Source organism: Serinus canaria, chromosome 17 (assembly GCF_022539315.1).
Source record: "Serinus canaria isolate serCan28SL12 chromosome 17, serCan2020, whole genome shotgun sequence".
Lineage (NCBI taxonomy): Eukaryota > Metazoa > Chordata > Aves > Passeriformes > Fringillidae > Serinus > Serinus canaria.
The window spans coordinates 6,742,801-6,886,247 of NC_066330.1; the positions used below are offsets into that span (position 1 = coordinate 6,742,801).

At 46.9% G+C, this 143,447-nt stretch overlaps 1 protein-coding gene across 1 annotated transcript; it reads left to right on the plus strand.

Annotated features, from left to right (window-relative positions):
• The first annotated feature begins 25,601 nt into the window (after positions 1–25,601).
• Positions 25,602–117,531, plus strand: BRINP1 (BMP/retinoic acid inducible neural specific 1). The gene is made up of 8 exons (XM_009093503.4): positions 25,602–26,013; positions 53,633–53,900; positions 90,232–90,422; positions 96,552–96,721; positions 97,976–98,081; positions 105,532–105,768; positions 111,635–111,857; positions 115,072–117,531. The coding sequence occupies exons 2-8, from the start codon at positions 53,683–53,685 to the stop codon at positions 116,210–116,212; spliced, it is 2,286 nt and encodes a 761-aa protein (XP_009091751.1). The 5' UTR covers positions 25,602–26,013; positions 53,633–53,682; the 3' UTR covers positions 116,213–117,531.
• The last annotated feature ends 25,916 nt before the right edge of the window (positions 117,532–143,447 follow it).

Below are 143,447 nucleotides of genomic sequence, written 5' to 3' on the forward strand. Positions count from 1 at the left end.
GAGCTCATCTTTGGGTGCCTTTTAATGGATCAGCCCACTGACCTCTGCAGAGCCTTTGGGCCATCCCCATGCTGGGTGACATAATAATGATGGATAAGCATCATTTACCATTTTGGGGGAGAAACAGAGAAAAACATCAATGTTTCCCAGGCCTGTCCCAAGCTGTGGAGCCTGGCTCTGCACCAACCTGCCCCCTTTCCCAGAGCAGGGAGCAGCTTCTCAACCCTACAGCACATTCCTGTCCCTGCCCCACAGCTCAGCCCTAATATCCCAGCACTTGTATCCTTTTGACCTCCCCAGCATTGCACAATCAGCCCAGGAGCCTGTTCCTCCTTCTGCTTCAGCTCAGCAATGCAGCATCAGCCTCAGGCAAAACTCAGCTGTGAAGAAACGATTTCGCCTTGAGGCTGCAAACCTTTGGAGACAGACATGTAGGCTCTACAACCTCCAAAAGACAGATTAATCTGCTTGGTCTGATTCTGCTTCTCCGAGGGGAGCTGACCTTGGCTGGACAACAGGTGCCCACCAAGCCTCTCTACCACTGCTCTTCTCAGCAGGGTGGAGAAGTGGGGAAGATATGGAAAAAAATCATGTCAGGGTAAAGGTGGTTTAATTAAACAAAAGCAAATGCCCCAAGCAGCAGCAGAGAAAAAGAAAGGATTTACTCTTTTCTTTCCATCAGGAGGGGTTCAGTACATGTAGAGGATGCTCTGGAAGACAAATATTATAGCAAATGCTCCCCTGCTTCTCCTCTCTCTAAGCTTTTACTGCTGAGCAGACATCATAGAATATGGACTATCCATTTGGTCAGTTTGGGTCAGTTGTCCTGGATGTGATCCCTCCCAAAATATTGCCCATTCCTAGCCTGCTGCTGGGGGGGGGATGTTGGAGAGGCTGCCTTGGTGCAGAACCAACACACAGGTGGTTTTACCAGCACCTTCCCAGTTACCAACACACAGCCCAGCCCTGTGAGTGCTGCTGGGGGGAGAATGAACTCCATCTCAGCCAAACCCACTGACTCTTGCTGGTTTCATTGGGGGTGCTCTCCCTCAGCATGGCTCCTAGCACAAATCCTGCTGGGTGCTCCTATGTGTCATAAAGCGATGCCTGAAATCATCATCACGTGGTGGCACGTGGAAAGAAGGTGGGCACTGAACTCATGTGGGATGGGAGAGATCAGTGCCACCCCTGGATTGGCCATAATGAGGTGACTGGCTGTGGGACATCCCAGGGTGTGAGTTACAGGCTGAGAGGACAGCACATGGAGGCAGCACACCCCCAAGAGCTGCAGCACTTGGGCCCTCTGTGGTCTGTGTGTGTGGTGAATGTTCCTTTCATGCTTGATCCAGAACAGACATCCCAGGATAAGGAGATAAAGGAGCCTGGTGTGGAGGTGCAGAGGAGGGGGAGCTGCAGCCAAGGATATCATCCCAGAGCAGATATCCCCAAAGCAGCTGATTCCAGCCCAGCTCTGCAGGATGCTCTGTGGCTTTCCCAGCTCATGCAAGCCTAGCATGAGCAATGGCTGATGAACCTCTGCACCACTTGTTTTTGCCTGCTCTGGATGAGGCCTGGGCACATCACCCCAGTCATCACTTCTCCTACACACAGCTCTGGCCTCTGCAGTTCCCTGGGCAGCCCACCCCAATCATCACTTCTCCTACACACAGCTCTGGCCTCTGCAGTTCCCTGGGCAGCCCTGCCCCTCTCCCGCTCAATAAACAGTCCTGTGTTCCCTTATCCACTCCTTCCTCTGGTGTTCTTTGCCATCTAACCCAGGCATAATTAGGGACTTGCTCAGCTATTTAATCCCTAGCTGAGGCCATTGCAGTTGTATCCTTGAGAGAGGAAGGTATTTTTCTCACTGGTTTTCCCCTTTCCCCAGACCTCCCTCCAGAAGGATTTTCCTTTGACCTCAGCTAATGAAATGATCCAGATCAGTGACTGGGGAAACAGCCTCAGGACAAAGTTCAAGCCTTTTTCTTCTCAACAGGCTCTCTGTGACAGTTTCTATTCAGCATTTAGCAGGTATTTATTATTAATTTCCCATGTCTCAGAGCTGGATGTTCTTGGGAGCAAACTGGACATCTCAGTGGGTTACACACAAAGATGAAGAGGAGGTTGGCAGGAGAGGACAATGTGACTCCCATGTGCAGCTCAGCAATTACAAGCAGATTGTTCTTTACTTGTTCTTTCCCATTCTCTCCTTGTGCCCTGGTATGGTCATTGGTAGCAATTTGTGTCATGGCATCCTGGCCTCCCAGGTTCTACAAATCCTTCCATTACTCCCTCCCAGAAACAAATCCCATCAAATCACTAGCTTATAAACTGCATTTCAGATATGTTACATGAGCACTGATTGCAAATCTGAAGACATTTCCATTTTGCTTGAGGCCAAGTTTTTTAATTTAAAAAAAAAAAAGAGTGCTGTCAGGGTCTGTGCAAAGGCTCTTTAGATATTCCAACCAGCAGAGTTTATTTAAAAATTCAATAAGGCAATTTTCATGGCAGCAAGGAAATAGAAACAGTGCTGGTACACCCAGTGAAGAGGAAGAGGCAGCCAGGATTTCATCTCCCAGATCCACTCAAGCCAGACTTTGCTGCTGCCTCGTTCTAACAGCCAAAAACTGAGGAACTTGACAATTAAATTTTTTCCAACAGCAGAGCAAGGATTAGGGAGTGACAAGCAGGAATGGCCTTTTTAGAACAATCTGCTGCCCAGGAGTCCCCTTGGCTGACACAGTACAAGTGTTATCAGCTCTGTTTCTTTGTGAGGCTGGACACACCCTCCTCTCTCAAGGGTCCTGGGGTTCCCCTGAGGCACCCCAGAAGGTGGTGCAAGTCCTTTGTTTGGTGGGTGAGGGTGTTATCAAGGTCCTGGTCCATCAGCTGCTCGCAGGAGCAGAGCTCCACTCACGGTAGAAGGCAGCAGAAGACAGAACCCCACAGTGGTGGTGAATTCTTGACTGCAGCCTCTTTCCCCTGCAAATGCTGAGGGCAAGAAGGAGCCAGCAGCTGTCCCAGCCCCTTTATTGCCAGCCCAATTCTCTGGTATCTCTTCCCCATCAGAGAGAAACCTTCTGATAAGAGGAGTGCACCAAGTGCCCTCCTCTCCTGAGCTTGGCCACTCCTTCTGTCTCCCCTAAGCACCTGCTTGTTATTGTGTCCCAGCCACACCTGTGGGAGTGGAAGAAACTGAGAAAACCCCCTGAGAGAAAGAAACAAAAGGAAGAATCCTAAACCCCAGCAGGAAGGGAGGGGTTAACTGTGCACAGGCAGAGCCCTGGGAAGAGGACAGAAGGTAAGTAGGATGCACACCAAAAGTGGCTGTTCTCTGCTTGCTGTGAGCCATAAGGGCTCCTTGGGAAGCAGAGACAAAACTGAATTGCTGCTTATAGACCAGAGGTGAAAAACCATCCCTGGCTGCTCTAGACCAGTAGCAAAGGCATTTCCTGCCACTGCTATCTTCCAATCTGTCCTCAGCCAGGCACAGAGAACCATGCTATCCCCTCTCCTTGGCATGGCATCAGGACACAAGGAAGTCCAGGCTTTGGAGGTTTGGAAGGTTCCCCTCTCATGGAGAAACCAAGAAATTTTCAGTTCTTAGAGGAGAACAGAGATTTCTGTCAGCCATCCATTCCCTGGAAACCTCAGCCCCAAAACTCCCCCCACTCCAGGAGCAGAGGCACCTCTGTGACTTCCCCCACCTTGAGCATTCAGGTCCCAGCTCCCTGCCAGAGGAGCCAAGGGACTCTCTGAGCCTGCTGCTAAGGAGATCATTAAAGGAAACTCATGAACCTTTCCAGTCAGAAGGATGAGGTGGGGTTTTAATTAAGGTAATTATACTCAGCTGGATGGGCTATTTGCAGAGGCATTTAAAATCTCTAGGAGGGTTTAAAGGCAGTAGTACTGATAGAGCACAGGAAAATCTACTGTTTGTGTGGACTCCTGGACTGGGGCTGCCAGCAGGGCTGGTGTCCTGCTTGAGAAACCTGAGGCTGCACTGAAGAGTGAGGTGATGCTTTGCCAGTGGCAAAGTCAAGGATGTCCATGCTAGAGAGGACACAGCTCTCTCAGGTCAGGGGAGGGAGTTCTCAGAGCATCAGCATTTTTTCCCCTCAAAAGAGGGCTAAAACTCATAACTTCAGAAATGTGAGGGCAGTAATTTGTGGGGAGTGGCTGGTATCTTTGTCAGGTCAGTTGGCATTTGGTGTTTGAAATTGAGTGATTCGGGTTGGGGATTTTTTTCCTCTTAAACTCTTATAGTGCAGTGATTTACAATTTCTATATGAAAAGTCATTACAACTTGAAATTGGGAACTTGGCACTTTGATAGTGTCACACTTCTGACAATTCAAAACTTGTAGAAAAAGGGTCCTAGCTGACCCTGGCCTGTAAGAAGCTGGGATTTTTACAAACCAATGCTTTCCTGTACAACCTTCCATGGGAGTGTTCTAAACAGCCCTGATTGTGTCCACTTAAGTCTCTTTTTCATTTTTTCTGGCTAAAAGTCACATCTATCACCCCTTACCAGAAGCCTTCACTGCTCTTCCTTTGTAGCAGCTTTGGGGAGCTCTGGGGTCCCCAATGCTCATTCACTGCATTGTTTCTTCCCCCTCAGTGAGACAGAGCAGATCAATGTGACTTCCACTTCACCCCTTCCCACTGGGTGCTGCCTCTCATTTTGTTCTTTTAATACCATCTTTATTGCCAGGCTGTTCTAATGCTGCTGTTTATTTATGGCTATTACTGAGATGATGCTTTAATTGTCGGATCAGCGCCTCCAGTCCATCAGGCAAAGGAGCAGCTCTTTATAAACATCATTTTTTCCTTTAGCTCTGCCACATGCACACACCACACACACAAAATTAGGAACAACAATGGTGCTATTCCAAATGAACCCCTGTGCAGCTCTTTGTGATTTCACCCCGTCTCAGAAAGGACAGCCTTTGAGTCTGTTTACTGTTCTTTCTGCACTGAGCATTTTGCTTTGTAGATCTGGAAAAAGGAAATTCAATTAGAGGAGTATTCAGGATGGTTTTTATATATATTTTCTACCAATTAGCATTTCATTAAGGCAGTTAAATTGCATTTGCCAGAGACAGACACAACCCATTGCAGAGCATTATTTTAAGATCCCATTTCTTTTTTTTTTTTCCATCTTGCAGGCTGAAAATGAAATCAGGGAATGATTGATTAATTATTAATTCATTACTGGTGATTGGGTTGAAGCTGGTCAGAAGGGGAAAGTGCTAAGACACAACCTTGGTTTATGTCTTCAGACAACTTTATAGGAGCTGCCTGTGGTGGAGAGATGTCCTGAGGCCAAGTGGAGATATTGGGGTATGGGGTTGGGCTGTCTGTCTCTGCTCCCACACATGCCTAGGATGGTTCTTTGCACGCTGGGCTTCAAAGGACAAGCCTGGACTCTGGGTTTTTGGTTCTTCAGATTGTTTAGTATTTCTTACCTACAAAGTTCCCTCTCTGCCTGACCGGGATCTGACCAGCAGGGCAGCCAAAGGCACTCTGACCACCCATGAGGTGGTCGTGTCTTTTTATAGTAAAAACTACAGATATCATATTTACCTTTCATTCCCAATACCTATCACCCTTATTACCAAGTGCACCCTCACCCCAGACCAATCCCCAAGTGCCAACACCACCACAGCAGATGGATGGCAAGAAGAAGAAAGAAGAGCCCTGTGACACGCCCTGATTCCTCCATCTTGTCTCCACAACCCCCCTGTACCCAAACCCCCAAATCTGTCATTTACCCTATAATTGTGTCTTCCCTTCACCATTCACACCCCAGTGATTCCCACAGGTTCCATCTCCTCATACACAGGTGGCACATCCCTAGATGGATCAAAATCCATCCACCAAGTGCTTCTGGCAACATTCCAAGGCTCCTGAGCCCCCCAAGGGTTCTCTGGTAGCTCTGGGCATCAGGAGGGATGGGCTGAGTTCCCACATTGGGGTGCCTTGGATGCTTGGTACCATCTGTTTTGGAGGACTGTAAAGATCATCCATCTCCAACCCCCCTGCCTTGGGCAGGGAGAAACCTTTCACTAACAGCCTGGTCTAGTGGGAGGTGGCCCTGCCCATGGCAGGGGGGATCCTTTAGGTGCCTTTCAACCCCGTCCATTCCATGATTCTCTGATTTCCTCATCCTGACCTCCCTGCAGGGTGAAGGGATGATAGGGAGCAGTGATATCTCATCAGTATCACTCCAAAAATCTTTTGGGCAAGAACCATCCTGCTCCTTGGTTCATCCCCTCCTCACTGTGATGCAGCTGATCAGGGGGATGAGCAATTACTGCAGCTGACAGAGGGCACAAGCCCAGGTGTGGCACAGGCTGCTGGCTCTTCCCAGCTCTCCAGGCTGCACCTTTGCCTGGCTCTAGCAGGTTAAGCTCAGCTTTCCTTGTCATTCCTGCCTGCTCCAAAGGCTCCTCTCCATCACTCCCCCTGTTTGCAGTGTGGCTTTGTCTCTTCATTGCTCTCAAGGTCACCATTGATCAGATTGTGTGCACTTTACATCTGCAGCCTTGGACGGGCAGAGAGAGGAATTGATTGCAGTCAATTCAGCTGCAGATTGAGCTGTATTGACTTGTCCCCTATTCATGCAGACAAGGAGCTTTGCTACCTTTTAATTACCACACCAGCCCTGCCCTGCATCAATGGGATGGCTGGGGTGTGATTGGGAGTGTGGGGGGATTGGATGGCCTTGAGAAAATCTTTGTGGGGTGGTGGGTGTAGGATTTTTTATCTGTCAGGACCACAGGAGGACTAGCTGAGGGAATCCCAGGGACAGAGTGCCATCTTTCCTCTGTCCACAGTGGCTCTTCCTGGAGGAGTCTGTCACTGGAAGTGATCTATTCTCCACAGTGGGAGCCAAGCATTGCCAAGAGAGGGGCACTGCTGGAGGAACAGCAGCCACAGGTGAGGTGAGGGTGCTGCTGCTTTGAGCAAGAGACACTTGGCCAGGCAGATGCTCAGCTGGCAGAGTCACACTGGGAGGAATATTTTACCTTCCCTGTGCCTGAGTACAAAGAGGTGCTGCTACAAGCTCCCATTAATCTCTGGATGAGCCCCTCTCCTGTTTAGCCAAGTGCTTTACCCACATCCTGAGTCCTCTCGTGGAGGAGGAAGAGCTGTTTTTGTGATCCTTGCTTATAGCCAGGGATCAGAGGAGGCTGGGGTGTGTTTAGCTGGCCACGATTGATTTCCATGGAGCAGCCCAGGCTCCCCAGCCTGCATTCTGCTCCATCCATGGGCTCCAGCTCTGCCTGCACAGCTCAGTAACTCCCTGCTATCACAGAGAGTGCAGTTGGCATTTCTGAAAGGTGTGGGATTGGCATCTTTAGAAGACTGAAATCCTCTGTTCGGCTACTGAATTGATGCCAGTAGTACCAGCACTGGGAGTGAGGGAAGAGAAGTGATTCCAGCAGGGCTGGTGAATAACAGCTTTCTTAGCAAATTGAAAAGTAAGGAAAAAAAAAAAAAAAAAAAAAAGGCAACCAGAACAACAAAATAACTTCTATTTAGGGTCAGGGAAAGTATTGCACTTATTTTTTTTACCATTGGAACTATTTTGAGTAAGACAGCAACGTTAAAGGAGATGTCAAAAGTGACTAATTTTCAAACAACAGCTAAAATCAACATTTTAAAGACAACTGGGGGGAAAAAGGAATTTTGTTAATTTTTTTTTTTTTTTTTTTTTTTTTTTTTTACTTTTTGCTTCCCTTTTTTACAAAGAGATCAGAAATTCTTTGCAGTGTTCTGATGTGACCAAGTGGTTCATTTACCCTCCTCCCTCAGCCTGATGTCCAACACACCTTTCCTATCTCCAGGATTAAAGACATGGCTTTTTTTGTAAGGATGCTGACCTCAGGCTGGGTTTGTGCAACTCCTACCCAGTCATGGGAAACTGAACTAGGACAAGCAATTAATTTCTACATGAACTATGAAAACACCATCAGCTGGTGACCAGCACAGGCCACAGCTTCCCTCTGAACCCAGACTGACAGTCTGTAGGACCCTTTCCTAGCCTTCACCATGAAATGTGGTGTTTTTTTTTTTTGACTGACTGGGTAGGGAATGGTGTCCATTCTGACTTTGTAGGCTCAGATGAAATAGGGAAAGGGGCTTCTCCTTTTCAGTTACCTGACAAGAATAATAATATTTTATTTTAACCTTGCAGCAGGCAAAGGTACTCAGATGAAATATGGAATGTGTATGTGTGTGACTGGGGTTTTAGTCCCTGCTTTCCTAATGGTGTTTATATGTTTTGCCTTAACAAAAATCCCAAATCCTCTGGACAAACTATAAATGGCCTCAGCCTTCCAGGTTCCCTGCTGCAGGGATGGGTTTGTCATTGTTTGCAGACCAAGGACATCTTTTGACTATTGCAATCCAAATTTCAAGCTAACAGAGACACCAGCTCTCAATCAGAAATCCCTTCCTCCTGCCCTTGCAGAGACCCTTCCTCTCTTCTTTGCAGCATCCCAAAGGTGAGAAGTGAATTCCAGCAGTTTGCAGCTCCCAGGGAGAGAATGTGCTGTGCTAATCTCCCCCAGTTTCTCCCTGTTAAAATAAATTCTTCCCAGGTTAGTAAGACTCCCCCGAGGCCTCGGCAGAACAGGTGCTCACTTGACCCAAGTGTCACCTGCACCTCATATATCACATCAGCCCCAGGGGGGGAAAATGCAGCCAAGGCTCCCTCCCCACAGCCCAGGGGAGGTCTGGCTCAGCACAAGCACAGATGGAGCCCTGGGTGTGTGCTGGGAGCTGCAGGGAATGTTCCCCTCCCTGGAGATGGGATTTGCTCATTGTGCCACTTGGCCAGTCCCTGTACTGCCTGCCTGCAGGGATGGATGGCTCCTGGGGGTGCCCAAGGGATGGCACCCAGCTCCTGGGGGTGCCCCAAGGGATGGCACCCAGCTCCTGGGGGTGCCCCAAGGGATGGCACCCAGCTCCTGGGGGTGCCCAGGGGATTGCACCCAGCTCCTGGGGGTGCCCCAAGGGATTGCACCCAGCTCCTGGGGGTGCCCCAGGGGATTGCACCCAGCTCCTGGGGGTGCCCAAGTGATGGCACCCAGCTCCTGGGGGTGCCCAAGGGGATGGCACCCAGCTCCTGGGGGTGCCCAAGGGATGGCACCCAGCTCCTGGGGGTGCCCCAGGGGATTGCACCCAGCTCCTGGGGGTGCCCCAGGGGATGGCACCCAGCTCCTGGGGGTGCCCAAGGGATTGCACCCAGCTCCTGGGGGTGCCCAAGGGATGGCACCCAGCTCCTGGGGGTGCCCCAGGGGATTGCACCCAGCTCCTGGCTGTCCAGTGGGATGTTTGAGGTGAGGCATCTGTACCAAGTGTCCTCCTCCAAGGTGGCTGAGCACTGTTTTTGGAGAGGAGCTCTGGGTTCTTTTGGCATTAGGCTGCATAACTGCTGCTGCAGGTCTTGGCCATGGAGATGAGCAGCTTCCTCTGGCTTTGGTGAGTCAGTGTTTTCTTGTGCTGCTCTCTCAGAAGTTGAGGGAAGTAAAAAATGGAACACTTCTGTCCCTAGGAATGTCGAAGGCCAGGTTGGATTGGGCTTGGAGTCACCTGGGACAGTGGAAGGTGTTCCTGCCTATGGCAGGGGTGGAATAAGATGAGCTTTCAGGCCCCTTCCAACCCAAACCGTTTTGTCATTTTAGGTTTGAAAAATTTTCTTCGGGGAGTGTGTTCCTTCCTTCAAACTCTCCCTCTGTCTTGTCCTACAGGAGCCACAAAGTGTAGAAGCAGCCTAAATGATGATACATCTGGAGAAAAACAACTCAGTGAGGGAAAGGCAGGACCAAGATGTGATTCTAGAGGTGTGAAGGGGAATATTTGGTAACAACTATGGGGAAAATCCTCTGTCCATGTGGTCCTGGCTGCCCACCACTGCCTATTGGAGCTGGGTTTAAAGAAAAGCAAATCCTACCTCTTCCACAGGAATTCTTGGGGACAGAGATGCCATAAAAAGAAGTTTGGGGAGGCTTCCTCAGCATTAATCAACAGGGGGGGTAGAAGTGAGAGAGATGTAATTTTATCTGACTAGACCCACGTTGCATCATTCCTGCAGTGCTCCCAAAGTCTCCAGCCAGGTTATGCAATGATGGCTGAAAGCTTCCTTGACATTCCAAGCTTGCTCACCACCACCCAGACTCCAGGAACACATGTACTCAGGGTCTCGTTTTGTCAATACCTAATTATGTGTGCTAATTATTTGGCAGGTTGTTAATTATTTTGCTAATTATTAAGACTCTGCATGCGGCTGGTCATTCCAAATGATGTACAACATGGGTTGATTTCACCCTTCATGCCGTGTTTATCCCAAAGTCAAAAGGGTTTATTTATATTTTTTATTCACCATCAGAGACACAATTGTGGAACTCTTGTTCAACACAAGGATCCTGGGAATTTCAGCTGGAGTTTCTAAGGAGCCAGCTCTCATTGTGTTCCCTTCCAGGCTGTGTGAGGCTGAATGCTCCTGTTTTGCTGAATGTAATGTTGCATGAAAACTTGCATTCACTTTTTACGAGCTCCTAATTGCAAGTGTTTGTGAGCCATCATCTAATATGGAAACAGGTTCAGCAGGACCTTAAGGTCTAAGTGACCAATCCTGCCTGGTATTGATCAGCTCGTGAGCATTCCTGAGCATCTGTGAACATGGGAGCCTGGATTGCCATACTGATGGATTTGCACAGCAAAGATGCTTCAGAAAATTAGAATCTATTCATGGAATACTCTGGCAGCAGCAAAAAGAGTTTATATATGGCTTATAAATTCTTCACCAAGCTCTGAGAATAACTGAGTGCTTGCAGGAAAAAGGATTGGGGATGCTCACATAGGAACATGAGTGAAGAGGAATTGCTGCATTTATTTGGGGTGAAATGGTGAACATAAGAAGCAGATAAGAAATACACAGGTGCTTTCAAAAGGCTTCAGGATGGTTTTTCTGCGTGGCTGTTGGCAATTTACTTCTCTGCCTCACTTCCCATGTCTTGGCTGATGCGGGTGCTCAGTTCAAGGATGGATGTCCAGTGGGATGGGTGGAAAAAGAGAAGGACAGGAGAGGGAAGTAGCTTTGTATCTACACCATGTTATAGTGCATACTGACACTGGAGAAGGGAGGGCAGCCAGCTCCACAGCCTGGCTTGAAAGGTTATGGAAAAATGATTTTTCATGATCTTTATTTCACTCCCATTACAAAGCCACAGGAAAAACAACCTCCTCTGTTGTGGAGCTGAAAATCTGTGTGCGTGGTTTGTTTTTTTTTCCCCTTGGAGCAGCCTTGTAAACTTTTCCTGAGGGCCACCTGTCAGGCAAACCTGACTCTCTGCAGCCACTGGAGGCAGGCTCTGTATTGATATTATTTATTTCTCCCATTGCTGTAACCAATTAAACAAAAGCTTACTCAGTCCATAAAGAGCAACAGCCTGGGGAGAGTGGGAGGGAGAGGCATTCCAAACAGGCATTTTATCTCTGACACACACTCCTGGGCAGGGATTGAAGGTCAATGCATGCACATCATCCTGGGCTGATTGCAGTGCTGACAGCCACTGCCTTGGTTTTATGGAATTATCAATTGATCTGTGATTGCAGAATCTAATCAAGGCTTGGGAAAGGTGGAGGAGCCAGTTGGGCTGGGTTGTTCTCCTGCCTCTGGTTCTGCAGGAGCCTTGGGACAGGGGTTAATGCACAACCTTTGCTATCCCCTGCCTTGTTTGCAGGTCACCCTGGCCTTTTGTGGTGGTTTTTGTGGTTTTGCTCACTCACTGCTGGGGTACCTGTTGCCAATTCCCTGATTTTTGGGCTTCAGGCTGGGCCCTGCCAGGGGGCTCCCCTGTCAAGGGAGACCCTCCTGGAGTGGTTTTGTGTCAGCAAGGAGAGATGAGCTGGATTTTTTTTTTAACTTCGGGTTCTTGTTCATTATTCTTTTATCTAAAGTTCTGCATGCTGTCCACACCAAGCTCAGCTCACTGGAAAAGCACCACAAAAATGGCCAGCAATCTCTTGCTACAAGGTCTTTTAAAGCTGAACTATCCAATGAAGAGCTGACACCTGGATTATTTCCCCTTCTAACCCAATAACTGATCCCAAAGAGCTGCAATGGGGACTTTTCCACCCAATTACAAAATGCCACCCAAACCCATGGAGAAGGAGGAGGAAGCAGCATGAAGGAGAAGCCCAGGATGACACCCTGTGCCCTCCATCTTCCTTCCATCCACAACACACTAAAAATCCCAGAACCTAAATCTCTCACCTCAGTGATACACCCACACTGCTCTCTATAATTTATTTCATACTTCTGTGGATTCTAGTCTATTCTGGAGTTTAGGAAATTTTCTCTATGAATGAGGGTCAAAATCAGAGCTCCCTGGGGGTCAGGGCACCCCAGAGCAGACAGGGAAATATTCCCAGTGCCCTCACTACTGAAATGAGATTAAGTTGTGACCATATTCATGTGATGAAGAGACTGACTGGGGTCTGGCTCTGGCTGGAAGGTTTGCCTAGCACAAAAGAAGTGTCTGGTAACATTTTGAAGTAATTAAAGATCACTGGATATTGGTAATTCCTACCCCCAAGAAAACAGACTTTGCTGGAGCCTGGCAAAGGAGTCAGAGGGGAGGAGGGAACATCAGCAAGGGAAAATCTGAGAATTTGTATTACTTGAAAAAGGATGAAAAGTGCAAAGTTTATCACAAATTATCCTTACAGAATATGGAAAGAATGATTTCATCAGTGATGTGAACTGATATAATTTTAAGTGAGTTATTATAAATCTGATAATGTCAATTGCTTTCAGAAAACGACCCACATCCAGCTCCCTACTTTTGGAATCAAGTTTTCACGGCAGGAGAAAAAATAGAAAATGTCTTTTGACCATTCCAAATGATCAAAAACTCGAAGTCAAAATATCCTTTTCTAAGTTAATTTTGTATTTTACACAAAATCTAGAATCTAGAGAAAAAAGAAGCTGCAATTTTTTAGTGTTTTAACTTAGCAGAACTGAACAACATGTGTGGTATAAATTCATGGATTTTTTTCCCTGGAGCTTTCCCTTCTCAAGGCTGGACAGACCTGCCATATCACCATCCTCTTTTTAGCAGGATACAGTATTTTCTAGCCATCCATACTGTTTTCTAATCTAAATGCACAGAATTTTCCTTTCACCTCCTTTGTTCTACCACTCAAAGTGGAGCAGTCAGAAGTTGGGATCAGCATTGACCAACCATTAATTAAAAGAATAATGGCAAAGGTGTTATTTCTACACATTCCTGCATGCCTCAGCCCTCCAAAGCTGGGGAGCTTGACAGGACCCAGTACTCCAGGTGGGGAGATATTGATATTTATTTTTTCCTGCTCTGAATAACCTTCAGAAGGCAGAAAGAATGTCCATTAAAGTATTCTCCACATTTATGTAGCAACCAATGGAATTACTCTAGTGAAACATCAGGAAAAAATTACCATTAACTCCAAAAGAAGAGAAATTCAGAATTCTTGCAAAGATCAGGGCTCTGTTGTACCAGAAGATGTTCAGACACATAAGTAAAGACATTTGGTCTGAGGAGCTTCATGTCTGAAAGGCAAGAAGAGCTTCTGGAATCTAGAATGTCCTAAAATCTAAAATGTCTAAATGTCCTAAAATGAAGAGTCTGTTCTAAAAAGTAACAAAGAAACAATAATGATTGAAGAGTACAAGACTTTTGCAGTCTATAACAAAGGAATTTGGAGCACTGGAGTGTGCTGTGCTCTCTCTTTGCTAAATAAGACATAGATTTTTATTTTTTTCCTGCTGGTGTAAGGAGCTCTGAATGGACTTTTTCTCTCTCTCTTTTTTTTTTTTTTTTCCCTTTATTTTTTTCCCTCCAAATGAAGGAAGCAAGAAAACAGCTGCATTGTTTAAATCCCACCTCTTCATTTCCAGGACCATGGATCTAGTCAGAAGGCAGCACAGAGATGAGAAAGGTTATCCCTGATCTAGCTGAGGTGGCTCCAGCAAGCATTTCCTTCCCATGCCCCTTTTAAAATGCTTTAGTGTTTGATAAAACAAAGTCAAACTGCAAGGGAACCAGATGATTTTCATAAACATTGCTGTGGACACAGGGACCTTTTGGATAATAGAACTTTTATCTCTGTTTTTGAATCTTCAGGCTGCCCTAAATGCACACAATAACAGTAAGTCATTCCCAACATGCACATTGTGCCAGAATTACTGCATTAAACCACTGTGTTAAACAGCTGGGGAGGGAAGGTATATCTCCTTTTATTATCCCTGCCCAGAGAGGCTGGCTGGGAGGAGCTGGCCTTGCTGTCAGGGATGGAGAAGGTCTGAGCCTGTGGAGGGCAGCTGGACACTCATCAGTTACACTGGAGGCACTGTGCTGTGCTCACCTAAAACTGCAGCTGCAGGGATGGGAAAAAAATGGGGATTTTTGGGGAGCTGTGGTGGAGGAAGGGGTTTTTTATTTTAAGGGTAGAGATTTGTGCTAACAGGCTGCAAGAAAAACTGGGGAGTACCGGGGATGAGGTTTCACTCTTGCTTAGAAATGCTAAAAGAAATCCTCCATCAGCAGTCTCTGCACAACCTGTACTGCTAATAACTAAGGTCAGGCTTTGGCTTAAGCTGAAATGGCTTTTTATCCTCCCAGCTGAGTCACAGAACTGGAGAGCACTGGTGAGGATGGGGTGGGACAACTGGCCTCAGAGCCTCTCCTCGTCCTGGCTCAGTTCCTGCTGTAAGAGGTGCAGGGAAAAGGGGCTGTGGCTGTCGGTGTGGATGAGCTCCAGGGGTAAAACATGGACATTCCTGGATGGCAGCCCCTGCAGAAGGCTGGGACAGAACCACCCTGCAGTGCCACCCCTGCAGCCAAGAGCCCACAGGGTCACACAGGGACCCAAGTGGAGTCCCAGCCTCTGATCTCCTGCACATCCCAAGGGCCAGACTGAGAGTTTGTGTCTCTGTTCTCAGTGTAAGCAGAATCCCATGACAGAGAAGTGTTATTGAAACAAAAGCCTTTTCCATGTAAAGTTTGGGGTCAAAATATTGATATTTTTAATAAAATCCCATTCCACCAGGAAGTATACATCCATCTCTGTCCTGTAGAGATGAGTCTCTGTGCTGAGAAGGAACATCACAAGCTGGAAGTATTTCCTGCCACATCGAGAGCTCTTTAGTAAAACTTTGGTGGAAAATAATTTTTAATTCTTCTTTTTCTCTTACAATGTAAAACTTTTGCTAGCAGACCCTCAAAAAAAAAATTTAAAAAATCCACTGGTAGAGCTGAGGTGAAGCAAATTGAACAAGCAGTTATCTCCAGGGCCTCTTCCAGACTCCCTTTCTACAGAAAGCCATGATAGTTAATTCTTCACTTATTTCTGGTGATATGAAGTCAGGGGTTGGAGGCACTATGGACTGAAAGCTTCCATTAGAAGAAGGTTGATCCAAGGGTTAGGAAACAGGGTGATATTTTGAAAGCAACAGTTAAATTTGCTGTCTGGACACATCTTTTCTATGTTACTTTACAGATAAGTGCCCTCAGTCTGTCAGGTTCTCATCTATAAAAATGATAAGAATATTTCCACCTTATCCTAAATGTGTTGGGAAGTAAATCTACAAGACTGAGGCTTTCTGTCTGTGTGAGCACATGGATCTACCTGCAGTTCCTCCTCCCTTTCCACAGAGACATGACTTCATTCCTACAGCAGATTCCCCAACTGCAAAAATATTGGCTTTTCCCTGAACCTTCTTTTTAATCTGCTGTGCAAAATAATGTTCCAAAGATGACACAAAATTCTGCCACCAGAGATTAAGCACTGCCTGGGTGAATCTGACTGTGAATGAGATCACAAGAGGAGTTTGTCTGTCCATGTTGTCTAAATCAGTGTAACAATGTGGGTCACACATCCTTTGACTTTATTTATTAATTATGGTTATAGATAATAGCAATAGATTATATTTAATATATTTTTTATTAAAATGTGAGCATTATCTGTGTACTATTAATTATCAATTACAATTACTATTTGAATCTGAACATTAATGTATTTTGGCCTAAACAAAGGTGCTTTCTTCTTTTATTCTAGAACAAGCTGATATTTATTTCTACATGGAGAACACAAAGCCTGAGATTGCAGAACTGGGCTGAGAAAGCCAAAATCTATTCCAGTGATGCATGGGGCAATTCTGATTAATGCTCTGACAGGTCTTGCTTGAGTTTCCCTACCTGCTGAAGTAATTCAGATACAACACCTCATAAGAGTGCTGCTAAATTTATGTTTAATTGCCTCCAGAACAGAGGTGTTTTGAGGTGCACAAAGGAAAGTGTGCATCTCTGCACATTCTGAGAGCCTGGAAGAGGCTGTAATAGGATACTTTGCCCAGTCAGAGGATTTGAAACCATCTCACCTTCAGCATCAGGGTCAGAACAACTCCATATCTTACATGGTGCCCTCTTACAAGGCTTGGGAGCACCTCTCCCTGTCACCCAAGGCACCCTCAGGGTGCTCTGGAGATATCAGCAGGCTCAGACCATGCTTGGAGTTCTCTTTTGCACAATTTACCCCTTATCATTTTGGTGGTGAATGCACCAATCAGGAGTTCTGTCTGTGATTAGAAACCCACTTGAAATCAATGGGAGTCTTCCAGCGAGCAGAATTGGAGTGCAGGAGTTTGTGAGACTGCCTGGGCCTCTCTGGATGAAAGGCACAGCTCTGAAATGCAATTCAAAACAAAGTTCATTCTTGCACACATTCCTATTTACAGGAATATAGGTGCCTCCACCCACTTCAGCCCATGGAAAGGAACCTGCTGCAAGAACAAAGCTTATCAAAGCCCAAGCCCATCACAATCAGCCTTCTGTGTAGATGCAAAACCTTACTGAGCAGCAGCAACACGAATTAAACCCAACAGAGGAAGACAGAGACTCATTAAAAGGCCTTATAACAAATCAGTTATCAGACATTTAAACTGGTTAGAATAAACCTGTTAAAGGAATCCTCAGCAAAGCTAATTAGGTCGGTGTTGCACAATGGCTCCCTTCTTCCACAGAAGATTTAATGGCAGCATAAGCCTGTTAAAGGCATACACTAAACATACAATAAGCCAGCTATTTATAGCATACCTCAGTCAGTTCATCCTCCAAACCTGACCTACCTACAGATTGCCCCTGGTGAGAGAGCTCTCCTGGCCTCCAAATGCCTATTGAAAACCCAGGACCATGTGCCTTGCTGTTTGTGAAAGAGACATCCATGGATGTGCCCCTTTTCCCATGAAAAAGGGACTGGTGATGGCTGTGGAAGAGTGACATGATTGAGGGGTTTTTGTTTTCCTTTCTCTCTCTGTTGTACTCTGGGCACAGATTAACCAACAGAACCTATTCTCAGAGCTTTAATGACAATATTGATCGAGTATTGGTGAAGCAGCAAGGAAAGAAAGAGAATAAAAATAATTACTTTGCCCCTATAGAGTAGTTTTTGTCAACATGTGTAGAGATGGATGATTTGGAGATTGAAGACATTTAACTGAGGTCTGGGACTGTGTTTTTTCCAAGTTGTGCCTCTGGTTTTGTGTAAAACAGGTACTTTCCACATCCCTCTCATGAACAACAGGGTCAGTGCTACTTCCTTTGGCTTCACCTGTTTCCATACTGAGGTTTGTGAGGCAAACCTTAGAACTTCCCTCAGGATGATCCACAGAGCCCAAAGAGGCTTTGGCAGAGGGTGTTAGAATTCCCTGGAGGTTTAGTCCTGCTGGTGTGGCAAACTGCAAACCGTGGTGCTCTCAGTTGGAACATGGCCCAGAAACACCTCAATATATGGCTGATATTGTGCCTTTATGTTGTGTAGGCAAAAAAAACTGGGTGGGCAACTGCAGCTAGCTTAGTCTGGCTCCCAGGTGGAAGTTACACAAACACAAATAATCCTGGCAGGAGTGTTAGATCTGTAATTTATCTATTGTATTACACAGATGCAAGGAGAAGTGAGGAGGAGTAATGTGATTCCCTTGAGAATATGTGTCTATCAGCAGCAGCAGAGCTAAAAATAGATCCCAGGTGTCCAAGTTGGTCCTGAACATTTTATACAATAGATCACTCCCTCCAGAGGTGAGCTGGGTGATTTTCCTCAGGAAACATGGGAAGAATTAAATGCTGACTGGCTGGGAGGGAATTGGTCTATAACAAACAGGGAAGGAAATGTTTATTCCTGGAGAAGGTGTCACAAGCATAAGAAGAGCTTGAAAACAAGAATTGAGCACGACAAGAAGAAACACTTGACAGCCACAGCCCTTTCAGCTGCCTCGAGTGTGCAGAACTCATTGCTGGCAGAGACTGAGCTCAGGGGATGAATCTACTGGGACACAGGGGATGACAATGCTCTGAGGGGACAGCTGGGCTGGCTCAGAGCTGCCACGGGCAAATGGATGCCCAGAGGGGAAAACAGAGGGGATAAGAACCTCTAGGACTCCCCAGACTTGAATTTCTGCCTAATGTTTAACCCACAGAGAATGAAGTGACTGGTGTGGAAATGTGAAACCTGCTGGTACCAGGGCATGGCTGGGCAGCAGAAGTGAAGAAGGATTGAGGCAGAGTTCCTTGTTAGGAATATTCCCATTTCCATGGAAAGGCAGCAGCTGAGTTCAGGACTGCTCAGGGAGAGGTGTGCACACACAGAGTATGTAGCAGTCTTTGCTTTGGGAAGCATCCAAATAAAATAAACCAACTGGAGTTTTTATACTCACTCTTTAACATGCTGCTTGGGAAGCAGTGCCATAAAAGCTGCACCTAAACAGCTGTGTTCCACACAAAGATCTTGGTCCTAGGCACCTGGATAGGGCACTCACACCTCAGCTCCTTCTTGGTTTACCTGACCATGTTTCTGTCAATAGATTCCTGAATATTTTGATTTGTCCTTTCCTGCTCTGGCCACTAACCAGACTAGCCCGAGGGGCTGCGTTTATGCAGAGTTTTTTGTGAAGCACTTTCAACACAGTTCCTGAAAATCGATGGCATCACTTTGTCTTAACCAGATAAAAAGTCCCTGTTGTAGGTGAGAAATAATATTGCTCAAGGCATGTGGTTACTGTGAGGTAACAACAGCTCCACTTCTCAGGGTGCTGGAATGCACCAGCCATCAACCTGGTGACTCACTGCATACCTGAGGCAAAATGCACTTATCTCAGAGTAGCAGCATGCTCTCAGACATGGCATTCCTCACTGATTCAGATTTTCTCCCAAATAAATAACAAATAATACCCAGTGGTGAAAAAATTAAAAAGTTACTTTTTATTCCTTCCCCTATGTTCAATACTTGCCAGGCATATTGGTCCAAAGATAATGGTGATGGTCCATTCTGACCTGGATTTCTGTTGTTGAAAAAAGTGCATTTAGGTTGCATGAATCTGTTGGAACATGCAGGACTCCCTGTCCTGGAGATCTGAACCTTAGGCTCCAGAAAACAGAATTTCCCTGCTGTGTTGTGTGGCAGAGAGCCACACAGACTTGGCTGTTATTTATAATTCAGGGAGAAAAAGACAAAGCCACCCCTTCCAGAGGCTGAAAACACCAATCCAGGGAGAAAAAGACAAAGCCACCCCTTCCAGAGGCTGAAAACAACAATCCAGGGAGTTACAATGGATCAGATCGAGTGAACAGTCATGAGTGGGATGTGTGTTTGTGGCAGGATTTGGATTTCTGCTGGGTGTGGTACCATTATTCCATGCTCACATCCAATGGAGGGCCTTCCCTGCTGGGTGGGGAAATCAAGAACAGAAGCACTGACCCTCTCACTCCTCAGAATCTGCTGGGACTCTGGATGACAGTGGCTCTTCTGCACCTCTTTTAATCAAGCTAAACCTTCTTTGTCTCATTCCTGCTTCATAATAACCATGCCTCTTGCTTTGCCATCTCCTTAGCAGTGAATTTTATGGGAGCTCTGTGAGATATGAACAGTTACAAGAACACAGATATGTTGGAGTGAGGAATTAAAATAAAAAATAAAAATCCATTGAACATTCCAGTCCCTGCATCTGACTGCACATGGGTTTCATCTGCCAACTTTTTTTTTTTTTTTGAGTGGTCTGAAGTGCTGAGTGATTGCAGATAGAGGCAGAGGGAGGCTTGAAGCCTTCTGTGCAGCTCATGATGGGCTGGGAGTTTCAAGTAGTTCCCTTTTGAAAGTCGTAGTCCAAGTTCAGAAGGAAACCAAACTGCAGGTGATGAATACTGATGACTTGTGCTTGGTCCCACACAATAGCAACAATGGTGAATGTGAAAGACTGCTAATAAAGAATATGGATTTGTGCCTAAATGGGAAAATCAGCAGATATAAGCTCTAAAGGAAAGTATTCAAATCCTCTGGCTTCATCCTTCTAAAATTTAGGAATTCATCTAAGCACTGATTTGGTTCCCTTTAGAGTCAACAGAGAGAGAGACAATTTCAGAAGGAAATTCAAGCCATGTCAAAGACACTGTCTAAGATAACAGGAAGATTACACCTGCAGAGTTAAAATTACCCCTTTCTGTTAACTGCAGAGAATGTTTAGATGAATACCTGAGACCAAATGTCTGGCCTGTTGTAATTCCCCATGAATCCAATGGATCAAGTCATTAATTTGTATCATCTAGTCTTGGCCAGGAACTGTCATATCAATGACAGTGGGGAAACACTCTTTGGAGCTGGGAAACAACCAATTCCCACTGCTCCTTCTGCCCACTCTCTTTTCCTGGATTTGACCTCAGAGTGGTCGCTGCCTTATTTTAAATTTCAGTGAAAGACAAATTATTATTACTTCTTTCTCACAAGACATCTGCTAAGAAGCAGACCAGCAGGAAAAAAAAAAAAAAAAAAGCTAATTAGAAAGCTGAAATTAATAATGTAATTCTGCAACCCCAGAAGGTCATGGTGCTTAGAATATGTGTCCTGAAAGGTGGGTGCCCAGAACAGCTGGAGTTCAATCCTGAAATGATGGCATTTCTGCCTTTGTTAGTTTGAACCTGGAAAAGGATTTTTCTAAATGGATAAATTTGGGATATGTTAATTTAGGAGCAATGCAAAGATGGGGATGCACCTATCTGGAAAAATGAGTTCAGCATTTTTAAGGTATCTAAGAACTGCACTGAGAATGTTTATTCCATTTAATGCAGGGGAACTACAAACTCCTATTAGGAAAAAAATACCCCAAACATTTCCCAGCTGCTTCTTCCCACTGTGTTGGGACCTGACAGCGTTTTGTCTTGGGCAGGGATTCCAGCCTTTCCCCAGGCACTGCTGAAGACTCAACTTAAACCTTTAACTCTGCATTTGGGGGTGATGGAAACAGGCTCAGCATGCTCCTTGCCTCTTGGCCTGACCCTTGAGCCCACTCACAGCCTCCTGGAGCCCTTTGTGTCACTGATGCTGCCTGGGGAACACTGGGACACCCCTCCAGCTGTTCAGGGATGCCAGCAGCAGATGGATCTGGTTGGGCACAGGATATCTCTGCAGCCAGCACAAAGCACAGTCTGGGTAAGATCACTGCTTGCAGAGGAAAAAGAGGAAATATATTTCACAAGAGACCGGGAGAGCACCAGAATATCAATACAATGCTCACAAAGCAAGTTTAATCCATTTTTAGCCTGTAATAAACAATGAAGTCTGTGAAACCTTGACAAGAATACATTGTGCATCCTCAAGGAGGACAACACAACAGGATATGTGGGAGAGAAAGGTTTGCCTGTAGCATGAGAAGAACACAGAGTGGAGTCTGAATATCTTCACCAGCTCATGGGACTCTGGAGTGAGCTTTGCTGTAGAATCACAAACAGAAATGAAGAACTCACTGTGTGCAGCAGGCACATACAGCTCCTTTTGCAAGAGATAATAATGGCACTTTGTGCTGGCCTGTTTGGGGTAGAGTGAATTTCCCCTGTAGCAGCTCAAAGGATCCTGTTGTAGGTCTGTGACCAAAATATTTGTTGTTAACACACTGATGATTTCCATAATGAACATCTTGCTCATCAACAAAAACGGGAAAAAGAGGATTTTAGTTGGATTAATCATTTTTTGTTTGAGATCCAGCTGGGTATTGGTCTACCTGTGGGACATGGTGAGTGTTTGCCTTTGTCTCACTTCTTTTGTTTTCTTTTAATCATCTTCTACTGCTTCAATTTTGAATTTTTTTTTTCTTGATCATCAAGTTTTCTTGCTTTTATTTGCCCTTTCCTCTTCCCCCAGGCCCCTGGAGTGCAGGCTGGAGGGCAGTGAGGGGATGACTGTGCTGTTTTGAGCTGAACACTGGGGTTACCCCACACCCACACCTGGAACACACCTGGAAACCTCTTTGTCCATCATTGTGGCAGCTGTTGAGTGATCCACATGGACACTTCTCTGCTGTCTTGGCCTCTCAGTTCCATGTGATTTCTTCCTAAACTTCTTATAAAGAGTCCAAATTATTCTTTCCCAAATTACTGTTTCCCCATCCTCATCACTACCATAATTTTTTGTTTGCCCAGTGCATGCAAATTGGAGACTCTCTCTTTTCACCCTATGTGTTGTGAATTTCTGTTCTTATTTTGATAGACTCGTTTCTATTTTCATCATGGGAACAATATTATATTTTGAAGAAGTCCAAACATTTTTTTACGATATCTGTGGAAAGAAGGGTGAAAAAAAGTGAGGATTGGATGTGCTAAAATTATTAAAAGCTAAAAAAATATTTTAAAATTCCTTACTGGAAGAAGAAATAGAAATCCTTGTTCAGTGGAGCTTTGCTGATTTGGGGTGAAGATGGAGGCTTTGTTCATTGTAGGGAGAAGGTGAGTTGAAATACTCAAGACTAAAAAGAAGAGACCATTGAAAAAAGAAAGCTACTGAAGTGAAATAATTTTGTTTTTAAAAATGGCATCCAGAAACCTTATCTTTGACACATAAGAACAGACACATAGCCAAATATGCTGTAACCTGCTTAGGTTTCCAAAGCAGCAAATTAAACCAGTGGACTATGCAGTGAGTGTCCATTCAGATGAGCAAAGCTCATTGAACACAACAATACTGTAAGAGAACATGTTGAATACTCAATGCACCAAATAATCCTCTTTTGATACAGAGACAGTCACAGCTCTGGGAGCGAGGCAGCAGCAGTGTGTGTGTGACTGGAGGGGGCAAACAGGGAAAACAGTCTGGACAGGAAAAGCACAAGCAAAACTACTCTTTTTACACTGTTTTCTGTTTTCCTCTACTTATGTTTTTATTATATTGATAGAAAATCTCATTTCTGGGTAGGACATCTGCCTCAGGATTTGGTTGACTTGGACTTTGTGGATGGAAGTGTTACTTCCTAGAGAGTTTTTATCACAGAGTTACAGAATCATGGAACATCCTGGAAGGGATCCACCAGGATCATCCAGTGCAGCTCCTGGCCCTGCACAGACACCCCAGCAACCCCACCCTGTCATTGGGAGCATTGTCCAAGCACTCCTTCAGCTCTGGCAGCCTTGGGGCTGTGCCCATTCCCTGGGTAGCCTGGGCAGGGTCCAGCACCCTCTGGGACAAGAACCTTTCCCTGATATCCAACCTGACCCTCCCCTGACACAGCTGCAGGCCTTGGGTGGTGAAATGTTCCCTAGGTCTGTGAGACCTTTGGGTTCCTGAAGGGTAACATGTCACTTGTTTTCTCTCTCTCCCTCCTCACAGGAATATGAAATATCATTCTGGGTGGTGCCAAACCCTCCTAGACCAAATCACAGAATCCTTCTCAGGTGTAGTGAGGAAAGACAGCCAGAACTGTTGCATTGGTTGAGCTGGCAAATCCCATCTGGCTGGACTGCAGGTTCAGGGAGCCTTTGCTTTAATTCCAAACAACCTCATGTAGGACACAAGGCTTCCCCTTCTACTTCTGGTAAATGCCAAGAGCATCAATGAAAAAATACACTGATGATAACACCAGGTGCCATTTATTTGTTTACACAAGGGCTTTGACCTCGTTTGTAGGCTCTGTGTAAGACCCAGCTCCTGAGTTTTCCCTGCTGTGGAGTTTCCTCTGTGGCCTTGCACCAGGGGAATCTGTGAGAATCATTTCAGTCTTTTGTTTGAGCCAATGTGACAGAACCCAAGGTGGCTCACCAGGAAGTGTGCTTTGAGGCTGAACAGTCCCTTGGAAAAAGGCACAACTCAGGAGATTTAGGCACCCTGCCACTGACATAAGCTGAGCTTCAGCCCTGTGGGAGCAGCTTGAAGTTAACAAAACAGCTTCTAATTCTGCTTAGGAAAGACTTGCTGAAGATTTAGCTTAAGACAATATTCATCAAGGGATGGGTGAGAGAAGGACAGAGTGTCCTTGCAGGCCAGAGAGGGGCTTGTCCTTGCAGGAAGGAGGGCATCTCCCATTGCCCTCCCTGGCCCACATACCCTGCATGAGGTGGGTGGTTTTTTCCCCACTGTCAGCATCGTTCAGCCCAGCCCAGCCCAGCCCTGCCCAGCCCAGCCCAGTGCCTAGGGGTAGTGTCTGGAAACCTCGGGGTCTCTGTCTGGAAGGCTCCCATCACAGAATTGTAAAGCTCTGCCCCTACACTGGGCTGCCTTTGCTGGTCTGTTTATCTGGGTGGGTCATGCCCTTGAATCAGCCCCATCTCCATTCCTCATCCCAAGCCATCCCCAAACCCAGCAGAGGGACTTTCACCTGGGGGGCACAGCCGGGCCTGGAGTGCAGCCAGCTGCATCCAGAGTTAGTTTGGCCCAGTTCGGGTCATCTCAACTCAGCCTGGCTCAGCTCGGCTCAGCTCAGCTGGGCTCAGCTCATCCTGGCTCAGCTCGGCTCATCACGGCTTAGCTCGGCCCGGCTCAGCCCGGCCCGGCTCAGCGCCGCTCTCCCGGCACGGCTCATCCCGGCTTATCTCGGCCAGGTTCAGCTCATCCCGGCTCAGCCCATCCCGGCTCAGCTCGGCCCGGTTCATCCCGGCTCAGCCCATCCCGGCTCAGCTCGGCCCTGTTCATCCCGGCTCAGCCCATCCCGGCTCATCCCGGCCCTGCCCGGCCCCGCTCTCCCGGCACGGCCGGCGCTGTCCGCGGTGCTGAACCGCGCCCGCCCGGCGGGGCTGGGGAGCGGCTCGGCCCCGGCCCCGCTCCCAAGGAGAGCCGGGATCCCCGGAGCGAGGCCGGGAGCATTCTGCTCATCCTGCTCTCCCATCCTGCTCTCCCACCCGCCGGGAGCTCTCGGGGTCCGGGAGGAGAAAACTGAAGGCGTGGGGGTAGGAAAAAAGAATATTAAAAAAATTAAATACACGGGGTCTTCCTGGAATGGCAACCGGCCCCGCTGCAGCCTCCTCCCCAAACCCCCTCAGATCTCCCCTCGGTGGACAAGTTTCGACCCCTCCCGCAGCCCCATCCCGCGGCCCTTGCCGGTCTCACTCTCCCTTCCCACGGCCCAGGCTCGGTCTGGCCGGAGCTTTAGTCCCTCCTTTTCGCCCCCGGCCCCTCCCCATCTCTAATTATGTACAAAACACTTCTTGGAATAAAATGGCCAAGCTGGGGCTCCGCCTTGCTTTCCTCTTCCCCATTCATCCTCTCTAGCCCGCTCCAAGCCCCTCCCCCGGTGGCAAGCCCAGCCTCTCGCTTCCCTCCTGGAGCTCTTTTCATTTTTATTTCTAACCCCCTCTCCATTCTCCCTGCTGCCTCTGCTCTTTCCCCCGATGGCTACGAACTGAGCAGCAGAAGAGAGGGGGGGCACAGGAAGGGGGAAAAAAAAAGCAAGAAAAAGGAAAAGGAAGAAGGGGAGAAGCGGATTTTTTTTTTCCCTTGCCTCTGCCCTTAATGCCCGCGATCTGGATCAAGGAAGGGGATTTTCTGTCTGAGCATGAAAAGGACTGCTAGAGCCCCAGGATTTTCACGCCTGCAATATCAGCCCCGCACCCAGTATGCGAGCTGGACAGAGAAGCTCTCCCACAAGTTCCTACCGAGCCGAATAAAACCCACGGGCGAGCCGATCTCCGCCACAGAGGGACATTAGCATCAGGTAAGGCGAGCGCTGCTGCGCTGCGGCTGCGGCGCTGCCCGTGCCCGGGGCCGGCTCCCCCGTCCTGCCCGCGTTGTGTAACGCGCCCGCGGCCCCTCCGCACCCCCTGCCCGCACCCCCGCCCTGGCTGACCGCGGGGGGATGGATGGCCAAGTCCCGCAGCTCCCTTAGCCGCTCTGCGAGCGTGGTGCTGAGCGAGGGGCCGAGGCTGGCGCCCTAGGAAGGATGGGAGCGCTGGTTTTTACTGGGGCAGCCCCCCGGAGCACGGCTGGCGATCGGGGTTCAGCCCCGGCGCTGCTGGGCTGGCGGCGAGGCGGGGTGGCGGTGGGGGTGGGAGGCAGCCAGGATCCATCTGTATTCCCGGAGTATCGATACATCCCGGAGCAGGGGGGGACCGTCCCCAAGGAGATGGTGTCATCTCCACTTAATCCGCCGCTCCGCTTTTCGCAAGTGACAAGCAAATCGCGGAGGAAACGGAAAGTCTGTCGCCTCGAATCCCACACTGGGCTGATTGCCTCTACTTCCAGTGGGGATGGGAGACAGCGGCAGAGCCGGGGGAGGGTAGGGATGGCGGGGAGCTGCACCCCACGGTGCTGGAGATGGGTTTTCCCCACATTCATTTCTCCCTTCGGTGTTGCTTGCGAGGCTGGTGTGGAGCGTAACTTTGCCTTTTTCCAGTCCTTGTGGAATGGCGGGACGGAGGGCATCTCCGTGCCATTGCATCATCCCTGGGGTCCAGCTCAGGCTGGGTCTAAAGCCCCAGAGACCATCTGGAGAGAGGAGAGGGGTTATAGGTGTGTGTGTTTTGGCTTTGGAGAGTTCCCCCGTGCTGGTACCTGAGAGTGGGGAAGGGGAGGAGGTGTCACTTCTTGGATGCAGTCTTCTCTTCATGGAGGGAACCCAGCAGCAGATGAAATGCTGGCAGAATTGGTGTTTGAATTTAGCCGTGTGATTGACATCTGCACTAGGCAGGACAGAAGGGTCCTTCATGCTTTACTCTGGCTGCTCATCTGGCTGCATAATAATAATGTGTTCATGGCAGTAAATCTGCTTTCCCAGGAGTTGTAGAGAAGTATTTGGGAAGACAGTGAGAGGAGGAGGGAGTGAGTAAAGAGGAGATGTGGCTTTGGTGTAAGGAACATGAAAGGCTTTTGAAAAAAAATTCCTTATAAAGGAAAAATATCGATCTGCTCTGCTTGCGAGTAGCAGACAGACAGCCCTGGACTCTCTCCCTCCCACACACCCCAGACAAGCCACCGTGGTCTCCCTGGAGCATGTACAAGCCAAGCACAGCCAGCACATGCTGTGGAGCTCCCAGCCCACCCCAGGCTCAGACACAGCCCCTCTGGATCGCTCTGCAAACCCCTCTCCACGCTCTGCGGCCCCGCAGCTGCCTCTCAGCCACACAGGTGGGATGCACTCACACTGAAAGGGCAGAAATAGCTGCAGTGATATTCTTATTATGTAAATCAAACCTTCAGAAGTTCACATGAGCACACACATGCTGTAGTCTTTGCAGGGCTCGCAGTAGGTTGTATGTTCCTCCAGCGTAGCTTTCTTCTCTTGTAGTTGGCTCCAAGCATTGATTTGGGGTTTGTCTGACTCCAAAGCCCTTTGCAACTCAGCAGAAAACCCTCTACATTTGGTGTGTCTACGTTTGTTTTATGGCTCTTTGCAGATCCCCAGGACTCGGGAATGATTTCACTACTGGAAAGGCAGACGAGCAGCAGACAGGAAAGCAGGGAAATGGCTGGGGGAGCGGTGGCATTTCCATACTCATCATGCCTTCTCTGATCAAGAGCTGGAGTCTGGGAGTATGGGAAGAGCTCTGTTGGAGTTACATGGCTTTTAACTGTGTGTGAGTGTGTGTGAGCAGAACCACACACACATCGATGGCTAAAACGCACAATGCAAGGCTCCACTTCGGTCTCAGCCTGGTTCAGAGAAAAACCCTCCCATCCTCAGGGCACAGATACTCCCTTTGCATGCCCCTTTGATCAGAAATGACAGTGGACACAGGGGAGACGATGTCACTGCTGTTAGAGGTGCTTAACATCCCCCTCTGACCTTCCTCCTCTTCCCCTCTTGCCATAGGGCCTAGTGAGGAGACAAGCCTCCAAAAGTAGGAATATAATGAGGCTGACTAAAGTCTGTGTTAAAACTTTGGAGAGGAGGAACATATGGTGAATTGGCTAGTTTTAGGTAAAATGTGTCCCAAAAGAAATGGCATGGGATTTTTCTCTGCTCCCTCCTAACCACCACTGTTTACTACATTGGAAGTACGTGTAAGGCGTATGCTAAACACTCCGTGGGAATGGGTCTGCCAGCAGACAATAGTCATTTTTGTCCGTGTGACAGAAATAGTTCAAAGCCAAATCCTCCCATCTTTGTGCAGGCAGGAGCTCCACCACCTTCTCCAGGTGCATTGCTTGGGAGAGCATGGCAGGAACTGACTCCAGAACCAGGGATCTGCAGCCAGCTCCCAGGAATGGATAGGGATTTCTAGACTTTACCCAGGACTTGGTATTTACAGCTCATGCAGAGATGTTGAGAAAGCAGGAAAAAATTGATCGGGGGGGACTGGAAAAAATCTCTGAAGAACATAAATGACGGTGAAGAACCCCAGAGTGCTGCAAGTCAGGGGGTTGGGAGGTGGGAAATCAGGGAAGGATCCCCCCAAAAAAGGAACACACCCCAAGCCCTGCTCAGTGCCGCGTGGCCCCGCTCAGCCCAGCTTGGCTCTGCTCAGCCCGGCTCAGTCCCGCTCAGTCCCTCTCAGCCCCGTTTAGCCACGTTCAGCCCTGCTCAGCCCCGTTCAGGCAAGTTCAGATCTGTTCAGCCCGGCTCAGCCCCACTCAGACCCGCTCAGCCCGTCTCAGCCCGGCTCAGCCCCGTTCAGCTTGGCTCAGCCCCGTTCAGCCCGGTTCAGCCCGGCTCAGCCCCTCTCAGCCCCGTTCAGCCCGGCTCAGCCCCGTTCAGCCCGGTTCAGCCCGGCTCAGCCCCTCTCAGCCCCGTTCAGCCCGGCTCAGCCCGGCTCAGCCCGGCTGCGCCAGGGCGGCGGGCGGGCGGTGCCGCCGGGCCCCAGGAGGGGGCGCTGTGGCTCCACGCAGCGCCGGGCGCGGAGCAGAGCGGAGCGGAGCGGGGTTCGCCCGCACCCCGGCCCGCATCACCGTCCGTCCCTGCCCTCATCACCGTCCATCCCTGCCCGCATCACCGTCCGTCCCTGCCCGCATCACCGTCCATCCCTGCCCGCATCACCGTCCGTGCCCTCATCACCGTCCATCCCTGCCCGCATCACTGTCCGTGCCCTCATCACCGTCCATCCCTGCCCGCATCACCGTCCCTGCCCTCATCACCGTCCGTCTCTGCCCGCATCACCGTCCGTGCCCGCATCACCGTCCATCCCTGCCCTCATCACCGTCAGTCCCTGCCCGCATCACTGTCCGTGCCCGCATCACCGTCCGTCTCTGCCCGCATCACCGTCCGTGCCCGCATCACCGTCCATCCCTGCCCGCATCACCGTCAGTCCCTGCCCGCATCAGCCCTGCCCTCATTCCCCGGCAGCATCCCCTGCCCGCACCCTTGCTCCAATCCCTGCCCGGCATATAGTCATCCTTGTCCGCATCCGTGCCCGCATCCCTTCCCGCATCCCTGCCTGCATCCTTGCCTGCATCCCTGCCTTCAGCCCTGCCCGGATTCCTTCCCGCATTCCTTCCCGCATCTCTGCCCGCATCCCCCGCCCCCTTGCCCAGCCGCGGATGAGGCGGAGGGGCCGGGGGTGGGCGCTCGGTGCCGGCGGGGCTCTGCTCCTGGAGCCCAGGTGCGGCTGGACGGTTGCGGGCCGCTCCTCCCGCTCCAGAGCCGCGGGGCGAGCACAGCCTGCGGGGAGCCGGCCCGGTGCGAGCAGGGATCGTTCACCCGGTGATGAAATGCAGCTACTTCTGGGACAGAGCCCAGCAGCTTTTCCGTGCCAGCAAATACTACAGGGGAAGTGAAAAATCACTTCATGCATTGGAAGTGCAGAGATGAACTTAGTGAGGCAGAATATAAATTACCCAGACCGAGGAAGCTTGTGCCCAGTTGTTTGATTTACACCATCCTGCTTGCAAAAGTATCATGAGATTTTTAACAACTGTAAAGACCTTGGCCCATTTCCTTCGCAGCCACATAGAGCAGCTTTTCAGAAAGGGAGAATATCCACACACAGATCTGGTCTCTAAACAGATCCATGGACTGGGGACTGGTCCTGCTGTTCTCCCTCTCCCCTGGAAGATGGCTGCCAGAGCAGGATGCCGAGTTAGGGAATGGTGCTGAGCTGAGTCAGGGCAAAATAAATATCTCCTCCCAGTAATGTGTGTACTCCAGAGCATTCTTGGATGCCAGAGAAGGTTTTCCCCTGCCTGCTGTGCCTCTGCATGGCCACGTCCAGCTGATGTGCTGGGCCTGGAGCAATCTGGCCAGGGCCGCAGCGGGCTTGTGGCTGCAGGTGGTGTGGAAAAGGGAAATGTTATCAAGGAGAGAGACCTGAGGAAACAAAGGGGATTTATCTACCAGGTACTTTTTCTGGAGAGAGGATGAGCAGAGATGGACCAGACAAATGAAGTGACATTCCCAGGGTTTGGAGTAGGCACCGGACAGCTGTTGCTGGCTTGAAGAGTTAAGCTATGCAGTGCCAGGGAAGGAAAAGTCTTGACTAGTGGGAGGAAGGAATGGAAGAAAGAGCAGAAATCAGAGGAGCAGCTGATTTAGAGTGAGCTGAAGGCTATTGAGGGACTTAAGTTTATTTCAGGAATGCTGGATCACCTCCCAGGCGGAGGTGGCATAAACTGGGTATATGAACACGTCATTTTGGAAAGAAAACAAGAGTCAGGCCCAGGATTCCCCTGAGCCTGGGCTGGGGAGTTTAACACATTTACAGCCCCCTGCTTGGGGAGTTGTTTGCCTGCAGCCTTGAGGCAGGCCCTGCAAGCAGCTTCACAGGAGAAAGATGCTTATTTGTTTTTGCTATTTGTTCTTCTGAAGTCATGTGTTCTACATCCATTTTATTGTTGCCTGCACAGCGCAGCTGGCAGAGCTCAGCTCTGCACAGAGCTGCTGCTGTGGCTGAGTGGGACCCACGATGGCACCCGTGGTGGTGGCATGTTTCTGGGTGTTGACATAGCATTCCCCAGTGCTTGAACTCTCACACATGTGATTCCTGGCTCCTGTTCCAGAAAAACAACCAGTTGCACTGCTGATGGATCACCTCTTCCAGTGGCAATAACAGTAAGTCAGAGAGGAGTGAATAATCTAGAGAGGGTCACCTGCAGAGGAGGATGGAGTGAATTGCCTTTGCCAGACACATGCTGCTGTTCACTGATGGAAATGCTGGGCAGAGGTAGAAACTGATGTGCCAGAAGCACCAGTACAGCTTTGCAGCCCCAGAACAATTCCCTCTGTGTGTGTGTGTTAGCAGTGGGCACTATTTGGTGGAGTATTTCCATCACAGAGACATCCTCCCTCCCAGACAGTCATGAGTTACAGCAAAGTCAGCTCACAGCTGACATACCAAGCTTGCAAACCAAACTATGAAAGGTTTTCACACATAAGAGAAGCTCCAGAAAACCAACAAAACCCCAACAATTTGCTCCAGGACGTTTTGTTGGATATCAAAAGAGAATATAGGAGTAGAGGGAGCTCTCCCTCCCATCCATTCTCCACACTCCCAATTTCCAATGGAGTAGCTCTGGGTCCTGTAGTCTTTTCATGCCTGGGACCTGTCTCATTGCTGTTCTGATAGGAAGTACATCCTTTACCCTGGTATTTAGAGAAGATACATCCTGAAGCCTTATGACAGGTCTTCTTACAGCCTGAATATTTAATATCTTTGCATATTACAGCTGGAATATGTTGTACAGCAAGCTCCTGTGAAAAGCTCCCAGCCTCTTGCTGTAAATCACTGCAGCCTGTCGAAGCCAGGGCTGTTAACTGGCTCTGTGGTGAGTGAGGATCTCTTTCTTAGGCTTTGATTTAGGGTGTGATTTAGAACCTGGCCTGTGCTCTGGACTCCAATGTGTCCATCACGGTTTTGGATGCAGTTTTGGCCAGCAGTCCTGAGTCGGCCCCACGGATCCCATTTAGCCATTTCTGTACCCTGCCCTAGCTGTGTGTGTGGCTGTCAGATACACTGCTGACACTGGAGACCCCTGTGGTAATTTATCCTCACAGCTGTAGATGCTGACTTGCTAAGCAGGGTGGAAGACAGGGAGGGTGAGCTGTAAAACCATCACCTCCTGCAGGCGGCACATTCCAGGTGAGGCTGTGGGAGCAGAAAAAATAAATAAAAGGAATTTGTGGAAAAGCACAAAGCACAAACTAACCAGGGGAGAATTGACAGAAACGAGCTGTGATCCCAGGGAGGAGGCTGGGGATTCAGAGCAGGCAGGAGGAGCAGGATGAGCAGGTGTGAGTCCTTAGCTGGACTTCTGGGATCAGTGGAGCAGACACCAGGCAGGCAGGACGCGGGTGCTGGAGCAGCCGGGCTGCTCTTGGCGCGTGGCTGCTCTTCAGGCAGGTACAGATGGTGAGCGGGTAAGCAGAGCCCTCAGACATATGCTGGGGTACATATGTGGCTCTGGGTCCCTCCTGGCTCAGGCCACCTTCCTGCCTGGAACAGGAATGCTATTCCAGCCTTTCCCACCCTGCTCTGTGCTGAGCGAGGCTTGCAGTCAGAATCAAAGGCGTGTTTTGAGGGAGCAGCGAGAGCTTAGGAGGTACAAGCTGAGACCAAAGAATGCCTAAGAAATACTGAGAAAGTCAAAGGGAAGAACTAACAAAGCCCAGTGTTTGTGCTAAAATTGTGAACAGAGAGAAGAAAGCAGCAACAAGGATCCCTATAACATAGCCTTAAGACGAGCAGCTATTTCTAGAATTGCTTATTGTCGTGTCGTCCAAATTCGGAGTTGCTTCTGCAAAACAACTCCAGGCTTTGCTGTTTTATGCTGGAGAATGCTGATAATGTGTTTATCTGCCATTTACACTCTCCTAAAAGAGAACTGTAAAGTATTTGAAAATGATGGACCATGTTTTAGACCATGTTTTCCCTGGTCAACCAGGGAAAACAGACCAATTAGGATTTTCCTGCAATGTTTACCTAAAGTAACCAAAGAGTGTAAATTTGAGTTTAGAAATATGTAGATAAAACTAAACTAGTCTTTTTGTGCAATTAGAGATATATGTGCATCAATCCTTTTTGCTTTTTGGAGGAAGAGTTAAGGTGAAAAGACTGATTGGAGCTGGAAGTGTTGCTTAGGGAATTTGCTGGAGGATGAGGGATGAAGGAGGGATCTCTTTTGCTGATGAAGCTGGCTTGGGCCTTGTTAAGACTGGAAAAAAATGAGAAGTGTTCTAACCACAACAGTAGGACACTAAAGGGATCAGAAAGACATGGATGAGTGCTGTCACTCCTGGGATAACCTTTCAGCTGTATGGGGACGTGCAAAGTCAGTGGTTGTCTGAGGACTGTCACCTGCGATGCCAGATGGAATATCCTGTGTGTGACTATTTCTTTATTGATTCCTTTCATGCTTTGTGTCTTCATAACACTCTGCAGCAATGGAGTAAGTCACAAGTCATCTATGGAAGTATTTTGTGGGGGGGTTTAGATCTAGTACCTCATAATTTCCTTGGGTGTCTCCCAGCTTTCTATGGGAAAGAGAAGGGGTGAATAACCATATCTCAATTTTCTCTCCTCTTTGTGACTGGATAGATGTCAAAATCACCCCTCTTGTCTCAAAGGCCCTGCTGCTGCAGGATGGGCCACTGAGTGCTCAGATATTGCTCAAAGTTTATCTAACACAGACTTTATTTCACACCTGGGCTCAATTGTCACTGACCCAGAGCAATCAGAACCACAAAGAGACTGATCCTGCAGTTGGAATCACACAGACACATTTTTAATTACAGCCCCATGGACATAATGAAACTGATTTCCAAGACCAAAGCCTAAGCAACAACAGCAAATCCATACACACGCCGAGTGCAGAGTGAATCATGTTTATGGTTCATCAGTATGCAGCTTCTTTGTTCCAAAATGCTGGTCAGGAAGGCAGAAGAAATATTCCCCGGGATATTATAAAGACTAACACATCATCAGAGGGAGAATCAATGGAGATTGATGGCAAATTAGATGGACACTTGAGACATTAAAAGGAAGGATGGAAAATAGAAGTGATATTATAATTGAACCATATTAATACATTTTAAATTGCTTTACAAATATTAACAAGTTAAATAAGGGAAGGCTGGAAATTATAGTTCATCTAGTCTGGGAAAGCTGGGAGTGAGGAGGGACATTTGGGTTCCCCAACAAAGGTACATGAAGGTTAAAGTGAAACGTGATCAGAAGTATTTTAACACTTTGATGATAGAAGAACAAGAGGACACATCAAAATTAAAGGGCACAACTTTTAAAGCAAATTAAAAGGAAATAGTCCTTTCTTCAGTGTATAGTGAAGGCACACAATTCCCTGCTGCAGGATGTGGCTGAGATGAAAGTCCGGATGGATTTGAAGTGTAAAAGGCTACATAACTTTGTAGCAATTAATAGCATTTGCAGCCCTGCAATCTGGGACAATGGCAATCAGGTCTCAGGCTTCAAAGCAAAGGATGACCAGCTTCTGGGGTCAGGAAGGACGTTTTCTCTCTGCATAAAAAGAACATAATATGGTTGGCCAGGTAATGTGACTGCCTGTGGTCGATCCCGCTGGAAGCTAAGTCAGCAAGAGATTAGCAAATTGCTTCTGTGGGTGCTGGATTAAGGTATTATAAAAAGGTTTTCATCAATGCCAGACAGAATATCAATCCAGCAATCTCTTCTTCTGTGTCAACTCCCACAAAAGTAATTTCAGTGATTAGAATAGATATTGAAGTGGGACATGAAGCGGGTGGTTCCAGGCAGCAGCAGTGACCCTGAGCTGCACAGCTCAGTGTCCTCTATCAGCACCAGCATCTGCAGCATGGCACAGAGCTGGGATGAGCCTGGAGTGCCTCAGCACCAGGTTCTGTAGGGATACAAGCTCCCTGTGCCCAAGGGCCTGCTGCCTGGACAGAGGAGGAGGAGGAGAAGTTCATTCCCCTGGGAATGCTGTCACCTCTGCTCAGTACCAGAGGAAATGCAGCACAAGGCTTGGAGAACAATTCAAATCCTGTCAGTAGAAGCATTTCAGTTTGCAATCTTGCCCTGACAGGTTTTGAAAGTAGTTGGTGGCAAAAGGTAGCAGAACATTATAGAAAACATTGAATACTGCCATGGGATATGGGGAACATTTGGAAAATCAGCCTCCAAAGTGTTTTTAAGATGTCACCTTAAAAATCTGCCCAAGCTGACCCAGGGAGGCTGTGACAGAGACAAGTGGGTGCATGAAGTCCTGAGACTTAACCAAAGCAGCTTGGTAGGAGTGACAGGGTGGACAGAGATCAGCTATGGAGCCACATCCTCTCCCCCACATTTTCCCCACAGTCCCATCCTCCTGAGGGTCCCAGGGTGACTCCCCCTGCCTGCCTTGTGCTGGGCACAGTCCTGCCTCCTGCCCAGGGTCATCCACCATCACTGTGCTGCTGGCAGGGAGGAGGAATGTGCCTTTCTCCTCTCCCAACAGCCATTCTGTTCCTTTTGCTGGACACAGAAGTTGGGTGAAGAGAAACAAGGCTGTTGAGTTCAGACAGGGAAGTTCAGCTTCATCAGGTGACACTCACTGAGGGCCACTTCTGCACTGGCCATGAGCACCTCTGGGTGAACAGAGATGCTCTGCCATGGTCAGGTAATAAAGTGCTCCCTTCAGAAAGGTGGGAAGGATGGGCAGCTGTGAGGAAAACACATCAATAGATGGGAAAAAGTTCTGACAGGTCTGTGACTGGGAGGAGGGAGGGGGGAGCTGGTGCTGGGAACACAAAGTTCTCTGCTGGGGCAGGTGTGAATACTCAGACAAATTGCCACATCGGGAGGAATGAGTCCTTTGTTTCCTGGATGGTAAAAAAGAGAGAGAGAGAGATGTGAGTGGCAGGTGCAAATCTGCTGGTGAGGTGTTGTGGAAGTGTGATGATTACTGTGCTCATGGCCTGGGCTGGGAAGGATGGATGAGGGAGTTTTTGTTCTGCAAAATTCAGCACAAAAATGCATGCATGCAAAAAAAAAAAACCAAAAAAAAATGGCTGTAAGGTAGGACTGCAACTTACTTGCATTATTGGAAGATTGATTTCTGGTGAAACGAGCAGAGAAAGGAGGGGAATAAAATTTTACGGATAGCAAGAATGGGGATCAGAGGTCTAAAATGGCAGCTGGTAGTATTCTTGAAGGATTGGTTCAAATGAGACTGCAGAAACCAGTGCAGGCTCCTGATTTCCAACCATCTGCATTTAGGAAAGAGAGGGAGACCAGCAGGCTGGCCTTGGTGTAGTTCTGCTGGATTTCCCCCGAGAATCAGAACTGTCCCTGCATTTCAAGCACCTGAAAGCCTTAAAACACTGCCAAGGCTGAAAGGTGAGGTGAGGGTCGGAAGGGAGAGAGGCTGACAGGAATAAGTAGATTGTAGTCTAGGCTGGATAATTCAGGGATCTGTAATAAAACTGCTCAGTGACAGATAGTGAATAAAAGACTGCAGGTATATTATGGTTTACGGAGCACAGGACAGATGTGTCTCTAAGGAGGATGAGATAAGGAGAGGAAGGCAGCAGTGGCTGCTCTGGGATGCAGCAGCACTGTGTGAATAAAGCAGAGCTGGAGTGAGATAGTTCAATCATGGTGCTGTCACTGACATGTTATATATGACCTTGAGCAGGTCACTTAGGCTGGGAGCTTGGCAGAAGAGCTATTTAAATGCATGTGTTTCCATGCACAGGAGCTGAATCCCTTCAGTGCTGCAGCTCTGAGCCTCAGCTCACACAGCTGATGGGAACTACCCAGGGAACTTGGATCCAAGTTTGGCATGAGGGAGAATCTGGATTTGTTTAAAGGATTCAGCAACCCCTGTCCTAGGAAATAGAATTCCCCAAAGACTAGTACTCATCTATGCTGACTCTACATTCCCACTGCTGGGCAAAAGCAGTGCTGGTTTGCCTCTCTCTCCCCTCCACCCCAATAAAATGTCTCCTTCTTCAGAAACCTGGCCTGAATTAATCTCTCCTCATTGCCTAAGATCACTGGCAGAGCTGGCCTTTGACTGGAATAGATAAGGGAAGAACATGCTAATTGTATCTGTTTGCCTCCCTTGCACACAGAAATGAGTATTTTACATACACAGTATCTAAAATGAAGTTTGCAATTGCACACACACACACACATAGAGACATGTGCATTGTTCTTTTAAGAATGCTGAATCAAGGCTGCTGTTTCATATTAATCTTTTTCCCAACTTCAGCATTTGCAGTAAATAGCAAATAATGATAAAGCTGCCTGCATTAAATAGAAGAGCAAAGGAGGCTGATGGGTCCTTCCTACCAGCAGATCCTCCTGCAGTGTTTCTCATTACTTTGTTAAGTTTGTAGACAGGGATTTTATCCGTGGCTGCACCTTTTTTCTCACTGCAGCTCTTCTGTAAAGCCTTGACACCAGGAAAGTGCAGTCCCCCAACCCTTGTGTGTCACATCACAGGGACACCTTTGATGCTGGGGCACGACCCTCCCTCGGGTGCTGTGGCAGTGGTGGATGGAAGGGCTGGGGACAAACACACTCTGCTGCCCTTGCACAGCTCTGCTCTCCAGACCTCCACCAGCAATGTCTGGGCTCGGGGAAAGGAAATCCACAGGAGAGCTGAGACACACTCTGGATTTTATTTTTAGGTGTAAGTTTAAAATTCCAGGCACTTGAAGGGATATGAGGACTGATTCCCAGCTCAGTAATTCCCAGCAGTATTTTTGTGTTCAGAGACTCTGGGTGCATTTTCCATGCCCCACATGCAGAGGGTTGAAGCATGCAGCATCTGCTGGGACACTGCTGCAGGACCGTGGGAGATGGCAATAAACCACTGGGGGATTGGTGCTTGCTCATATTGCCCCAAACTGATTTTAATAAAGCAAAATATACTCAGAACTGGGTTACTTCTGAGGGGAAGTTTGTTTCCTTCTCCTGGAGAAACTCCAAGAGCAAATTAACACAGGGAGGTGAGATCTTTGGTGGGAACATCCAGAGATATTTAGATGCTCAATTCCTACAGACATACCTAATTTTCTTTAAATCCTCTGCATGCAGGGAGCTGAGCAGGTGCTGCTTCCCTAAATACCTCCAGGACCATGACTGCTTGAGCAGGGTCTTGTGCTGGAGAAAGCAGACACAAAAATGGGTGCAGACACTGCCTGAGGAGCAGGATCCTGGAACAGGCTGTGCCTGTGTCTCATTCTGGGTGCTCTTCAGGGGTTTGAGTCATGGATGGCTGATGGAGGGAGCTCTGCTGCTTTTTTGGTTTGTTTGGCTTAATGTCACAGGCACTTGGACATCACATGTTCCAATTTTCTATAGGGACTTTGTGCCTGTTTCATTCTGTGGTGATTAAAAAAAAAAAAAAAAGAGGAAAACCAGGAGAAGTGAAAAAGAAGAATTCAGAGAAATAGAGGTTGAAAAGGGATGGATGGAGTCACTGTCTTAAAATAAACCAGCAGCATATGGCAATTTCTAATGGAAAAAGTAAATTCACTCTCAGATTATTTCCTGAGAAACTTTTCACTCATTTTTGATACAGGGCTTCGCTCATCTATTTTGCTGTAAATCTAATTATTTCATTTTAAGTTCTCTGTTGAATGCAGGTTTAGACTAGAAGACAGCAAAGGACTCTGAAAGTCACCAGCTTAAGGAACTCAGAGCAACTCAGCCTTGCTGAGATCCCTCACGTTGTTATGAAGATCTGACAGACAGTTATTGGAATTCCTGGTAGGAATAGGTGAATAATGATTTCTCTCTTTTTTTTTTTCATCAGTTTAGCTCTGGAAGAAAAAATGAAGGGAAAAAATTACTTTTAGGTATTTAAATATAATTAGTGTGGCAGGGGAAGAATGAAAAAGATTTTATATTTGAGACTAAAAGGAAAAGAGAGTAGAAAATAATTTCAAGACTTGAATTTTGTATAAATGAATAACTTTTTTTCATAACCATATTATTTCACTTTTGGTTGGTTTTGTTTTTTTTTTTTTTAACATTTCCTGCTAGATCTACTTTATAGACATCTCATCATGAAGCATTTACATTAAGAAATAATGCAGTCATGTACTTTGATTATTTTAATTTTTTCCCATCCCACTTTTTGACAGTAACTATCTAATGGATTCAATCTGAATTAATAAACATTGGCAGACAATCCCCAAGCACTTTTCTGAGCCTAATTTTAGGATGTGTTAAAAACAATGTCTCGCATCCTTTCGTGCCTATGGTTGCAGTTTCCTTTTTGCTGCACACAGTTAAAGACAATCCCTACCTCAGATAACAGATACTCAAAGGGTCCAGAGTGATGGGAGATAAAAGGAGAAAATAAAAAGATCTGTCTGAACTCAAAATAAATCAGGAGCAGAGCCATGTAGAGAAGAGGATGGTCTTGACTTCATTCCCTGCTTTCTCACCAGCCTGGGGATTAATTATAAATCTCTTTCTCACCCATTAGATTTGTCTCATACTCCTTCTACTCCTGCACTTTCTCATTCACACCTTCAAGTCTTTGCTACTCTTCCTTTAATCCAACTTTCCCGACTCTCCAATTTTTGCACACTTCCCTCTCTTCTCCCCTGCTCCTCCTGGAGAAGACTGCTAACGAAGTGGCAAGTGTTAATAACATGTCTTGGCTGTGCCTGCTGTGATGGAGAAAGGAGGAGCAAGGTGGGTGAAGGAGAGCTGCAAAGAAGGAGGAACAGGATGATCTGAGCTGATTTCAGACTCTGGATGAGGGGCAGGACGGCAGAGGAAGCCCCTGCACGCTCAGAAATCTCTTTGCAACGGGAGCAGAGTCTGAGCTGAGTGTCCCAGCAGGAGAACATCAACATATCTGCAAGGTGGGACTTGTCTCCTCAGGGATAGGGGGGAAAGGCTTCCAGGCCTGGGGGATGTGTAAGGGAACCAGCAGAGCCCTGCCTGTGCTGGGACAGGAGCTCAGACCAGGGCACCCTGCCCTTGAGTTGAGTGGCTGGGTTTGTGCACAGGGACTTGGGCACTGGAGGAACAGCAGCTGTGGATGTGAGACAGGGGTGATGGTGCTCCCTGTGCTGGCTGTGCTGGCAGGGGTCCCACAGCCATCTGCTCTGGGCCACCTGAGCCTGGAATGTCACCACACCCCTGCCAGCTCCCTGCAGGATCCCCTGTTTGTCACTGCAGCCTCTGCTGTGTGGTCCCTGGGAAAATCTGGGCAGAGCCTGTGGGTTTAGGGGACTGAAGTGTTTAAGGGAGACATAGGAGAGCCCCTGTTTGGGCTGGCAGCTGCAGCTCTCTGAGGAGCACAGGCTAAGCCCACAACAGCTGGTGGGGACAAACTGTGTTCCTGTGGGAATAAAGGTGTTGTCTCATCTGCAGGAGGAGGGACAAAACAAAAGTACAAATTCGAGGGAAGTTTCCTTGAGCTGCTCTGATCTGGGAATATTATACCAGGAATAAAATGTCCAAGAATAGCTGTCTGTCATTGTAAACAGTCACATAAGCAATGACAGATAACTTCAGGCTGTGTCTTCATGAGCACAGCAGACTCTAAATACTCTTCTTTCTTTCAAAACTCCTTCCCAACACTTTTGATTTCACAGGGATAAGCCAGCTGTATTCCTGTTCTGCATTTAATTTAACACTCATACAAAGTTATGTATCCAGCCAGCTATTTATTATCTAATTCAATGTCTGTAGTTGAGGAAAGACTATTTATCCTTTCCCACAGCAGTGTCTCTTTCTCTGGCAGCTCTGACTAGCTGCTAGGTGCCCTGGGGAATGTCAAGGCAGAATTAATTAATCATGACCAGCCATGGAGGTGTTTTTCAGATTTGGATTTGGCCAGCTGATTGCACAGGATCTTTCTGGGAGTCAGGCTGTTGAAGACACAAATGTGACACTCGCTCTGGATTGCTTTCAAAGTCACTTTGGGAAGCTTCAGGGGCGTGCAGGATCCATCCAGGGTGAGGAGTTGCAGCAGGAGAATGTGTGCAGGCTGCTGGAGGGGACTGCTCACTCCCTTTGGCAGGGCACCATGCCAGGGAAACTTTAAAGTACCACTCAGCATGCCCTGTCCTTCCCCCAGCCCACAAAGGTGTGAATCTCTCAGCATTCTTTGGAAGCCTTGTAGGCATTCATTCTGAATGTCTCCCTTGGAGCAGGAGGAGCTGTGATGGCACCTGGCACTTGCCAAACTGGAAGTCACCCCTGGGCCAGCCCACGAGCGATGGCAACGCCGGCCAAGTGCACAGGCTGTGCTGAAACTGCTCTGCTTGTTTTACAAACAGCTCTCAGTTCTTCCAGGCCTTCTTGCCTCCCTTTGCAGAGCCTGGTGGAGCATGTGCTGCTTTTCCTGGTCAGTGATCTCCTCCTGGCACTGAGGAAAGGTCAAGTGTCCGTGCCAGTTCTGTTGGGTCTGTCAGGAGCCCTCAGACCCTCGGGCCATGAAGGGCTCGCTGTGACTGGCAGTGTCTGGCACGGATGGGCAGCATCTCCCTGCAGGAGCATTCCTCCTTCCCAAAGACACTCCACAGTGTAACTTGGGCTAATGAAGCATTTCCCTCAAGGACTCTTCCAGGGGGTAACTCCATGCTCAGTTGTATTGGTGCTGTCAGAGGGATGGGCTCCAATCCTACAGATGTGCTGGTGACAAGGGGTAAGGTCAGCTCTCAAGTAAATTACCCACAGTTTTCAAAATTGATCATCCTCAAACCTCCTTTCCTGCCTTCGACTTGTTCCATTGTTGCCTAACACTGAGACAAATTGAGGCACTTTACTCCTTCCCCACCCCGGAGATGAGGCCATGAGCACAGAACGGCAGCTGGGATGGGATGGAGCCATTTGTGGGGTGGGGAGGTGGAAACATCAGCTTTTAATGGGAGTCTCAGACTCCAGCAGTGCTCACTATTAGCCAAGAGCTGTAATCCATAGTGACAGGCCAGCTGGAGCACGAGGACACTTCCAGGCAGATCTGCATTCAGAGGTGCACTCCCAGCAGCTGCCTGGGGGAATTCAGATTTCCAACCACGGAGCCTGGAGCACCAGGCACAAGCAGACAGAAAAGCCCCTCTTCCACTGTAAATAAATCTCCAAAAGTTGGGGATGCTTCTCTTTATTCCCAGTGCTCCTCCTGGGAGAGGTGGTGATGACTGATCCCTCTCTGCCAGGGTGCTGAGCCTTCCTGAGGAAGGAGCAGCCCTTGGTGTGTACTGGGATCCTTTATCCCTGCTGAAAGGGAGGAGAGGGAAGGAGAAAGGTCGTGCATGGCCAGGCTCTGCTCCCTCTCCATCCCCATCCCACACAGGGCTGGGCTCCTGCCTCTGTCCACGTTCAGGATGGGCTCTCTGTCCTCCCCAGCACTGCCTCTGTCTCCTACCCTGGGGACATCTTGATCCCTGCAGAGAGAAATGGATGGAGGTGCCTTGTTGCAGGCTCAGCTCCTTGCTCTCCCCTTTGCCTCTTGCTCTGCCCTTCTTTTCAACTCACTTTTCCCACCACCTGCATGGATCTGGCAGCAGAAATTCACTGAGTGATTCCCCTCTTTACGTGCAGGGGAGAGAAATGTGGTTTCAAATAAGAAAAAAAAAAAAAAAAAAAATCAGGAAATCAGGTAGACTTCCAAGAAGGAGGTGGAATACATCTTTTAAAAGTACGTAAGTGGTTTGGAAGACAGAGGTCCCAGGAGGTCAATGGTATTCAGACTTTTAAATCCCTGATGCTCAGGAAAACATTGCATACAAATTGCACTCTGGGAAAATCTGCATTATCTTCTTCTTCTATTTTTTTCTCTTTTTCTTTAACAAGTAGAGGAGTTGGTTTTTTGGTGTGCAGAAGGGAGAGGAGCTTTACTTTGCTGCCATTGAGCCGACAGAACTGCTTGGAAAATGGACAATTCCCTTGGGAAATTTTTGCCTTTTGACATGTGGTGGCTTTTTATAAACTTCAGTGTGAAGGAGAACCATGATCCCACAAAGCTCTTATGACCTAAAAATTTAAAAGCAATAATACTTTGAGATCATTGATATCTTCTGTTCCTTAGTGCTGAAGCACTAAGATGCTGTGGGAAATATTTGGCATTGTATGATAATACATAAAATAAAAATAAACAGCTTTATGCAATGTATAATTTATTCTAAACATATATCAATACAATACACAATATGTAGAAATGTCAAAACAAATTAATTGAAACAATACAAAAATAATGTGTTTATTTCCTCAAAATTAAACATTTCAATATGACTGAAATGAAGAGAGAAAATCAAACTGATTTGTTTTGACACTTTAAATGGGAAAAAAGTTTGTCAAAATTGACGTTCTCATGCAACATTTCGATTTTGAGGGAACTGCGTTTTCCTGCGAAAAACTGTTCTGTCAAAATTTTTTGACCAGCTCTACTTAGAGTCTATCCAAACAGACAAGCATCACAGCCAAGACTCTCAAACGCTCCAGGTGGTCAGGAGATGGATTAAGCACAGAGCAGAACAGTCTCAGAGAAGGAAATAAATAAAGCTCACAGCTAGAGGTGGCCTCAAGTGTGGGGAACAAAGGGCTGCAATGTTTGAGATGCTCAGACCTGGATGGTGTTGAACTTTAATCCCAGAAAGGATTGAATCCCTCCAGTTTTCAATTTTTTTAGCATATTTGTGTTGCAGAGCTGGTGCACTGATGGGTGTTTGTGATGCCAGCACAGATCCTCAAGATCCTCTGGGATTTTCTAGTTCTTGGCTTTGGTTGGAGCCTAGCTGGTACCAGCAATCTGTGCTTGACAGATTAATACTGGAAAGGAGGAGATGGCTTTATTTTCCACACATCCTTCTGTCCCAGTGGAAATCCCAGGCTCAGGACTTGGGGAATAGGTGGAAATGCAGTGCTGCAGGTGGATTGGCTCTGGGATTCAGGGCTGCTGAGAACAGCTTTGGGTAGGAGTTCTCTCACCTTCATGATACACAGCTTTTAAATCTCCTCATTATATAAATGCAGTTCCAGGTTAATGTGAGTTTCTAATTTAATACGCTGTTCCAAATTAAGAGTTAATATGGTATTTGATTATCTTTTTGCAATGAGATCCAACCTAAGGCTCATTGACTTCAACAGACTTTGCAGGAGAACCTGCAATGGCAGAGCCTGAGCTCCAGATTTCTGACTTCTGCTGCAGAGGCTGCCTATGAAATGCTGTCATTTGGGGCTAACACTCATTCTAGCTCACTTTTCCAGCCTGAATTGATGTGCAGTGCATCTAACTTCTCCTCTGTGGGGTGCCTGGGCTGCAGAAGGGGCTGACCCTGGGTGTTCCAGCCTCAGAGCAGTGCCCTGCATACCCAGACCTGTGATTTGTGTAACTCACCTCTAAGTCATCCCCCAGGGAGTTGCAGGGACATGGAGCCCACACCAGGGACCAGCTGGGCTCACCCTGGCCCTGCCTGCAGCTCTGTTCCCCCACAGAAGCCTGAGCCATGCCATCCTTGGGAGGTGCCACCCTGCTTCCAGAGTGCCCTGGCAGGGGAGAGACAGGAACCAGGGGGACTGAATGCACACAGAGTTTTATGGCAAATTCCTCATCCACTCTGGGGGATAAGGGAGGAGGAGCTGCCCAAGGCTGGAGTTTGCAAGTGAAGCTCAGAGTCCCTTTTCTCTCCCCTCTCCAGCTGCCCCTGCTCCTCTTGGCTCCATCCAGCTGAGTGGTGAGGAAATGCAGTGCCCAGAGGAAGCTCCAGTGGTGCCTTTCATCCTGGCAGGCAGGCTGGCATTATCCAAGCAGCAGGAGCTGTAGCAGGAGAAGGAATGACCTGTGGATTTTAACCCCTTCTGCTCCTCCACTCTTAGAACACAATAACCCAGCCGAAGGCTAAGCTCCTTTTAGAGGGACAAGACAAATGGGAAGATATAGCAATTGCAAGGATTAGGAAACCTCAGCTTCTTTTACTGAAAGAAGCAGTGGTAGTTTGCATTTCCCAAGGCCTGTGGAGTGGGATCACTCCATGTGAGCTTAGGTGACAAAGTCTCTTCCCAGGAATGAACTTTGTAATAGAAATACTGCACAGACTCCCAGGGGTGGGACATGAGTTGGCTTTCTTGGATTGAATATTGCATTATTGCTCTCCAAAGGAGTTTTGGCACCACTTTTTTTTTTTTCCTTTCAGCCTCTCAGCTTACAGGTCTCAATTTTTGAAATGGAAGATGTTAGAAAGACTGGCAGCAGGATGGAGCAGTTCTGAAAGCAAAAACCAGGATTTCTGGATGCTGGCGCAGGCCTCATTAATCTGAGGATTCAGATTACTCTTTCCTGAATTTCCAGTAAAAATTGCAGGGAACAGTATGATTTTTGTTCAGTTTATTGTGTCTGGTTTGCAGGTGTTTCTTTTTCCAAATTGTGAGAAAAGCATTAAATGAATTTGGGTATTTCCTCTTGTGCATAAATTACAAAACCTATTTCAGCTCAGTCAAAACACACAGCTTAAGAAAACACTTGATTTTGATTTTGAATGTATGTTACTCAACATGTAATGAAAAACAAAACACAATCTTGAACCAATCCCTTCCAAACGGAACACTCAACACATTCTGTTCCAAAGAAAAGCTGACTTTTCAAAATGCCTTTTCTTTCCCCCCCTTAAATCAACAAATTTCTACAAAGTGTTTTGCCTCTGATGAATTGGCATTTTCCTGACATGAAATGAGCAATCCAAAATAATTCTAAGCAGCTCCGTGGCAAGTCCCAGCTAATTCTGGAGTAGTAGCATGAAGGTGCGTAGGAAGGGTACTGCAAGGAGATGTAAGAGATTTGGGTTGAATTCCTCAAGCAGTTATAAAATGAGCTGGGACAAGCCATTAATCTACCCTGTGTCTCAATTCCCATCCTGCTGAATGGAAAAAAACAGCATTTCCCCATCTCCTAAAGCTACTGCAAGGATAAAAATCTATTAAAGCTTGTAAGATTACTGGACTTTGATATGAGGGGGATAAATACTGAGGAAGACAGAAGATAGAGCTGCATTTTTGTGTAACTTAAAAAGAAATTATGGGGAAGTGGACTAACTAGGACAATACTTTAATAATAGTAGGAATAATTTCAAGTTCAGGGCAGTGCTTAATAGAAATCACTGCTCAACACCCGCCATATTTTTTTTTTTAATAAGCAGCTCAGAAAAGTGCAATTTATCATTATTATTATTATCATCTATATTCATTCTATCTCTGCCACTTCACAAATGAGAGGAGTTCCTCACAAACATCTACAAAAGCGAGCTCATTATCCAGTCTCCCTATTTTTAACTCTCATTTGTGACAATAGCTATCAAACTCTTGCCAACAGTTGGGCTGCTGGTGTGCTGACACCGCTGCTCCGCAGCCCGCTGAGCGGGATTAGCTCACTGTTCCCTTGCCTTCCCCCATCTGTCCCCAGCCATCTGCTGTCCTTGCTCTCCTAAATGGATTCTGAGCTTTTTGGGGCATGCACCGCCTCGCTGGTTGCTGTCTGTGCCGCACCCACTGTTCCAGACTTGGGTTCAGCAGGATTGGCTTCAGAATCGCAGAGTCTTGAGTGGGAAGGGACCACAGGGATCATCCAGCCCAGCTCCTGGCCAGGACCCCCACCAACCCCACCCTGGCATCCCTGGCAGCGCTGTCCAAAGGCTCCTGGAGCTCTGGCAGCCTCGGGGCCGTGCCCATTCCCTGGGGAGCCTGGGCAGTGCCAGCACCCTCTGGGGGAAGAACCTTGCCCTGAGCTCCAGCCTGAGCTGCCCTGGCCCAGCCCCAGCTGCTCCCTCCCATCCCATCACTGGTCACAGAGAGATCAGTGCCTCCCCTTCCACCTCCCCTTGTGAGGAACCTGAATGCCACAACTTCTCCCTGAGTCCCCTCTTCTCCAGTCTAGACAAACCTCAGCAGCTCCTCCTATGGCTTCTCCTCTGGACCCTTCACCATCTCCTCAGCCCTGGCACACCTCACCATAAACCTGCCCCACGTATGTGTGTGCAGGAGCAGAAGTTCATTTTCATTATTTTCCCAACCTGTGGAGCACTGTGACAAGGATCTCCTTCCCATGCAGAGCCCTGACCCAAGTGCCTGTGGAGCCTGGGATTCAGGGCAGTGACTCTGGCACCTTGGCCAGCAGATTTATGATCAGGATTTGGGGTTTCACTCCCTTTGTCCAGCACCACCTGATTTTGTGACTTGGTGGAGTCACCTGCTACTCTTGCTTGGTTTGAAGCCACCTCTCATCCGCCTCATCATCACACCAGGAGTTTATAATTAGCTGAAGTGTGGGGACAAAAAAGCTGAGAGCAGGTGCAGAGCTGTTACCATTACAATTCTTGCCTCCTTACAGGCAGGGAGTAATTGGAATTTCTGCCCAAAAACTGCTCCCTGTAGGCTGCTGGCTGAACTGCATTAATAAAAGAGGGTTTGTGGGGTGATTTTGGTTCATGAAATATTCTGACAAGTTGTAGGCAAAATGTTGATAGATTGAAAAGAAGAAAAAATCTTTTCTCCTACAAGTCATTTGGGGTAAAAAGTGATATTTTTATCACTGTTCCATCTAAAGGGCGTGGAAAGACAAATCAAAAGGAGAAAAATCTCCAGTAGTTTCAAACTGAGATTTGGATACCCCCTTGGAGCTCTCACAACCCAAACACTGACATCTCCCAATCATTATTTTTTTCAGCATGAGCAGTTTGGCAAAAGTGAAGTGAATTTGTGGACTCTGTTGGTATTTTTGGAGAGGTATTTCTCATCTTTTCTCCTTGCCTTTCCTCACACAAAAATATTTCGGCTGATGAATATCCCACAGGTCTAACCACTCATGCATATTTAAAACTGGAGTGGTGAAAGAATAATGCAAATTTAGACACTGATCAGAGCAGAATTACTGAGATTTGGGGATGGATTAGCCAATCACTGCCTGAAATAGTGAATTCCCACTTCCCTAAGAAAATAGCTTTACAAGCATTTGGGATTTTACAGTGTTGTATGCCACAGTCACCCAGAGAGTCAGAGCCACTGCTGAGTTGCAGCTCCAGCCCTGACTCTGTCAGGTGTCAGTGTCTGCAGTCTGAGCTATAAAGACATCTAGGTCAGAGGTGCCCAAATTCTGTTTTTCCAGAGCTTGGGTTTATCCACAGCAGTTCATTTGACTTAAACTCTGACAGACTGGCTTCCCTTTCCATCCCCATTCCCTGAATTCCTCTGGCCCTGACAGAGGAAAGGTGTCCCCAGCTTGGTTGGGTTCCTGGGCAGTGTCTCCAAAGGACAGGCAGGGCTGCTCCTGGTGTTGTCTTTCCAATATTTTCATGGGCCATCTCTCATTTAGGGACAGGAATGAAATGTTATTGCTCCACAAGTCAAATCCTAAAGGTGTGGGGCAGCAATTAGCTGTCCAGGAACCTGAAGGCACAAACTCAAAGCAGGCATGGCTGAATAAAAGCTGGAGTAGCACATCCTGTACTTAAAATTAAGGGTACACTTAATCTGTTCCCTGAAATGAGGTCAGACATTCGTCACTTTCCAGGGTTGAGCTCTAAACTAACATAAGCTGTTTCATCTCTCCCCTGACACCTCAGTCTCTTACTAATTTATCAGCATCCTAAAGCCGTGTGTGAAGTTGCTGAAGAGCAGAACTGTTTCAGATACAAATAGCAATTGTTAGCCTCTTCCCTCTGGTAAATGGCAGCAGGCAGAAACCTCTCTCGACCTGCCAAGAGCCAAATGTGGGACACAAGGAAGAATTATTGGTGCATGAAGCTTAAAGAGATAGGGGACTTATTCCTGCACTGCAAATAAGGTGTTCAGTAATTTCTCTTTCCTGAGTCTGCATTTCTGATGGAAATAGTTCAGAACAACGAGCATGGGAAAACAGAAGGGATGTGTGTGAGATCAATTTGTATCTAATAGAAGAGATAAATGAAAGGTACAGGGGTTAGGGGAAAGGCAGAAAATCCCAGGAGGCAGAGGAGTGTTCACAGCAAGTGATGGAGAGTCAGAGCACCTGCATCCTGTCTGCCTGTTTATAGCAGGGATCTGGGGCTGCACAGCCTCCCTTGGATGAAACAGACCTTGCAGTATAATTCTGTGCAAAATCTATCACTCTCAGCTCTCCCACTGTATAAAAATTACCTTTTAAGTGGCTAAGTAGACATCCAGCTCTATTCTTTTCTTCTTATTTCAAGAAACAATGGGAGTAACAGCACTTGCCTGCCTTACTAGAGTGCTGAGAGCTTTAATTAATGTCTCTAATTCAATTTGAACTCCTTGGATAAAAGGCACTGCCTTGTGACAGCGAAGGTATTGCTGAAAATAGAATATAATTAACACACAGATATCAATCACAAAGAAATTAAGTGTACATTCAAATACAACTTGCACTTTACAGAAAATACTTGCCTATTTTTCCTCCTGTAGACTCATAAGATAAGGAACATTTAATATTCCAGGCTGAATTGGTTTTAGGAAAAGGGCATCTTAAGCCACCTAACAAACTCCAAGGGGTTTAAGAGGGATCTCCATGTGCACTGGGGGATGAGCTTCCATGCTGGATGGAGCTGGAAAATGACTGTACCATGACTCAGAGTCAGCACATCCAACATTTTCTTCTCCCACTGCTTGTTTGCTGTGAACTGGAGCCATGTCCTGGCTCACCCACGGACCATGTTTATTAACAGATGTGATGACTGCATGATGGTGTTTGTTGACACCAGCCAGAAGGACCCAGCTCCCTCCCTGCTCTGCTGTGCTTCTCCTCCTTGTGGGGATGGGCTGCAGAGCTGGGTGTTGTTAACTGCTGCCCTTTGCTGAAATGGTTGGCATTCACTGTAGGACAGAAACACCTCGGGAGCCACCTGGGCAGCAGGTTTGTGTTTTGGGAGGTGCTACAGCCCAGTTCTGCCCTCTCCAGCAAGTTCTTGGTCTAAAGAGTCACACAAATCCATCGTGACTCCATGCTGACAATGGAAAGTGAGGCTGAGACCCCAGGTGTAGGGGCACTGCCCAAGGTCATGGGGGAGTTTGGGGCAGAGCTGAGCAAAACATTGGATTCTTGGATCAAAACTCAGTGTCTGCCTCCCCCAAGCCCACTCTTTAGTCCACAGATTGCTTCTGTGCCAGATTTAGCTTTAGTTAGCCTGGGGTCTCCTACCCAAGGGCTCTAGACTTGGAGGCATCCCCACCCTGCCTCTTGCCTGGTTCCTTTTGCCAAATCCACAGAACATATTTCACATCAGTGGAGCCCCATAAAGACACCAGAAAAATTAATTTCAAATTCAAGCTTGTTAGGAGGTAGATTGAGTGCACCTCACAATATTGTCTTAGGCACAAGATCGTCCCACTTTAGTAAGCTTTATAGCTTCCATGGGGACCAGCCCTGTGGAGTGGATTAATCTTTAATGTGAAACAACATCTCTACAGCAGCTACAGGGGGGAAAAAGATACTACTAAAAAATTAAAGTTGATGGTGTGATAGTAGTCTGGACCCAGTTGTGCTCCACCATCCTCCATTGCCTCAGGCACCACTCCCTGCCCTCAGAACTGATCCAGGCAGCTTCCAGGCTGGAGATGTGATCATTTCTTCAGTGGTCTCAAGGCATGTTCTGCCCATATCTTACATCCTGGCTAAGTACATCCCAGCCCAAATCATCCTGACTCCAACTGTGCCCCAAAGGAAAGGAAGAAAGGATGAAGAGTTGTGTGTGGGGAATTAGGGACCATCTCCTCTCTTTCACAAGTTGATATACTCACATGTAGGAGGACACACTGGGGTTTCTCTGAGGACCATTTTTGTTTGGCTCTTCTCATATTTCACTTCTCACTTGCACTGTGCTGCAAACTGGAGGGGGGCTGTCCTCCACTGGGGGACATAAGAGCTCCCTTCCTCTCTCTGCAACAGAAATCCAACAGACAGTGAAATATTTAAGGGAAAACTGATCCAGGCTGGCAGATGAGGGGAATAGCTTTGGGTGAGTTTAATGAACAGACAACCAAGGAAGCTGGGACAGCATGTACAGAGCAGCTGATTGTTGTCTGCACAGCCAGCTCATGGCAAATACACTGAGTCTGCAGCTGGTGGGACAGGAACAGCCAGGCAGGGAAGGAGCCTGGGTGGAGAAGCAGTAGAGATGCACTTCTGAACTGGAATTTGGAGGTGCTGAGGGTGGGATGTGTCTGGGAGCACTTCCCAGAAACCACCTTGGGTGAGTGAGTGAGTGGAAGCAGGGATGTTCTGTGGCCCACTTGGATTGTGTTCTGTTGCCCTCAGGATGGGGCTAGAAACTCTCCTGGTTTGTAAGGAAAAGTAGAACCATTCTGTGTCTGAAGTGAGGCACTAAGCACTGAGAGCTGCCCTGTTCAGGGGTGAAACAGGAGTCATGGTGAAGGCTGATGTTAAAAACATGTCTCCAGAAAAGGAACAACAGGAACTGCAGGTACCACCAGGTTTAACAGCAGTGACATTCCACCTGCAATTAGAAAGAAGTTTATATGGGACCAACAGAAAAATCAACCATTGGCTGAGTTTTCCATACTTTATATTTTTGGCCCCCCAATTCTTCCTGTAGTTCAACAGCTGAGTGTCATCTTTATGACTTACACAAGTCAGTTCTGTGGAGTGCTGCTGAGCCTGCTGCAGCTCCTCGAGCCCATGCTGTGCCCACGTGCAGGCTCCCACTCTCTGGCACACAGAGAGGGCTCCTGAGCTGCCTGGCACCTCCAGGGCTCCAACCCACCTGCACAGCACCTCACACACTCCTTGCCACGGGATGCAGCCCTGCCATGCTCCAGGGAAAGCTCCTGGAGCAGAGGGATGGCCAGGCTGGCCACCAACACCTCTGCCCTGTGCTCTGCTGGGAGCAGCAGCCAGGCTCACACAGTGCTGGGAGTGCAGGTGGCACCCCTGCACACCTCTCCTACACTCTCAAAGCAAAATCTTTTCTTTCTGGGAGTTACAAACTTTGAGAGGACTCAGGCTCAAAACCAGAAACTTTTCTGGAGATGTACAGAGAAGCCTGACATGAACTCTCAGTGTGACAAAGCTCTGAGTAGCCTCATTTCTCCTGCTTTAAAAAGTATCTGCAGTCTCTCTGCACTGTATTTTACAGAAACAGGTGGGTATCACCTGTCCTGGGCACAGCTTGTGCTCCCAGAGTTGGGGAGCAGCCTCAGGATCACTGCCAGGCCACAGTGCTGGCACTCCCTCCACAAAACCCAGAAGGCAGGAGCAGGAACCAGCTGTGAGGGTGCAGAGGACTTGTTCCAAGCAGCTCCCAGGGGCGAGGAGCACAGCCCAACAGGCTGAGCTGTGCTGTGGAAGCAGGAGGGGACCATCCTGGGTGGGAGGTGACAGCTAAGCAGGCCCCTCACCTGCCACCTGGGGCACGGTGCCAGCAGTGCCAGGTGCCAGCAGTGCCACGGTGCCAGCAGTGCCACGGTGCCAGCAGCCTGGCCGGGAGGAGAATGAGCCAAGGGCTGAGATGCTGGCAATGGGAGTCAGGAGAGCAGGGCTCTCTTCCAGCTGTACCCATGGCTTGCTGTGTAACCTTTAGCAGGGCACCTGACCCCTGATTGCCTTCCCACTCATCATGTGTCTTGTCACAGGCCTTGGGGAGGAGCTGGCTCGCACAGGGCTGTCCCCAGCCTTGCTTTGCTGCTCTCCCACCATGGCAGTGAGAGTGTGCCCTGCTCCAGGTGCTGGGAAGGATCTCCCTGGCTGAATGTGCATGTTTAGCCTGTCACCCTGCACAGCCTTGATCCTGGGGGGAGCCTCGAGGTCCCACCATAACTAAAATAGCAACAGACCCCATCCCCTGCACCAAACACACCTCCCCAGCAGGAAAGCAGGGTGAGGACATTCTTATCAGTCAGAGTTTGGCAGGATTTCACAGTTGTGTGTGTCTGTGTCGGTGCCTGAGTGTCCGTGTGCGCCGTCGCCAGACCTGGGTAATTATTTTGTTTTATTTCTTTCTTTGGCAGCACTTGAAAGTAAGAGCTGGGTCTTTATAGATTTGCTCAGGTTGCACAGAGTATGGATTACAGATCATCAGAGAGACATGAAAGCAGAAGACACGTTTCTCTGGCACAGCATTAAAGGGACAATAAAGGGGTAATTGTAGCCTAGGGTGCAGCCACCCCCAGTGCCTGGCCTTCACTCGCCTTTGCAGCACTGGGCAGAACTTCACGAGGGAAATGATGGAGAAGCTGGGGTGAGGATGTCTCAGGTCAGGACCTGGTTATTTCAAAGGTGGCATATGCTCAGGAGGTTAAAGGCACCACTTAAACACATGAATAAAACTCTGCCAAATACTCTAAGGTGTAACACAGGCAAACTGAAGTCTTTTAGTACTTGATTTTTCACATCTGTTTTCACCCTGAGAGTAGGTTGTCAAAGGATCAGAGCATATTTAATCTCTCTCTTTCTCTCCCTCCTCCCCTCCCCTCATTTCTCTTTCTCTCTCTCTCCTTCCTCCTATCCCCTCTCTCTTCCAACAGGACTCCACAGAATGGAGCAAGAATGAGAGGAAAAAGGCAGACAGAAAAGCATGAACTGGAGGCTTGTTGAGTTCCTCTACCTCCTGTTTATATGGGACCATATACTCATACAGCCCTCCCACCAGGACCCAGCTGCTACCAACCAACATGTCTCCAAGGAGTTTGATTGGCTTATTTCAGACAGGGGGCCTTTCCACCACTCACGGAGCTACTTATCCTTTGTGGAAAGACATCGTCAAGGATTTACAACCAGATATAAAATATACAGGTATGTTGGCTTCTGTGGGATTCACATTCTCTGAGCACGAGAGAAGCAGAGAAAGGGATGATCAAAACAATTCTTATCTCATTTTCTGCTCCTGTGTTGTGCCAAAGCAGAATGCAATATGGAGGTTGTTTACCCAGAGTGATGGGGTTTTGGTTCCTTGGACTGTCAGGGCCAAGTGTGCAGGCTGTGGGTCAGCAGGCAGTCTCAGGATTCTGGGCAGTTGAGTTGAGCTGGGTGCTTGTGCAGATTCAGTTTAGATGTAGTGTAATACAGTATAGAATAATATAGTATAATAAAGTAATTACAGAATCACAAAATCACAGAATCCCAGAATAATGAGGTTGGAAGAGACCTCTAAGATCATCGAGTCCAACCTGTGCCCTAACACCTCAACCAGACCATAGCACCAAGTGCCATGTCCAGTCTTTTTTTAAACACATCCAGAGATGGTGATTCCACCACCTCCCTGGGAAGAGTGTTCCAGTGCTTTATTGTTCTTTTGATGAAAAACTTTTTCCTAATATCCAACCTGTCCCTTCCCTGCCATAACCTGAGACTGTGTCCTCTGGTTCTGTCAGTGTGGCCCAGGGGAAGAGACCAACCCCACCTGTCTGCAGCCTCCCTTCAGGGAGCTGTAGAGAGCAATAAGGGCACGTCTGAGCCTCCTCTTCTCCAGGCTAAACAGCCCCAGCCCCTTCAAACGATCCTCACAGGGTTTTTGTTCCAGTTAATGAGCCTTCTGATATCCATGGAGTCCTCCTTGTCATTTCTCCCTCCCACAGGTGTCACCTTGTGTCTCCAACAGGCTTCCTGCATCTTGGATGAGTTTTTGGGTGCTGGGAGCTCTGCCAGTTCCCATGGCTGCAGGCTGGGAGCTGCACCCCTGTCCCCATTCCACCTGGCAATGCTGCTTTGGTTCCCCCTGGCCCCCAGCTGGCAATGCCAATTGCTTCAAAGGCTGGGCTGGAGGCTCTGATAGTGAGATGAAGGCACTGCAGTGTCATGGCAATGTGCACAGCACAGAGTGAGATGAAAAGGAGCTGAGGGGGTGGGTGTTCTTCATTCCTGGTGACAGACAGTTCACAGGCAGGTTCCCAAGCAGCTTTTTCAAATCAATGGAGCTCTGGACAGCCCAAGCCTCTGTACCAAACTCGTACATGTGAACTGCCAGTAGCTGCAGGTTCCCATAAAGATGTCACCACGCACGTCAGTGTGACAGTTCTCACACTGCTGTGTAGGAGCCTTGGCTGTGTGCTGCCTACCACAGATCTTTGAGGATTTATCTCCATGTATAAGTTGGACTTGGCCCAAGAACTGTGATCTTGATTTAAGAAACTGCAGAGAGTTAAAAAAACCTACAGAGAATAGGCAGAATTTGGATTTTATTTTGCCTTCTAGGTTTTTAAGCCTTAGCTGTTGCTTGTTTCAAACTCTTCTTGCCAGCTGTGCTATCTAGAACCACCCTTTTTCCTCCTCATTTTAATCTGAAAGGCTGGGGTGCTCATGTGAACACCCTATTGAAGCAGCAAGCACTTTGGAGTGAAGGGGAATAAGCCAGCCAGTGTCAGGAGATTTGTGCTGAAACCCAAAGAGACTGAAAAACTCTCCCAGCCACGTGTGCATTTACATAATTATACGGTCCTGTTGTGCTTCAGAACGACACTTGCAAACACAGCCATGCAAAGTGGTGGGCAGGGAAATGCTGGGGAGCAGCCCGTGGCACTGAGCACATGGAGCCATGGGCATGGGGAGGGGGGAATCACAGGGAATCACAGGGAATCACAGGGAATCACCTGTGTGCAGGGAGTGCTATCCCATGGGCACGGAGCCAGAGGCAGAGGGACAGAGATCTGTGAGGCATCAGCTCTGTGTGGGGAAGAAGAATGATTTGTTCTTGTCCTGCAGCCTGCAGGGAGTGCAGAACCCCCTCTCCTTGCAGCAGCAAGGGCAGGTTAAAAATGTTGTCCTGGCTTGTCCTCTCCAAAACAACTCAGGGGGTAGACAGCCCCAAAACCTAAAAGCTGTGCTGCCTTGCATCCACTGGGGAGGTCTCAGTGCCTGTGCACAGAGCAGCAGAGAAAATGCCTTTTCCCAAAAGCCTTTTTCCCTGGCTGTGCTCTGCCCAGCTCCCCTCCTGCCCTGCCTGCCAACACACACAGTGACCCAGCCTGCAGATCCCTGCCCTGCTCCTCGCCTCTGGCACTGGCTCTGCCCTTTGCTAAAGAGCTGTGCAGCCCAGGATGCCAGCACAGAGTCTGCAGGGGCTGGGGGCAGAGAGGCAGACGATGGATGTGTTCAGACATAGCTACAAACTGTCACTGTGGGTCAGGCCACAGATCCATCAAGCCTGGGATCCTGTCTCTGAGCATCACGGAGAAACGGGTCTGGAAGGACCTTGAGAGGTCATTTAATCTGTGCCTTGTCCCCAAGGCAGGCTCAGACACACCTGTGCCACATCTGACAGAGCTTTGTGGGGAACCTGGAAGGTCTCCTGTGATGGAGGATTCACACCCTGAGCAGGCAGCCTGTGCCATGGCTGCGCCTCCTCCACTTTTATAAAGGAGCCAAAATCTTGTTTGCATGTGAAGCTTGTCATTTGTTGTTTTATCTGTCAGGGGGTAAGGAACAAATTCCCTTTTGGTTTGTAGGAAACTAATGTGAATTTGAAGTCTTAGTTCAGTTCAGGATGAACTTTGTTTATGGGAAGTGGAAAGGGATCTGTTTTCTCTGTTTCTGCTAAGTGTTGTTAAACCATTTATGAAAGACACATGGAGCAAGTGGAGAGCACAACACCATCCTCCCAGCATGGGAGAAAACAGGCATCAGCATTCTGTGGGCATGGCAGGTGTCTGAGAGAGGTCTTGCAGATAATGGCCATGCTGGAGAAGTCACCATTCCCAAAAGAAACTGGAAATAAGACAAAATCCAGTGAAAGTCGTTAGGGAGAGAGTTTAGAGAGGACTGCAAGGGTACCCAGGGCATCTCATGGCCAAACACCACACACTGAGCTGAAAGAGGGAGCTGAGGGCTTGGGAATGCCACTCATGTGTGGTGCTGGGAGCTGCTGGGAGCTGAGCACCTTGGAAATACAAGTATGGGACAAACCTGCTGAGCTGAGGAAGAGGGGAAAGCCTCACGTGCTCCAGCAGAGCACATGGAGTGATCAGGTGGGATTCTGGCTGGATGCTGCAGGGCTGTTTGTTTTTAATATCTGGCCCTGTTGGCAGAACTGGTCACTTAAAAAACTGAGCCCATGCATTTTTAAAGGGATATCAGGCTCAGTCTGGCTATGGAGAATTAGTGGAGCCACAGCCAATTCTCACAGTTAAGAGCTAGACTGTGCACACACTCTCCCAGAACATTCGGTTTTACTGAAACCCACAGGGGTAAAATCTCATTTTGTGGGCTCCTTAAATTGACTCTGAGAATCTGTAAAGCTGTTGGGATTTTGTCAACTGTTTAATTCCAACATAGAAGCCTCTTTCCTACCAAAAGATGGCTCTCAATTGCTCTTTGCACTAGACTAGCCCAAGGGAGGCACATATCCTGCATTAAGGATATCAATCCTTTCCTTAGAAAAGCAGCTGATATGGAGCATGGGAATTTTCTGTGCAATCTTCTCCTTCAATGCCCCTTTCCTCCCATACTTTTTTAGGTTGGCTGGTTTTTAGTTTGTTGCTCTGTCAGGCAGTTCCTTGGGGCACTTGTGATTTTGCTGAGTGAGGTTTGGCCTGACCCCTGCTCTTCTCCCAAGGCTGATGGCAGCAGATCTCAAACCAGCCACAGTGACCAAGGGTTTGGAGAGGATGTGAAATCAGGCCAGAGGACTTCACCCAGCCCTAATTGAAGCACTGCTGGCTGTTTAGTGGTGATTTCCCTGGTGCCCTGCTGTGTGGGAACATGGACACAACACATCAGGGCTGTGTCATTTACACTGGAAAAACACCAAGGCAAAGCCACTGGTGGTGCTAAGAGCAGCATAAGGCAAAATGCAGAATTGTCTCCTTTTTGCAGGTGATGCTAAAAAGGAAGCAACATAAAATCATGGAGGAGTCCTTCTTCTAACACTACTGATGTCCAGAGCTTGTCAGCAGCAAGCACAGAGCCTGGTGCAGTGAGCAGGGCTATTTTATATTCTGCATAAGCAGAATTGCTGTAGAACCTCAGAGCTGATGATATCTTTCATAGGAAGCCTGGATCCAGGTCTGGCATCCTAGAATGAACAGACAGTTCACTGTTACAACCCCCAGAGTCTTGTTACCTCCTTCCATGCATTTCATTTCAGTGGATTTTAGGTCTCTTCTTGTAAAACTCAGATCACTGATTTTCCTGGTACCCTCAGTCAAGGCTTGCACCTTGCATGTGGCATTAGGGGGAAGGCAGGCAAAAGGGGAGATGTTTTATATTAAATCATGAACAGTAGGAGTGGATACAATTGCATTAGGGAAGCACATTAGTCAGCATTGATTCAGACTAATAAGGGTGGTTTAGGGGGGCCTCTGGCAGGAAAATGCTGCTTTGATCATTATCTGTGCACACTGGTGCTAATGCAGATAGGATGGCAGATGCTGAGAGCGGTTTGTGGGATGTCTGAATATTCATTATCACCATCCTTGTTGTTATTCCTAGTCATGAGAGCCTGGGGTACGAGGTACTGCAGGAAGGCTGGAGAACAGATGAAGCTCAGCTTGGCTTTGGGACTGGGGTCCTGCTCAGACCAGAAAACATCCCTGTTACACTGAACAGTTAACAGCTTCAGCCCACTGCTTTGAAGTATGTTGTCATGTTGTCCTTTTTTTTTTTTTTTCCTTCTTCTCTCAGAAGTTATTTAGCTATAAGGCAAAGCAAAAAGTGGGCTGAGCACTGGAATGCTCCATGCAAATTGCCAGGCAGAGGCACTGACAGGAATTTCCCTGATGATGCTGCTCAGCTGAAGCAAGTTCTAGAAAAAACAAAAAACAAAATAACAACGGCCAACAAACAAACAAACCAAACCCAAAACAACAACAAGCCCCCAAACAAACAAAAAAAAACCAAACAGAAACAACCAAAAAAATCTTTCTTTAAAACAAAAATAAAAGGCTTTGTTCAATGTCAGAGTGGGGAGGCAAAGAGGGACAAGGTGAGAGGGGCTCATCCAGCTGAGCAGAGGCTGCCACTGCCAGTTCCATGGAAAACAGGGACAGGACACAGAGCTTTAGAAAGGGGAGCCCACAGGAAGAGTGGCAGAGAGGTGACACAGGCAGGATCTGGATTTTTGCCCCAGGCTCGTGCTGTGGCTGAGCTCATTTCTGCGTGCCCCAATTCCCTCCCCACCCCCTGAGAAGGGGAGATGAGGAGATGACAGCACTTGCCTGCTCTGCATTGCTGGGCAGACTTAATTAAAAGCTGCAAGATGTTTGGACATAAGGGACAGCAGCAATGTAAAATGGATGATCACACGGGGCTGCCAGTGGAATGTGCATGTGCGAGAAGAAATGCGTATTTTCCATGCGTGGGAGTTTAATTCCATTTTCTGAAATGACAGTGGGGACAGGGAAGTCTGGCTCTCAGTGTAAGGAACAAGAGGAAACCCTGGGGTATAAAAAGGAGATCTGCTCACCTTGTAACTTCTCCTGCAGTGGGACCAGTTAGAGGCTGCCTAATTTCATGAAACCTGCAAATAGAGAATCCTTCTGAGACCTCTGTCAGGTCTGCTTAAAATACACCAGCAGGTTCAAAACTTAGTGGGGAAGGTGGCACCAAAGCAGCCAGTCCTGCCCATGCCTCCCTCTGCAGAGTGACAGGACAGAGCCAATTGCTCACCTACACTTGGTACAGCCAGGTCCCAGGAAGCTAAAAAGGAAAAGGAGCTTCTGAGACAGGAAAGGTTGGGAGGAACTGGTTGCACAAGCTGGACAGAAATTGGTTGGGATGCTACTTGGGGAAAAAAGCTGATTTTTTTTTTTTTTGCCTCCCACAATGTTGTTTCCTCAGGAGAACAGTGCAGGTCTAGGACAGGTCAGTGGAGAGGTGAGAGGTGTCTCCATCCTTGGTGGCTTTCAAGGTTTGGCTGGACAAAGCCTCAGCTGATGTGCTCAAGAGCTGGTCCTGCTTCAAGTGGGAGGCTGGATTAGGGACCCCCATGGTCCCATCTAACCAACATTTGTGCTATTTCCCTCTCTCTCCAGTTCAGAGTGGACACTAAACTGTGTGCTCATAAAGGGATTTGCACTGGTGATGCATTCAGCCACACTAGAGATTTTTATTTAGTCCTAGAAAACCCACAAATCTGAGCAGCTACGTGCTCCCTAAATGTGTCACTCCCTCAGTGAAGAGGAAGAGAAGGATCCTGAAGCCAGCATCTCTGCTGTGCACACAGCACAGGCTACAACAGACTTAGAAATGCTTATGCTGTTCTGCTGCTTGAATTTTCCCTTAGAGGAAAAAAAAAAAATAAAGGAGGAAAAAAGATTGGTCTCACAAAACTGTCTCACAAAACTTTCAAAGTTTTATGGCACCACAAATTAAAAACAATGAGCCAGATTCTCTGTGACATAAATATGTGAAACTGTTGACTTCAAGGTAAATTCCCCAATTTATTGGCTGGAGAATGTGTTCCAGCACACCCAGCACTGCCCAGGGCACACACAGCCCAGGGTTTGTATGACTGCCTGCCCTGGCTGGGAGGACAACGAGCTTTTATAATTTCTGAGCAAAAGCAAAATGTGACTCTGACATCAGGCACTGGGCTTGGCCAAGCTGGTCAGTGATTATGAGGGTTTTATGGCTGGTTTTATATCTGAGTCACAGATCACAGAGTTGTTTTGGCTGGAAAAGTCTTCCAAGATCGAGTCCAACCTGTGCCTGATGCCCACCTTGTCCCCAGCCCAGTGTCACCTCCAGCCCTTCCCTGGACACCTCCAGGATGGGCACTTCAAACCTCCCTGGGCAGCCCCTAAAACAATTCTTCCTGATGTCCTCCCCTGGCACAGCTTGAGGTCATTTTCTCTTGTCTCTTGTCACTCCTGTCAGGGAGTTGTAGAGAGCAAGAAGGGCCCCCCCAAGCCTCCTTTTCTCCAGGCTAAAGGTGGCTCCAGCCTACAGAAGTTTGGCCTTTCCTGAATGGAACTGCCAGGTGAATTTCATGTAAATCTGTGATTTCCAGAGCTGAGGAACTCACCTGGCAGAAAAACAGTTCCGGAAGGGAAGGAAAGGGAAAAAAGGGAAGGAAGGAAGGGGAAGGGAAGGGAAAGGGACATTTACGGGACATTGATTCACGTGACGTGTTGAACGTGTACCTGAGTTCCTTTTCCTTTCTCCTTTCTTTCCATTTCCTGCCCCTCTCCCTTCCTGTGCACTTCCGTGCCCTTCCCTTCCCTTCCTTGCACTCCCTTCCTTCCGTCCCTTCCTTCCTTGCACTGGCCTTCCACCTTCCTTCCCGTCCCTTCCTCTCCCTGTCACTTCCACCTCCCTTCCCTTCCTTACCTTCCCCTTCCCTCACCTTCACTTCCCTTCCCTTCCGCCTTCCCTCCCGTCCCTTCCCTTCCCTCCCTTCCCGTCCCCCTTCCCTTCCCCGTCAGTCCCCGTTTTTATTTTTTCACTACATCCTTTCTTTCCTGGTCATCATTCTTCTGTGGTCAGGGGATAGCAGAGGGACAGGATTGTGCAGATGGAGACAGGAGGGTGACAAAGGGGACAGGTGAGGCTGCTCTTTCCTGCAGCAATGTGCATTAAAGTTCTTTTAAAGTGATTGTGAGGTTGTTTTGGTTGTGCTAAGTTCTGGCACAGACAGAACCTATAAGAGCTGCTTCCATCATCTTTTCTGGCTGTTCTTCTCTCCATTCCTCATTGGCTGTTTTTGCTGTCTCTTTATTGCATTGAATTTAATCTACTGGTCACCAGAGCAGTACAAAGAATTGATTTTGTGGTTCACTGGTTGTACAGAACAAAAATAATATTAAAAATGGGTTGATATGAAATGGATGTTTGTTCAACTTTTCAGTAAAATGAAAAAATTGAAACATTTCATTTCAGGCTCAGTGAAAGTTTTAAGCCTTGCCATTTATTTTCACTTTATTAATCCAGTGATTTTTTTGTTTGTTTCTTTTTTGTTTTTTGGTCTTTTTTTCAATTTTTAAGGCACTAAAGTTCATCTCAAGACATGAAGTCAGGTAGTGCCACTTTAAAAATGTCAAAAGAGGAAGATTGTGAGTGTATTGGTTTAGCTGTTTGTTCTTCAGTTTGAATTTGCAAGGAGTTTTTATAACCTTGGTTTGGGAAGGACTAAAAAAAAAAAAAGACTGACTGTCATTTTCACTCAGTGACTATGAAATCTTGAGATTCCCTGGGGTTCAGCTTTGATTTTCTCTGGTTTCAGCATCTGAGGATAAAGAGAACACCCAATAATAATTTCCCCAGTCTGGCTGAGCAGGAGTGAGAGCCAGGATGAGCAGCAGGAATGCAGCTGTGCCTAGGAAGGCTCGTGGTGCTTCCCAAAACCAGGCTGGCTGCTGGGACCTGGGTGCTGTGACAGTGACAAAGTGCACTCACAGATCCTCTCTCACACAGCCTGGCAGGTTTTCAGTCCTGTTCCACTTGACTGGATGTCTGAAGCATCCAAGAAAGCACCGTGAACATTCTCCTCAAACAGCATTAAGTGATGCTTAGCTCAGGTATGAATTGATGGGCACTGTTAGGCCTTTTAATCTTGCTTAGGGTTTTTTAGTCGTGCTGAAGTTCTGCTGACAAGGTTTTCTTATTAGGGTTTTATGTTCTGTGTTTAAAGGGGACATCAGCTTTTTTGTTTTTCTGTCACAGGCAAGGGTTTTTTAGGAGAACAGCACAGCAATTGAAGGACAGAGGGAGCTGAGATGCAAGGAGGTTCTTTTCTCCATGTGGGATGAGCAATGGAAATCCATCCAGGCAAAAATACAGAATCTCCCTAGTTTATATTATGCCTGTAAACGAGTGATGTACATTGGTTTGTAATCAGTACATGCCGTGTAAATAAATGTGTGGAAACCAAAACCTGAAATCCATTTCCATAGTGCATGTAAACAATGCAGCCTCCTAGTGTTGTCCTCGATGTAAATGCTCATCTAAAAATGACATTACTACACGTTTATGCAACTTTAGGAAAGCCACCATTTACATTCCTGTCTCAGCTTCTCTAAAAGCAGCTGGCAAACAGGAACCATTCAGAGATGGGCATGAACCAGACAATTCCATCACACAGCATCTCCTCCAGCCCCAGCCTTCATTCTTCATGCAGTGCAGGGACTGCTGCTGTTACATCCCCTGCATAATGCAGCTCCCTGCATATGTGCAGCTTTCCATGGATTTGCATAAGCAGAATAAAGACAGGAGAAGGGGCTGGCAGGGAATGCTGGGGCTGAGCTGTGCAGAGCTTTGTCCTGGGGTGTCTGAGCAGGCACAGAGCTTGGCCCTGGCCAGGCTGGAGGAGCAGCTGCTCTGGCTGCCTTTGGATTCGGATGGCGCCGGCTTGGGAACATCCCTGGCAGCTGCAAGGCTTGACAGAAGGACACACCTCTCCTTCTCTTTGATATTCTTGAGAACAGAGGGCAAGAGGAAGCAAAGGTGGCACCAGCCTTTGATATGCCTGGAGCTGCTGAAATATGGGAGCAGAAAATCTGCCCGGGCTCGGGAGGGGCAGCCCTGCATCCCAAGGTGGCAGCGCATGCCCAGGCACAGGGACAGTGTGGAGGCAGAGCAGCTGATGAGTTCACATTCTGATGAGGCTCCTGTGGTCAGGACACAGCAGTTCCTCTGTAGAAAAGCACTCCTGTGAGCTGTGTGCCTGGAAAGGCAGATCAGAGAATGCCTGCCCTGCCTGCTGATCCAGGGATGCTCGTAGCCGGACTGGCCGAGCGCTAGCACGCATCTCCAGAGCTGCATCTTCCAGCAGGAAAATTCCGCTTCTCCATCCATAACAAAATATTTTGATCCTCCTCCCAGTGAATCCCAGAAGGAGCACAGAAATATTTTAGTCACTGAACCTTTCCAAAGAGATCTGCTTCCTGCTGGGCTTGGACAAGGATGTCCACATCCTGTCCCTTCAGAGACCTCCTGCATGGTGGGGGAGTGCTCTCCTCCACATGTCAAGTGGAGGCTGTGCCCAGCAGGGCTTCTCCCAGCATGCTGTGACAGCAATGACTCTGCACATTCATCTCAGATTCCTCCAGAGCAGCAGACTATGGTCCAGTGGCTTGGGAACATATTTTAAAAGCTAACAAGGCAAAGAGAAGACTTCACTCCCTTTCTTAAAAATATATATATATTTTTAGCTGTTTTTAAAATTATTTTTAATAATCTTATTAATTCTGTTTTCAAACCAGGCAGATGCTTATTTCAGCAGAGAAGCTGTTACATTAAAATAAAAAAGTCATCCTGTTAGATAGACAGAATAATTTTCTTCTGGCACAAGTAGCACTGGGAGAAGGCATTGTAGGGTTTTTTCTTTTTTATTTCTGGATCCCTCCAATGTTTCCCTTGGGTTCCAGAAAGGATATTTTTTTCCCCTTTCTTTTTTGCTGATTGCTACCCACCAGGCTCTGCAAATGGAACAAGAAGTGTCCACCAGGACAGCTGGAGCCATCCAGGCATCTTTCCTGGGCTAAGCTGCTAAGAGCAGGTACAGAACCCAAGGACACAAAGAAAGCCTGGAATCAGCTTTGCCTGCAGCAGGGTTTGGGCCAGCCCTTTGTAGCAGGATCTCCTCTGCAGGCAGTGTGATATCAAATATTCCTGTGCAGAGCCAGCACTTCCTTTGTGCTGCTGCCCACGTGTGCCCAGGAAGGAGCTGACACAGCACCCAGGTGTCCTGGCACAGCCCAGCTCCCCTCAGGAGAGCTCTGGGCAGGTGAGACCTGCTCTGCTCCAGGGCATGGGGCTGATGGAGGCAGCGTTTGGCTGCCAGGAGTGTGCAGCAGTGCTCTGTTTGCTGCTGGCCAAGCCTGGGAGCTCTTGGGACCAAACCCCTTTCACACCTGCAGCTCTTCACCCTTCCAGCACTGGCATGGTGACCACAAAGTCTTTACAGGAAGCTGCTGTGAGGTTTCCTTCACTGTGGAGGTGTTTTTTTTCCTGGTCAAATACATCCCATCAAGTGAAAACCATGGAGAGAGGGAGGAGAGGAGATGGCTAGGGGTGGTGTTTACACCCACTCAGCTCTCTGGGCTGAGGCACTGCAGTGCAGGATGCTGGCAGCTGCTGCCTCCCCCTCCTCCTCCTCCTCCTCTTCCTCCTCCTCCTTCTCCCTCCCTGCCAGACTCCCTGCAGCTGCCTGGCTCTGGAACCACTGTTCCAAAAGGACAGAGGTGCTCCCCATCCCCACTCTCTCAGCCTCTGACCTGCTCCAGCACCTGCCTGAGAGGGAGCCTTGGGGTCTGGCAGTGGCAGCTGGGCCAGGCTGGGGCTTCCAGAGGGGTGGGATCCTCTAAAGGATCTGTGATGCTTCTAAATCAAAGTCCTGCTGACAACACAGAGCACTAAATGCCTGCCTGGGGATCTGCTCCTACAGTCATGTGACGACATCAGAATTTAGGCTTTAATTAAGAAATGAGTGCAGGCAGGGAGGGAAGAGTCTCTAGTCCTTATGGCTACAAAAGAAAGCTTGGAAACATGACCTGAGTGCAACCAACATCTGCTTTAATGTGCAGATGGCTCCCAGCAGAGGGGTGAGCAGCCGGGAGAGGAAACCATTCCATCAAATCCTCAATCAGGTCAAGCCAGCTTGTGCTTCTGCTTGCAATGAAAGAGCTTTTTTGGAGAGAGATTCCAGAGAGCTGTGCTATGGCAGAATTAAATAGAATTGTGGAAGACTAGAAAGGCTTGGGATCATCTAGTCCTGACAGCCTGCCATGGGCAGGAATGCCATCCATGAGATCAAGTTGCTCAGGGCTGTCTTGGAGCTTTTCTGGGCCGGGTTTCGCCCAAGTTTCACAGGAAAAATGTCTGGAGGTGTGAGAGTTGCCTAACTGAACCTGCCAGTCGTTCAGTTTTAGGCAGCAGCATGGAAATCCTCTGCTCTGGGACTGAGGCAGGGGGTGTTTTGCCTCCTGGAGTTCCTTAGCCTAAACTTTAATGTCCCCTTGTATCAACACCTGCTGGCCCCAAACCCTGCACTGAGCTTTCTCCTGCCATCAGTTTCAGCAAAGGTAGGGAAAAACCAGGTGTTTTAGAAGCCAGATAAGGAAAAGCCTCTGGATACTCTCCATCTCCCAGGAACACACAAGGCTTGTTGAAGGAGAACCCCATTTGATGGCTGTGCTCTCACCAGGGTCTGCAGGCTCCAAAATGCCTGAGATTGCAACAAGCTCTGATTCCCCTGAGTGAGTGTCATGGAAAAGCTGCTGGAAGAGTTCCCCTGCTCCTTACAGCTGGGACCAGTTCTGGACTCTGACTCAGTGAAGCATCCTGACACTTGGAGCTTGTCATTCCTGCAATAAAAGTGTCTCTTGGCAAGCTGCAAACACTGGTTTCATGGGCTGGTGGTGACTGGCAGCTCTGCTGCAGTGTGGGCTGGGTTTGAGTGCTGATCTGAGCTCTGAACACCACAGAGCACTCGGGCCATTCAGGCTGGATGAGGATGCACTGACCAGTGAGGGGCACTTCCACCCCATGGCAACCTGCAGGTGGGAGAAGCTGTGTTATCTCAGGAGAGAAAAGGTGCTTTACTGCTTGTGCATCCCTGCAAAAGTGTTTTCATTATTCATGCACCCCTGAAAGGTATTTTCATTGTCCATGCACCCCTGAAAGGTGTTTTCACTGGCTGTGCACCCTTGAAAGGTGGTTTCATTATCCATGCACCCCTAAAAGGTGTTTTCACTATCCCTGCACCCTTGAAAGGTGTTTTCACTATCCATGCACCCCTGAAAGGTGTTTTCACTATCCCTGCACCCTTGAAAGGTGTTTTCACTGGCTGTGCACCCCTGAAAGGTGTTTTCACTATCCATGCACCCCTGAAAGGTGGTTTCACTATCCATGCACCCCTGAAAGGTGGTTTCATAGCCCTTGCACCCCCACCCAACCTCACTTTGCTTTCCCTCCCCTTTCTCTCATACTGGTTATTTCCTTTTCAGCAAAGGCAAACCCAACGAGCATTCAGCATTAAAAATGTCAGTGTTACCTTCCAGCTCTTGAGTGAAAACCCCAGAAAGAACATTCCTTTTGCTCCCCTCAGATGTCTGGGGCTGTCCCTGGGGAGTGCAGGTGCACAGCCAGGGTTAGGCTAATCAGAGAGCTTGGTACCCTGGGAAGAGCGTGTGTTGCATGGTTAAGGGCAAGCAGGAAATATAGGAATAAGACAAGAAGTTTTTTGGCTTCATCTCTGATTAAAGCAAAATGAATAGTCCCACACTCCTTGTTCTCCTTGTTTTCCTTCCCCTGTGTTCCTTCCCTTCTCCCCCATTCATGTGCAGACTGTGAAAGTGTCAGATTCCCCCCTCCCACCCATAAAAGGCTCCTCTCTGTTCCTTGGGAGTATTTGATATTTGGAGTCTGTGCTGAACTGCTCAGCAGTGAGTGTTGCCAAGTCACATGATGAACTGTATCTCAAGACTATTTAATGTCTCTTCAAAGCCCACACTTTCAGAGTCCTGTGATTATGTAAATGTCTCAACTCAATTTTTAAAGTAAGTTTACGGCCCTCATAATTGCAGAGGAAAACTTGATAATACAACTCCTACATACTCAGAAAGCAGAAGGCAAAAAAAAAAAAAAAAAGAAAAGAAAAAAAACCCTGAAGTTTATCAGATTTTAAAAGTCTCATGAATTTTAAAACCAATCTCTTAATTCTTTTTTTGAGCTTGACTCATGATTTTCAAACTGTCACCAGTGTGGCTGTAGGGATTGTAAGGCTGGTTTGTTATCTTATTAGGTAACTTACATAAAATATCTGAGCCCATGGAGACTGAGAGATGGAGTATTGCATTTCAGTGCTCCTCTGGAAACCATGGTGTCGTTTCTTCTGTGGAGTTGCAGAGGATCTCCTCTTAATCCAGGTCTCCAGTCACTACTGCAGCATAAATATTTCCCCAAATTATATTAATGTTAATCATATGAATGAGAATAGCCATAATATTGATCTTCATAATACTTAGGTTATTAAATTTGAGTTTGAAGGTAGTTTTGTGGTGCGATTCATAACAGCAAATCTCCTCAGCATGCATAAGCAGGGAGAGCAGGCCACAGAGCAATAGCACTGCAAACCCAGAGAGAAATATATTCCAGAATCTTCCATCCTACCACAGGACTGCACAGGGAACAGACACTTGTGGCTAAGTTAGCAATGCCACAGCTGAAGTTTTGCTCCTTGTTTGATGACCTCAGATGAACTGGATTGATCTGAAAGGAGAAAAAATGAATGTTGAAATGAATTGTGCCAGTATTTCTGTGGGCATATGCACTGCTCTTGGGCTCTTTATTCATCACAGAATGCTTTGGGTTGGAAGAGATTTAAAAAAAAAAACAAACAGTTCCAACCCCTGCCATGGGCAGGGACACCTTCCCCTGTCCCAGGCTGCTCCAAGCCCCATCCAGCCTGGCTTTGGGTGCTTCCAGGTGTGTGGCATCCCCAGCCATACTCCTGGAATGTCTGCAGGCACAGAAGCAGGGATGCTGCTGTGGTGAGATGAAGAGGGATCTCCACTTATCTTCCCCACCCAGGTTGACTCAGGCAGGGTCATTCTGTTTGGGAGCCACACACAGAAGGGTGGGGAGCTGGCAGAGCCAGCAGGGCTCTGCTGGCCACTCAGAAAAGATTCTGTGCCCACAGAACCACTGGTGTTTGAGGTGCACGCAGCTGCTGAGGTGTCTGCAGCATCTTGCACAGCCCACAGTGGATTAAATGAAATCTGAGAATGCTTCCCTGTGAAATGACTCTGTAATAAGGGACAGAAATTACCAGCTCTTTCAGCACGTAAAAAAACCAGGAACCAAGAGTGTGCAAGAGGCTGAATGCTACTATATAATAAGCTTACAGGATAATTGCCAACTGTACTTGGACTTAATTTTCTCCTGCAGAAGAGTCATAAAAATAAGTTTATTGTTTTCACTCCGGGGAACTGAGATATTTGGATCAGGTCTTTAAAAAGGACAGTATTTTATCTCCTCCTTTAACGTATCAGCTCTGTTGGTGACCATCTCCTGCACAATTGTGAGTGAGCATCCAAAGGAAAAGATTTTCTATGCACAGTGGCAGCCTGTGAGCTGGTACAGAAGGATCTCAGCTCCCTGTCAAGGTCTCACAAGTGTTTGTAATACTGAAGTAGGATTTTCACTCAGAGTCTTAGGGATTGTGCACTGAAAGAGGAGCAGAACTGATGAAATTCTAGGAGGGTGGAGGGAAACAAATAACAGACTGGAAAAGTCTTTGTGTTTTAGGTGCAATGAAATTGTCTTGGTGAGGTAGAAAAGCGTTTTCTCCACAGTAAGGTTTTGTCAAAATGCTTTATTTTGTTAGCAGCAGAGTGTTTCAGGCTGATGAATTGGGTTCAACACACTTTTGATATCCTATCTGCTCTGGTCACCAGTGACTACAGTGAGAGCAAGAGATCTAAGGAACGAGCTATTTTGACAAAATTTTGTCTAGTGAAAACATTACAAGCTGTTCCAGATCCTTCCAGCATGGAACAAAGCCAGATTCTGCAGGCCTGAAAGCAGCCACCAAAAGGAATCCTCTCCTGGGCAGCTCCAGCCACAGCTGAAGCTGGAGCTCTCCCAAGCGTGAGCGATTTAAGCTTTGTCTGGAGACAGAGCTGGAGCCCTTACCAATTACAGATGAGTTATCCTCAGGTGCCACGGGGAGAGTGCACAGGGACTGAGGAGTAAAGGATTAGCCAGAGCACACAGAAATATTGAGCAACTCACCACTACCTCCTATTGTGCCCGTGCCAGTGGAAATCCTTCTCAGAACGGCATATTTTATTCAATTTTTAAGAGCTCTCAATTTTTCACTGAGGAAGGGAAGCTGGAGCAGCCTCTGATCCGTAATCAATCAGCCTGCCCTCACAGGAAAGCTCCGAGGAAGAGCTCTTGCTCTTTGGTCCTTTATCTTCTCTGAGAACTCCCAGAAATTGTATTTCTGAATGGGATTGAGTGAGGGAGAGGGAAAAGCAGAGCCAGGGCAATCCTCAACTAAATCTCACAGACCTCTGTCCTGTAGTAAATATCCTGTAGTAACTAACCCTAGGGACAGCATCCCAAACAACATTTCTCCAGTCAGAATGTTTCAGACTTTAAAAAGGTATTTGAGCACGTTGTGTGGGTAAATAACTGCCTAAATACCAAATTCCTGTAGATATTAGGGGGCATTAAAAAAATCAGGAATTTTAAAACAGGGTCTGCTGAAATCCGAAATGAGGCCATCCATAACATAAGCCATGAATTTATTCTCCCTGGTAATAAATCACTAGAAATATACAATGATAAAAGGAGGAATAACAGACATGGCTCATCCAGGGATCTCAAAGCTCTTTGCAGCCATTAGAGTTCTTTAGGATAGTGGAGGAAAAGGCTGGGCTTTGTTTGTTTGTTTGGAACGAATAAATTAATCATTAGTAAAATATTATGCAGTTCATCAGATATATTATTCACTAGCTATTTGTCAAAATAACAGCTCGCTCATATATCATCAGAACGAAACATTTTTAATGTGTGTATATCTAGTCCTGAGATGATTTATTCAGGCTTTTGGTGTTTTAGTTATTGACCAGTTAAGGCTCCCTTCCCTTGGGAGGCAGAGATGTGGAAGTTTGGGAGCTCTTGGTGAACTCAGACCATCTCTTTTTGCTGTGGTTTTGTTCAGGACCTGAAAAAAGCAGAATACTGCATCTGGGGTTCCTTTAGGCACTGCCTCAACAGACCAGCCTTAATTCTGATTGTCTCTAGCCAATGCTAGGTCGACCTCAGATAGGATAATCCATCCACTTATTCAAAATCAAACTGTGATCTGACTTCCCTGTGTTCTTGCAGGACCAGTGTCAGCCCAACACCAAGGTCCTCATCCCTTCTGAGTTATCTCAACTGTTTCAGTGTCTCCCCAGCTCACAGCTGCTGCACCAGAGGGTTTAGGGCTCCCAGCTCGCTGCTCCATGGGATAAATCACACAATTTCAGAAATACTGGGGGAGAACAGAGCAGTCTTTTACCAGGTCCCTCCCAGTTCCCTCTCCTGTGCCAGCGAGCTGGACTCCTTCCAGAAGTGCCTCAGCAGAGTGAAGCTACGTGACTGACACTGCCCAACTCCCCCTGTCATTCGTGACCAGCATCCCAAAAGTTGCAGCTCCTTCCAGGCCTTTATTGGAGTCAAACACTGCAGCCTCTCCCCTGGGTTTTATTAGGGAAGCTGGTGCCAAATCACCCAGCTCCCTCCTACTCGATAAAAAATGTTTATAACCCAGTAAATTCTAACATATCAGCAGCTTGTTATGGAGGGAAAAGGTCACTGGGAGAGAAAGGGGGGAAAAAAAGTTACCCTTCCATTGGAAATGCTGGCTGGGTACTGACGAAGGAGTCAGCACCAGAAAAAATATCTTTTGATGTGATAAAGTCTCATAATAGAAAATGTTGCTGCAATACAGGCCTCGTTTCTTCAGATAAATATTTAATATAGATCACTAAAGATTAATCGAGTACAGAAAAGTGTCTCTCCTATGGTTGGTGTAAAGAAAACATCTTCTCGTTAATTTATTATGGAGCCTGAAATGAGAAAAATCCTATGGAGAGAAAAGCAGGGTACGGTTTCCATAGAGAAGCAGAGTACCACACCAGAATTTATTTAGTGTGTGGGCAGAAGACTTCCCAGAGCCAGCTGCAGCGTGGCGTTCGCGTGATAAAAAATCCCAGTGTAGGAAGGAGCCTCCCAGAGACACTGGTGGTGTCTCGCTGCTCTGAACCCTGCACATCCTGAAAGGGTGAGACCTGAGGAGCTGTGGGCATTCAGAGCCTGGCTGCAGACTGTGCAAGGGCAGGTGGGACATCCCAGCTGCCTCTCAGGAAAGGGCATTCGGTCCCTCTGGAGTGAGGGGTGCCCCCAGCTCACTGTCAGGAGAGCCCCTCATCCTGGCTCCATCTTAGCCAGGGTTCCTGATAACCATGGGTGGCTCCAAGGCACAGTGCTGGGCAGTAAGGAATTCAGTCCCTCTGGAGTGAGGGGTGCCCCCAGCTCACTGTCAGGAGAGCCCCTCATCCTGGCTCCATCTTAGCCAGGGTTCCTGATAACCATGGATGGCTCCAAGGCATTTCACAGTGCTGGGCAGTAAGGAATTCAGTCCCTCTGGAGTGAGGGGTGCCCCCAGCTCACTGTCAGGAGAGGAGCCCCTCATTCTGAGGCTCCTTGCCTTAGCCAGGATTCCTGATAACCATGTTCCTCGATGGCACTGTGGCATTTCACAGAGATGAGCAGTAAGGAGTTCAGGTGCTGCTGTGGGATTCCCATCTCCCACAGTGCTGGGATGTGTTCACTCAGCTCCTCTGTGATGGGTAAAGGACAGGGTCCCTCTGCTTTCTTCCCCTGTCCACAGAAACCATCATGCCAACCATTTTACAGCATTAAATAGGACAGCAACAGAGAATAAATCATAAATAGCAGCAGACCCTTTGGAGTGAGGTGGTGGCCCCAGCTCATTGTGAGGAGAGGAGCCCCTCATCCTGGAGGCTCCTTGCTTTAGCCAGGATTCCTGATAACCATGGATGGCTCCATGGCATTTCACAGTGCTGGGCAGCAAGGAGTTCAGGTGCTGCTGTGGGATTCCCATCTCCCACAATGCTGGGACATGTTCAGTTATTGATGCAGGGTGATCCCAATGTAGGGAAATGTGCTCTGACTCCATGATTCAGAAGGCTGAACAATTGCTTTATTAAGGTAGGTTATATTACACTAATGCTATATTAAAACTATACTAAAAAGATACTAAAGATAAACCCACGACTGTCTCAGACAGTCACGACACAGCTTAGGCCCAGTTGGCCAATTAATCTAAACAACCATCAGCAGAGTCCAATTAACAAATCACTCTTGGTAAACTATCTCTATAACACATTCCACATGTGCTAAACAACAAGAGCAGTAAGTGAAGATAAAAACTGTTTTCTCTTCTCGCTGTTCAGAAAATGTGAATATCACATTCAGTCAGCTCCTCCATGATGGGTAAAGGACAGGGTCCTCTGCTTTCTTCCACCATCCACAGAAACCATCATCCCAACCATGCTGCAGCATTAAATAGGACAGCGACAGAGAATAAATCATAAATAGCAGCAGATATGGTATGAGGGGGAAAATCAGAGTCACAGTCAAGGGAGGAGAGATAAAAGATCCTATTTCAGCTGAGACTGAAATGGAACAAAGAGTCAATGAGATGGAGAGATACATGGGGGTTGTTCCAGCTGGCCAATTCCACTGATGTGGAGCCTCTGGCACCACCAGCATCTTGTGATGAACTTGTGAACAAGGGGATGCCTCTTGTTTTTAGCTGAAGTGGGCAAGAAAGTCCAGCAGACCTGTTTATGCTCAGGAAATGGAGGAGCTCCCTCTTGAAATGTGTATTCTAGAGAGCAGAAACTACTCTGGAGAGAAGGAGGCTGGAACATTTTTCCACTTCTCCAAGAAGCCCATCACACCATGTCTAATTGTTTCTCCAGAGGTAAAACTTTCTTTTTCTCCTTGATCTTTCTCTGGGGACACCTTCCCTGTTTAGGGAATGTTTTTGCCAAGCAGCTGGCAATATGTGAGTCTGCATGTTTAGCTCTCCCCAGCAGAGAGGCTGAGGGAGGAAGGTTGAATGCCACCAGTCAGAACCCCTGTGCACAGCTGGGAGGTGAGCAGGGGATGGGGCTGGGAGGAGCATGGCAAAACCATGGCTGGAAGGGATGGCTGCCTCCATTTCTGAGCCATATGCAGCTCTAAGGGTGTCTTCTGGCTGAACTCACAGGACACCATGAAATCCTGCACCTCTGGGACACTGGGGGTGCTCTCTTTGCAGTCTGCGTCTCTCAAGTCTTAACTGCTCCCAGAACCCAAGGAACAGCCAAAATCCTGAATAATAATTTTTCTGGTTCTATCACAGGCTGTTGGACTCTGCACAGGTGCAAATGAACAGCAGCTCTAAGCTGGGGCTATCCAGAAGAAACACCAACACATTTTTAATAGCAGTGGGCACTGTTGCGGTCATTTAACACGAAGCTGTTCTGTGTGTAGAACATTTATTTGTGGCACATGGCATGGATCTGGCCAGGAGAGTTTCAACAGCTAATTATTAACAGTTATCCCACCCATCCCACCCCCAGGATAACCCAGGGCTGACCAGGGGACTCATGTTTTGTCCCCTGCAAGCACCACGACTGCACTGCAGCTCAGTCCCTGTCACCTTGCTCTCTGACTGTGCCTGTCATGCTCAGCACTCCCGCTGCAGTGAGCCACAGATATAATCTATGGAACACAAATATGATTTTATAATAAGTTTTCTATGCAGCCAGGATAAAATGCCAAACAGAATAAGAAAACAATCAGTCAGTGAAACTCAGCCCTGGTGATGAGTGCACTGCTGGGCACGGTCCAGTGCCCAGGAAGATTGAGGCTTTAAATACAGGCACCACCTGCCCTTCCAGAGACAGGGAAAAGCAGGGCAAGGAGAGACAGGCAGGGGAGGTGGGAATACCCAGGGTTGTCTCCTGCTGGGGATAAGTTAAATTTAAACCAGGAACAGCATCAGAGCTGCACTAAGACACTTGGGTGCCTCCCTGTCTGTGGAGATGGGATTTGGCAGCAGCAGGGCTTTGGCATGGCAGTGCAAGGAGAAGGGACAGATCTTGGTGAGATAAACGTGCACTTGTTGTGGAGGCCTCTGGGTGCTGCTCTTGCACAGAGCCGGATAATTCATTCCTCCCACAGCTTTAGGAGCCTCCCTAAACCTCCATGAGGTTTCCAGGTTGGGAGAAGTTTGTACCAGGTTCTTTGTCCTGCCAAAGAATATGGTGTGTAGGACCCTGTGTCTGTCCTGCTGGGCACGCTGCAGGAGCTGGGGGAGAGAGAAATGGAAAGGAAGGCTGGGAATCGTGAGGAGGGGAAGGAACTCCACCAAAAGGCAGGAGAAAGGAGAAAGCTGGATCCCTTGGTGAGAAGTGCTGAAATGCATCCCACTGGCTGGAGCACCACTCAACTGCTCTGGGGATTTATCCTAGTCCAGAGAGGGCAGAGCTGGATGCCAAGGTTAATGACCTAGCCCAGGGCAAGGCAGCATCTGTTCTCCTGTCCCTCTTCCTCCTGGCACTTGCTCAGGCACTGGAGACTGTGAGGTTTCCAGTCTGTAGGAGAAAAGATCAGGACCTGCTCTCTACCAGACAGCAAAGATATTGCTTTTTATTTTCTGTTCCTCTGGTATTTGTAAGAGTTGGGGGAATCACATTTGCTTTTTTCCTGTCTCCTTTAAGCACTCCATGCTTGAGTCATATAATTGTATAACTCACAACTTCCATTTAAAAAATAAGAATAGGCTGTCTTTTAGGATTGCGGAGGAAAGCCAGAAAATACAAGTCTTTAAGTCTCAAAACACAGAAGGCAAATAAAAAGCATTGCAGATATTGTTGTTTTGCTCAGTAGATAAATATATACATATGCATGTGCTTCTAAATTCTGGGGTTCAGTTCATTCTTTGGGAGCAGAGGCTCAGATGTGCAATAGCACATAATCCCTAACTCAGGTGTGTGTGTGTATCTGGAATTAGAATAGGAACTGATAATTTTACCTTGCCCAATCCTCCCCTGCTGAAACAGCCATGAGGGGAGGTTTTTCATGGAATGCCACAATGGTTTGGGTTGGAAGAGCCCTTAAGGTCACCCAGTTCCAATCCTCTGCTACAGGAAGGGACACCTTGGTCTCTCCTCAGCTTTTCTGCAGCATCTTAGAAAAATTCAGTCTCCTTAGACTGAATTTTCATCCTCAGAAGGATCCTGTATTTTAACTCCACACAAACCAAGAAGTTTACCATGAAAGAGAGCAGCACAGGAGAGAGGGGAACAGCCAACCCAGACTCAGCAAAGGATTCCCCCACCACTACGTGGGAGATGACAAATTCCAGGGGTGTGCATCTGCTCCCTCCCACTTCTGGTCAGGTCCAACACCCTCCCTGTGGCATGACTCCACCTCACTCCACTGCTTGCACATGGCTTTTGTGTGGGAATCTGTGCAGTGGTGATTTTTAATAGCCATATTTCTGACAGCATCGGAGGGGCTGCTCAAGGAAGTGGTGGAGTTACCATCCCTGGAAGGTTCAGAAATGGTGTGGATATGGCACTTAAGACCATGGGTAATGGTGAATGTGGTCAGTGAATTTGGACCATGGGTAATGGTGAATGTGGTTAATGAATTTGGACCATGGGTAATGGTGAGTGTGATTAATGAATTTGGACCATGGTTAATGGTGAATGTGATTAATGAATTTGGACCATGGGTAATGGTGAATGTGATTAATGAATTTGGACCATGGTTAATGGTGAATGTGGTCAGTGAATTTGGACCATGGGTAATGGTGAATGTGGTGCCACCACATTACTGGGTGATTGTTGGAGTGCATGGTCTTGGAGGTCTTTACCAATTTTAATGATTTAGTGGTTCTGGTCCTGTTTCTGTTCTCTGTGGCTGTGTTTGCACATCATCAGCACCCTGAGTGAGGTGTGGAGGCAGAGATGAACCGAGCCCTGGGCAGGCAAAACAGAGCAGCAATTCAGCCAAGACCCCACCATCTACTTTAGTCCTCACTGGTGAAACACTTTGCCCTGTCTCTGCATCTGTGTGGATTTTCTTCATTCTGGATCTCTTCCTTGGGAAAGTTGTTCGTCTCCTGCTGCTTTAGCTTCTCCATCTACAGTGACACATTTGTTTAAAGGTGCTTTGAGATCCACATATCAAAGTCACAAATAACAGCTGAAGAAAACATGACTCATGATGGGGAAATTGCCAAGCATGTGCCTGAATAACCAAGTGCCTCAGAGCTTCACAAACAGATCCCAGGAAACAAAAGCATTTGCATTCACAAGTCCCTGTTCACTAGCTAGGACAGGACAAAAATAAAGCTTTTTCTTTATGAAGTGTTGCATAAAAAGCATGGTTATCTTTTCATTGCAGGCCACTTTGCAGCATGCAAAGAGATTGCCTTTCTTCATGAGTTTGTGAATTTTTATTTTATTGCAGTCTTTTTATTTCCTCCATCAAAACATGCCTGAGTTTGAAATGGCATGACTAGGAATGAAAATTAAATACATCAAAACTGATTTTTGTAGAAATGAGATTTTGGAGCAACCAGGGAATATTCAAGGCTTTCTCACAGCTTGTGTTCAGTTTTTTTGCTAAAGAGGGATGTAGTCTGAGGAAATGGGTCACCTTTTTCCTAGAGAAAATTTCTTCAGTTTTACTGTAATTCTGAAATGTCATAGGCTTTTGGGGACTTTTTTTTTCCCTTTTTTAATCTTGAGCAAAGCACAAATGTCTCTGATTATGTATGACTCGAATTTTGCTGCAGCTATCCTCTGCAGCCTAATTTTTTTTTAGCCCTTAACCTCTTATCTTATGCTATTTGCTAGTAATTTCAGACCCAGTCACCATCTGAATCCTGTACTGAGAGGGGACATCCTCTGCATGCAGCCGCTGTGGATATTCCTGCTTGAATATCAAAAAGCAACCCTTGGCCAGTGGCCTGAGTGGAACAGCAGAGCTTGGAAACCAAAGGGATGTGGAGCCCCAGCTCTGAGGGTGAAGGCACAGAGGGAGTGCCCTGAGGGACCACGAGGAGGAACCACTGTTTTCTCCTAAACCAACTCAGGGGAAATAATGTCCCAACACTACAAAAACTAAGTGGCAAGGATAGAAGTGGGAGGGAAGTGTGGCTTGAACACTTCCCTCCCACTTCTGCTTGAACAGAGTTTTTGTTCACTTGCTCTCTCCTCCCTCTGCCACGTCCTCCCAGAAGCTTCCTGCAAGGCCCCTTGCAATGGCTGAAATGATGGAGGGTAGGAGGACGTGGGATAAACCCATCCCTTGTGCCATTCTGAGCCTGGTGGCCATCTCTGGGATCTTTGTCAGCAGGCAGTGCTTAGTCTGCCTGTCCTGTTGCAAGCTGTCTTCCCTGCAGATCCTCTTTGTGCAGCCTGGAGCACACCTTTCCACCTGAAGGGTGGCAGGGCATGGGCTGGACCCTCCTCACTGCACTTTATCTGCACAAAACCCCTCCTCAGCTGCCCTGCAGTCGAGGATCTCTGGTGGGAACAGGTGACTTTGCCAACTGGTGGCCTTGAGGCATCCCAGCCACCCACCAGCTCCTGCCTGCAGTGCTCAGTGGTGTCTCCATCAGCTGAGGATGACTCAGGGCCCAGGGGTGGGCGACAGGGGACACTTTCCCATCACTGCCTGCTCTGCCCACAAGCCTGGCAGCTGTGCCCAGGTGGCTCTGCCAGGAGCACCTGGAGGGCTCAGCTGGGGAGAGGAGGCAGGAGCAGCTTTGTATGTAAACATCATCTTCTGTTCCTTTTTTTTCCCCCCTCCTAAATCAGTGAATTTGAGCCTTTGCCAAGTGAGCAGCACAACTGACCGGAGGAGGGGTGACAGCTCCATTTTCTAACTACAGCTCGAGTTTTGAAACATAGCTGCATGCTGTGTTGGAGAGAATTCAGTGCTTTTTCTTGAGAAAAAAGGCAATTGAGGCTAAATTTCTGCTATTACTTTCCCAGTATTGACAAATGCTGTGCTCCAGCTGCCGGTGGTGCAGCAGCCAGGTACCTTCACCTGCAAGGTGAGGAACTGAGGTTCAAGGGGACATTTCTCAGCTTTTTCATCTGAGCAAACTGTGAATCGTGATAAGCACAGAGCAAAGTTTGGGGCTGTGGTGTCACAGGCTGAGGTTATCAGCTTGTTACAGCTAAAATTAGGAAGAAAGCCAGTGGTCTGCACTCACCTCTATCTTCAGGAAATGAAGCAAGTGCAATTTAATGAAATGATTTGTTCCAAACTGTGTTCTTGTTACAGCCTTTGATTGGTGCTGTTGTGCTCCTAGGAGCACTGGCAGGCTCTGAGTCCATAGTCAATTTTGGGACTGGGTGGGCACCACTTGCTGACAGGGTCCATGGGGTCACCAGGACTTCACATGGGCCAGTGGCCCCTGGGTGATTTCTTATCTGCTCTAGAAATTAAACTCTCCCTGCCTGTCTTCCATTGCAAACTTGGTTACAAAAGATTGAAATATTCTCATGTACTGCTTAGCCACAAGAGGAGGGACTTCATCGAGGGTGTAATCCTCCAATCTACTAGAGTCCCAATAAACACATCAACATGAAAAGGTCTAGTTTTTCAGGTGTTTTTTGTGGATTTATTCTTTGTTTTGGGGTTTGGGGTTTCTTGCTGGGTTATTTTTGTGTGTTGTGTTAGTTTTGTTTGGCTTTTTCTTTGTTTTATTGGAGTTATTAGTAGTTTTTTCTTGTTTCCCCCCTTCCCCCAAACCAATTGGTATAGCACAAGAGTACATGGTTTGGGACATTTTTTCTGTCTTTGCCACATGCTCCTATGCATGCTCCTATGCATGTTCCACAGGATGTCTCAGCATCCTGTGTCTTTGATTCCCTTCCAACCTGTTGTTGGCTGATCTCTGCCCTCATCCCCCTGGATTTGTGTGCAAAGGAGTGTCCAAGAAGGGAACTGAAAGAAGTGTAAAGAGAACCTACAATCATGCCAGCTATCCCACCCTTCCTCAATGATACCTAAAATTCCTTAAATTACTCAGATGTTTCCATCTATTGCTCCAAAGGTGCTGTTCTTTGAAAGCTTCTTCTTGGCAGCTCCGTGTGACATTCCAGGATCAGCCTGATTGTGAATTCTGGGCCAAAATTCTAGAGACAGAAATGCAGGAGACCCTGCTATGAAAAATAATATCTGTGTCATTGTTTTGGTAACCAGAGAACTCAAAATGCCTGATTCCCAGGTGAGTTTCTCTAGGCTATGTCAGGTATTTTAGTGAGAGAACTGTTCCTGCTGCCTGCCCTGTGATTTTTATCCTCATTCCCAGTGAAGGACTGTGTTGTCCATCTCAGAGCAAGCACGCTGTTGGAACAGCTTCCCCAGCAGCTTAATTAACCCTGTGTGGTCTGGGTGAGCTTTCAGGGAGCACACAGCTCCAGAGCAGGATGTTTGCTATCATCAATAATGTTTGTTGAGCTGCGGTGGCACGAACAACGCCAGGAGCTCTTGGAGAGATGTCACTCCTGCTTCCAGCAGCTCCCACCAAGCCCGTGGGAATTGCAGGGGCTCAGAGGTGCTGTCAGCCCAGTGTGGAGCAGCTGAGGGGGTGTCAGCACTCCTGGTGCAGCGTTCAGGAGCACATCATCATGGAATGGCTCTATGCAGTGCTTTTATTAAGAGCTCTGGGTGTCAGGGGTGCACAGACCCAAGTCTGACCCACCATGGTTTTGGGCTGAATATGTTTTATGTTATCTCATTATGTAACTTACATATTAATTATTAAGCTTACACTGTTCTATTGTATACATTGGTTTCATCCAAGCATGGATTTCTCGTGATCCCCCTCAAACCTCTAACATAGTTTCTCATGATTCTTCTCATGACTAAACAATAATTAGATCTAATTACTAAATAATCATCACATCTAACAATCGTATCATTTATCATATCCTGATTACACAGTTGGAGTTTCACATGATCCAGCAAACACAAGGCCTACCATTTCCCAGGGCCTACCCTTAACATTTCCCAGGGATTACCAAGCCTAACTTTCTTCCTAACTCTCTGAATTTTCTCTGATTTTAAAATCTTTTACTATCAATGGGAACTGCGGGGTGGCTGAGGCTGAAGGAGGCTGGCCTTGGGAAGGGTCAGTGTCGGGACTCAGGACATCCCTCTGGGAGTCCAGAGTTTCCTGGGACCCTTGCCAGGGGGCTCAGAGACCCTGGCACACAGCCCAGAACACCAGAGGGTTCGAATATGACCCGTGGAGCAAATTGTCACCTTTATAGAAAGAGATGAAAGCCACAATAGTGTAAATAGTGTAAGAATAAAATAATTAGAGTGTGAATGTAGGTTTTAGGATTTTTGGTATAGGGGTTTCTGGGGACAAGATGGAGGGATTTGGGCATGTCTAGCATTTCTTCTTCTTCTTTGCCTCCATATTGTCTGGTGATGTTGGCACTTTTAGATTGGTCTGGAGTAGGAACCCACTGTCTAGTGTAGATGATAGGTATTGGAGAATGATTGTAAATATTGTACACGTAGTTTGTAGTATATGAAGATAACACCGCCCTGGGGGCAGGCAGAGTGCCTCTGACTGTCCTGCCGGATGGATCTCAGCTGGACAGGGAGAAAGAATTTTATAGATAAGATACAATAAACAACCCTGAGACTGAGAAATGAAGAGTATTGACTCCTTCTTCAAGCACTGGGCTGGGAAAAGAAACTTTCGAATTTTTGTCAGGGTCACTCTGACCAGCCAGAGAGAGAGACCCCGACAAGTGGCGTTCCCTGGCTGGGCTGGAAGAAAGACGTGGCAGGTCAGTGCTTGAGGTGTGGGGTTTTTGTAAGGAAATCTGCACAAATTACCCTACAGGGAGAGCTGGGGAATGAATGTCCATGAGCTGTTTGTGCTGGAACTGATGGGTGAGGTGGAAGGGCATTGCAGCAGCTGCCTCTGGTGGGGTGTGGGAGCAGATCCACTGAGGGCTGGTGAAGGCAGCTGTGTTGAAGAAGTTCAGAAGTTACTGTGTGTTAGGGAGGATGCAGAAATCCGTGGCCTGGAGGTGATCCCAAGCAGCTGAAAGGGTAGAAACGTACTCTGCCATGTTTCCTTGTGTTTGGATTTGAAGTCAGGGTTAAGAATTACAGCCACATCCTGGCCATGATCACATTTAATGATAAACAAACTTTAAAATTACCAAATTTAACCTATCTTTTAACTTGTTCTTACCTATGCTGAATCACCCTGCTTTGAGTCTCTAATAATTAATTTATTTGAGTTTTTTTTCTAAACAAATCAATCTTTTGGGCACCCAACAATTCCATGTTGCTTCCCAAGAGACCCAAACGCAGTCCTATCCTAAGAGCAAGCACAACATTTGGAATCCCATTTGTCTGGCTGGATTTTAATTCAGTGCTGGCACAACCTGTTTACCAAGGGGCTTTCAAGGTCACATGAAATTCCTCTAACTTTGAAGTAATTTTATTTCATTTTGGTTCTTGCAACTGTCATCTTCTTCTGGACCTCTTTTTTACCTCCCACATCCCTTCTCTCCAAAAAAACCCTCGGAGCTTTCAACTCTGTAACAATTTAATATCTTTAAGAAAATGATTAGAGAGATGAAAACAAAACTCTGGAGCAGGCTGAACTGCTTGCCAAAAAAAGGGGGAATATTTGAGGTTTCAGACCCCTCAGCCAACACCAAGCACATGGCCAAAGGACAGACCAGGGGAAAAGCAACAGGAGATTCTTCCTTTGTCCTTTGGAGCCAGGTGGAGGAGGAAGTCCCACAGCTTTGCTTAATTTCTGCCACAGGACTCTGCTGAATGATTCAAACTCTGATTGTCCTCCCCTTGGTTCAGTCCTACCCAGGTAAATGCATTTATAGCAATGAAGCTGCTGCAGAGAGCACAGCATTTATCAATAGATCAATAGTCAATTTATTTATCTCATTCACCTGCCAGCAGTCATAAGTGAGCCTGTCTACTTGCCTGGTTGTTATGCAAAATGCTGTTGGACTTTCAGCTTAAGTGATTTCTTTTTCATACTTCCCTGGAATGAAATTTTTAGGTTTTTTTGTTGTTTCTTTTTTCTCTCTTTCATGGCAGAGTTTCAGCCTCTGTCTAATTTGGAACTAGTTTAAATCTACAGACTGGAGGTTTTTTAAATAGATTAGGGGGGATGAGTGCCAAACCCTCACAGGAAACTAATTCTTGCAGGTCCTTTGAAAAGCTCAGCTTTGAAGAGTGACTTCTTCATGCTGGCCTAGATAGGGAAGAGGCCAAGCTGCAGAGGAAAGTGCTGAAGGAATATTGCACTGCTCAGCCTGGGGCTGTCTGGCATTTTGAGGGCACAGACTGGAAATGAAATATCACTGACCCCACCACAACCACAGATACCCCACCCAGGCTCCTGTAAAGCCTGATCTGGCAGAACAAGATAAGCATTAGAGTGCTGCTGTCATGTCAGCCCTGTCCCTTGGCTTTGTTTGCAGGATCCAGGGCTCACAGGAACCTGGAAGAGCCATCATCCTGAGGACTGGAGATAATCAGGACTCTGTGCAGCCAGTGGCTGGGACAACTGGGCTGGAAAAAGGAAAGGCAGAGCAAAACAAAACCCCCCCAAACCAAGTGCCCTGTTGGAGGAGCATCTGGAAGGGTTCTGGAATGTTTAGGGCTAACACAGCACTTGATTCTTACCCAGACAAGGCTTGAATCTGTCTGGCTTGGTTCACACTCATTCTGACAGCTACTAATACTTGTCTGCAGCACACACAGACATGTCCAAAAATGTCTCTCTTAATGATGGTGAAGTGCTTGAAAGAAAACAGGGGCAGAGACACCAAAATCCCAGGGAACATCTCTCTGACACCAGGGAGTCCTGGTGACATCACAGTCCATTATGTGGGCAAGATGCCAAGGAGAGGGCATGAAAGAAAGTTTGTGTCCTGCTGTTACTGCAGAGTCTGCTGCCCTCAGGAGGGCCCAGCACCTTTGGGAGTAGCTGGTGGCTTTCAAGATAAATTTTATTTAAAAAAGTAAAGAGCCATGGAGCAGAAAGGAGCTGGTGCCTCGTCCTTGCCCAGCTCCCAGGGAGGGGTGGGGCTGCTCCTGTTTGAGTGTGCACTTGGTGGGATGCTCTGAAGGATGGACATCCAGCACCTGGAGGGGCTGGGCTCTTCTGCTTAGGCTTTGTTCAGTGCCTTCCTCCTCTGCTATTTTTTTTTCCTTTTTTAAACTGTCCTGATCATTATTTAACACATTTAATTTCTTTTTTTTTGTTTCAAGGTCTGCACTGTTTCCTCACTTACATGCTTTGGTTGGCTTGGCCATGTGGAGATGGGGAATTTAATTTGCTCTGAGGGCCCCTCTCCCTCAGACTTCCCTCCCTGGGTAGAGATGCTCCTGCCCTTGGATCCTGCTGTCCTTTCTGATGGTGCAGAGTGGGGCCTGCATGATGTACCTATTCCAGCCTCTTGACTTTTCCTCCCTCTTCTGTAGTTTTTTTTCCCCTGTTTTTCTGTTTCCATGGAGGGTCATAGTGCTAATGAGCACTGAGACATTCCTAGTGGCTCCTTCTGCCCCTGACATGCTGGCCTTGATGGAAGCACATTAATGCAGCTTGAAGGGGCAGTGTTTTCTCATCCTCAGCCCTACTCAGATAAAGTGTGTGCCCTTGCTGTTAGAGGCAGGAAAGCCCTCAATCTGTGCAGGTGCCTCCCTGAGGCAGCACATCACCCCTCATCCCTCTTCCCTCTCACCTCCCTTCCCCCTTCAGCACCTCCTACCCCTTCCAGCCCTTAAAGAAGCTCCTCTGTGTTTTCTCTAGAGGGCATTTCCTGGCACAGCCCAAATTCCCTTGGGCTCTCAGCCCTGTTGAGACAGAGCCCCAGCAAGGGCTCACTATTGGAATAAAATCCCAATATTGCAGGGTGGAACGTGCCTGGGCTCGTCCGGCCCTGGTGCTCTGGACCAAAGGCAGCAGCTGGGGATGTTTCACCTCAGAGACACCTTGGGCTGGCTGGAGGTTGCAGTTGGGCACTCAGAACAAGTCCAGGCATGGTAGAAACTCAGTTTACCTCTGGTGGAAAAGGTTCAGGGGATGGTGAAGAGGAAAGGGAGAGGATTCTGCCAGAGGGATAAATCCAGAGTTTATTGCAGGGTGACAGAGCTCTGAATCTCGGTAACAGCTCCAACAGAACACCAACCACAGGGTCTCTGTGTCTTTTAAACCCACAGGGAGGGGGGAGGGAGAGGACAGGTGAGCCACCAACCAGGTGGGGGGGGAGGGTCTCAGGGGACAGTGACACCTGGACAGGCCAATGACCCCAGGTCTGAGAAGCATCTTTGGAACTGCTGCCAATCACACGAGGCCCTTGCTGGGATGTGGAACCTGACAGACAGCAGTCAGGAAGGGGGAAAGGGGCAGGGGAAGGAGAGGCTGGCACGCCTGAGAAGGAGCTGGGACAGGATAAAGCTTCACACTGCAATACCTCACCCCACAGCTCAGACCTTGGCTCAGAGTTTCTCCTTCTCCCACCCCTGCCCCAGGGATACCGACCCTTCCTCCTCCTTGCTGAGGGGTTTCTCACCTTTCCACAGCCATCCAAAGCTCCCCTGCTGGCAGAAATCCCTTGCTTGGCATTTCCCCTGAGGGTCAGAAGACTGTACTGATCCCAGCTGTACCATGGGGTGCCCCCTAATCCCAGTCCAGCCTTTGCACCTTCTTCACCTGGAAAACAAGTGATGCACAGGGCAATGTTTCCCTTTTCAAAATGCCTCAGGAGCTGTGGAGGCCTCAGGTGTGTCTCCCAGGTGGTGGCACAGAGCCTGTGGTGCCTCAGGTGGCTCAGAGAAGTAAAGAGTGAAAGGCAGCCCAGGATGGTTTTGTGGGAAAGGTTCCAGTGCCTTTTGCACCCATTATCCACAAATGCAAGGCCTTGGTAAATCCTCCCAAGAGGCACAAGAGGAAGGTTTCAGTGGTGACAAACAGACAAGAGTCTTGCTTACCTAACCCAGCACTCTGAATTCATTTTGGTTGATTTTCTGCTTCTGCAGAAAATGCAATTAAATCTAGAGTTGAAAGCTAATAGAAAACCTGTTCTTGGAGGTGTTTCTTCAGAGACTTCAGGAGTTTCAGGCTGGAACATTCCCTAAGGCAAGATCTATGCTGTTCCCTGCAAATATAATTTTTTTATGACCTCAACAATCTAAATTATTTCAGTAGCCATATCTATTAATGTTAAGTCTATTTCCCAAAACTGTACCATAATCTTGGCCTCAGGTGCATCTTGCAGCAGAGGGTTCTGTAGGTTGCATGGAAGATTGCTGGAATTAGAAGTTTGCTTTCCATGTAAAATATTGGAATTCAGTGAGCCAACTTTAAAATGTATTTTTTGGACATTAAAAAGGAAATTTAAGCAGGCCATATCATTTGTTTGACTGTTGAGGTTGGAGCAGATGACCCCACTGGTGTTCCCTTCCTTTGTTTCCAATCCCAATGAATCAACAGCACACAAAGAAATAAAACAGCCACATGCTATGTAAAACCTATAAAAAAGCTTGAAAAATGTCACTAAGTAAATTCAAATAATGCATAACTTAGAGGGAACTGCAACTGGCTCATGGATATTCTATGAGCAGAAGATAAACATCTAACTTAGTTGCATCAATTATTCATCATAACATATTTGCTCAGCTTTTCTTGTCAGCTGGGAAAGCCACACATCCAAGCACAGGGAGAGCAGAGCAGAACTGGGCTTTCACCTGCTGAAGTGCCCTGGGAGCAGGAAGCCCTGGGCAGGGATGGCATCCATAACAATTGGGTGGAAAAGTCTCCCTCACTGAGAGGGAGGTGGATTCTGCTCAGGGCTCATCTACTGCATGAGTGGGGACTGGGGTTGTCCCTTGGCAGCAGGAAAGGCTGGAGATGTGGCAGTGATTTCTTTTAAACTCCTCCTTTTGCCTCCTGCCAGCGGTGTCAAAGGGTGATGTTGGACCTGATGTAAAAAATGAACCCACTTTTCCTTTGGACACGTTTTTTATCCAAATGTCATTCTCCTTTCCTGCCTTCATTGCCCAGCCCTTCCCAGTTTGCCTTGTCCATCTCCACACCCTGAATGGAGACACTCCCAGGCTCTGGGTGCTGACAGACCGTGGAATCCTGGAGTGGTTTGAGTCAGAAGGGACCTTAAAGACCACCCCACTCCACCCCCTGGGTGACAGGGACACCTCCCACTGTCCCAGGCTGCTCCAAGCCCTGTCCATGGACACCTCCAGGGATCCAGGGGCAGTCACAGCTTCCCTGAAGGAGAATAGGGATCAATACCTGACCAGCTGCACATTTCAGCTCTTTGCTGCTGAGTGATCGATTGCAAAGCAGCAAAACCAAACTCTCTGCACTTTGCTGGGAACAGGGAGCATTCCCTCAGCCCTTTCTGAGAACGTGCTGGCTCTGGGGTGCTCTGGTCCCTCCTGGCTTTATGGACACTGCAGGAAGCAGGAACATGAATGTGTGCTCGAGTTTTACAGGAAGCAATAATTGTCTCTTTGGAGAGGAGGCAGAGATGGCATTCTTCCTATGCTTGCTAGTTGTGATCTCTCTGATGGAACATGGGTGTGTCTATTTATCATAAATCCTTGCCTGTCTTTGAGCATCCAGCTCTGCCTCTTCCTGTGCAGTGCAACTGCTGAAGGGACCATTCCTTCCTCAGAGGGGATTTCCTTCTGGAGCAAGGTCTGGGATTGGAACTCTAATCTGGGGTGATGGGAGAAACCTCTCTGTGGTGTCAGAGAAAAACTATTTGTCTTTACTTTTAAAGTTTTGTCTTTACTTTTAAAGTTTTGTCTATCATTAAAGTTTTTATTTGTCTTTACTTTTAAAGTTTTGTCTTTACTTTTAAAGTTTTGTCTATCATTAAAGTTTTTATTTGTCTTTACTTTCAAAGTTTTGTCTATCATTAAAATCAACTTTTACACAATTCTGGGACAGCAGAGAACACCCCCTGCTCCACAAAAGTGATGTATTTGTTATCTGCAGACAACTTGGGAGCCAATGATCTGTTTCAATCACTCTTTGTGTTAAGAACCAGTTGTATGGAGGGGTTTTTTGCCTTTTGACTGAGGTTTTTCTAGGAAGGATGGATGTTTCTTCAGATTGCAAGGTTTGACACTAATGACTCTTGTAATGTAGTAGGAGGTGTGTTTTGTTTTGGCATTTTCACTTGGCTTGTGAAAGCAAGGAACTACAGAGGGGGCATTAGCTCAGGTGTAAGGAGATATTTTGAAGTAAATAGCTGGCACTTTGCTATTTTGATGAATGTAACTGCTGTCAGCCAGCATGGAGTGTTGTGAAGGGGCACAATCAAAATAAATACCTGCATAATTACATTAAGTCAAATAACCTAACACACGCAGAGTGGACTGAGTATAGAATCAACCTGGGCAGAAAAAAACCTGGTTTGTGATCCTGGCTTTGCAGCTGAGTCTCTGAATGTGCCTGTGTGTCAGGGTCTCTGCCAGCCAGGTAGGGGGGGTGTGCTGGGAGGACCCTCAGGGCCAGGGTGTGCCATTCCTGGTTGTTATGGATTGTTCACACCAGCCACAGGGACAGATTTTAAGCCAGGGTCCTGCTGGGAGTGCCAAGTCTGCTGAAGGTTTCCAGTTAGTCTTTGCTGGGTTACAGTGTGATCTGCAGAGAGGACCCCTGTCCCAGTTCATGCCTCAGAATTATGCTGTGCCATCTAATCACCCAATCCTCAAATCCAACCCCAAATCCTTTATTCTGACCAGTGGTCCCTTAACTTCCTATTTTTTTTACTGGGGCTGGCCTTTGTCTGAAGTGACTTCATTTTCTGGGAAGAGTCTCCTTGGTCCTTATCTTCATTCCACTTGTTTCTGCTGAATTCAGCTCATTCCTCGTTAGCAGAGCTAATTTTCTCCAAGAAGTTTACTCTTGGTCAGCTCTTGCACATAAAAACTTCCTCTGTTTTAGCTGCTACTGCTGAGCCACACTAATGCTAAACAAGATTATTCCCAGAGAACACTGTTATTAAATTTCTTCTGTAACACTGGGATAATGTTAATTGTTTTTTTCCATAGAGGCTGGTATGGGGCTGTGCTTTGGATTTTGCTGGAAACAGTGCTGATAGCACAGGATGTGCTGCTGAGCAGAGTTTACACAGGTCAGGGCTCTGCTGCCTCTCGTGCCACCCCACCAGTGATGGGGTTGGGATGCACAAAGAGCTGTGGGGGGACAAAGCCTGGACAGCTGACCCCAGGGATATCCCACACCACGGGACTTCATGCTCAGCTTGTGGGGCTGAGGACGAAAGGGAGATGTGCAGTTTGTGACTCTGATGGAGCCCTGGAGATGGCTGAACTCCAGACTGTGATGGGAAGTGGGGAATGAACTCCTTGTTTTGCTTTGCTTGCCTGTGCAGTTTTTGCTTTATCTGCTAAACTGTTGATCTCACTGAGTTCTCTCACTTTCACCCTTCTGACTCTCCTCCTCTCTAGGAGGAGGGAGTGGCTGTGTGGGGCTGAGCTGCCAGCTGGGATTTAACCACAACACCTATAATCTAAATAAAATATTTGTCTTAAGCCCAAGTTACAGGAATAGGTGGATGAAAAGTGACAGAGAAGCCTGTGAGCTGATGGTCTGGGAGATAGCTTAAGATAGAGCAGGTGCATTGTAGGAGAATGGGTATAAATAACATCCTCTCCTTTAAGGAAAACTTTGCTGAACATTTTTTGAAAGACATTAATAGGTTTCTCATTTTTCAGGTGCTCAGCTGGTGATGTTTCAGAGGCCTGATTTTTAGAATGCAGGTGTGCAAGCTTTTCTCTAGACATTTCCCTCTGTGCTGTTTCAAAATGGATACCTGCAATAAAGAACTGCTTTTGCAAACATTAACTTCATTTTTTTCCAAGTTGCTCTCAGTTTAAAGCATGGATTTCAGAACCACTTTGGTTTTTTTTTTTTTTTCCTAAAACATGAACAAAACCTCCACTTTCATCCTGGACTCTGCTTATATCTGAATCTATCCTTTTACATTGTTTATCTCAAAACCTGCTTTCCAAAATGCTCTTTTGCCATACTCATGGTGCTGAAAGGTGAAGATGTTTGGAGAAAATGTATTTTACTTAGCTTTGCTTTGCAAAAGGGTGCTAGGAAGGCTTGTGGGCATTAGAGATATAACAATGATCAGTTTGGGCTAGATCTGTGGTTGAGACTGTTTGCTGGCAGAGACCAGAATTTGCTGCTTTATGGAGAAGTGAAAGACCCCAAAGTGTGGGAGGGTGGAAAGACCAGGCTGCTTTTATTTTAGGGCAGTCCAGCTCTCTGACAGACCCCTCTGATAACTCCAAGGGCACCTCCTCACCAGCCTGATCCTTGTAGTTTATGGTTATTGTGCAGTAATGTCTCACTTTTCCTCTTCTCCTCCCCTTCCCCTCTGTCCAGCCTTGTGACCTCATGTGTGTATCCACATGGGGGTGTCCAACAGGACTGGCCCCTTCTCCATCCTCCTCCCCTACCCCCGGGGACTCTCCCTGCCCCTCCAGACTGGGAGCCTCACCCCTGTTGTGTTGCTGTGTTGTGGCACAGGGAGTTTGCCCGTTGGAAGGTGAGGAACACAGCCATCGAGAGGAGGGACCTGCTCCACAACCCGCTGCCCCTGATGCCCGAGTTCCAGAGGAGCATCCGCCTGCTGGGCAGGAGACCCACCACGCAGCAGTTCATTGACACCATCATCAAAAAGTACGGCACCCACCTCCTCATCTCTGCCACCCTGGGAGGTAGGTGGCACCTGGCCCTGGCACCTGGGCTGGCTCTGGGGGGTGGCATTGCAATATTTACCAATGCAGCCAGACGGGACAGGCCTGAGCTTGTCTGGCCCTTGCTGCTGAACCAAGCAGTGGCACTGTGGTGTTTCACCCCAGAGATGCTTATGGCTGGCTGGGTGCTGCTGCTGGGCACGTGGGGACGAGTCCAGGTGTGCAGGAGCTCGGTTTTACCTCTGGAGGAGAAGCTCTAAGGTGATGGGGAAGGGAAGGAGTTGGTTCTGATGGAGGGTTTGGATCCAGAGCTTTGTTCTGGCCCACAGCCTCTGAACCCAGCCCCAGCTCCAGCAGAACTCCTGACCCCGTGGGTGCTGCTCCTTTTAACACCGGGGAGAGGGGCAGGGCAGGGACAGGGAGCCACCAGCCAGAGACAGGAGGGGAGGTCTCAAGGGACAAAGGACACCAGGATGGCCCAGTGCCCCTGGGGGTAGAGGGCATCCTTTGGATCTGCCAATCACTGACGCCCTTCTGGAATGCCAGGACTGACAGACAGTGCTGGGAGGAGAAGGGAAAGGGGAGGTGACTGACACACCTGGCAGGGAATTATCAGGGAGGGATCTGAGGTTCTGGGGTAACTCTGGAATCACAACACAACAGGGTGGGGAAGGCACTGGGCAGTGCTGGAAGTGTGTCCAGTTTGGCACAGCAGGGGCTGTGGCAGTGGTGAGGGGAGCAGGGCATTTGTCACTCTGGGACACAAAATAAAATGATGTGCATGCTGGACTCTCCAAGGTAAAAAAAGAGAGAAGTTTAATTTCTGACTCCAACATTTATAGATTTCCAAAAGTGACAGTGGATTGGAGGGTGACAGTGCCACCTCTCCAATGACACTGGACAAACCAACAGTGTCCATCAAATTTCTCCTCCAGAAAAGAATGCAAAACAATCAATTATTTACATGAAATGCGTGAGAAAGTTCATTACAAAAATGCAAACATCAAAAGGCTTAGAAGAACTTAAGAAAACCAGGGCAACAGGCATCTGTTGTGAGGAAAAGCTGAGGGAGATGGGGCTGTTCAGTCTCCAGAAGAGATGACTGAGAGGAGACCTCATTAATGAGTATAATTATCTGAAGGGGGGTGCCTTGAGCATGGATCAGGCTCTTCTTGGTGGTGCCAGCAACAAGGACAAGAGGAACAGGCAGAAACTCTTGCCCTGGAGGTTCTAGCTGAACGTGATGAAGAATTTCTTGGGAGCATTGGTACAAATTGCCCAGAGAGGGTGTGGAGTCTCCTCACAGAAGTTATTCCAGAACCAGCTGGGTGCAGTCCTGTGCCAGTGCTCTGGGATGACCTGCAGGGCAGGGAGGCTGAACCACATACCCCACCATGGTCCTTTCCAGTCTGAACCACCCTGTGACTCTGACAGCAGAGGGGACACAGGCCAGGCTGCAGCTCCCCCTCCCAAAGCCCACCTGTGTCCCCAGAGAGCCTTTGCAAATGAATTCAGAGTGTCAGGGGGGAGTTGTGCCCCTGTGCTGCTCTGACCCTGTGTGTCAGGAGAAACACGTCCCTCAGCTGGGGGGACTGTCCTGCCAGCCCTGCACCACTGCCCTCACCCCTCTTTTTCACAGGATGAAAACAAATGCAGAGGGGGAAAAACATCCTTTCTTGCTGGAACTGGAGGAATTTTAAAGAGCTCCAGGAAAAGGGAGTTCAAGGAGTTGGGCAGGGAGCGTGAACAGAGGGGAAGAGATGGCCAGGAGGCTGAATGAATTAACATGGAGCAGACTTCTGGAAAAACAGCAGTTCAGTAAAATTCAAAATGTGTATGCAAGGGCTGCAGAGAGGTCTGTGTGTGCACAGAATGTGTCAGGGATGACATCAGAGAGAGCCCTGTAGGGCCATGAACTCCTGGGCAGGCGCTGCTGGTGCTGCTGCAGGAACATTTTGAGTAGCTACTGTTGAACACTGGAGGGGTGAAAATCAGCAGCTCCTATTGATGTTTACTCCTGGTTCTTTTTTCCCACTCTGTATTATTTTCATGGTTCTTTTCCCCCTTTGGGGTGTGCCTTTCTTTCATTTAAATGCTTTTCTACCAAGAACAACTATCTGTGAGGAGGATTCTGCAGTGGTAAAGGGTCAATTTTACTTCAAAATTTCTTCTTGTTGCTTCTTCTAACGTACCTCACCTCCAGCCTTGCCACATTGCTGCGTTTGCAGTGAACTTTGAGGAATTTCTGGCCATCTGTCTGTTCCCAGAGCATTCTGCAGACACTGGGATGAGATTAGGTGTGTGTGCATGATTCATGCACAAATTAGTGGGTAGGTAAACTGGCACAGTTCCCCTGAAGTCCAATGGCCTCTGGTGTGGTGATGCCCTTTAAAGATCCTTGAGCTGCTCTTCCAGTCCAGGCACCCAGACAAGTCCATTCCACCAGCAAGAAATGTGAGAGGAAGGAGGTTTCCAAGCATTGAAGAGCACAAGTGACTGCTTTCTTCAGGCCTTAATGAAGTCTGGGTAAAGATAAACTGCTTTTTATTGGTCACTTTTCAAGACCATGTTTTACAGAGCCCAAGACAGCCAAGTAGAGATTTCTAATTTTTTTTTCTTTTGCTGGTTTACTTTTTTCCCATTGACATTCCTCTTTTTCTTGCCACTCACATCCATGAAAATTCAAAATAAGAAAGACCTTTGATGGTAAAATATATTTTTAATTTTGCCTGGCTGAGGCTGTAAATTATTCACAGGGGCTTGTTTCTTCCCCTGATTTTACAACACAACAACTTTAAATATGCAGAGGCTTGTCATGAGAACTGGTGTTGGAGGGGAGCACCAAACCCCCCACCAGCCCTGAGCACGGTGAGCAGTGGTGGGGAGGAAAAGAGGATTTATCTTGGCAATGGCAGTCCCAGGGAGGATGCAGCTGGAGCTGGGCATGCATTATGCAGGGAGGACACGCTCTAATCACAGTCTGGGGGCTGGACAAGAGCTCTGGGATATAAAAGCAGCCCCATCCTGGCTCTGGTGTGTCCCCAGCAGAGCTCCAGGCTGGGTTGTGGCTGTTTGTAGCTCAGCCTGGTGTTGAGGAGGTGGCAGGGAGTGACAAGCACGCAGGGAATTGTTTGGCTTTGAAACCCCCGGGAGGGTGGGACACGAGCAGCACCAGAACGCTGCAGTTTTCACACCTGGCCACAGGAGGAACAGCTCTGGTGCCCTTCAGCCTGCAGAGCAGCCAGTGAAAACCCAGCTCTGCTCCAGCCTGCTTCTGACAAAGGCACTGGTGAAGGGTCACTTGGAGGGCATCCATGCTCTGGGATGGAGCACACGGAGCTGAGAGCCAATTTTCAGGAAAATCCCTCAAGGAAAAACAACTTTGAACACATCATTCACTTAATTAAAGGAGAAATTAAGACTTAATAATGCAGGAAAATTCTGTTAACCTCTCTTGATCCAAGAGTTGCTTTCCCATGTGACCCCTCCATGGGGATGCTGTGCTTTTCCAGCTCTGCACAGAGCTACACAAAACAGGTTTCCAGCAGCAGTGTCCCTGCTCAGCACCCCTCAACCCTAGGGACAGCCCTGCTCCTTCAGAAAAAGCATCATCACTCACGGCCTTCTCTGTTTTCTTCCTTTGGAGGAAAAAAAAAGACACCTTCTGTGGGGAAATCACTGATCCCCACTGCCCCAGAGCAGAGATTTTTCCTCTCTGCTGAGTTTCTCAGTGCCTGGTTTGTGTTGTGAAGGGACCAAATCCAAGAGGAGATCTGACAGCAGTGCTGCTGCCTGATGGGATTCCACCCAGGCTTCCTGCCTGCCCTCTGGCCAAGGATTCCAGCCTCAGCATTCCTCTAGTGAGAAGGAGCCAGGCTGGAATGAAAAAGCCCTGATTTTTATGCTTTGGCTGGTAATATGAGGCAGGATTTTTTTCCAGGAAAGTTGTTTGGGTTTTTGTTTTTTTTTTTTTTTTCCAGTTATTGGTGTAATTGATGAAGAGTTGGTGGCTGTGCCTCACAGCTAAGGGGAAAATTATCCCAGATCTTCCTTCTCCTGCCACAGCCTCACAAAATGGTGGCAAAACATAATTTCTCATTTCCCTCTGCTGCATCTCCTTGCAGTTAAATGCTTCTGTTACACGAGAGATCCAGAAACTTCTGGCTCAAAATACACTTTCCCACTGATCCAGCCTTTCAAAGGAGTTGATTCATAAAAATGACAAAGTTCCTTCAAATCCCCCTGAAAAACACCAAGAGATGAAACTCAAAAATGCATTGAGTGGTCAGTGCAGTGACCACTGCTGCTCACACTCATCACAGACATTTTATTTATCCCCTGTGCCTTGCTGGCTGTTTGCTGTATTCACCTGCTGTGTCTCATTAGATGCAGGGGTTAAATCCTCTGGAAGATGGATTGACTTGGTTTGGGTGGACAGAGCCTGATCCCTGCCAAGGTCCCCTCACAAGCTCAGCATGTAAAAATGGTAATGGTGATAAAGGAAACCAAAACTGGTCATTTTCCAGGGAAAGTGCTTTTGTGAGAGGTAACAATGATGACATTGTTACTACCACAGCTTTGATAGCAGTGGAAGGCTAGTCTGTTATTTTAAACAAAATATTAAAGACAAAGTTTTACATACCTAACTTCTCCACTTAGGTCCTGCAAACCTAATTAAAAGATTTCAACTGATCAATTCTTTTGATGAAAAGTACCTTCTTTCCACAAAATAAAAAATAGCGAATTTTTCATCTTAAAGCCAAAGGCTGAATACTCAACCCAACTATTGCTTGAAAAACTGAAACCTAATAAAAATATTTTGATTTTCAGCCAGAATATTTTTGGTTTGTTTTCAGGCATTTGGCTTTCAGATAAAAGCTGGAAAATTTCCAGGGAAAGTGAGGGGGAGGGTTTACTGGGATTTTGGGTTATTTTTTTCATATATGCAATAAAAGAAATCGTTTGGATGTATCAAATTGTTTTAGCTAGTAAGAATTTTAAAGAAAAGTAAGTCCTTGCTCTCTTAAAAAAATTATGCAAAGATGATGAAAAGTGAAATATTTTTTGGCCTTGAAAGCAGTGGTACATATTTTTTGGACCATGCTATCACTGCCAGAGGCAGTGTATTCATCAGTGGTTCATCTATCAAATCAGAACAAGCACCATTCTTCTCATTAAGAGAGTTATGTAGAAATGGCACATTCCTCCTCTAGTTGTGTCTTCCCTTCATTTATTAAAATCCAAGTTTCACGTGTTAAGGATGCAGGATGGCATTCCACCTTTTAAGGCCTCTCACAATGCCAGCCTTTTGTTAAGAATGGACTGGATTTTAATGTGTCTCACCCAGCACAAATTGAATTATGAGGTAAATAGTCCTTCTCAGCTGCACGTCCTTTTCAGACATGTTTTGTTACACTCGGGTCTCTGCTGATGTTTATCAGTTCTTAACTGCTTCTCTCCCAGATTCTCTGTGGTCTCCATTTCAAAATCACCTGCTTTTGTCCTTTATCTTGTATGGTATTTTCACTCTATTTATATTTCCTGGATGAGTCTCTAGGAGAGGAAAGAAGGCAGCAAAGGTGGTTAGTTCAAATTAACTTTCCTATTTGCTCTTTCCTCTGATTAATTCTCTTAACTCATCCCCTTTCCCATCCCCTTTTGCAAGGCCACTGGGAGCTGAAGAGGCCCAAGTGCCATTTGTTTGTCCACTGCACACTGTGTTCTGCTTGCAGTCATCATCCATCCCTTCTAGGAGTCAGGCCAGACAGACACTTGCACAAAGTGAGATCTCCTCTCAGGTGTGCATCATTCTAGAGGCACTGCCTACAGAGAGAACATGCCTCAGGTGGAACAGATGGGCTGAATCCTTTGTGGCAAAGCTCTGCTGGCTAAAAAATGTCCAAAACGTTGTCTACTCAATTCAGTGGAGCTGCTTTACTTGTCTGCTGGACTTGGCCTTGCTGTCTGAATAGAGGAGGAGGCTTCTGTGCGTCCCCCTGGGGTGCTGGTGCTGGTGAGGAAGGGTGGATTCCTCCAAGAGTGCTCTAGGTGTGGGACTTTTCTTTCTTTAGGTGCAGTAGATGACTCCATTTGCTCCTGTTAAGGTGGCCCTGCCTGGCAGCCTGAAATCTCCTTTTCTCTCTGCTGCAGGAGAGGAGGCCTTGACCATGTACATGGACAAAAGCCGCCTCGACAGAAAGTCAGGAAACGCCACCCAGAGCGTTGAAGCTTTGCACCAGCTCGCCTCCTCCTACTTTGTAGATCGTGATGGCACCATGAGGAGACTCCATGAGATCCAGATCTCTACCGGAGCAATCAAGGTACCACATCCTGCCTTAGGAAGAGGAAAAAGGATTTTCTGCCTTGTATGGATTCTCTAGGGATTTGGGGCAGGGCTTTGCCAAGTCCGATGTCTTCTCTGAGCACAAGTTCTTTTGTTCCCAGGGTTAGGTTTTCTCTTGTTCAATTGAAGAATTGATTTCCCCAGGGTCACTAATGTCTGGAAAGAGGTGGGCATTCAGGTGGTTGTGTAGGACAGGAGACTTTCACTAAGGGTGACAGTGACTTCTGGAAGGGAGAGAGGAGCAGAGGCCCCAGATCAGTGATGGAGGTTGGAAGGGAAAGGCGGGTCTGTGAAATGAACAACCCTGTGCCTCCTAGGAGTGTTTGTCTCCTGGGGCTGTAAGGCTGCAAAACATCTCTCAGCTGAATTTGCTACAAGAAATGGTGAAAAACTCAGTGTGGCATTACTGAGGCTTCTGGAATGAAACGGACTGAGAGACAGCTTGGGGGTTGCAGCAGGAAGGAAGGGAAGCTGCTCCGAGAATACAAAACAGGGAAAATGGCTCTGCAAAGGCTGCCTTCTCTGAAAGCAATCATCCTACACTGGGCAGGGATTTTATTGTTGCTGAGTTCACTCCAGGGAAGGTGATGTGGATGGAGTCGTCATTGTTAGCCATTTCTGAAAGGTTTCAGCTCTCGTTATTGTTCTGTGCTGTCTCATGGCTGAGGCTGTTCCCTTCTGGATGGGAAATTGTATTGAGATATTGGAACAGTGACAGCAGATAATCACCCGTGGTGAATTCCAGAAGGGCAGGAAACCAACAGCAGCAGCATTGCAGGTCATCTGTGCCTCCATCCATCCTCAGCACAGGGCTGCTGTTCACATCTGTTGTGGGAGCACCAGGCACCACTGTGGGTTGGCAATCCATCTCTGTTTCTTGCTTTCCAATAAGAGAAGCCAGGGAATAATTCCTCTACAGGCTTCTGATGCTCTCCAGTGGAGATCCTCTGTGAGAAACATCAATCTGAAGGATCCCATTGCCCAGCCCAGAATAACCTGAGGTCCCCTAAAGAAAGCAGCCACAATTCCTTCTGATTTTTCAGTTTGTGACTGCACCAAACATTAGCAGGGTCTGTGCAGGGTGGGGAATTTTTTCCCAACTAGGGAAGATGTTTTTTGGCTTATATCAGCTGGTGACAAGGAGTCCTTGAATTAAAAGATTTTAAAAGCCTAGGGAAGGTGTGGTGCTGCAGTCCAAGGGAACATTCTCTCTTTTCTACATCCTCTGCAGGTAACAGAAACTCGGACCGGCCCCCTGGGCTGTAACAGCTACGACAATCTGGACTCTGTGAGTTCTGTCCTTCTGCAAAGCACTGAGAGCAAACTCCACCTGCAAGGTAGGGCCCAGGGGCCAGGGAGGGGGGTGGAAATGGGAGAGGAGTGCGCTTTTCCTGAGCCTTTCCCCCTCTTTTCTTTGCTGTGATTCTGCTGTGTCTGGAAGTTCCCTGCAGCTTCTGGTGGCTTCACACGAGGCTCAGCTGAGCAGAGCTAGGGCTGACCCCAATGAAGTGTCTGTCCCTGCCACTGAATTTTGATGGACTTCTGTGTATGATACACACACCAACATAAAAAAAAGTGACCTCTTCCATCAGTACTGAAGGAGAATTCTGCCCACGTCTCTCCGTCCCTCCCAAACTGCTGATTTGTGTAAGAGGTTTGCAGATCAGCTCTCAGGACTCTCTAATGACCATAATCTTTGGGAAAAGTCACAGAGGTTTTATTTGGATGCTAGAAGCCATGGCTTCAGTCCCAGATGGGGAGCTAGTCCAAAAGTCAACAGATAGAGGTCATGGCTGAATTAATAAATAAATACATGCTGGTTAGCAAGAAGTCAACTTCAGTAGAAGGAGGAAATTCACTGGGCATGTAATTCATTAAGGTTATTCCCAAGTTTTTGACAAAAACCAAGGAAATGTGGGATTTAATTGCTCATTTGCCCAGATGGTTTTATTTCTCAAATCCTTGTACTTGCACAAATTTTAATTTTTCAGATGAATGGGCTACATTACATCTTCCGCTTTGAGTATAATTTGGCAAGTGCTGTTTTAATCTTTGGTTTCACAGAAACTGGGTTTCATTTACCAAGTAATGTGGTGGATATAATATTATTGTTGTTATTATTTGCCTTTAAAAATAATATGCAGGTTGTTTTCACTATGGCAGTGATTATCCAAATCACTGAGTTCTAGTTCTTACCTAATTAACAATAAGCAGTTTGAGAGGGTTTTACACAGTGATGATAGCTGCTGGTAATGAAAACCCAAGGATGACACATGAGATAAGTGGGGAAACAGCTAAATCAGTAGGCAGCTCGGGTTATAGGCAGACAAGTGGGTAAATCAATCGACTGCTATTGGTTATCTGATCCTACAAGAGAGGAGATAAACCAAGGGAGGGGGAAGGAGGTGGAGGAAAAGGGAGAAATTAGGAGAGAGAGGGGACAAGGCTGTGATCTCTGATGGGAGTGGACAGAGAACACTGGGGGTCAACCACACGTGGGTTTCATGGAGCTCCATGGCTGAACCCAGGGCAGGGAGAGGCTGGAGCCAAGCCAAAGGAGACAGAGAGGGAAGGGAGGAAGGCAGGAGCTCTTCCTAATAGAACAAAGTGACCTTTAAAGCTCCACCTGAGTTTTCTACCTAATCTGGAGTGTGGTTCTTGGGATAATTACCCAGGATCCTTCCTCTGCTCTGAGAGGCCTCATTACAAATTAGTCACAGGGCTGCAGCAGGTAATGGATCGTGACCAAGTCTCCTCTGATCTGATTAGCAGCCGAGCATGAGCTGCTGACAGAAATCCATGTTCCTGCCTTTGTGTCACTCCAGCTCTGAGCCTGGCTCAATAAAAGAGCAGCTTCTTCATGACAGGGAGAATTTCTCTGTCTGAATTTGCTGCTGCCCAGCCCTGGGACTTGGGGCTTCAAAGCTGTGCCTTTCAGGAGACACAGTGGGTGGAATGTGGCACTGAGTGCCCTGGTCTGGTTGGCAAGGTGGTGATCAGCCAAAGGCTGGACTCAGTCATCCTGGTGGTCTTTTCCAACCTGAATGATTCCATGAACCCATGCAGGGTTTGGGCAGGTTGATTTTGGGGGAGGATGGTGCAGGGTGTCTGGGGCTGTGCTTGTGGTTACTGAGGCAATAAAGAATCACTAATTTATAAACCAGTATCCTTGTGGGCCCAGCATGCATGACATGCTCTGGGGTAGATATACACAATGTTTATCACAGAAGGTGTCCCTTTCTCCCAGCACTCCCTGGAGCAGGATCCCTGTGGTGATACAGGGCAGGGTGCCAGCAGCTCTACAGCAACCTCTTGGGAAAGGGGGATTTGTGTTCCCTGGACCAGTGTCCTGGGCAGAAATTGGAAAATTTGACTAAAAAACCCAACATTTTGAAGAATTTCAGGAACTCCAAATTCCAGAGGCATGTCCTGTTGTATCAATACTGTTATTGACCCCTGTGCTGTTCTAAGCTGTGCTACAGCAAACAGGAAATGTTGTATATCAGGTCATTTGCTACATCAAATTTGGTCACATATTATAATACTATACATAATGCATGTTGTATACAATACTTATATAGTATTAAATATATTATATTTCAATATTTAATATTATATATGAGTAAATACCCTTATATATTATACATCTATAACTACATAGAGAGATGTATTATGTGCCTGCATAGCATATATGATAGCATAACATTAGAATTTACATTACAATTACTAATAAAGCTTTTTCCAAGATGGAAAGAACAGTAATGGCAACACAAAACATTTCAGCTTTTCACTGCAGTGAAATGAGGGAGTATGAAAAAATACATTTAGAAAGTCAAAAGTGCTTTTGGAGTCAACATGCTCTCGCAAAATGCTTCAATGGAACTGCATTTTCAACAGAGAACTCTTCTGTGGAAAATGTTTCAAATAGCTCTAATTTAGAGCTGGGGAAATTTACCTCTTTTAATGCAGGAAGCCTTTTATATACAGTCTAAAGCCAAACATCTATCTCTAATAGTTTTTCTGGGTGAATTAAGGACATGTTCCCTTGTCAGATACTTCATATTCTGCCTGTAGTTATCTGAGACAAACCTATACCAAATCTGTGCTGCTCTTCATTTTTAAAGAGGAACTTCATGCTTTACAAAGTGGCAGAATTCCTCCTCTGATCAATTGCCTAAAAAACTAAGATATTCAAGTCAGCAGCAAACTTTCCTTGTGCATCTTATCAGCTCCTGAGACTGCTGTTGGGGATGAGCCCATTCCTTGTGCTCCCTGGCTTGGATTGAGGGATTCTCCCCATGGAAATGGTCCAAAATCCCAGTTTTTAAGACCAGCTTGCCCCTCTTGGCTGCTGACTTGAGGTTGTTTCATCAGTAGACAGCAGTGAAATATTGAATACATATATATATATATATATATATATATATATATATACATATATATATATACACACACATATATGTTTTTTGAATGTTTTCAATAAACAAATAAATTTCTTAGAGAACAACACAGCATTTGGGATATTTTATTAGGGTTGTGGCTGGCAGCAAGGCTTTCCCTGCTAGCACAAGCTGCTCATGTTCCTTGGGATATGAGCAGCTGTTGGGATATAGGGCTGTTATATTCCTTGGGATTACAGCTTTCCTGCTTTACAGGTAGCAACAGAAGCACCCAGAGCAGTGGTCTCAAAAGATTGATGGCTCCTGTGCTTTACTGACAATCATAACCCACTGAATTCCAGCAATATTTAGTCCCTGGGCATGGGATAGAGCTACACATGAAAGAGAGGATGCCAGGACTGGGTGAGGTGCTGCTGCTGGCTCAGAGCTTCTGAAATCTCTTGCTGATATCCAATCACAGAGATGCTCAGAACTAAAGCAAAAAGAGTCATATGAATAAATTGATAGAAATATAATTGATAAGAAAAAAATCGATATGCCCTTGTCTGGGGATGATGAGGAATTTGTGAATATTTACTTGTGTATATATAAAATACTTCTGTGGAAATAGGCTCAGCTGTATTTCAGCTGTGAAATTTCTGGTTGAGCACCAGAAATTTCAGCTGTGAAGTTTCTGGTTTCTTCCACAAGGAAATTCCTGGCTGGAAGATGTGAGTCACCTGTAATCCCAGCAGCCTGTTCAAAGTCAGGGGTTGTGTTTGGAGTGTGCACACTGGTGCTCCAGTGAGTGGCTGGATTTGGGTGTCACTTGTGCAAACACAGCTCTGTGTGGGCTTCTTGTCAAATGCTTCAGGCAAAACTGCTTTTCTGATGAAATAAAGTCTTTAGAAAAGTGTTTTGTGGAGTTGGTGCTAAGTGTACAAAGGTCTGATTGCCCCTTAAACATTATATTATTTCTTACAAGAGGATGTTTTTCTGGAAGTGTTATTTTTTTTCAGAAACCATGAGTTTTATGGGCAAAAAGCAAGGATCCATGTGAAGCACTGCAGTGTTAAAACATGATGTGTTTTGGAGGTTACAGGGTATTCACACTTCTGCATCTGCTGGAAGGCAATGTGGATGTCCCTTGCAATGGGAGGTCCTTTCCTTGAAACTTCAGTTGCTTTTTTCACCCCTATTCCCTCCAGAAAAAAACAAATAAATTAAAATCTCCAAGGCCAGGATCATTTGTAGCTGGAACCAAACAGCTTGTTGTGCTTTATCCAAGTTCAAATTCAAAGAGAAACTATGGAGAACTTGAGAGCCTGAGGTAATTTGATCATATTCAAAGAGCCAGAGCAGGTTGCTCCTCCATGAAGCAGAGTGGAAAATGTGTTCATGGGACTTGGACCATGAATGAAGAGTCAGTGCACATCAAGAAGTCCAGCTCTGCTCTCATGTGAGCTTGAAAGCTCAGTGAGTGCAGCTGCCTTCAGGCTCTCTGGTCCCCTTTGTGGATCAGTTCTCCAACAGCACTGCTCTTTCATTCCATCCTGAAGGAAAGTTTGGGATCCTGGCAGGTGGGGCCATCACTAAAATCAGTGTGAGGATTTGACAGGGGACCATCCCTCTGTAGTGGTTGTTTCAGATAAATCACAGAATTCCAGAATGGGATTGGAAGGGACCTTAAAGCTCATCCCTTTCCACCACACTGCCATGGGCAGGGACACCTCCCACTGTCCCAGGTTGCTCCAAGCCCTGCCCAACCTGGCCTTGGGCACTGCCAGGGATCCAGAGGCAGCCACAGCTGCTCTGGGAACCTGTGCTAGGGGCTCAGCACCCTCACAGGGGAGAATTTCTTCCTAATGTCAAATCTAAAATCTTCCTAATGTCAAATCTATTCTCTTTCAGTTTAAAGTCACTCCCTCTTGTCTTATAATTACAATCCCTGGAAGAGGCTGAACTTCAGTACTTCCTGAAGACAGCAGGAAGAAATCTGAGCTTCTTGTTGAGACACATCTCAAAAAAGACCTCAAAGGGATCTCAAAATAATGGTTCTCTGCAGGCCAGTTTTGAGGTGTTTGCAGGGATGCTGTCCTGGTCAGCTCTTTGTGTGTTCCTTCCAGTCCCCAAGAGCAATGCAGAAAAGGCAGCAGGGTCTATGCAGAAAGTGTCTCTGAATGCCAGGGTGGGAACCTTTCCTTGTGCAAGTGTCACAAACACATTCCCAGCTGGAGGGTGCTCCAAGCTCATGGGGTTGGAGCACCCTCCAGCATTGCTCCATGCTCAGCAAGCTGCCCCTCTGCAACGGGGCCAGGCAGAGGGGCAGCTTGCTGCCACCAGGCACCATGCTCACCCAGGCCAGGGGCAGAGGAAACAGGGCTCCCTGTGCCTTCCACAGCCTCCTGAGCCCCCAAACCTGCTCTTCCAGAGGGACCTCATTAAGGCTGAAGTGCTCCTCGGGATCCAAAAGCAAAAGGGTAATGGGGGTCCCAGGGTCACCACCTGCTGTTTTTCTCTTGTCTGAGGTGAACACAACCCATCAGAGATGGGCCTGCACTCCTGAAAGGGGTCACAACCCTTTTTGCTATTCCTGCACGCTCTCATCCTCTGAATTATTGTCTGAGTTTCATTCCACTCCAGTGAGCTGTCAGGCATGGCTCTGGTGATGCAGCACAGCAGAAGCACAAACAGATGGGTGATTGACCCGCGTGCCTTCATTGCAGCGCAGCTCAGCGTTGCCATCAGCTCCTCACACTGCCCCTCCAGCCCTGGCCTCTTCCAAGGGGGTCCCTGCCAGGACCCAGGACATCCCTCTGGCTGCCCTGGGTGATTCGAGAGCCTGGCAAAGAGCTCAGAGTCCTTGGCATGGGGTTAAAATCACCTGTGCCTTCGATTTTAGCCCATGGAAACAATTCCCAACTTTGGGTGAGGAGTTACAAGCCACAAGAGTTTGAGTAGAATGACAGTGAATTTGTCACAGGGTGGAAAAGTAGAATTTTGGGGATTTAGAATGGGGGGTTCAAGAGGCAAGATGGAGGAATCTGGATGTGTCTTTCCCTTTTCTCCTTCTCCTTGTCCTCCATCTTCTGCTGGGATGGTGGCACTTTTGGATTGGTTTAGAGCAGAGACAGACTGTCTAACACAGGTGATGGGTATTGGGAAATTATTGTAAATAAAGTACATGTAGTTTGTAGTATAAAAAGATAACACCTCCCCCAAGGGCAGGGACTGTGCCTGGACAGATCTCAGCAGATCAGAGAAAGAATGTGATAGATAAGGAAAAATAAACAACCTTGAAAAGCAGAACTGAGGAATCTCGACTTCTTCTTCGGTTGTGGGGCTGGGAAAAAAAAAAGACTTTCTAATACCTCAGGGATTATCTCAACCACAGAAACCTGAGAGATCCCCTGAAAGGCTTGGAGTTATTGTCCCCTGAAAGGCTTGGAGTTACTGTCGCCTGCCTCATGCTCCACAGACACTGACAGGAGCTGACAGGCAGCACTGACCAGGTAGGAGCAAACAGCTGGGAATCCTCAGGGAGATCTGCAGGGAGTCTGGAGGAGGACAGGATGGAAAACCACGTACACTGTGCACAGGGCAAACACTTGGAGTGTTATTGCATCCTCTGGTACCTGAGCAAGGGGGCACTTACACTGATGCCTGCACAGATGGATGCATACACAAACACTTGCCATGCAGAAAGGGACAAGGGGATAGATCTCCCTGCTAATGTAAGTCTGCCAACCAACACTGAAATCATCAGCACTAAATCCATTTGCACTTTTATAGGATTTGGCAAGTAGCCTTCCTAGCAGGGAGCAAGCTGTGAAGGCTCAGGTACCAACTCCTGTATTTATGCTGTGAGAGTTGGGCACTTTACTCTGCAAGGGACTTTTATAAATCCCCTCTCATGGTATTTTCCATTCTTCTGCTTTCTGTTCCTTCTCATTTTCCCTTTCTGTTAGTATTTCCCTTCTTTCTGTGGAATCAAACCCATTTAGTATCTCTCAAAACAGGTCAAAGCAGCAAAATGTTCATTGCTTCAGAACTAGCACTTGGTTTCAGGAGACAAAAACCACCACACCTGGTGAATAAGGGAGGCTTTGCATTCAGGGCCTTGTACTGTGCTGGGATCTGGGAATGGGATGAAAGGGTGCAGGGGAAGGGGAAGTTTCTTGTCACCCTTCTCCTGCAGAGGAGATGGGCTCTGTTCTCAGCTAAATCACTGCTTTCCCTGGAGGGATGCAATTTGTACCTTCCTTATTCACAACAGCTTTTAATTCTTCACCACAACTTTCCCAAACTGTTAACGAAACAGGTTTTGAAAAGACAAACAAATACCAGAAATTACTTTTTAATTTACTTCATTTTTCCTCCCATAACAACCCTGTTGTTCTCTCTCCAGGTCTCCAGATCATCTTCCCTCAGTATTTACAAGAGAAGTTTGTCCAGTCTGCCTTGAGTTACATCATGTGCAATGGGGAGGGCGAGTACATCTGCAGGGACAGCCAGTGTGGCTGCCAGTGCTCCGAGGAGTTCCCGCAGTGCAACTGCCCCATCACCGACATCCAGATCATGGAGTACACCCTGGCAAACATGGCCAAGACCTGGACAGAAGCCTATAAAGATCTGGAGAATTCAGGTATTTGAGCAAAACTCGCTTTTTCAATTTGTGGCAAGTTGCAACCTGGTAAAAATCTTTTATCCCCCCAGTATCATGCTCTAGTTTGGCTAAAAAATGGAAGATTTGAACCCAAACTCAGGAGCTTAGTCTTGAAAGTCTTACCCTTTTTTCCTCTATTAAACACACAGACAGGAACACACAGCACACATGGATTTATGTGTACAGCGATATTTTCCATGGAAGTAAAATAAAAAAATTTGGTTAAAATTTTTCATACCAAACCATCTCCAAATCTCTCTTTAACAGTTTTACAGAGAAACTTACACAATATGAATGATGCAGAAATTGCTTTTCAGATTTGCCTGAATGTTTTCTTTTGCTTTGGTGAAAGCAATTCAGAGGGAGAAGAGCAGACAGGCCAGATGACCCCTCCTCTGAGGCAGGGAGAAGGGAAAATGACTCCTCTGTCCTGCAGGACAATGTTTGCTGTTGGGAACATTTCTCTTTTCCACTTTCTGCCCAGGTGAGGCTGGGGGTGTCAGCAGAGTTTGCTCTGTGCTGGTGATGGTAGTGGGAGTAGTTTACCTGTAGTAGGTGTGTTGTACTCACAGGATACACACTCCTGAGGCCTTGAGGTAGGAAAGAGCAACACTTTCAGTGAATTCTCTCCTTTAGCAAGTGGCCTTCCTGCCCTGAAACCACACAGGCACCAAGCAGAACTTCATCAGGAGCTTGTCCTGTGCCGACTCTCATCTTTCTGTCTTAACCAGCCACTTTCAGACACATTTTCTTCAATGATTGTTGTCACAACTGCCCAGATCTCCATGTCAGGAATAAAACTGAGAAAAGGACCATCTAGCTCAATTCAAGACAAATCCTTTATAAGTTTTCTTTCTTTCTCATGCTGAATATCACCTTAATCCCTTTAAAGACTGAAATGCTGTAGCCTGTGATGTTTCCCCAAAGGGCTGTTGAGGATTTTCTTCATACTTCAACACGTGGCCCCTGCTGGTGTTTGTGCTGCTGCACAGGTCCTCATGTCCCACTCATGCTGTCACCCTGGTGCCAGAGCAGCCAGGGTGGGAGTTAATGGCCTGAGGCTAATGCCCACCTTGACCAGATCCCCCCAGGTAGCCTGGGGAGCCACAGGGCTGGGCAGTTCCAGGAGCAGGTCACCAGCTAGCAAGGTCAGATATTTTCTGTGAGTTTCTGTGGGTTCATGGATAGGCTGGGTGTGGTGTTGTGAGGGTCCCCAGGACAAGGGGAGAGAAGAGAAATTGACTCCATGTTCTCAGAAGGCTGATTTATTATTCTATTCTATTCTATTCTATTCTATTCTATTCTATTCTATTCTATTCTATTCTATTCTATTCTATTCTATTCTATTCTATTCTATTCTATTCTATTCTATTCTATTCTATCTATTCTACTTTTCTGTTCCAATTTCTATTCTATTCTATTCTATTCTATTCTATTCTATTCTATCTATTCTATTCTATTCTATTCTATTTTTCTGTTCCAATTTCTATTCCAATTTCTATTCTATTCTATTCTATTCTATTCTATTCTATTCTATTCTATTCTATTCTATTCTATTCTATTCTATTCTATTCTATTCTATATGCTACACCAAAACTATACTAAAGAAAGAGAAAGGATACATCAAAAGACTAAACAAGAATGATAATGAAAGCTCCTGACTGACTCCTCAGAGTCCGACACAGCTGGCTGTGATTGGTTATTAATTAAAAACAATTCACATGTTTGCATAAACAATCTCCAGGCCACGTTCCAGAGCAGCAAAACATGGAGAAGCTGAGGCTTCTCATCTTGCCAGGAGAAAAAATCCTGGTGAAGGGGTTTTTCAGAGAATATTGTGGTAACAGGCTGGCAACACCAGGGCAAACCAGAAATGTGGATTTCAGGAGCTTTTGCCAGCTCAGTACCACACAAGTTTTGAAGGATTACTGGCAGTGCCTGCCAGCACAGCTCTGCCACTGGTTATGTGTTAGCAGTTGTTAGTTCTGGCACAGCTTCTTCACAAAGGTGCTCAAGAGCCACAGATTGGTCTCACCAAACCCCTTCCCATCCCAGGGGATCTAACCCAGCACTGAGAAGGTGGGAGAGGAGAGTTCCAGTCCCACATTCTGTCCTTGCTGCACTCAATCCAAGCACAGGCCGGGGTAGATAATTATATTCAGGCTCCCTCCCCTTGAGATTTGAATGGGGGAAGGTGTTTTTCATTTGCCATGTTAAAGTGACATATTGCAGTGCAATTTCTGCCATATTCCACCCAGGGCTGGAGGCTTTTCAGGGCTAGATGGAGTGATTATCTTTATGTCTAAAGCTGCTGCATCTGATTCATCACTTTGATGCATCATGCGTGAACTTATCCTTTGAGATAGAAGTTGCTATCACAAAAGACTGCAGTATTAGTGTTTTGCTTCTTTGTTTTAATAAATATTCCCAATAACTAGAGGATTTTCTTCATTATGAACAGCAGAGGAGAAATCTCTGATGACATCTGAAGGCTTTTCCAATAAAGTGGACTGAAAGGCACAGGAGTGCTCTGAAAGCAAATACCATTTTGCACAGGAAGCCACTGAAAGCCCAAAACATTTGTATTCTGCTTCTGCTCTGTGTTGGATCCTCTGTTAATTTGAAAAACTTGTGCAGGGCGAATCAAGAGTTGCTGTGATTTGGAATAGTATCTTCAAAGTCAAGGAGGCTGCAGTGAACTGGAGCTGCTTTGAATCAGCTCAGGAGGTTTTTTAGCCCTCTGCTTCACTGCTTGGGGGTAAATTGAGAAAAATAATGCTGCCTTATTCTTGGCATTTTAGAATGGCTGGTCAAAAACTTCAGTGATTGTGGATTTAAAAATTGCCAACTTTTAATTAAGTCATTTGATGGAGTTAATTTGTTTGTTTGTTCAAAACTATTGCTTTGTGATGTGAATGGGATTTTTTTTTTTTTTTTTAACACTGGCAAAAGGAAAATTTCATCTGTGAAAGAGATGTCTGACCTGTCAATTCCCCGTGGTGCCACTTGTGATGCTGAGTCACTGCCATGGCACTGCCTTAGGGATGGGGTGACTCAGCAGACAGAGGGACCAAGCTGCATCACGGGAGGTGTAGTTCCAGCCATCAGCAAGGTTTGCTGTGCAGAGGAATAAAATAACCACAGATGCAAACAGACTTGTTGATTAATTGGAAATTCTCAGGGTTAAGAATGAAGCATTCCCAGAAACAGGGAATATCCCCATCCATACCTCTGGCTTCCAGGCAGACTTATAAGTAAATATAAATAATGAAGAAACAATGTTGGTTTAAAGTACTTTTCTTTTTCCCCATCACCCTAATTTTAACCAACCCCATCCAGCTTTTATTTTGCCAGATTTGCTGCTCATTTGTTTTTCCCCCAACGTTGCACTGCGGTAGCAAAATGTGCACACTGCACCGAAATTCCTGCCTCGCCCGTCTCGATGAAAAATGTTCCACATTCATCATCAGAGGGAAAAGAGCCTGGGCTCCTGCACAAAAAGGCTTTTGAGGAAATTGATTTATAAGGGGCGGGAAGCAAATGCAAGGCTTTTACTGCTGAAAGGTACCCGGAGTAATCAGCATGGTCAACAGAAGCAATTATACCTGATGGTCGGTTCCAGAGGCCCAGGGAAAAGCACAGAGTCAGGTTTGGGGAGGAGAAAGGCACTGGCAGCACCATTAAAAACACAGTGAAAACCTGAGAGATGACTGAAAAAAATCTCTTGGTTATCTTTGGGGGATAAAGGAGACAAGCAGATGTCCCAGGGATGTTGGTAGTGCAGTGATGATGATTATTTTGAGGAGGAGCTCGGTTACACCATGTATGAGTAGGATGTGAGCATCCACTAACCATCCATGTCAGGATGGGACTGACTGATGTACAAATATCCTTTATTGGGTAGCTGAGCATGAGCTGCAAGTAGGAAATTTCTTGCATAGGAAATCTGTTATGCAAATATCTTTAACTTTGTACTAGGATTTAAATTATCTGATTTTTTTTCCCACTAATTCTATGGATTATTTCTTTTTTTATTTGAAAAGATGTCAGCCTTTACAAGCTCTCCTTTTCCTTCTGAAAATAGGATGAAGGAATTAAAAAAAAAAAAAAAGATTGGGAAAGGATCAGAAATAATGTAGAAAATGTAGAGGAAGAGATGGCTATAGTTCTTGTTGGCTTGTTTGGGAAGTTGATGGCAGGGTCCTAGTCCAGCCTCTCTCTAGAAGCAGGACCAGAGCCAGCACTAGGTCAGGTCAGCCTTGGTTTTGCCTAGCAGAGTCTAAAATGGAAGATTTTTATACATCTCTGATCATGTTCCAGCACTGCATTACCTTCAAGTGATGAATCTTTTCAGTAAATCACTTTAATTTCTCAAGCTGCAAACTGTGTGTTGCTCCTTGTTACAGCAACTGTCTCTCAAAAGAGGAGTTTTGTTCAGATCTGTGAGTACCTTTTGCTGTAATTAAATATCCCTTGGCCTCCTCTTTACCAAATGAGACCAGTGCAGCTCCCCACAGCTGACTTTGCAGAACTCAGAGCACCTCGGTGTCCCTCAGCCCTGCCCTCCCAGTCTCTGTTCATCCCTTTTAGGTGGGTGCCCCAGGTGCAGCAGTGCCAAAAAAAGGTGAATATCAACTTCCCCAAGCAGGATTCAGCATGGTATGAAGCTTTTTTCCAGTGAGAACAGGATGTTGACCCACCTCAGCCCCCAGGACCTTCCTCAGCTGATTGTGCCCAAGCCTGTGCTGACACCTGGGGTTTTTTTCTCCTGGTACAAAACACTGCTCTTGTCGTTATTGCATTTGATGGAGTTCTTATTGTCCCACTCATTGCATTTCTCAAGGTCTCTCTGTGTCAAATATGGTTTTCTGGCATCAAAAATTGAGTTATTTTCCCCTGAGAAAGCTGGAACCATCTGGTTTTTCCTCATCTGAGGATGTCCCAGCCTGGTAATCAGTCTGAGCAAACCACCCTTCTCAGGTAGGAAGGAGGGGCTGATCAGAAACAGAAACAGTATCAGAATCTATGATTGTGATGGAAAAAAAAAACCCACAAACAAAGCCTGCATAACAGTGGGTTTTTTCATTATCAAACAAAATAAAATGGAAATAAAGTGATCAAAAAACAACAAACACAATAAACAGCAAGACTGAGCAATAAATTCTTCGATCAATTGGATTTGTTACTTTGGCTAAAATTGACACCTTTTGTTCTCACCCAAGCCCTGCAAACTATTTTATTTTATTTGCCTCATTACAAAGTGCAACTCATTTAACTTCAAATGGAGTTAAATGAGAGGTAAGAATCAGAATGCTTTTTTTAAAAAATGCAAAACCAGGACATTTAAACAGCATCCAAACCTTTCCTCTGGGGAATTTTTAAAGCCTTGTTTTTCCCCCTTTTTTTTAAATTACACAGCAAAATGCTTTGTCTTGAACAACAAAGAGCATTTCAGGACCAGCTGAAAAACAATGTATATGAGAACACTTTACCTGAAAATGATTTCAACTCCCAGCTTTTTGTTTATAACCCTTAGACTATAACCTCATGTTCCAGGGAGTTTCTGTGGTTTTGGGTTTTTTTCTCCACCACGTACATTTTAACTGTGTTGTTTCACCTTGATATTCACTATAGGGTTTTTTTCCCTATATAAGAACAGCAACAGCCATGGAATTAGTGGCTTCCTGGGGCAGAGTGACAGAGCAGTGAGTTAATGGACATCACCTTCCCCTGGCAGAACTGATGGCCTCATCATCTCTTCCCTTTCTCCCCCCTTCTAATAAAAACCTCTGTCACAGCTCAGAAACCTCCCTATTTCTCCCCATTTCCTGTGTGTGTGTTCCAGATGAGTTTAAATCCTTCATGAAAAGGCTACCTAGCAACCACTTCCTGACCATTGGGAGCATCCACCAGCACTGGGGGAACGACTGGGACCTGCAGAACCGCTACAAGCTGCTGCAGAGCTCGCTGGAAGCCCAGCGCCAGAAGATCCAGCGCACCGCCCGCAAACTCTTTGGCCTCAGTGTCCGGTGTCGGCACAATCCCAACCACCAGCTGCCTAGGGAAAGGTACCTCCATCCTTCCTCAGGCATGGGGGAGCTGGGCTCAGGGGCTGGCAGAGCTGGGCTTGGCTTTGGGACTAATCCCAGCAGGCTGTGTTTGGATGTAGGGGTTGTTGGCGTGGATATTTGGGGGAAGCGGTAAAATCTGGGAGTGGGTTGAAATTCCTGGAGGTGGAGGTGACTTTTGTCACATTCCTGACTACATTCATATCCCTTCTGTGTGGTTCTACCTAGCCAGGGGAAGGGCATCACTTACTCTTTCAGTTATGCAAGAATAAGTTTAGTCTGTTCTGCAGGCTAAGCTGCTTTCTTTGTGGTTTTCCCTCAAGATCCACAGCTGAGCTTTCAGCCTCCACTTGCTGGTCAAAGAGACATGTGGAGCACAAGGTGCTTCAGCCCATTTTTGGATTGTGGTCCTCAATATCTCCAGAGTGAAAGGAGAAGCCTTAGTTTCACTGGGAATACATCACATTTTTGCTGTGAGATGCAGCGTGAACCTGTAAAACCTCATTGAGCAGAAGCCTGGCAGGGTTATTATAGGTGGAAAGAGCAGATTTTCCATTTATTATATGTGGAGAGAGCATTTTCCACTCCTACAGCAATTATTGATATCTAATAATCCCCTCCTGCTGGCTCCTTTCAGCCCTAACCTGTAGCTGAGTTGCTTCAAGTCCTTTTTTGGAGACTTGCATTTCTGGATTTTCACAAACATCCCTTTCTGTGTCTCTCTACATTGTCTGGACTGAAGCAATATGGAAAATCTTGCAGGAAAAAATGAGTCTGAGTGCCTTTTCTTCCATGCTTCTCTTGGAAGGGTCAGGCCAAGTAATATTTGAAGAGAAACTGTTTGTCCACCTCCTTCATTACCTAAATATTCTGTTTCAAGACAAAATTGACAGATTGAATGCTCTCTACCCCTCTCATCCTGCTCCCTGGCTGCTGAACACGCTGACTTTTCATTTCATCACTGTGCAGCTCAGAAAACTCTTCCAGGGCTTAACACCTCTTTAATTACCAAGAAATCTCATGTTTCTAGACAAAAATTTGATGGACTTACTAGGGATGAGGAGAAATATCTATTAAATGTAAGAGATTATGAAATAAAGTCTTTGGAGAGCTTCCTAAACCTGGCCCATCCCTGCCAAGTGGCTGAGCTGTTCTGACCAGGCTGAGTGCTGGAGGAGCCACAGGCACGTCCAAGGTGGAATTTTGAGTTGTTTTTGAATTTTTAACAACAACAACAAAGTGAAGCAGCAGCGAGGAAATCTCCATCCAACCATGTTACTCCAAAAGATTCAGACAAATATGTCTTCAGCATTTATCATCTATTTTAAAAACCCAGCCAGGCAGAAAGGGAGCCTCCAACTACTACAATGAAATGTGGGGGAAGGAGGGTGGAATGGATGATGGCAGATGGGTTTTTAACTGACTGATGTGCTTGATTTGTTTAAGTCAACATCAGCAGGCATATTATAATTTCTTTTCTTGTTTGTCATTCTGCATCTGCAGCTAGGCAGGGGAGCAGTGTGGTAGGAGCTCTGTAGTGGAAGAGGTGCAGCCCATCTTTCTCCTCACAGAGCTGGGAAATACTCTCATTTTCTAATTGTTGCTGTACAGAATGACAGAGGCTTATCAAGCATGCCAGTGGCTTTGAAAGGATGGCTTGGTTCTATTAAGAGCAAGCCTCTCTCTCTTTAATACACGTAATTGTAAGCCTGCATTATACATTCAAAGGCAATGTAAAAAAAAAAAAAAAAAGAGATTTCAGTTGATTGTCCTCAGGGAAAGCAAAAGGTGGTGTTTCCAAAAGGAAGATAAGAAAAGAAGAGTAGGGATTCTAGCAATTAGGCTGATTCTCCATGACCTTTTGCAATGGCTAAGGAGACAGAAATATCTACACCCCCCCAACAAACAACCTACCATCCATCCTCCCCAAAGTTCATCTGGGGAACAGGAAATTTACTGGTATCCATAGCAAGATATCAGCTGAGATTTCTTCCCCATTTTGTTCTGATGGCTTTCCTCTGTTTTACACTCTCATCCCTCCACTGGCTCCCTCCCCCTAATCATCTTGCTGTTCTTTGCTGCTGTATCATTTAATGCCTTCTTTGATACAGCCTACAGCTTAATGATTATTCGGAGGTCAGGCGATGCAGGTGCCATGAATTTCACTAATCCAGCTCTGAGAGCCTCTGTCCATAATCACTCCTCCTGTTCTACAGGGGCTGAATCCTAATTTGTCATTAGCCAGTCCTCTCACTGCAGCACTACCAAGAACTTTTTGCCCAGAGGAGACAATGAAGTATTCATTAGCCAGGGGGAGGTGGAGGGGAGGGAGCAGCGGCTGCACACAGGGCTCTGCTGAGGGCTGCTGAGAAAGGAGTTGCTGTACCCAGCTTTCCTGGGGCAGTGGGAAGGGGGAAAAGGGGGAAACAAGGCAACGTGGCCGGTGGGTTGTGCAAAAAGTGAACGTGGGTTGCAGTGTCATTTTCTAGGAGTCGTTCCAGGGCTGCAGGATGTGGGGTTGAAAGTGCTGATCCAGCAGCTGTGGGAGTGGTGGGGCTCAGGGGTGGGTGAGTGGGGCTGATTTTAAGGGAGAGACTTCAAGAAGTGATTAATTAGCAAAGACATTGGGGTTTTTTTTTAAGGAGGAATAGTTTTAGCAGCTTTGTCTCTATGCATCCTGGCTTCCACCCTCTTTTCTACTGTTCTGAGCTCTGCACCATAAGCAGAAGTTTCTGTTGGCTTTGCCTTGTCCTGTTATGGGTCTGGTTTTTAGAGGGTGAATGACCTGAAGAGCAGTTTTCTCCTGCTAGCCTGGGAGTTCTGCTGCCCTTGTGATGTCCTGATAGCCCCACAGCCTCTGGCATGGCTTTATCAGCTCCATTCCCATGTCACTGTGGCCCTGCTGGAATCCTGGCAGGACACAGTGCCTGTCTCGGCTCCTAGTGCAGAGAGAAGATAGAGAGCTCAGGTGAGCATTTCTAACTGGTAGCAATTTCTTAGAAGGATTTTTCTCATCACCAAAGGAGTTAACAGCAGATGAAAAATTCAGTCTAGAAATAGACTGGAATAGCTCCCAGAAGCCATGGCAGGGCATCGATGTTCCGAGAGCTCTGCCTCAGACACATCCCTGAAAACACTGTAGCTCCAGCAAGATGCCAACACTGATTCCCTGTGGGGCCTTAGAGTGCTAATTCTTCCTTCTTCTCACCCGCAGGACGATACAGGAATGGCTTACCCGAGTCCAGTCCCTGCTCTACTGCAACGAGAACGGGTTCTGGGGGACGTTTCTGGAAAGCCAACGGAGCTGCGTTTGCCACGGTGGCACCAGTCTGTGCCAGCGCCCCATCCCCTGCATCATTGGGGGCAACAACAGCTGTGCCATGTGCAGCCTCGCCAATATCTCCCTCTGCGGCTCGTGCAACAAGGGCTACAAGCTTTACCGAGGCCGCTGCGAGCCCCAGAACGTGGACTCGGAGCGGAGCGAGCAGTTCATCAGCTTTGAGACGGACTTGGACTTCCAGGACCTGGAGCTGAAGTACCTGCTGCAGAAGATGGACTCCCGCCTGTACGTGCACACCACCTTCATCAGCAACGAGATCCGCCTGGACACCTTCTTCGACCCGCGGTGGCGCAAGCGCATGTCCCTCACCTTGAAGAGCAACAAGAACCGGATGGACTTCATCCACATGGTGATCGGGATCTCCATGCGCATCTGCCAGATGCGCAACAGCAGCCTGGACCCCATGTTCTTTGTCTATGTCAACCCGTTCAGCGGGAGCCACTCGGAGGGCTGGAACATGCCTTTCGGGGAGTACGGCTACCCGCGCTGGGAGAAAATCCGCCTCCAAAACAGCCAGTGCTACAACTGGACCCTGCTGCTGGGCAACCGGTGGAAAACCTTTTTTGAGACCGTCCACATCTACCTACGCAGCCGGACTCGGCTGCCCTCCCTCCTGCGCAACGAGACTGGCCAAGGGCCCGTGGACCTTTCCGACCCCACCAAGCGCCAGTTCTACATCAAGATCTCAGACGTGCAGGTCTACGGCTACAGCCTGCGCTTCAATGCGGACCTCCTGCGCAGCGCGGTGCAGCAGGTCAACCAGTCCTACACGCAGGGCGGGCAGTTCTACTCCTCCTCCTCCGTCATGCTCTTGCTGCTGGATATTCGGGACCGAATCAACCGCCTGGCGCCTCCGGTGGCCCCGGGGAAGCCGCAGCTGGATCTGTTCTCTTGTATGCTCAAGCACCGCCTGAAGCTCACCAACAGCGAGATCATCCGAGTGAACCACGCCCTGGACCTGTACAACACCGAGATCCTCAAACAGTCCGACCAGATGACAGCCAAACTCTGCTAACCCCGGACTTAGCAATGGACACTTTGGTGATTGATCCTTTTGCTGTATAAAAAAAGAAAAAAAAAAAGAGAAAAATAAAACAAACGAACAAACAAACAAAAAACCCACAAAAAAAAAAAAAAAAAAGAAAAAAAGGAAAAAAGAGAAAGTGGAAAAAAAAAGTAAAAAGGAAGAAGTAAAAGTGGGGGGAAAGAAAAGGGGGAAAATAAGATTTGTAAAATGTAATTAATATACAAAAGAGGAAAAAAAAAATCCGAGGAAATTCTTCATTTGTTGAAAACTAAACCCGTTCTAGAAGCTGTATAAGACTGTCAGGCATGTTTGTTATTTCTATAATCCGTCATAAAAGGGTAACACCGTACTCTCTCTTGACCTTGGGGGTGTTGCTTGCGAGTCCTCAGGGGCAGCAGAGGAAATAAAGGGAGGAGCAGAGAGAGGGGCAAACTTCTGTACTGAACTGTCAAGTTTTCTGCTATGCAGGTGCCAAGACAAAGAGATATACAGAAAAAAAAAATCAAAGCAAACAAACAAACAAGAGTTATATGTAAATGTAAAAGAGCTACCATTATTCCTATAGTGGGAGTAAATGGTTAAAGATAAAAGATATTTCTTCTGTTGAGATTTATGCCAGCTTTATGTTGAGTCATTCCTGCAGCCTGTGCTGAGCTTTGCTGGAGGACAGGAGGGGATGGCAGCCCGTGGGGACTAAAACTGATGAGTTTTCTCACCTCCTTGGTGAGACCACACAGAAAAGGTGGAGGGTGGGTGCAGGGCTCAGCTGTCCTCCCTTTGGGATTTCCATCTTGGAAGACATTTCACCAGAGGGAGAGGCTCAGCAGATGCTGGGAAATGGGATGTGTTGGGTTGTTTAGCTTGAGCTGCGGTTCGTGTCCTGCCCTGGGCTGGTGCTGCCTTCAGTGGTGCCAGAGGAGGAGCAGCACCTGTAAATCTTCACTCACTCATCTTTCAGGCCCTTCTAGATAGTCCCTAAAGCAGAGAAAAGCCAAAATCATAAAGGCAAAGAAGAGTTTTTCTTTCTGCCTCAGGTGCTGGGTTTTCCAGTAGCACTGGGTAGCCCTCATCACCACAAACACTAAAGCACAATGCAAGGGAATACATTTCCAAGGAAACCTGGAGACACTGAAGGGTACATAGGTCATTTCTGTTCACTGGGAAAGGAAAAAAATCCTTTTTACTTTCTTATGTTTCTGTGGCTGTGAATAATATCCTTGTCTCACTTACACTTTGTTCACAAAAAAAGAAAATACAGCAAATATATGAAAACATTTTATTAAAATATATGCAGAATTAGTAAAAGGGAGGGGTGGAAGAGCACAACAACCAAACCTATCCTGAGTTTGCAAGGATAAAGCCAAATTAAAAATAATTGAGTTATCAAAAAAAAAATACTAAAATAACCAACAGGTGGGTAAAATTTTTTTGAATGTGTGGGGACATGTGTTTGGATTTAAACAAAAAGTAGGATGTTGAATGGAGTGTGTGAATGAAGGATCATCTGAGCTGGGTGATGAAGTCTGAGCACTGTGGGAGGTGAGTAGTGAGGTGTTTCTCTTAATTTCACTGGGTTTTTTTAGTTGAAGCTGATTGAGAAGTGCTAGTGAGAGACTGGAATTCCTGCCCTCCAGAAAGGGAGAAATAATTCTCTGGTCCTGATGGCTTCCAGAGGTGGAGGAGCATCCTGGGGAGAACAGGTCTGAGCAAAGGGCACAGTCCTGATCCAAAGACCAAGATTCAGGTCTGGTTCAAGATTTATCATGCTGATTCAAATGAGTTCAAAATAGTCCTGTAGGAATTTTGACCTTATTTGAAGACTTTGGCTGAGATTCTGAGAGTAACATCAGTTCATGCATTGTGGTGTTGGTCATGTGGCACCAGGGGGTTGGGCAAATAAGGCTGGTTTCAGGTTTAATTTGTGTGATTTAGGTTGTTCTCATCCAAATTTCCTGAGAAGGAACTGGATACCTTAAGGAAAATATACATTCACTGAACTCTCCTGCTGAGCTACCAATTGAGGATATAAGAGAAGCAATTTGGGTAATCATCCCCCCAAAAAAGGGGGATTAGCCACCAAAGTCTGTCCATCCAAGAATGGGTATCAGAAGAAGAGCTGGGTGAATTAAACAGCACGGATGTTTTTAGGGATATTTCCTTTAGCAGGAGCTTTTTTTCCCTGCCTTGTATCAAGATCTCTCTCTCAGCTGGTCAGTCCACACAAGAGGCCTTGGGCTGCCCATTTTTCCCAGTGTTTGTTTTTCATTTGCTTGGTCTTTGCTTTGTGTAGCAGAAAATCATATTAGACCTCACCATTCCAAGAGTGTTCTTTATAGATGTGACATTTCTGCCTCAGCTTTCTGATAAGAGAACATTTGGCAGCAGTTGTATGCATGGAGGTGAGTTTTAAGCAAATAGTAGAGAGTATTCATGGGAAATGAATGTCAAATTTGTAATTATCAGCAGAAAAAATGTTCCTGACAGTTACATCCATCTAAGCAGGGAATAGAAATGTACTGTTTAAATTACATGTATGACCCAAAGAGCTGACACTTGAAAGAACTATGGTTATAGCTCTGAAAATACTGACTGCTGCCTGAGCTGCAGCCTGCATGCAATGATGGGATTTGCTCATGGCTGGGAATAGTGACCGTGCCAACACAGAGTGAAATTAATTCGATAAATTCTTTCCTTTGAGATAACAATCCAGGTCTAGTGAGTAGAAGCCAAAGAAGCTGCAATTAAATCTCAGGTCTCGTGGGTAACTAGCAGCCCATTACCTAAATCTTGCCTGGTGTTTGTGGCACTGCTAGGGATCAAATCAATTGCCCTTATGTATCTTTAATGATGCCTTGGGATGAGCAGCCCCCAGAATTTACTGCCTTCAGCAATGGGGGCAACTCCATAAACCTTAAGAAAGGTTTTGGGTGCCAACACAACATTAAATCCTGGCTGGCTTTAAAACCAAGTGGATGGTGAGAGAGGCACATGAGGTAACGTTCCCATTGTGGCTGGGAAAGGGGAAGCAGTGCAGGGAGAGGGAAGGAGTTTTGGCACAGAAATGCTGTCAGCATGTGGAACTCACCTTGGGAGTACCTGCTGGTGCACCTAGAAATGATGGCACATCCACACCACAAAGTGGGGCCACCTTCCAACATGGCTACGTCAAATTTTGTGGAGGAATGCAGCAAAAATGTCAAGAAGAAACTCCCATGTCCTTCAAGGTAGGGAAGATGAAGTTATTTGGCAGCTCAACCACCATTTTGGGCTCACTGAGAAAACCAATCAAATGTGGATGATTGCTTTTGATGCTAGGAAATAAATTAAACAGGGCACATGCTCAGTCCCAAAAGCCCTTCCCCAGGCAAGGGGCAGTCTGTGACAGCCAGATCCAGAAACATCCCCCAGGGTTGGTTTAGGGAATTTGTTCTGCAGGCAGTAGGAGATGTGGAGGCATCTGACATCTGCCTCAGCCAGAGAGAGCAGTTCAGACCTCAGAGAGGCCACACCAGTGCTCCAGTGGGGTTAATGGGCTCCTGAGGAAATGATGGTCATAAAATGCGTTTGACAAGACAATGACTGGAACAGAGGGCAATTAACAGAGCAGAATTAGGTGGGACCCAGAGAACCCCTTCACCATAAAGCTCGACCCACCAACCTGCATGATCAGTGGGCATTGTTGTAGAGTTGAATCCCTTGAAAAGGGATGTTCAAATTCTCAAATCAGAGCAACCATCCTCTGACTGTATGAGAACAAAACCCAGCTTCCTTCCTTGGCACAAGAAGGAGCTAGGGAGCAATCCATCAGATTGTCCAGCTCAGCTAATAGAGAGATGCTCCCACCAATTCAGGACAGATACTTGTCCCTTGCTGTCATTAAATCAGGCACTACATGAAAGCTTGGAGCTTCCGAATAACCCAGAGGAAAAAAGAAGAAAAGCCAATTCCAGGTGTCCCAAAGCCAAAACAAGGAAAAAGCAGAAGATAGGGCAGAACCTGCTTCCCTTCAGATGCAGAAGACTTCTGGGACCATTTTCCTCCAGTCACATGACAGAAATTCATTGGGAGCTTCCTAAGAAATCTGCTCTTTTTAAATTATTCAAATTTAGACTCACCAGCCGGTGTGGCAGAAAGCAAGAGACGTCAGCAAGTCTTATTAACATGCTGATGCTATGGCTTCAGGAGTGTGCAGAATGTCCATTTGGATCAGGGCTAAGAGCACAGCATGGAGTTGCCATGGAAACGTGGGGAGGCCATTAATTAGCTATCACATGGAATCATCAGGAAGAATCTGGACCTCAGCAGCTCTGGGCTCCTCAGAGGCAAAGGGCACAGCCCCAGAGACCCCCCCAGTCAGGTCCAGTGACCCCTGCACAGCTCCAGGAACAGCCACGTGCTGGAATGTCCTCTTGAAGGGATGAGAAGTAGGTGGACAAGAAAGGGGAGGGGGCAACAAGCAGAGAAATGGATAAAGCATGGAGATAATTCCCCTTTTTCTTGCCCCTTCCCTTCCCAGGAAGCCTGGCTGCCCTTGCATGGAAGAACACAAGAGCTCTGCTGCTTTTTGAGCTGACAAGGCTTCTGCCAGTGACCTCGAAGACATCAAGAGCAGCCCCAAGGCCCTGGCAAATCCAATTAATGGAGTTTGCATCTTCTTGGGTGGGCTGCACCTGGGATGAGGGAACTCCAGTGCTCCCTAAAGCAATCCTGCTCCCTAAAGCCAGCTCAGGCCATGCTAAACCAGGAATCCCTTTCCCCAGAGAGAAACATGGGCAAGTAAAAGAGGCTTCTTGGCCACTTGCCCAGCCTCCCTTCAGAGCCAGAATCCTGTAAGCAAGCTGTGATGGACTTCAGCTGCCATGGATGGGATGTTCTTTTTAGCTCTTTAGCCCACTTGCTGAAACAGAGCTCAGGAGGACATTTGGCAGATGGTGCCTCCTGCACAGGGGTGTAGCAAGATCCCCAGCCTGGCTGCTCAGTCCCAGTGCTGCAGGAGACATGCTGGGTGCCAGTCCCAGCTCTGTGCTCCTAAAACACTTCCCTTGAGGAATTTACCCTCACTGAAGGGAGGACATGGCACAAGGAGGAGGTGCTGTGAGTGTGAGAGCAGAGAGGCAGGAGGATGATCTGTGGTGTGTGTTTTGGGCTGAGGATGAAGGGAGACATGGCAGACAAGGCATAAGGAGGCCATGGGGGAGGCACTTCCATGTTCTTTCTGCCTTGGAAAATCTGAAATCACAGATTAACTCTGTTGGAGCCAGTCAGATTATAGACTTCTTGTCCAAGAATGCACACATCAATTATCTCACCCTCACGATTTCTTTGCCTTAATCTAAATCTTCTCCTAATGTCACCAGAATTATTATTCATCTGTAAATTAAATAAATATGAAAATCAGTGAGGACTTAAACACTACATAAAAGCCTTGTTGGACACTTCAGTCCTTCCTCCTGAATTTTTAACTGGAACAAGATGGGTGCTTTGTACAAATCCACTGTTCAACCAAACCTTCCTTCAGTGTAACAAGAAAAAAAGGCAAATTATCCAAGTCTCTTCCCCTTGGGTATCAAAGGCATCTCCAGGAACTGCCCCAGGTGCTGTTACCTATTTTTGTGTCCCCATCCTGAGCATTTATCTGTAGAGCAGTGCAATCTCCAGGTGGCTCCTGTCCACCTCCAGCACTTGCTTGTTAGTCAAAGAGGAAATCTGACCTTGTGTAGAGCCCTTAAAAAAACAGGCCATGGGTTCCCCGCCAGGAGAACTACAAAAGGTGTAGCTGGAGAAAATCACCACGGCAGCAGAATCTGTGGAGGAGTGAAATCTGGTGAGGTGACCCTGAAGAGATACAGGCAGGCACAAAAGAAATGGGAATACTGACCTCAGTGCTCAGGGAGGACTCCTTCCACTCCCCCAGCCCATCTTGTCTCTCATCACCTCCTCGTTTCAGTTTTGGCTCAGTGATGAACAAAGCCAGCCATTAGATATTTTATATATATATATATATATTTATATATATATATATATATATACACCACATAATGCAAGCAGAGCTTGCATTTAATGCTGAAAGCATATATCTGAGAGCATATATTTAATGCTGAAAAAGTCAAATAAATCAAACTGAAAAAAAGAAAGCAAAATGAAATGGGAAAAACACACCAGCTCATTTTGTTTATTAGGGATGTTTTTGCCAGTGATAAATCTCTGTGAGATACCTTAATTTTTAACTACACAAGAGCTTCCAGTGGAAAATGTCCAACTGAATCATTTTGGCTGAAATTTTAGCTAAAGATTTCTTGACTGGCAAATGTGAGAGGGCTATTGCTTTTTGAGAATCTGAGTTAGCCCTGTGTTTTAATACTGTCTAGAGCATAGATTGAGCAGGAAAGAGAAGTTCAGCTGGGGTGATTTTCCAAGATGCTCAAACATCTCCTCAAACAGGGTGTGCCAAGGGGAGCTGAAGGTCAGGAGTTCTCAAAGCTGCTGCCAGGAACAGAGGAAAGAACACCTGGATTTTGGTTCTGCTGAATTCAAGTGAGGGAGAAAAGAGTCTGACTATGACACCAGAAACACAATTACACCTTCTGTGTTTCTAGATGCAGGTTCTTAAGTTTTGATATGTGTATATTATTGATCTTTTAACTTATTAGCAGACATCTATTAATTTATCTGTTCATCTACACTTTGAGGGTTCTATGACAATCCAAGTCTCATTATGTCTATTCCTGGGCATACACTGAATTAATACAGGGTTGCCACAGACATGGTCAGTTTAGGTCTGCTCTGACTTTAGAGAAAAAAGAAGTCCAAAAAGGACAGAGAGTGACTTGCTATAGCAAAGCCTGCAGAGAACTGTGAGCAGAATCTCTCTGGAGTCTCAGGCCTAAGCCCACCCTTTGTGTGAAGATGAGGAGAATGTCAGTGTGGGAATGGTTATTCCAGGTGTGCTTTATTTCCACAGCCAGTTCCTGGTGTCCTGCCCCACTCACACTCAAGGTTGACTGACCTTGAGAAAGATGCACAGCGCTGTGCTGCCACAACGTGGGTTTTGTTTCAGGCTTCTGACATCTCAAATGCTCAGGTCCAGCCTGAAAGACTGTCTTCACCTGATTTTGGGGTAAATTTCCCATAATAGAAATTTCCTGGAGATGAAGCAATCCTTATTTCAGCCTATTTTCTGGAGCAGACTCCTTGACTGCATTCAGCATCTCCCTCTTTGTGGGTTGTGCCATAGCTCAGGACTGAATCTCATTCTGCCATGTGGTGACAGGATCTATTCCACAAATGTCAGGCATCTAAGGGCTGAGATCTGGCTCTCAAACTTCCCTAAGACATTTAGACTCAGGGTTCTGTTAAGATTCATTCCAGGGTGAGAAAGGAAAACCTGGATATTGCCTGAGTTGGATTTAGACACTAGTGCTGACCTTTTGTGTTTTTACAAGCTACTCAATTAAGGTGTATCACTCCTGCCTCACTCCAGGATACTTGTGAACTATCTCCAGACTTTCATTCCCTCTTGATATGAAAATCTAATCATGTTCATTGCTCAAAATCAACTCTGGTTGAAGACTAATGCCAAAAGGCTCAGCTTAAGCAAGCAGCATGTTCAGGAAATGTAGATAAGAAACCCTGGTGGGTTGCTTTGAAAGTCAATAGACTTGGATTCAGGAGGATTAGTGAAGGGCTCAGTCCTGCAAGGTGCTGAGGGTCTGAACGTGTGTGGCAAATGCATGAAAGTCAAAGGGACTGTTCAAACCCCTCAGAGTTGAGACAATGCCCATCCATTATTTTGGCTGGAATTCAGAGTGCTCAATGATTGGGAACAGGGAGAATCCCAGACCTCAGGGCTGTAAAGGCCCAGCAGCCCCAAATTCAAACACCCAGCTTGCCAGCCTGAATTGGTTTGTTGATCTCAGCAGCTGGCTGGGTGAGCTGAGCCTGGGCAGCTGTGATGGAAGGGGCACAGAGCCTTCCAGCCCCAGGTGAACCATCCCTGTGCACCCAGCAGCCAGAGAGGGGCACAGCCCCTGTCCAAATGAGCACTGATTGCATCATTTCTTAATGAGAATTAATATCTCTGATGTAGCACTGAGGCACCTCAGTCACACACCAAGACCCCAGAGGAGCTGGCATTTTACTGAGATGGAAGAAAAAGGAGATTTGGTGTCACAAAGTCTCTCAGAAGAGCACTAATTAAGAGGAAGATGCATGTGGCACCATCTGAAGTTCCCAGTGGGTTTTCCAGGGTCAGTCCCATAAAGGTGGACCAGTCCTTCATCTGTTTTATAGGGTGGTTTTTTGCTGTCCCTGGAAATGTTAGACAGGAGCCATTGCTTTTACCATTTCAGTATAATTCCATTCAGAAAGTGTTTTTATACCTCTCTGATATCTTTATAGAGGGAGCAGCATTTCCTTCAGGTCAGCATTACTTGTGCATTTATCACAGGATCCAGTTAATAAAAATAAAGGCCAACAAATTCAGAACAAGAAATAACATAGAACCCAACCAGATGACACAGACGGGACAAACTCATGCTCTAAAAAGGATTTGTTTAGAACAAAAAAGAATGGAGAAGTAGATGTTGAAAGAGTTGCCCATGGTCACAGAGTTAGGCATTGACAGACAGAAAGGAAGGAAAAACTAAAAACTGACCTCTTGCAGAGGTTGTACCCATCCCATGCCTGTGATTTTCAAAGTCTGTACCTAAAGAAGCAACAGTTAACTGGGAAATTTAGGCTTTGTTGCCAGGGTGCAGGGAGCTCAGGAACCAAAACCACACTTACTGTGTGACTAGCTGTGGAATAGCTCACCAGTTGTGGAATAGCTCCAATTTATTTGAAATATCAGGCATTGGCCAGAGGCAAAGTATTCCAGACCAGGGTACCCAGCTGTTCTAATGGCCCTGGCATATTCTAACTCTCTGTGCTCTCCTGTAAAACAATAATGCCATTTCTGCCACCGTTATGCATCACAAATCAATCTGGCTGCTCATGAACAGCTCTGACCTGAATCTGTCACTTTACAGCAACCTCCTGTAGGATTCCAGGTTTACAGCCATATAAGTGCTTTATTAGACATGGAAGGCTGTAATAAGCTGATTAAGAAACCTTTCTTTTCCCTTTTTTTTCCCTTTAAAATACTTACCATGTACTTTTCTGCCATCAAATCAGTACAAAATAAACCTGAAGCTTCACCCAAAATACATTATGCAAAGAAATCTGTCACTATAAAAAGCCTGAACCACACAGGACTCCCTGTACCAACTCCTCTCTGCACTGCCTTGGCTGCATAAGAGGGAGTCCTGTTGTGGCAACTGTTAATTCTTTAAAAGCCTTGAGTCAAACCATCCTTGCTGTGATTCAGCTGCTGCAAGACACATTTTCTCCCTAGAAATGCAGATTTCTGGAGCAATAGTTTCATTCCAAGAAGGAAAAGTTCTACAGTTAAATGGAAAGCAGTGTTCTCAAAGTTTTGGGTAAAAGGCAACCTTCCCATCTTATTTCATCTCAGGAATCTCAGGACAGGCTTCTGGAAGGGAAGCTTTGGTGAATGAGTTAAGAGACAAGGGCCTGGGTTTTGATTACTTCGCAGCAGATGAGACAGAACCAGCCAAATGCTAAACTGGAAATGAAGTGTTTCAATAATTTCCCATTACAAATGTCAACAAAAATGATATTTTGCTGAATTTGCATTTCTGAAAGAGAAAACTGTTCAGCTGGGGAGAAATGAATTGGTCAGCTCAGTCAGCAGAGAGTGAGTTGAGAAGTGAAGTTCATCCCATCTGGGCTAATGGGGTGTGAAAACTCAGCCTTGCTGAGCACATGTAGACCTTCCTTAGTGCTCCTGAGAGGCTTGGGGGAAGGACTGATCCTTGATTGCTCTGTCTCCTGTCTGCACAGCTGGAATGTGCAGCTCCAGACTGGCACAGGGGGTGAAAGCCCCATGGAAATTGCTCTTTGTGTTTCCAACTCCCACCCTGCAAGAGCTGCCCTCCATCACACATCCCCGTGGCTAATGCTCCAGAGAGGGAATTAGCCACGAGGGCAATACATGGCACCTCACCCACCCTGGCTCTTGCCACTGCTCTGACAGAAGGTTTTGTGGGTGTATTTTTTGTTATGAACGAGCGAGGCCAGATTTCAAAAAAAGAATGAAAAGGCTCTCATTTATTTAAAAAAAATAAACCAGAAAGAATAGAGAGTCCAGGATAGGCTTGGACCCCCTCACAACAGCTCAAAGTGACAGCGTGTACAGAACACACTGGGTTCTCTCCCTCACGAGGAGCTCTCTACACTCGAGGAACAGAAAAGAACCCGGCCCGACAGAAAACCCCTCCCTTTATAGCACACCATGGCCCAGGATTGGTGGGATTTGGATCCTTGCCCTGATTGGTGGAATTTCGGGGCCCTGATTGGCCCTTAACAGGGTTCATTCTGGGCCAATCATTTCCTCAGGGCGTGGAGTGATTGGTTGGTGTCTTTGGCCAATCACCCTTGGCCCTGGTTGGCCCCGTTTGCCCCCACCAGATCCTGGGCCGTGCCCATCAAACCCATCCCAACACACCTCCTCTTCTCCCAAAACTAACACAACCACGTCCATAACATTTCTCACCTCAGGGGATGTAGCAGGGTCCTGTCCCAGCCCTGCTGGCACAGCACAGGGGACACATCTCAGGGATGGCTGCGTGTGGTGGGAAGGAGGGAAGGAAGTGGCGGAAGGAAGGAAGTGGCAGAAGTGGCGGAAGGAAGTGGCGGAAGGAAGTGGCGGAAGGAAGTGGCGGAAGTGGCGGAAGGAAGTGGCGGAAGGAAGTGGCGGAAGGATTGGCGGAAGGAAGGAAGGAAGGAAGGAAGGAAGGAAGGAAGGAAGGAAGGAAGGGAAGGAAGGAAGGAGGAAGGAAGGAAGGAAGGAGGAAGGAAGGAAGGAAGGAAGGAAGGAAGGAAGGAAGGAAGGAAGGAAGGAAGGAAGGAAGGAAGGAAGGAAGGAAGGAAGGAAGGAAGGAAGGAAGGAAGGAAGGAGGAGCAGTCTGTTCTGATAGTGGGGATGAACTGGATAGAGAGAACCAAACCTGGCAGACACGTGGGCATCCAAAATAGACCTAACAGCAAAATTTCCTGCAAACTGCAGCAGTGTGCAACCTGGAGGGAACAAGGTGGCTGCTCCAAAAGGAGCTGGCTCTGGTGTGGGATGTGATGGCTCTGGATATGGGACCTGGGAGCAGGATGGTGGCACATATGGCCAAGCAGAACAGTGGTTTTGCAAAACAGAAGACAGCATTGTGAGGATCATCTACAATATTTTAAAGCATGATTCGATGAGTTGGAGCCCAACTTAAAAGGCAGAGAAGGTATTTTGAGTGTCACATTAGAGCCATTGATGGTGGCAGGGTTTTGCAGTGTGTGCTCTGCAATCAGGGGACAAAAGCCCCAGATATTTCTGGTAATCAAAGCCCATCTTTTAAATCAGTTATTGAGTTTTTCCTCTTGTCGCAATCACCGCCCAGCACAAGCTGAATTACAGTGTTCTTTATTAACCAGCACTGCTTGCTTCACCTTAATTAGTGCAGACCACTGGAGTTAAGGTGAATGAGGTGAACATTAGATGCAATTGTGTCATTGATGTTGAAAAGACAACCAAACCTCAACTCCTCTCTCTGTGAGAACCTGCCTTGCCTTTGTGAGATGATCAATAGCCCTTCCACGGGAGGGGGTGGGCAAAGCACCTTTCAGAACTGATAATTGTGCAGGATCCAAGTGTTTTCTAATAAAATCTTTCAAAACCTTCACAAAATTTCTACTGAAGGCCAGATTTCCTGGGACACCTATAATTATTCAGAGCATAAGAGAGAAGAGATGAGTTATAGGCCAGTTTCACCTAAAGAGGTCCAATTCAATCAAGGGACCAGAAAGACCAGGACATGGATAATCAAAGGAGAGTGAAAGAAAAGAAATGATAATAATAAATAATAATAAAAGAACAAGGATCAATATCTTGAAGGAAAAAAAAAAAAAAAGCATTTAATTTTACACAAACCATAAAGTGTACACACATTCTGTGATTTCCCAGAGGTCTCCTAACTGATTCTATTTTCTTGTAAAACCGACATCTTTACAATCTTTACACACCACATCCCCAGCTCCTGTCTTTGCAATACAAATGTACATCCAGACTGCAGGACACCCCGGGAGATTTATTCCCATGATGCTGCTCTTCCTCTTCCCTTTTTTCCATGCTCCAGAGTCAAAATTTATCTTTTGGCATCTCCTAGGCTTTACTTTGACCCCTGAAGGAGAGAAAATTCCTTTTCCTTGCCCTCACTCTGGGAAAACATGAAGGCAGAGGCACCGTGGCTCTCAGAGAAGTGGCCAGCAGGATGCAGGAAGACAATCAAATTCAGACAGCAGATGGGAAGACAGCTCCAAAATGATTGTTTTCCCCAAACTATGGCAACGTGTCAACATATTGACACATTCAAAAGCTTGGCATCCTGGCAGGAAAAATGCTAATTCAGGTTGAGGAAGATGCTGGGACATCTTCCCTTACCTTTGAAAAGATCTGTTTTAAATTCACAGCTTAGGTGTTATGGCACAGCGTGGTTTGTGCTGAATTATTTTGAAGATCTGGCCCTTTCTAGAAGAGAAGAGAGCCAAAAAAAGTGTTTTATACCCAGTATAGTTAGTGCATCCCAGGCTTTTGTCTGCAGCTTTAGAGAAGAATGTCTGTGTGAGGCCTGTCCTAAGTTTATCCTGATCCAAAGCTCTTTTTCTGCACCTAAATTTGCCTGGGCTGTTGTCCAGACTGTGAAAATGAAGGTATTGATCCCATCTCCTGCTGACAAGGTGTGACAGGGATATTTGGTGAAGCTGAATGGCAGAGTGTGCAAAAAGAAAATTAAAAACCCAGAGATGTCCCCCTCTCCCACCACTGGCAAACACACCCAGGCCCCTCAGGCAGCTCTGCCTCTGATGGAGCCACTGCTCCTGCCCCACATGTGGCACCCCTGTCTGTGATGTTCCAGCCAAAGCTGAGTCCTCCTGGCACCTCTGGTTTCTTTTCCAACTTGCTGGCCTGGGGGAGCTCAGCTTGCCATCCTTCCACCTCCTGTGAAGGGGAGAGGAGACAAAAAACAAACAACCAAAAAGAAAAAGAAAGGATGAAAATCCAGCCAAGGAGGAGGAAAAAAATCCACTTACCAATGCCTGGAGATCTCCTCGAATGTCCATACAAGCACCAGACTTTCTGAGGTGCCACAGTGAGAGCAGGAAGAACTGGAGGTGGGAGAAAAAGGGAAAGAAAAAAGTCCTTGCACTGAAAACTCACTTTAAAGAAGCCAGGGAAGGTGGGTCTGAGCCAGGCTGCAGTGCCAGTTTGAGCTGTGCTTATCCCTCTGTGTAGTTCAGGGAGCTTTCAGGTGATTGCTCTAAAAATACCTTATCTGCAAAGGTTAAAAATAATTTCTTCCTTTCTATTTATTGACCTCCCTCTTTACTTTTACGACCTCTCATTCCCAAACATCTTCCAAGGATTTAAAAATAACAATCTGCCTTTCTTCCTCCCTACCTAATTTGATTAATGTACACAGCTCTGTTTAATTTGGTATGTGTGGAAAATGAAGACCTGAAAGAGGAGCATTGGTCTGACCTCCCAGAGGAGTGAACAACACTCCCTGCACACTGTCCCTGGGCAATTCAGTGACTTCAGTGAGTTTTGGGTGATCCAAATATCTGAAACCCCCTGCACACTGTCCCTGGGCAATTCAGTGACTTCAGTGAGTTTTGGGTGATCTAAATCTCCGAAACCCCCTGCACACTGTCCCTGGGCAATTCAGTGACTTCAGTGAGTTTTGGGTGATCCAAATATCCGAAACCCCCTGCACACTGTCCCTGGGCAATTCAGTGACTTCAGTGAGTTTTGGGTGATCCAAATATCTGAAACCCCCTGCACACTGTCCTGGGCATTTCAGTGGATTCATTGAGTTTTGGGTGACTCAAATAGGAGCTGCTGTCCTTTGAGCTGCTGCTTGGCTGAGGAAGAGGGTGCTAAGGGAGGCACTCCAGAGGCAGGGCAGAGCAGAGCAAGCAGCAAACCACAATCACTGGCTTTGTACCCAGATTCATGGCTGTACTTTATCCCAGGGCAGCTTTTCCTGGCTGTGCCTTCTCTTGCTGTGTGCATGGCCCAGCATCTTCACAGAATGGGTCAGGCTGGAAGGATCACAGTGGAGTCACCTGGCCCAACCTCCCTGCTCAAGCAGGGTCGTCCTAGAGGTCTTCTCAGACCTTGTTTAATTGTTGTCTCTCACACTGTGAAGTGCATTTACTTCTTCATGCTGATCTTCTGGCAGCAACAGGAAGAAATCTTCAGCTCCTCAGAGAGGATGAATTTCACAACGCTGCCACTTCAGACTGAATTATTTCTTTAAGGCACCAGGGAGTTTCTTTAGACATAGAGTTACATAAGGGAGAAGGCTGTGCCTGTGGGAGCCCTCAGTGCAGGCGTGGAAGGAAGGGCTGTGCAGGATGTCTGTCCTGGTTGGATTTGGAAGGACAATTCAGAATTACACTGCTCAGCCTTTGCTAGAGATGGGATATTATTTAGCAAGAAATAGTATCAAACACAGGGGGGAAAGAGTCCAGCAGAATGGATACAGATGCACTTCATTTAATTTAGTACTTTCCTGCTCCTCACTCGGTGATTGGGGACACAGAGAGCAGCAGCCACTTCGTGCTGCAAGCACAGCTTTTTATAAGGACTTTGCAGTACCTTCTGCCCTATTAACACTTGCTGTATTCTACTCCCAGGCTTAATTATTCATCTTATACCCAAAAGTGCAGCAATGATTAAACTGAAGAGCAGTTAGGCATTTTCAAATTGAAGTAATGCTGCAGCGGTGGAGAGACGTGTGTTTCAAGGGTATGAGTTTGTCCCTCTCCCCGTGCCCAGATCTCCTCTCCACTGAGCTCTGCCTCTGTGCTCCTCCTCTGCTCAGCCTTTAAAGCACCTCTCTTTGTTCCCCTTTCTCCCCTCATCTCACAGTTACGTCTTTTAGCTCTCTCATGCCATTACCTTTCCCCTCTGTTGATTTGCCTCTGCAGCTGAATTTCCTCTTGCTCTCTCTGCAGGCTTGGATCAAAGCCCATTGAAAACAACTGAAATTTTCTTACTGACTGTTGGGAGATATTGTTGAAAGAAGAAAACACTAAGAGTAACAAAACGAAACTGCAGTTTTCTGTCTGTGGATTAGGGATGGGTCAAGTGACTTTCTGTTTCCAACAGCCTTTAATTTCTCTGACTCCATGAAACTTGAACAAACCATTTCAGCAACATTTTTGAAGGGCAAAGATGTGCAGATTCCAGGAGAAAGCACAAAACAGTCCTTTGAAGTGCTATTAAGTGAGAAGGAAGCCGCCTCACCTCGCTCTAATTGTGGAAATAACTTGAGACAAATGCTGGTGACACTGAGGATGGCTAACTTCTGCCACCACGAAGTCAGGCTTTCAGTTTAACTAGTCATTTAAGCCAGAAAGAGACTGTTACCTTTGGAGAATGACTCATCCCACCCACTTCAGACACTGTACATTAGAAGAGATGACTCACGCTCTGGAGATTCCTCCTGTTCTCCTCACAGCCTCTACAAGAGGGCTGGATCACTTGCTTAGACATTTAAACTTTTACAGGACTAAAACTGGGTGAAATTAATCCCCCCTTAGCTGAAGAAGCCCAGCTCTTTCTGTGCTTCACAATAAGCACTGGGATGGAGAGCAGAGCACTGCTGCCCTCTGACCCTACACGTGCAGCTGCAGGATGGACCTCCTGTCTTGTCCTAACCAGGTCTGAAGGAATTGATGCCCAACAGGCAGGTTGAAGCTAAATCCTCCTGGGAGACAGCAGGAATTCCTGCTGTGCTTCCTCCTACAAAGCAGTAGGTGGACACTCAGTGTCCAGCTTCATTTCAGAAACCTCTTTCTTCTCTTTTGCTGCCCCACTTGGACATTGCACCCCTTGGTGCCTTCATTTCATTGAGCTTCTCATCCTTTCTCACCTCATCCTATGTTGATGTCTACAACAGGTTTGGCTTAATGTCCCTGACTTAACCAGGACATCCCAAGATCCTGGGGCAGGAGGGAACAGGGTGCAAGACCTGGTTTTGTTTTCCTAATGTCCCTCCAGCTGGGCTGTGGTCACACTCCCTGTCTCTGAGTGGAAGGATCCAGTCCAGCACTTCACATAAACACTGGAGCACAGCCAGTCCTCTGGTGAAAGAGCATGAGAGCAGTGCCCAGCCTTTTCATTTCCAGAAAACCACAGGGTGGGAACAAAGTTAGGACTTGCTCCTGCTCTCTCTTGCTCAGAGCTTCTCCCGTGCATTTTGTTGAGAGCTGCATCAGTATATTCCTTTATAGAACTGACCTGAAGACAAATGCACACAAGCTTTTCTTGCCTTCCCCCTGCTATCTTGGAGGCAAGGCTCCAGTTTTTAACCATATGACACAGCCAGATAAGCCTTAGAATAAAAAGCAAACAGTGCAAGGCCAGCCCTGGGCGTCCGAGCCGCGATCTCTGTTTGCTCAGCGTTTTCCCAGGAGGTTGTGGGAGACACCTGTGAGTGAGGCTGAATGCAGAGAGTCAACTTTGCTGAAGCAAAGAGCACAGCATTCTGGGTTATTAAACCATTTGTCTTCCAGCCCTGGGGAAAAGGAGTTTGCCACAGGAAGTCCCAAGCCTGTTTCTCCCCATTCTGCTGCATCCCCCAGCGTGGCTCTGTTGTGGCACGAGCATCAACTTCTGGTGACAAGGGAGCAGGGACTGAGAAAGGCAGGAGAAGGATGTGCCTGACAGTTTTTGAAACTGTCTCTGGCTTTTGTCTGTCTCATCTCCAGATCTCCCCTCAACAGCGTTTTTTGGTTGCTCATGATAAGTTGAGGGCTTGTTTTTTTTTCAACACAGACTTATAAGAACAGTTAATACTGTCAAAAATTTCACTTTTGGAGTAAACTATATTCTCCATGGCATGATAATACAATATGCTGTTAAATTCTTTCACTCAAGAGGGAATAAAGGATATTTGAGCATAAATGCATTATCCACAATCCACAATAGCACAGCCTATACCCCTGTGGATAATGCTATTAGTGCTACATTTCAAATTAAAAAGCATATGCTCTTCTTTCAAAAACAAGGGAGTGCTGCCCACTGCCTTCACTTGACTAAGAACAAAAGCTTTTAAAGTGGTAAAACAACATTCATTTGATAAAAACAACCATCTGTATCTGATTTAGATAAGTGTTCATATTTAAAGACAAATTGCTGTTTTGGGAAAATTAAATACAAGTGGGAAGGTTGACTTAACATGACCACAAATTGGTGTCTGCTGTCCCCAGCAGCACTAATCCAAATCCTGACAATAAACCCTGACCTTGAACAGCAAGTCTTGTGCAAGGGCTCTTTAAATGATTTTCTTAAAACCCTTCAAATAAACACGTTCCCAAACTCACCCTCTGCCTTCCCAACTTATTAGTCTGCATTAGTTAAAGTGGGCTGCTTATTAAGGCTTTTTTTATATCTTCAGAATAATTTGGAAAGACACCAAGCTCTTAATGTACCAGATTCTCATAATGCAATGTGATATTAACAAACATCAAACTCCATCAATGATCTGTGCAGCAGGCACCCTTAAAGCATGTAATTAAGATAACAGGAGATAACATCAGCCACGGAAAAAAGGGAGCGGAGGAGGGAACACAAATGGAGTTTTTCTGAGGAGGCTGCATTGAGCCCGACCCTTTGAGGTCAGGACACAGCAGCAACATGGGAACACTGCAAATGGTGTGGTGGTGGGGCACCAAGCTGAGCTGGGCACTGTGAGCATCCTCAGAACCACAGCAAGAAGCCCAGCCAGGGCAGAAAATGAATATTCACATGCACACGTGCGCTCTTGGAAATGGTTGTGCAGGCTCTTGTGGAAAAGACCTCAAGAGTTATAACCTTTCCTTGATTTTTAAACTGGGGATGAGTAGAACAAAGACAACAGGAGCCACCTGTTAGTGCTTTTGTCAGCAGGCCTTCCAGGCTGCAAGAGAAGGTGAGTATTTTGAATTCCACACAAGTTATTTCCAATGCTTTATTTCCTCTGCCACTCTGCTGGCCACTCCCAAAGGTGGATGTGCCCATGGAAGGGGTTGAGCTGCAGAGCAGGGCAGTGCTGGCAAAACCCAGTGAAACCAAATTCAGTGCTATTATCACTTTGTGCTGCCAAGAATCACCCAGAATCCCCCATCTGCTGGGCTATTTCTGCTCACTCTAGGAGGAGAGAAGTGGGAACAGTACTTTCTTTCCAAAATGTTCCCCTAGGCTTGGAGAAATGTTTGTGGCTGTGCACACCTCCTAATCTCTTTTCTCTGGTAAATGGCTGGATATTTTTGTGCTGGAAAGTGTGGATGTATGTGCTGTTCCTTTCCCTAACATAACATCCATACACAACTGAACATTTATATTTAGCTGTTAAATTAAAAAAAAAAATTAAAATCCCAGCATATCATGATAACAAGTTTATTTCCAACCAGAAGCTTCCATCCATTTGGGCAAAACTCGATGCATTTCAAGGCTGTAAGAGACAAGGCCAAATACATATTTAAAATAACATCAGAGAAGAGAGTTTACACAGCATATTTCAGATGCATAAGTCCAGGCTAATAAACCCCCTTTCCCTACACAGAACCCCCAGTGCCAGGCAGAAAAGCAAACCAATTTGTCACTGCTGCTGCCTGGTGCCAGGATAAGAGTGTGTGCTATTCCCATCCCTTTGCCAGAGGTCACTGGATGCAGCCTGCCTGACGGAAAACAAAGGAGTGCAAACGTTCTAAATGGAACAGAAGGAGCTGTGTCGTGACTGGGGGAAAGGCAGGGGGATGATCTCTTTGGGGGGAGCAGGAGGAAAAGAGCTGTGCATGGTTCCTGTGGCACAGGAGTGCTGTGATCCCTGCGCAGGGCGGGGGCTGCTCCCAAGGACAAATGGATAATACGTGTTCAGCTGGGGTGGTGCTGAGAGAGTGAGCAGCTCTGAATGCACTGATACAGCAATTAAGTGAACTCCTGTCCTTGGGTAGCTGCTGAGGTTTCTTAAAAGTGCAGTTTTAGACAGCACTTCCAAGGCTTTGCCCAGCAGCAGCAGCGGGGGTGCAGAGAAAATGTGCTCCTGGCAGGAGCAGGACATCTGCCCAGGGACACCACTCCCTCCTCCAGGGCTATAGTCAGGGACCACAGAGCCCTGACCTGACACGTTTCCTGTTCTAAACTGCCCCTTCAGAGGGTTAGATTGGATAATAAGAAGAAATTCTCCCCTGTGAGGGCGTTGTGGTCCCAGAACAGTTTTCCCAGAGAAGCTGTGGCTGCCCCTGGATCCCTGGAAGTGTCCAAGACAAGGCTGGATGGGGCTTGGAGCAACCTGGGGCAGTGGGAGGTGTCCCTGCCCATGGTAGGGGCTGGGAATGAGATGATCTCTAAGGTTTCTTCCAACCTAAACCATTGTGTGATTCTAGGATCCACAGGGGAATATGGAGGGACACCTTGATGCTGGTCCCATGTCAAATACAGAGGTGCTTTACACTGTAATGTGGTAGCAAGAAAAACCATTAATGTTTCTTTTGCCTGTAGGATAAATTAATCACAAAATTGTGCAACTGAGCTTGTTTTCCTGTGCAGCTTGGACAAATTTGTTTTATGCCCTTTTGAACTAGATCCTCCCTTTTATATCCCAAAATGCCCAGGGATGAGTCCAGCAGTGCATGCACAGCAGATCTCTGACAGTCTGCAGAGGAGCAGCAGCACAACAGATGCCATTCTGGCTGACCACAGAAACTGGGAAAAGAGCCCCACAAAGCTGGAAGTCCTACAGAGCTTAACAGCAGGTTCTACAAAGCCAGTGTTGTTCTCTGACCAGAAATGGATGGGTACACATGGGCACAGCTGTGGGCTGGTGAGCTGTGGGCTGGGGGAGCTTTTCTTTATTCAGGCTGATGCATCCCCACTGAGTCACTGTCTGAGCTCAGCATTGCCCCAGGGGAAGTGACACTGAACCTGGGCTCTGCCCTGACTGACTTGGAGCCACAGGTTTGTCAGGCTAATTTTGCTTTGTAAATCCTTTCTAATTTACTCAATGTATTTTGCCTTTCTGTGTGTTATCCTCCTACAAGGGAATAATTATTTGCGTTTATTTGCCCAACATTTTTTCGTGGAGTTATTTTTTTTCTGTGCCATAACTTGGTTGAATTGTGAGGTTCTGTGGTTGCCTTTTTTTGTTCTGTTTGTAGTCCATCCAGCACTTTGACTGGGGGCACACTGTCCCTCTGGGAGATGTATCTACATATATATAGATACAGAAATATACAGATATATACTGACATTACATTGTCAGTACCCTGCATCCCATGTTCATGTTGTGCTGGTTGGTTCTGACACAACCCAGAGTTCCCATGCTGAGTATCAGCCACCTGATTTCATACACATTTCTCCATCAAAGCAGGTTGTTAGGGCTAAAGCTGAGAAACAAAGTCAAGTTCCTTCTAATTCCCCAGCAGTCATTTCCAAGCACAGGAAAAGGAGGTTCAGCCACTGAGCAAACAATAGCTGCATTAATTAGGCTGCTATATCTGGAAAGTATTTTGAGATATTTTCTCACTGTTATTTTGTTCCCTTTTGTGGAATGCCTGTGCCTCGTGACCCCACCTGACACTCTCACCACCATCCTTGCTCTTTCAAGGTATCTTTTATTGCCAGACAAAGAGAGAAATATCTATTTGAATGTGGCACCAGATAGGCCATTGCTAACATCTCTACAATAGAAAAGGCCCTGCAGAATAAAGCCATTGTTGGTATTGTCAGGAAGCCAGGTGGGGGCTGAGAGGACTGAGCTGTTGTCACACCTGTCAAGGATTAAAGGTTCCAGCCTTGGCTTTGGCCACACTAGGGCAATTCTCAGCTGGTGTAAACTAAAGTCCCTTCCATGAAACAGAAAAATATTGAACTTTGTCTGTTGTACCCCACGATTTCATTGGAATTTCAGGGAGCATGTGATGGAAAGAGCCCTCAAAGGTCACAGCATCCAGTCCCTGCTATCTTGGGCAACTGTTCCACACAAGCCCACTCGAAAGCTGATCAAGCTTCATCACAAAACCCATTAGGCTGCTGCCTGCCACCCACTCCTCTTGCTGAAGGCTGTCCCAGAGCTTCCCTCCTCTGCTAGCTGCAAACCTTCCAGCTATCAAACAGAATTTCTTACACGGAATCCATCCCGGCTCTCTTTCTGAATGCACAATTTTAACCCAGCTGGGGGAGGAAGCAGAGGATGGTGGGGCTTCTTTGCATTCCTTTTGTTGCACAAATCTGGGAGAACATCCCCTGGTGTGGGGAGCCCACTAGATGGGTGAAAGGTGGGGCTCAGCTCTCAGTTCCTGCATTTCCTCCCCTCTTTGCAGGTAACTCACTGCACTGTTGAGCTCTCTGTTACTTCACTGCAGCCTTTCCCTCACAAGTCATCTATTCCTTTTGTAGGCAGAGCTATTTCCTCATAGCAAGATTAATCTCAGGACAATTAGCTGCAAGGAGACAACATCTATGCCAGTTTGTCCAAAATCCAAGATTCACCACGGGCAGTGTTGAATCTTGGATGTTGTCTCCTTGTTGTCTCACTCACCAGGGGAGCACAGGATCACCAGGCAAACTTGAACATGATCAAATGCTGTGAGCTCCACGTGAGGAGAAAGGTGGGTTCCTTCTGCCTGATGTCCCCTGAGTCTGTTATGACCCTTTAACATGCAGAATAAATCACACTTCACTCATTCAGATTCATTTAACTGTGATATTTCATTTTGGGTGCACCATAATTTTGACCAGCTGGGAACATGGGACAACTTGAATACCATCAGGAGCATAAAAGTCCTCTCAGTCTTAGCAGGTTAAAACCTGATCCATCAGGACAATCTGAGCTCAGCTCCTCCTGAGGACATTGTGGTTATGTTTAGTCAAGAAGACTTCAAAGCTTGGACTCACATTGCTTTTCTCTCTGCATAGAAATAAACCATTTTTGACCAGCATTTTCACCTTGCTGAGTGTTGAAAATATCAAAGAAAATGTGCTTTATAGATGTAAAAAAATCAGCTCATCAAGAAAGATTTCTCCAGAGGGATGTGATCAGAGGGAAAATTCACTGCTGGACTTTCATTTGTCTGCGGAAATAATACCTTTGTTTTTGCTGGGTTTTTTAGGACTAAAATGACAGTGATTAAGAGATTGATTTAGTAAGCTTATGCTTCTTCCTTTCAGGCACACTCTCCTTGGAGGAGTTAAATTTGAACTCCAAGGAGGCTTCTGAGGGTGGGGAGCTCAGAGGAGGTGTGGAGAAGATATTTCAGCAGTTCCTGAGGTGGCAGGTAGTGATTTCAAGTGAGGAAGCAGGAGAAGGTTGGAGTCTCTGATCAACACTGGCTGGCTTCCAGCTCTCAGGGCCCAGGAATGGATGTGACCACAGACCCAACTCTGCTAAAAGAATAAATCCCTCCCAGTGAGGGTGGGCAGGCCCTGGCACAGGGTGCCCAGAGAAACTGTGGCTGCCCCTGGATCGCTGGAAGTGTCAAGGCCAGGCTGGACAGGGCTTGGAGCAGCCTGGGATAGTGGAAGGTGAACAAGAAAAGCCTCCAAATCACAGCCCCAGAATGTTAAATCACCAACTGGACCCAGCAGCTGCAGGAGGAAGAAGTACAAACTCTTTTTCTCATTTCTTTGTCTTCCTTTAAACTAATTCTTCATTTATTTACTACTTTTTGCCTTCTCTCTTTTCTCCTTCCCATAAACATTTCTTCTTCCAGCTCTATCTCCTGCAGCACAATTTTATATTAACACCACCTTATCCTCCTATTCTGCTCCCTCACCTTTTTCTGTCCTGCTCTGACATGGCAAATCCCATTCTCCAGCTGTACTCTCACTTTCACTCTTTATTCTGAAGCCAGTTCCAGTCCTTACTCCTCCTGCTTTACCTCTCACAGCTTTTCTCTGCCTGGCTTCAAGGCTGTCCCCCTCCTGGGCTCCAGGGACAGGGGATGCAGCAGCTGACCCCAGGAGATGGAGCCTGGGCTCTGGTGATGCTGCCTGGTTGGGCTCTTTGGGAGCCCTGCAAAGTGAGGCCACTGAACCAGGTCAGCAGAGCACACCTGCCCCTAACAGGCTTTGGAAATTGACTGCAGATGCATGAAATGGGTCAATAAAAACAAGAAATGAAACTGATGTCAGAGGTTGTCTTTATTTGACAATAAATTCCTTCCTGTGCTCGAATTTCTCTCTCAGCTGGGAGGCCCATGGCTCTTGGCCTTCAGCAGAGAGAAATGAGTAGACAGAACAGGGGACAGGAGCCAACAGGGCCACCAGCTGCCTCTACCTTGCAGGTGACCCTGCCCAAGGTGTCCATCATTAAGCCAGTCAAAGATGTAATAATATATTTGTATTTAATCATTTCATTACTGCACAGCAGTATTTCAGATTATAAAATAATATCAGAACAGGAGGTGTACATAATAGCTCTCAACAAAAAGCAACACTGCTGGAAGATTTCCCCTTATAGGTTTATTTTGTCAAGTATTGTTCCACATTTACATTTTTCCCTCTCAAACTAAGAAACAGATCCTCCCTCTGCATTGTGAGCAGCACCTTTTGAAGACAAGAAAGAAAGAGTGGGAATAAAATAGCAAAACATGAAATAAACCCTGGAGCCCATGCCTCTGCTGCCAGGTAGGAGGGGGTTTCAAAGGGAAGCATTTGTGATTTAGATTTCTGGGCAGCAATGCAGAGCAGCCCCACTGCTGGCTCCTTCCTGCTGGAGATGCTGAGGCTCTTCCTAATGTTGGTGGTGACAAGATTTGGGAATAAGCCCAAGAACAGCAACCCAAACCCTTCAGCTACTGAGACACAGGAATTCTGCAAGTCACTCCATGACTCACATCAGGGCTGTCTCAGCCTGGCTCCCCTCCACACCCCCTGGAGGTGCCAAATCCTGCTCCACTGAGGAAACTGCCTCAAGCTGCCACTGTCACCTGCCAAGAAGGACCTGTAGCAGTGGCAGACAGCTGGATGTTGTTAATGCTCTTCCTACAGCCCAGCAGGGCCTGGGGGGACACCTGGAGCAGCCCCAGGGTCCCCAGGATGGGTTTTGCCAGGAGAAGAGGGATGTGACCAACATCTCTGTGCTGCAGCACCAGCTGTGCCCATGGCAGGGGATGTGGCACTGGGATTTTCTCCTGCTGCAGATGGCACTTGCTGTGTCACTGCCCTGCTAGGCTGTGCTCTGAAGGCATTTCTGTTGCTTCCAAGCTCCATTATGGGCTTCAGTGGGAGAATTAGGGCAAGCTTTAATTTTGCCATAGCTCAGTGATCCTTTATCTTCTCAGTTAGTGACACAGTGAGTTTCCACTTCCCAGCTTTGTCACCGCCAAGGACCACTGGCCTTACTCTGCTCTCTGAAAAGCACTGTCAGCCCAGCAAGGTGAGCCCAGCTCTCTGGTTTTAATTGGGATGAGACATTAATTGCAATAAGAGCCCTATCTCCACAAGCAACCCCCTACAGCTCAGAGATATTTGAGTGTGAGAGGTACTGAGCAAGGGGAAAATACAATATCAGGGGCCTGGCTGGATGCTCTTCACCAGCTCACCCAGTAGTGTTTATTAAAGGTCAATCCCTGAGGGTGTTTGGGATCCACCTCTGACTCCCAGAGAAAATAACACCAAAAACTTTGATGAGAGTGACCTGAGCTTCCAAATTTCTGAATCTATCTGAGTTTTTGAACTCCTGAGGAGTAAATACATCCAGGTGAGAGAGGGGACAATTAACCTGTGTACATCAACCACCCACACTGCCACGGCTGGAGCTTCAGGAGATGATGTGGGGATCGTGGTGGATCACAGGGCACCCCTTTCACAGTCCTTGGGCTCCTTCAAGCCCTTCTGCTGCTCCGCTTTCAAGGTGGAAACAGCAGCAGCAGATGTGGATGTGCCCTGGGATGGATGTGCCCCCTACCCTCTCCTCCTGCCTTGGGGGGAGCAGGGCTGCTGCCTCTCACCCTGTCCTTGTGCAGCACAATGCTCAGCACGCAGTATTTTGGAAAGGAGCTGATTTCAGGGCAGGGGTTTGACCATCAGTGCCAAAATTAAAGACACATCATTTGAAACTGGGCACCATTCAAAGTGGTTTGGTCTCACAAAAGGGACACTCCTGTGGCTGCCTCTTTCTCAATCAGTGAATCACCCTAATCCAAGTCTCTTCTTAATGCAGGATATCACCATACCCATTTTTCCTGGACTTTTGCAGTCCTATTTCTGCTCCCTTTGCTTGAACCCCTGGTTGGCAGGACCTCTCCTAACCCATGAAGGTGTGTGCTGTCACAAGGTTTGTCATTTTTCCTTGTGCACCTTTGCTCTTATACAATGAGATCCAGGCTGTATTTGAAGTCTTCACCAAACTTTATATAAATATCAAAAACCCAGGGAGTTATATCTGAAATAATCTGTGTAAACATCTTCTGAAAGTGTGCTCTGCAGTCACAAATATACCACTGCCTAACAAATATGATCTCCCCTGGGTTTGAGGAAGTGACAAAAGTTCTGTATCTTAAATTTCAGAAGCTTTTTCCATTCTGATTCAAGTAATTTTGAAAGTGTAAAGGGTAAAAATCTTCACCTACGGACAATGCAGAGGATGAAGGTTTGGAGCAGAGGGATCAGAAATTAACAGGCTGAAGAACACAAGGGTCCTGAAAACATCCAAGCTGAAGAGATGCTTTCCCCCCCTCTCCATTATTTTGTCATCCTTTATGGCTTGAGATGAAAAGAAATTGCAAAATCGTTTCAGAGTTTAATTTAAAATTGGGAAGTTACATAACTGGAGCCATAATGAGCACGGTGCCTGGACACACAAGGACAGGAACCTCCTGGGTCTGACATGCTGAGAGCACAAGCAGGCCAGCTCATGCAGAAGCAGGACAGAGGGAGGGACCTCACCAGCTGCTCCCCACACCAACCTGGTGCAGCTAACAGGTGCTGTAAATGAAGAAAAGCCAACATGACAGTCACAGCTGCACTGGCTGCCTTGCTGAGCTGTCTCCTGAGCAAGTGCAGACATCAGCATCCCTCCCCTTTCTGGGGCAGCTCTGAAAGCCCCTCAGCAGCCCAGTTCAAGCCTGGCCCCTTTTTACTTTCCAGCCTCTTGCAAAACTCCCAGCCCTGCCCATTTGGGGTGACCTTTGCTGAGCCAACACCTCCTGCTGATCCTGGGACATGGATTCTCCTTTCCAATCTTGCTTTTGTTCTCTGCTGCTGCACAGTTCCTTTAATGTCAAGCAGGAAACAACGGATCAGGTGGAAATGCAGGGAAATTAACTCACAGGTTATTGTGATGGAAACAGTTTAATTTCATTCAACTTTATCATTGAGCCCCTTTCAGAATCTGTGGTGTCTGGGGCTCCTCCTCACAGAGAGCTGGTAACTCTGCACATCCCTTGGCTCTGGGTGGTGCAGGGAGCTTCTCACACATCTCTCAGTTGCCTGGTTACCAGGTTAAGGCTGGTGACAAATGCTGGGTGACAGTTTGCTTAACACTGCTTCCTCCATGACCTGGGATCCAGCCCCCTCCCTTCCTAGCCTCTTGTTGTGTCAAGCCTTCAGATGCTCTTCTTCACACTCTCGTTTTGGTAACTTAACTCCTGCATCCTCTCTTCAGTCTGGTCTGCCCTGTAATCTCCAATGTCCTGCAACTGAATTATCTCCTCCCAGACCAACGTCCCCAGGATCTCACAAAAAAATTCTGATTTACTGCCTCAATTCTCAAGTAGGCTGTTGCAGGAAAGATCAATATTTTTTCTCTCTTCCTGTATTAGAAAGGAGATAAATCCATACATCATTGATCCCTTACCTTATAAACCCCCAGCTTTGAGATGTCTATCTGGACACGTTCACTTGTGACCTCATACAATAGGACAAAGTCTCACAGCTGTGTGATAAAGGAATAATGTCAATAACAATGCACAGAACCACCACCATCTCCTTCCATCACTCATTTGCAGATGATGCCCTTTAAAACAAGGTCACCTCTCTTTCCTTTATTTGTAGAGTTGGGTACAACGTGGATCTCACATGTTCCTGTAACACAAATAGGACATGGAGGAGTGACAGGACAAGGAGGGATGG

Excerpts from the sequence above, each read along its gene's own strand:
- BRINP1 (XM_009093503.4), top strand. The coding sequence starts at position 53,683 with ATGAACTGGAGGCTTGTTGAGTTCCTCTACCTCCTGTTTATATGGGAC. Across the intron at positions 53,901-90,231 it reads ACCAGATATAAAATATACAG|GGAGTTTGCCCGTTGGAAGG; the intron begins GTATGTTGGCTT and ends GTTGTGGCACAG. Across the intron at positions 96,722-97,975 it reads TCTCTACCGGAGCAATCAAG|GTAACAGAAACTCGGACCGG; the intron begins GTACCACATCCT and ends CATCCTCTGCAG.